Source organism: Lethenteron reissneri, chromosome 5 (assembly GCF_015708825.2).
Source record: "Lethenteron reissneri isolate LAM-NWPU_2019-01 chromosome 5, ASM1570882v1, whole genome shotgun sequence".
NCBI classification, from domain to species: domain Eukaryota; kingdom Metazoa; phylum Chordata; class Hyperoartia; order Petromyzontiformes; family Petromyzontidae; genus Lethenteron; species Lethenteron reissneri.
Window position 1 is genome coordinate 8,246,993 of NC_083783.1, and position 134,844 is coordinate 8,381,836.

Below are 134,844 nucleotides of genomic sequence, written 5' to 3' on the forward strand. Positions count from 1 at the left end.
TTTCCACCACTGGCTCAGTGAGGCCTTAGTGATCAACGTCCACCGGTTCTTCTTGAAGCACGAGGCCACACCTTGACCCTTGGCACTCGGCAACCGTAAAGCGATGGGGGCCCATAACTAGGGTAGCCACCTCTGAGGTACAAAAAACCCCACGGAGTTTGGTCAAATAAGAATATCCCTCAATATCAGGAGAGGGATAAACACCTACACGTAGTGTCTGACAAAAAAAAAAAACCTTAACTTTTAATGTTCTGGGAAGACTTATAGATGTATCACGACAAGCTACATCAATAAGAAGATGATCCTGGGAACACCGGGACGGCCGGCAAGCCTGTTTGTGACACGCTGCCCATTGCCGCAGTTGTTTTCACGGCCAGACAGCTCTGCCTCTGCGCGTCTCGAGTGTCTGATTTACACGGCTACCGAGTGCCTATTGACCTGGTTTGGCTCAGCGTAAACAGACGCTGTGGTGGAGAGCTGGGGTCATCTTTCGCATATTCTGGCTCCATCTAACTCCTCCGTGTGCACAGAAACAAACAAAAAAAAAGAGAAAAATAAATGAGCAAACTTAATTCTTTCAGCGTTAAATCCTCAGGGTATTGCTTTGCTTGATGCCCCTGTTACATTCTAACGCTGTGGATCAGACGCGTTGGGTGGAGCTGTCTCCTATTATTACGCTTGCGGGAAAATATGATGACGGCCGATGTACGTGTGTAAGCTGAGCTTCTTTGGCACCGTACGTAGTCAACCGTGCTTATCGGTGGCGCTAACCGAAGACGAAGAGACGTTGCCGGCTGCTTTGGCTCAATTTGGAGACAATAACAATTTCATTCTGCCATTGGAACCTCATTTGCCAGTAAAACTATGATAATTGTTTTTTTACCCTTCGTGCGCCTTTTGGCGTCATCTGGTCCAACCCATGTGAGACTAGGCTCTAAGGAAAGCTGCCTCGGGTGTGGACCAATCAACTTCAAGGACAGTGCATACATTATCAGAGTTATGTTTTTTGCTTGCATTATGACTGCAGGTATTGTGGTCTATGCAAACATGACTCCTTGTAAAAAAAGGTGTCAGTTTTGTTGCCAGATAGAAGGGTAATTAAACAATTATCAATTTCATTCTGATTTGTTTTAATGAGTGTCGCGGGTACAGTCCTTATGATGTGCATCACAGTGAACAAATTAAGCGAGGAATGCCATTCTTTAACAACAACAAACAGTCATTTTCCTCTTCTTGTTAGAAAATTGCTCACGGAAGCAGATATCACAGAATTAGGTTCTAGAACTAAGTTCTGTGATACCTTCACGTGACGTCTGGTCAACACAGTCAAATACAGCATTGCCCCCATGCCTGTCATGCGATATGAGAATAAATGTTAGTTGCATGACAGGCAGACCGATATTTTCTTTAAATTTTCAGAGCTGGAGTTAGGATGAATTAAGCCCAAAGCCAAACTTTCAATAGGATTATTTTTTTCGTACATTCATTCGTGGCCAGGCAAAATTGGATCCAACGGACTATTTAAATCGTCCAATCACTGTGTTGGGAAATATAAAATGAATGTCGTCAAGTTCACAAGTCAGGGCCAATGGCATAATCCACACATAGATGTTCATCCTTTATGACGAGCAGAAGCCGGTGAAGCCCTCATTTTCGTCGAACCTTTGGGCTGATAAACAAAAAAAACATCTTTCCTATCACCGCTTACATAATGCCTCCACAAAATAGTGCAACGATGCTTTTCGCGAGTGAAGCAAATGTGTACATATTCTTGGTTCTTTCGGTAAAGTCACGTAGAAGGGAGATAATAAATAATATGAATATAAAACAATAAAAATTATCACGACGTTTCGACTGCAACACAAGCAATCATGATCAGGTAAGAAATCCACAGCAGGAAAATTTGAAAAAAGTGGCGTTTTTTCCGCCTCAGGTCTTTGTTCAGGAAAAACCGCAACTTTTTCAAAATTTCTTGCCGTGGACTTCGCACCTGATGATGATTGCTTGTGTTGCAGTCGAAACGTCGTGAGAATTTTTATTGTTTTATATTTATATTATTTGATTATCTCCCTTCTACGTGACTTTACCGAAAGAACCAATACTATTAATCCCTGCAGTCACAAAAGCTTTAAATCAAAATTCAAATGTGTACACTTTTGCAACGTCACTTTTTGTGGCTAGCTGGTTGGGCTGCAAAACCTCATCGTTTACACTGTCAATGTTGTGGACTTACTTTCCAACACACCGCTGGGCTGAAATAGTAAACTAATTGGCGCGTCGTTTACGTGACAAACCTTACTGGCTATGTCGGGTGGTGGAGGGTTACGACACATTTACACTTACGCGATCTAACCCAAAAACCTTTACTGTGAACGTTGTACTGTACTTTCTATGCTCCCGTGCCTGTGCTCCCCAATGTTAGCGAGTCGTGTTGACCAGCGCGGCGAAGTATGGTCAAATAACCGCGTATGACCCACACGGCGTGGAGAGGCCCTTGCCTCGTAGTGGATTGACAAAAGTGGCGTACATGTACGATTTTATAAATGCAAACAACACCATACTCTTAGGTTTTTTCGGTAAAGTCACGTAGGTAAAAAATAAATAATAATAAAAAATAATAAATAAGATTAGAAGAAATAAAAGAAATAAAAGAAAATAATATTATTTATATTATTTATTTTATTATTTTATATTATAATTTTTTATTACCTACGTGACTTTACCGAAAAAACCTAAGAGTATGAATCCTTGCAGTCACGAAAGCTTCAAATCTAGAACAAACAACACCAACAAGATAGGGTGCAGGAGTTAACAAGTCTTGTAAAATGGCGAATGAACGCATGGCTAAGCATTGTGATGAAGATGAGGAGAGAGCAGCAGTTGCAGTAAGAATGAATTGGGAAGGAGCAGTGTAGAGTGTGTGTGTGTGCACGCGCATTGCCTATTAGACGCTAAAGTTATTTGTTGGCCCATATACAGCCTACTCGCTGCGTGCTCAAATCACAAATGTGAAACGTGACTCACGCTGTATGAAAAATCAATACATTTCCCCGGCGTAGACATTTAACGGCCTCTCACCTCGATAATGGACATTGGCATTTTTCGCTGCTTGGGGTGTCAGGATGGGGCAACCACAGCAATGGGTGTCGGCCACAGTTGGATCTGGTCCTCTCACTGGATTGAGTTGGTAGGTTGATTTCTATCCACGCAGAGCTCTACCTGTTATCCCCTCGTGTTGTGTGGCTTTTCTCCGTGCACACTCTCTGTTCTCCTACAAACGCCATGTGCTTTCACAACGCGATTAATGTATTGAGGGAAGACTTTTTTTTTTACGCGGCATGCGAATTGGATATTGTAACGCGATCGAACAGAACTCCGTCGTAGGAATGAACGGTTGTAGCGGCTGTCTCGGCGTAGCATCACACAAGGCATTGGGATACTGCTAGATGCTTCCAGATGGAACCCGCACGCCTCAGGTCTTTGTTCAGCCTGCGTTACACATCTCACGAGTTGTCGTGGACTGTGCTATTATATAACATTTGTTACAACGCGATATTTCCAATAATGCAGTGTTCTCCAGGAACGCAACTAACTACCACGTCACAGGAGTACAGGCTGTACTCCAACATTTCAATGCCAGCAGCCCCACCCGGGAAATAGTCCAAATTCTCTCCGATGCTTTTCGTGTAATTATTGTCACTTTACGCTTGTGCAGCTGCTGTGAGAATGCCGTCTTGTCTTTTATTTGCGTTATATTTGCCACTTTGCAAAATTAATGTGCGATCATAACAATGCGTTACTATTAAAGTGCAGCTTAATGGAATATGGCATTTAAAAAAAGCTGATTTGCACACCATTGATGTGCTGGAAAAGCCTTGGGAGAGGGTGAGTGGGTGCAGTGGTTTATGTTTTGTTGGATTATTTAGATAATTTTGTTGCTATAAATTTCCACACAAGGAGTCACTTTGTTGAGCTGTCATTCGTGGCCAGGTCTCTTCTGAAAAAAAGCGAATACCTCAGTGGGCCTTACCTGTTAAAATAAAATACAAATGTTTAGTTTTATCTGTACATCATTGGAACCTCATTTGCCAGTAAAAAATATGATAATTGTTTTTTACCCTTCTATCTGGCAACAAAACTGACACCTTTTTTACAAGGAGTCATGTTTGCATAGACCACAATACCTCCAGCCATAATGCAAACAAAAAACATAACTTTGATAATATATGCACTGTCCTTATAGTTGATTGGTCCACACCCGAGACAGCTTTCCTTAGAGCCTAGTCTCACATGGGTTGGACCAGATGACGCCAAAAGGCGCACAACTCAAAGACAATGCACCATCAGAGTATGATAACTCGGGGTAAGCATTTACACTTTATCTGTACCTATATTTTAAAGTGAGTTGCTTATCTTTTCTATAGCTTACACTCATATTGTGTTTTTGTTGTTGTTGTAACGTTCTGACCCACCCCTATTGGACATCTGTGAAAAAATGCGTCAGAAGCTCATCGGATTCCTCCGGTATTGACTACTCTATTAACCCAAGAATGTCTGTGTGCAACGCTCGTGACGTCACTCCACGTCGACCAGCCCCCCTCATTAATAATCATGAACAGGTTACGTCCTCCACATGGACCTGTCGCTCATTAATAATCATGAGCGGGTGGGGTCCTCCACATGGACCCCCCCCCCCCCCCGTCATTAATAATCTTGTTGGGTGACGTCACTCCGCATGGAGCACCCCCCTCTCCCCCCACATTAATAATTTTGATATGGTGACGTAACTCCATATGGATCACCCCCTCATTAATAATCATATGCAGGTGATGGCATGCCACATCGAACAGCCCCCCTCATTAATAATCATGACCAGGTGACGTCCTCCAAATGGAGACCCCACCCTTCATTTATAATAATTAGCGGGTGACGTCACTCCACATGGGGGGGGGGGGGCCGAGGCGCCTCCTCCCCCCACCTCGGCGTCAACTCCCAACCCTCGCTACAAAGGCAGAACCCTCACGTCACGTGATCTCCGTCACGCTGTTGAGACATAGAAGTAAAAGGGACGTCATGATGAACAAGGGATTATAACTTTAAATGAAATAGGTCTGTGTCACCGCGGCCTTACAAATTGCACACGCATTAATGCAATGAATATATCACGTTGTGGTCTGCTTTTCGCTTGCAAGTTTCAGATTGACTGCAATACACCCGTCCTTGGACGCGCAAAAGGCTAGTAAACAAATATTCTGATTGATTCCGATATACTGCGCGACAATCCTGGCAACCTGAGTTAGATTTGTATTGACGGCGAACCTCAGTGGGGAACCTCAGTGGTGAACCAATCCTCTATCTCCTCTTTCTCTACTTCCATATCGTTATCAATCCACTCGTGAAGGACTGAGCACACCGTGTTGGTCATGCGAGCTGTTTGAGCATACTTCGCCATGCTGGTCACTGCGAGTCGGTCACGGGGAAAGGCCAGGATCATTTCACATATCACTCGTCACTAATGTGAGCCACAGCTGCAGCAGGTACCGATGTATAGCTGATTTGACCTAAGGGAGGCCCAGGACCATTTCAGATATCACTCGTTAGCCGTGGTCTGGAATTGAACTCGGGTCACAGGGGCTCAAAGCACAACGTGCGGACCACTACACAACGCCGTTATTGTAAAGTATGTGTCCCATACAAAGGTGATTTCAACACAGGCTCAACGCTAATAGACAAACCTCTCATCATGTCATGCTGCCAAAATGTAGAGATTTGATGGGAAAATGACAAATCTCGTGGCAGGTCACCCACGGGACGCCAAGGCAAGGGATGCGGCACTAAAACCCCGAGGGGCTGTTCCCGGTTAGCCGAGATTAGCCTTCATCCTGAGCGCCCGAAGCGGGTCCAGATTTCTTGTCACCTATGTTTTTTCCCCGCAGATGCGTCGCGCGCTGAGAGTTTTCATTAGGCAGATTTGTGGCTTCTCCATAAAAATGGTAATCTGTACACAGACACTGCTCCCGTATCGCGTGGTAGCAGACGCAAAGGAACTTGCGTTTCCGCGCGGGCGGGCGGACGGCATTTACACGATTGTACAGCAAGGCGGTAGCCATGGAGTCGACATTGGGGGGGGGACCAAATCTTCCAGGGGGTCTGGGGTCCCCCCCCAGAAAAACAATCTTAATTTGAAAACTCATTTCCTGCCATTTCCTGCCCAAAATAAAAAAAATTCACTAACACATAGGATGGACTTTTTATTTTTTTATACAATAATGTCTAATAGTGTATTTTATTCCATTGCTCTGTTTTTTCTTTTCTTTTTTACCTTTTCTTGTTTCATTGTATGTAATGGCAGAGATTAGGGATTAAGAAAGTACAACCATAACCACAATCATATAAACAGACATCTATTTTATAGCAATATATTGGGGGGGGGGGGCATTTTGAGCATATTTGAATATTGGGGGGTATATTGTGATGTCCCCCCCCCAATATATTATAATTACGGCCTTGTTGTACTACACCTGCATGGCTTCGTTTGAGTTTAACTTGTATAGTATATTGCGCTGTGAATATTGAAGAAGAGCCCCCGTCGTTGTAGTATGTTAAGGACACTTCAACACTGACCCAGAGAGCCCTCTGAATCCATCCATATAAGTATATGGAGGTAGATACAATGCGAATACTCCCACCTGGGCTGTGTGGAAGAGTAGGCCAATAATACCCTTCAGAGGCGTGCTATAGAGCTTCCTCTCGTCCATTGCCTTACGCCAAGACATTGCAGTGATGCGCCTTTATCCTACACGGCATAATGTTGCAGGATGCAGAGTACACAGTTGTAATAAATCAACGCGCTGGATATAGAGCCGTAGTTAGCGTCGTTATACTACCGCGCCCGTATGTAGATTTAACACCGACCAAAAGTTGTCTTGACATACATCGACACATCGGTTGTCACTGTTAAAAATGAGCCTTGTTACCTGTACAAAATACATACACTAAACAATTTAGTAGTTCTATTCAGCACGGGCGCAAGTGATGCTTTTCAATACATTTGTATCTCACTCGTTTCTATCTGTAAGGTGACGAATGGCAACACGGCTGGCGGCACACACAATTCCGAATCCTGCTCGTGCGCACAAGACCACAACGCACACAACACAAAGGTCCCCCGTATAGCCTGAACAGACTCGTGGGGCAAGTGCTGTCCGTGAGCAAAAGGTCAGCACGGCACACGAGGAGGTGGTTGGTCAGCACCATGCCCGCTGCTACATTTGTCTTCCCAAGCGGAGATGTTTACACAATGGCACCAGGTACTCATTTGAGTAACCGAGTTGACCTCGGGGAGGCCCGGGTATAGGTTTAAAATATTTTGCCACTGTTACTGGTTGTGAGTGGGAATCAAACTCGGGGCCCGAGTAGCGCAGTAAGCTAATCACTACACTACCACTCTCCAAATACAATACAAAGATCCCCCGTATAGCCGTAACCGACTGTTGGGGCAAGTGCTATTAGCGAGCAGGCCTATGAAGGCCGGCATGGCACACGAGGGGGGGTGGGTGGCCAACACCACGCCCGGCCGCCTTTGTCTCCCTAAGTGGCGATGGTTACACACCGCACCCAGGTCCTCATTTGAGGCTGAGTCGACCAAGGGGAAACCCAGGATCGGTTCAGATCAAGGCCCCCCAATATTCAAATATGCTCAAAATGTCTCCCTCCCCCCCCCCCCCCCAATATATTGCGATAAAAAATATTTTAAAAAGTTATACATGCTATGCTATGTAAATAAAAAACAACAATTTGCTAAACCTTGGCCATAATATCTGGACTTGTCTTCAAATAAATCAATGCATATATTTCTGTTTATATGATTGTGGTTATGGTTGTACTTTATTAATCCCTAATCTCAAACACTCAATACAATGAAGCAAGAAATGCAAAAAAGGTAAAATCAGAGCAATGTAATACAATACACTATTAGACATTATTGTAAAAAATAACTAAAAAGTCCATCCCATGTGTTAGTGAATTTTTATATATTTTAAGCAGAAAATTACTTTGCAAATTTAGATATTTTTTTGGGTTGGGACCCCCAGACCTAGAAGATCTGGTCCCCCCCCCCCCCAATGTTGACTCCATGGCTACGGCCTTGGTTCAGATAATAATTATCACTGGTGTTCGTGGCCGTGAGCACGGCGCGCTAACCGCTACTACTACATAATCAACGTTTTTTGGGTTTAGATCGCGTTATTTATAAATGTGTCGTAACCCTCCACCACCCGACACGGCCAATCAGTAAAAAAGTGTCACGTTGACAAAAGACAAATAGTTCACTGCTTTAGCCCACCGGTGTGTTGAAGCCACAACATTTACAATTTGAGTACGACGTTTCGCTGGCGAATTGCCCGATGATGCTGGATGCAATTACCAGCGAAACGTCGTACTCAAATTGTAAATGTTATGGCTTCAACACACCGGTGGGCTAAAGCAGTGAACTATTTGTCTTTTGTCAACGTGACACTTTTTTACTGATTGGCCGTGTCGGGTGGTGGAGGGTTACGACACATTTATAAATAACGCGATCTAAACCCAAAAACGTTGATTATGAATAATATTGGTCGCGAAAGCCTACGTGTTAAACGCTACTACACAACCGCTCCCCCCACACACGAGCACACACGAGCACACACACGAGCACACACACACACACACGCGCGCGCGAGAGTCTCTTCCAAATTGATCAGCCTTGGTGTCGCGACACACGCAGGCTCAAAGCGGTACCCTGCTTCAGCCCCTTGCTTCAGATTGCGCTCAACCAAAAAACATTGACCCCCTTCTCGGGAATGTCGCGCGCTGCGCTGCCGAGGATCTTGCATTGATTTGTATTTATTTTTATTTATTTTTAGGGAGTCCAGCTGGAGCCTTTGTTCGACGCATGCCAAAGACGTTGCAATCCGCGGAGCGGGCGTCAACGTTTTTTTATTACACGCTTTTATTTAACCCACTCTGTCTGTTGTTGTTGTCGTATCCTCAAATCTTGCAACTCAATTTTAACCCACTTCTCAATGTGCTATCGACTGCGAACTTGGTATACTTATGTCATACTGATGACAATACTATATTCTATAAAAAAATTAAATATTAATTTTTATGTTATGTTTCAGCTTGGGTCTAATTGTCCACGCTCAACTGACGTTGGATGTAAATCATCACGGTCCCGACCGTTATGGCAAGCTTCGGGCCACTTCCTGGAGTCGTGGAATTCTGCCATTACGAGTCGGGTACATTTCATTAAAGCGTGTTTAAAAAAAAGTATTTTTAAATATGACTTATTATGAGAATAGGCTTTAACCTTTCTGGCAATGAAACAGTTGTGTTAAGATGTTCAAACACCAAACAGAAACCTTTTGCAAGGAATCATGTCTGCATTAACCACATACACTTGTGGTGAACATGCAAACAAAAAACATGCGCTGACAGTATATGCATTGTCTTTGAAACTGATTGGTTCACACCAGAGACAGCTTTCTTTAGAGCCTAGTCTTACACGGTGTTAGGCCAGAGGACGCCACAAGGCGAACAGCACAAAGACAATTCCACGATCAGGACACGGAGAGCTCTGGGTGAGCAGCTACATCATGGGACCTCCTTTGCCAGTATAAAACCTGTTGTATTGCCAGAAACGGTAAAACCTATTGTTGTATTTTGATATCCTGGCAATGGAGGTCCCATGATGTCAACGTTTGTATTGGCTCACTGCTGGAAGACGGTGTACGGCTAACGCCCCGCCGATGATGAGACGAACATGCAAATGTTGTGCCGTGAAATGCGTGCGAGCATGCGTGTCGGGGAAAATGAAAAGCTTGTTGGTGGAAGCTCGCTACAAAAGCTGGACAACGAGCTTCTTTCTATTCCTGGCAGTGCACATCGTCTATGAGCGCGTAGCGATTGATGCATCAAAGAGATGCTAAAGCTTTACGATACACCAACCCCCTGCGTGCACGAATGCATTATTTCTGATGTATTCATTTTATACGCAAATGTATACCTTTGACTATCGCAGACGAACGGAATGCACGTGACACAGCAAACAACAGACCATACAAGGCAGACAATACAAACGTGAACGAAATGAATCATGACAATTCATATTAATTGTGGGCATTCACATCTCTCTTCCTAGGTGTCTGGTCACAGTGGAAGAGTAGGCCAAATACCCCATAGAGGGCCTCTCGGGTAGAGGCCCTTCTGCCAGCAGTGGCGTGAGCAAGCAAATGCAAGGCTGCACAGTGAGTTATTCAAAGATGAATCCACACACATTGCAGAGGTGACGTTTTGGGGAGATAGTGGAGGCATAGTCACATTCCTAAACACTGGCGCTGGTAGAACGAAACAAGCACGGTCCTCTCCTCTCATCCGAGTACCTGGTGCAAAGTCAACATCGGCACGTGGGTGATAATAAATTAACCCGTAAAAACAAAGTTTTTCACTCTAAATCCTTTATATGCGTGGCGGCTACAGTCCTCTCGTCCTCTGGCTTGAGATGGATGCCACCTATGGGTCAGATGATTGTCTGCCAGCATTAAGCAATTGGTAATTAAATACTTAAAAAAATTCCCTAAACAGTGTAAAATTTTGGGAAAAAAATTTCACGAAAATTAATTGTCACGCACAACGAGTCTGTGTGGAAAATGTCAGCTCGATTGGATCACGGGAAGTGGGTTAAAAAACCACCGAAAGATTTGCACGGTCGTAAGCAAGCAAGCAATCACGCAAGCACGCAAGCAAGCAAACTTAATATAAAGGATTTAAAAAGTGGCAGCGTGTGCATTGGTACTGACACCACCACCACCGCCGGCGCATCCGATACAATGCCAATCTGAACGTGTGCTTACGAACAGAGCCTGCCTCGGCGGTTTTGAGTCGATTCATGGGCTGTCTTTAGCGTTGTGCATCTGTTTGATCACCGTTTTGCAGTTAACAAGAACACGACAGAAGCGCAGAGGATGTGAGCAGAGAAGCCATCAAGTTGCGTCACCTTATTGAGGGGATAAATCGAGCAGCGGTTCTTAACATCAAACCCACATGCTCACACCTCCACATGCTTGAATGACACCTCTTTGAGGTCTGAGACACATTCCGACCAGAGCAGGCTATTGACTTAAACCACTCTGGGGTTCCCTTTATAACTGTGCGACGCTATATGTTTAAATATATGTAGAAATCTGGCATAAGATGTGCTCAAATGTGGCCTGATTGTAAGATAGCTGGAAGGCTTTGTAAATAAAAATCCCATAGTTTTAAGATAAAAAAACGCAATTATCAACAACACACACACACACCATGATAGACATTTTAAAATGCATACATGATTAGTTTAATAGGTTGTTTTGAGCTGAGACAAATGGTCGATGAAGACAATGATGTATTGGCTAGAAATTATAAGACTACTTATTTTGTGGCCAATTACTCGGACTCTTGCAAAACCACTCAGACATCCTGCCTTCTGAAGGCAGGCAACCCCTGACAAGCCACGCCCAGCGTGATGCAGGTGATAATGCCGTTCTTAAGCCCCGCCCATCACCACTCGTCCAGCGGCATACATGGGAACAAAGGTGAGACTTTTTTTCACAACTATGTTCATGCTATTCCATTAGTCAGGCATTACATTAATGAAAAGCCCAGTTTTAAAGTTTGTTTTCCTTCTTTCTGAAATGCGAAGATTGGCGTCTGAAATCATAATGAAACACACAGTAAATCCAAATTGTACTGCATTTTAATGCTTACCAACAATGAAATAACCAAACACGAAAAGTCATGCAAATATTAAATGTCCCAACAGTAACGACTAAATGTCAAAACAGCAAATACGAAAAATACCAAATTTCAGGCCGAAAAAAAGCTATAAAAACACATTCTGGACTGCAGTTATTTATTTGTGCATATTAATAATGTATTATTCTAACAAAGTGCATCTAAGATCGAGGGCCCATTTTAACAGATGAAGGCTATAGCCATATTAGAAACATAAAAACAAAGCGTAACGTTCCAACGCTTCACAAGACAATGCCAAGTATGATGGGAACTAAAGTTAAGGACTGTGGATCGTGTACTCGGGGACGGAAGGGCATTTTAAACGTTTATTAAAACACGCAACAGCACATCTCAGTGTTAAGTCAATACAAATGCAAACATTTGCACCTTGAGGACATGGAATAAAGATTCAATACGCCACGATCATACAATTTCAGTTGCTAAATGACAGCCACGAAAGAAAATACCTGCTGCCAAAAAAAACCACACTCGAGCAGATTAAACAATCTATAGGAAATAGCCACACGGCTCAAAATTCGCACGGTCACATTTTTAATTGTGGCAACTCGCCCGTGACGAAAACTGATTTTCGCCGCGGGGATGGCTTGTGAAAAAGACAGCAGGGGGAGCGGGGCATGGATATATTATTTTTCCCCAAGTGTAAAACTCAAACGTTAAGTTCCACACCCCCGTAGCTGCAAGTAAAACCTGCTGGAAGCTTTCGTTGTCCGGCATCGTGGTGATGGCTCTCAAATTAGAATTCCAAATCCATTCAGTACACACTGTGCCAAGCAGAAGGGCAGATGATGAGGCTGTGAATTTTCATCCATTGTCATTGTAAGCATCGCTACAGTGTCGGTGTTTTTTTTTGTAGTTGTTCCATATAGCTCTCCTGTGTATTTTTGGGTTGTTCCGCGTGTTGTTCGGGATGATGTCCGACGGTTCGCTCCCAGAAACGTGGAGCAAAACGTCGGACATCACGTCGGACAACAGGCGGTACAACACGAAACACACCAGAGATACGTTTTAACCATCGTTCAAATCCCCAGTTTCATTTTAGCACTAAATTGTAAAAAAATATATACATATTGTCCCGAAGTAACTGCATGCCCAAATGTCTAACTCACCAACCAGACAATTTGCCTGCAACTTTCCCAAAACCCATTGCTCTGACACCCCGGGGTTCATGCAAATTTCCGTCTTTAACAATCATCAGTTGCGTGCCAATTCATCACACAACCTAATTTACATTTAAATGGAGAATACTGGGAATCATAGATATATGGAGCGTGGGCAGGCGGCAACACTGAAGTCAGAGAGCCTCTCTCCGAATGTAAATCCCTTCCATTCTAATGCCTCTGTTCCTTGCCCACAAGGCTGTACCAGCCCAGGAGCAAATCAACAGTAGCACCAGGACCGAGTTTTGTCCTCAACCTACGAAGAGCCGTTCAACTCTGTTGACATAGTCCTTCTTACCCTTTCCTTCAACATCCTACCCTCTTAGGCCAAACAGCGGTGGTTATGAAGTGATCTTAAACATACGTTCCTTTTGAAACAAAGTTTATTTAAAATGCCAACGTGCGCTGGTGTAGAATAGTTAACTTCTGTTTTGTATGTTGAAGATCTTTTGCACCGTACGTAGCCAACCGTGCTAATCGGAGGTGCAGGGATGTGATTTTCTACCATGTAGATTTAACACTACCACGGCAAGGGGGTCGAACCAAGTGACTTTAATTACATCATACGCGTGTATTACTTCTGCCTTGACCCTGTGTGTCATGACTTGTTCTGGTGGTCTACCCAGCTCTACGCATGCGGTCTGGTGTGAGAAGAGAGCTCAGGGTCACAGTTCTGGTATTAATTGGAAACCAGCATGAGCTGGTGTCAAGGGAGCAAAGACTCCCCATGACTGGCTGGCTGACAAGCACTGGGTCAGCATAGTTCCCAATGGTCTTGGAAATGAGGCATCAATTATTTACATATTAATATATACATTTACCCAATTAAAATGGAATTGCTGCTGTGGTGGTAATGGTTTATAGCACACTGGAATTTTCAGAGGTCACCAGTTCGATCTCAGGTCATGGTAGGTGAGATAATGGATTTTTTTTTTAAAACTCAAACTAATCTATTTTTCTTTTACCAGGTCAGGCCCACTGAGCTATATTTCTCTTTTTCAGAAGCGACCTGGCCACAAATGATAGCTCAACGAAGTGGCTCATTACGTGGAAATGTATAGCATCCAAACACTTTAAACACGTTTCTAAATGTGTAGGGAAAAATTGCAGGACCCGGAGAAAAATCCACGCGATCACGGGGAGAGAGACATGTAAACTCCATATATACTGGTGTCAGATTTGGGATTGAAGCCACAACCTCCTGCATAATAGGCGAGGTAGTTACCATCTCCCCCCCCCCCCCCACCTAGTCCAACTCAGCAGTATTAATGGGCACAACAGTCGATCAGCAGGTTGGCGTGTGGTGGGGTAAAGTGTGTATACCACCACTTCTTCTGAGATGTCTGGCCAGCGTGAAAGAGTAGGCCAGAGGTCATGTAGAGGGGCTCTCCAGAGCTACCGCTAGTTTGAGGCTCTTCTGCCAGCAGTGGCTTGAGCAAGCAATTGCAGTGATGCGTATTTGCCCTTTACCAACTACTTTTGCGGTGCACGGGAAGTGTGCCGTTTGTTTACCACTTTCGAACTTTGTTCAACAAGGACAATGTCCTTGATTTACTCCCACAAAACAAATCATTCATTTCCCAAATCCCGGACGCGGCAATACATCGGCCTCTGCAAAAATGAAAACGTGATTACACTGTTTATTTTTCTTTGATTTTGTACTCTGATAGTAAAGTCACAAAATCTGAGCATCCCCAAGTGTCCTTGGCCCTTCCCGGTGCAGCATAGATGGTGAGCTTAGGCAGAGGATTGCCCCACAAGACCAGTTAGCCACGCAACGTAAACCGCAGATAATGAACATTTACAAATTAACACTCAAAGGCTGACGCTGCCAAAGAGTACATTCTCCACCTCCCCACTCCCAATCAAAATAAATTAAATGGGAAGCTATTATCTGTTGATTTTGATTAACCATGCTGAGCTGCATCATTTTAAGTCCATTAGAGTTTCACTACTCGGAATTTGGCTCATGGAGCCTCGGGCTTACTCAGTGTGCTGCTGCCCAATTTGAGGGCTTGAGTGCAGAGCAAAGAGCCAGGGTCTTTTGAAGTGGCATCTTGCTCATACACCGTTTTTTTTTCCATCAACAGATACAATAGAATCTAATGCACGTTACATAATTTAAACCTGTGTGGGTGAGGAGAGCTGACACGGGAAGGCTGGAGTGAGCTGCATCCCTATGCAGCAGAGTTGAGAGCTTCTGAAATGCACTTCTGCAGACAAACATTGATTGTTTCATGTGTTGGGGCAGGCTGGTCATGCATGGAGTGTTGTGGCCTCTGGGTTTGGAACTGTGGGTTTTTGCAAATAAAACACAGCAAGTGCCATTGGCCCTGCAACTATGTAAACCAAGCATTAGGGCGCTACCTGCCCAACACACGCACCGGGCGAAAAAAAAAAACCACGTACGTTCTTGTTATCTTTATAAATCTAAAAACTTGCACACACAGATACAGGGACACAGACAGAAACGCACGCATACACACACCTCTCCGTAGGTCCTCATGCAGTAAGTCTGTATGCTCAGCGCAGACAGGCGCGGACGTGGTGTGCATTTCAATGCTGCCGAGGACATCGTGCGGGTAACGGAGCAGCAATTAACATGATGGGACAAACAAGCCTGCGGCTAGCAGACGGTCCCCGTACACGAATTGCCTTTGGGTCTCGCTCTATCCCCCATTAGAAATTATTTAGTTCCATCATAGCCTTCTGCCAGGCTCTAAAGTATCTGTACACGATAGCACTGGATCAATGCAGAGGGAAGCATTTGTACACGTTGGTTGCTTTCTTTTCCGCTTCGATGAGGGCCTCTAACGAGTGAGCCGGCCACCGGGAAGGGAAGCGCTGCACGAGACACAACGGAGGGAAACCTCGGAGGCTCACCTCGTCCCCCACTTAGTTCATCTTCCTGTGCAGGAAAACCCCGGGTGAAACCGTTAATACACTGATCTGAATATCTTGACATTTAAGGCATGAATCCCTGGCCAGATTGCCTTGCGTACACTTACAAATTAAGATTCATATGGTCTAGCCATTTGTGATGCATTCGCGGACGACAGATGTGTCTTGTAACAGTGAGGAGATGAGCATAAATAAAACATAAACAACCAAAACTTGCAAAAAGGGCATGCGGAGGCTGCGGTGGTGGGGGGTCATGTGGTCTGCCGCACGAGTCGACACTCCCTCCCTTCCTTGCTCGCGCAGCCTTCATCTCCGCAGGACCCCTTCGTCAACATAGCCCCGGCGCGTTGGGCAGCGCCTGAAGCGATGGTGCCAATGGCCCAGATGCTCGCGCCCGATCACCGCTTGGCGGGGGGCGGCGGCATCAGGGATTCTTCGTCCGCGCTCGGGCGTTTCACGCCGGCGGCGTGGTTGGCGTTTGACGAGACTGTCGGTGGTTGCTGGGCTGGCGGTTGCTGCTGCTGGTGCTGTTGGTGATGCTGCTGGTGCTGCTGCTGGTGCTGCTGCTGGTGATGATGGTGCGGTGCAGCGGGTGCGGCAGAAGCGCCGGTTGATTTGTACCGATGCTTGTCAATGTGGTCCAGAAGGATCTCCTTGGTGACGGGAAACTGGATGCTCTCGCACACGCCTAGGAGGGCCAGACAGATTGGGTCACGTACGACGTCTGGGGCACGGTGACATTACCGGCGGCTGCTGTGTCTGCAATTCAGGGCCATCCTCCACAGCCCTCCTGTCGAGTGACTTGGCTCTTTGTAATACGGTATCAGTGGGGCTCCTTCTATGTGTGCTTTTAGTTTAGCCTCCCGTGGCATCTTTATTCATAAGACACAAAAGGGAGAAGCCAGCTATGCGCTTACACGCTACTTTCCTTGGGAGCCTCTTCAGCCCTTAAGCCCCCAGGCATGCAACCAACTCGCCTGAAGGAAGTCACTTTCGATTTAAAGCTTTCGTGACTGCAGGGATTCATCTTCTTGGTTTTTTCGGTAAAGTCACGTAGAAGGGAAATAATAAAGTAATACAAATAAAACATAATAAAATAATTCTCACGACGTTTCGGCCACAACGCAGGACGGCTGCTTGCGTTGTGGCCGAAACGTCGTGAGAATTATTTTATTATGTTTTATTTTCATTATTTTATTATTTCCATTCTATGTGACTTTACCGAAAGAACCAAGACGATAAGTCACTTTCCTTCCACAGCTCCAACACGGCCTATAGATCCGCATAGCTTGGGTCCAAGTCAACGGCACAACTACAAGTCAGAGACGCTTCGCCAATTCAAGCGATGCATCATGCCTCAAGAACAAATCTGGCTCATAGGCTGGGGTTAGAGGAGTGTGACTCTCCGTGCACACGCGAAGATAAGTCGGCATCAGGGACAGTACTGACATGGAACCCCGAGGACTAGCAGCCAAAGAGAGGCACTCGCCCTGTAACCACGCAGACACTATACCAGCACACTCCAAAATGGCAGGAAATATAATTATTTAAATTTCAGAAGAAAACCCCCCCCCCTCCCCACTAAACCACTTTTTCCACAGACTTGATTTTACAGTCAACTACACTTGTTCCGTATTAATGCAGCATCGTTAATTAAATCTACACGTGTACAGACAGTTAAAGTGCCCATTAACGTTGTCGCCTTTGCCCATTAAGGCCGTCGAAGCAAGTCTGTTTTTCCCCCTAACACGACGTCCACGCAGATAATCTATAACCCAACTCACCTTTAACGCAATGCACCTACAGCACAAGGACTGATCCATTAGGTCTACTGTGTGGCCAGCACATTAAACTGCGAGTGTCACATTTCAGTGACCTAGCACCGCTCATTACAATTTAGTCGTCACTTTAAACAGGAGGCCGAGTGCTGTATGGGGCTCAAGAATTAAGTTGTCTGCTTCGCAAGCTGGGCTAGGAAGCCGAGTTCAAGACCTGGGGCAGGGTGGCTCAGGAGGCTAACGCCGGTGTCAGAATTCAGAGCCCGTTTCTTCGAGGTTCTACGTTTACATTTCGATCTCCTTGTACGTGGTGAGCGTTCAGCCATTAGTTCACTAATGAACATTGTGAAAAAGTTACCGGTGCCAGAAGTGCTGTTACACTAATGGCTATGCCTTTACAATGCCTGTCAATAACGGGGTCACATTACCCTGGAATTTCCCATTTCACAAGACAAGTGCTCAATGTATTGCCCAATGTCCTATATAGCTCAAAACTAGGTATCCCTTATATTTGATAAATACCAGGGTATTCCCTGTGCCGGGGTGAGGGACAAGGGACCGATAGGCAATACCTTGTGATATGTAATAGAATCCAGTAACAAGCCCACCATTGTCACCCAGCACAAATAGATATGTGCACCTGTTTCAATCATTCTCGGCTCCAAAAGCACACCGATTCTCGATTCTCACAGCTGCCCGTCTGCCGCAGCTGAAGAGTTTCTCAGGAAGACGAAGTGGGAAATGTGTTTACTGAACCGCCCCCCTAAAACAAAGGAAACCTACAATTTATTTTAAATGACCAGAGTGAAATGAACATTGGGTTTTAGGTGGCGTGGGCCGGGCTGGGTTTGTACAAGCAATCGTTCAGCGGACGTAGCGCCCACAATCAGCGGTCAATGTGGACACGGTGGCTGCGCTCGAGAGAAATGCAGGAGCAAATGTGGCATGAGGGAGGGGAGCCTCGGGGCCGTGAGGTTGTGCCACATCATGTGGAAACGAGATTGGGTCCGATAGCAGGCGGCTGGAAGAAGCGTGGCAGCACTCAGCGGAGCGTGCGTCCAGTTATCACGTTCATGTGGCGGATCACATGTGATGGATGAAAGTAAGGGCCGGTTAACCGCCGCCGGTGGCAGCAGAAACTCATCGCATTTAAGCGCTTCTGCGGCCGTCTGGAATGCCCTTGCTTCTGATATCAGGAAGCCACTGGAGCCGTGCGCTTTTAAATCATCTAGATTGAAAACTCATTTCGTTAGAACTGCTTCTTGTGTTTAGTTTGTCCTTCCCCCGCACATCCGATTAGCACGGTTGGATACCTTTTTGCGGAAGTTCAACATACACTACATACATACAACAGTGGCTGTTGTTGTATGTATATACGTAAATATGTGATTAAATAAAGCGGCCACTTTAGACCAACTCCTGAAGTTTATTCCAATGTAAATAAATACCTTTACTCTTGCCTGCCAAAGTCCTGGTTGGAGCTACCGGATTTGCTTTTGTATAATTTGCTTATTCATTTTTGTTCTGTTGTCCATACCTCCACTTTTCGCTCCTCACATACGTGAAGTGATTTACATTCATGACGAAGTGTGTGACTGCACACGTGCATATGACGTCATGGTTGTCGCATGAAAGTGACATCACTCTGCGACGTCAATGTGTCTTGCTCGACACCCCTCAGCACGGAGGATGTCACGCACGCTCATGAATATGAATGAGATGGCAGCAATACAAGGAATAATTAATATGATGTACATAAATTTTGATTTAAAGCTTTCGTGACTGCAGGGATTCATCTTCTTGGTTCTTTCGGTAAAGTCACGTAGAAGGGAAGTAATAAAATAATAAAAATAATAAAAATAAAACATAATAAAATTATTCTCACGACGTTTCGGCCACAACGCAAGCAGCCGTCCTCAGGTGATGCACCCAGCTTATATATATGCTCCAAGCTCGTGTGCTGTTTCATTCAGACTCTGTCGCCTCGACGGACCTGGTTTTCACCTGAGGACGGCTGCTTGCGTTGTGGCCGAAACGTCGTGAGAATAATTTTATTATGTTTTATTTTTATTATTTTTATTATTTTATTACTTCCCTTCTACGTGACTTTACCGAAAGAACCAAGAAGATGATGTACATATTTATTGATGTATTCCCCTATGCTGTGAGTCTACTTTAGCTATCGACTTCTGAACAGATTTGCTTAAATGTATTTATTTTTAACTGTAACAAAAAAAGTTATCAACATGAATTGTTTAAAGTTGTGAGAGAAAAAGTGCGCAAATTTAATTTGAATCCAAGTTTTACTGTGGAAGGACTTCTGGTTGTGCACACGATGGAGGTTCACTGAAAAATACATATACTAAAACTATAACTGTGGATAATCACTGAAGTTAAAATACCATAAGCTAATATCATATGCAGGCTTTCATATGCAGTTCAATGTTTATACCAACATGATCTAACCCAATAAAACTAATTATGAGTCAATACAAAACGCTATTGTTAAGTGGGAAAGCCCTACTGTTCCTCAAAATTATTTTTCAAGAGGGCCTTGAATTGGAATATTTTCAGTGAAGTGTCAGAGGAAATTGTTATAGCTCGAGAAAACTCAAGCAACACAACAAGATACCGATAAAAATTCCATATAGCTCGAAAAACTAATTGCTTTCATGATATCCACTCTTGTAACACTATCAGCTACATCTCATACAATGAAAGCTGTGAGCTCCCGCATGGCCTTGTTTGAAAGTGTAATTGCACGGAAAGATTTGCCTTGAAAAAAATGTGTTTAATTGTAAATAACGGTATTATGATAAAGATAACCAAAACACTTCATTAATTAGTCCTGTTCCAAGCACCGTTTTTAAAGATTCTTAATTAAAAGTTCGCAAATGCAAAGTGGGGAAAAGAGTGAGCAAAAGATTAGGCTTAATATATAACCGGTAATATTCTTAAGAAAACTCTAATCCTTCATGCTGCAAGTTTCTCCATCTTCTCATGTGCATTACAAGCTTCGCCGAAATTACCATGCATTGATTTCGTTTAACACGACACCTAACAAACCGAGGGTTTTAATACAAAATGAGAGTTTGAAAAAAAAGTGTTTTTAATTGAAATCATGACCCTCTCAAACCTTGTATTTCTCTTCTAAGCATTCACATTTTAATAGATTGGTGCTGTGCGGTGACGGAGATAACCTACGATTGGGGTGACTGTGAGATGAGGCCCGGGTGGTGGACAAAGCGAAGAATGGAGCACGATTTACCCTGCCAGCAAGACCATGATCTCCATTGTTTATAATTTGCTTCTTACCCAAATAGACAATGGCCGTACAAATGAACAATGAGAGATGCGGTGCTGTTGAAAAATCAATGTAGGCCTTCTTCTCAAAGAACTGTAACATGGCTCTTATACAGCACATACATATACGGCCGTTTTCATCTATCTGCTGCTGGATGAGGAAAGGGCCTCCCCACACCATGCGAGTCATGGAAGGGCATTTAACCATACTTCACCATCCTGGTCAGCATGGGATGGTTAAAGTGGGAGTATAGAAACTAAAACTAAACTATTTTTTATTTTATTTTACCAGATAAGGCCCACTGAGCTATATATATATATATATATCTTTTTCAGAAGCGACCTGGCCACAAATGATAGCTCAACATAGTGGCTTATCATGTGGACATTTATAGCAGCCAAATACTCTAAAAGCATGTTGCGGAGAGAAAAACAGGAAGACCTGGAGAAAAATCCACGTGACCACAGATTTTTGCTGCACTGCCCCCTACTGCCCACTTATGTAACCCTGAAGCCACCTATTACAACCTGGCATGCATGGTGCTTGCCCAGCGAAGCAGGATCTAGGTTCAACCCAGGCACATCTGAGTTTGATGCAGTATACATAATTAATCAAAAAAAGATATATACATGTTCTTGGTTCTTTCGGTAAAGTCACGCAGAAACGGAAATAATAAAATAATATAAATATAAAACAATACAAAATATTATTTTATTATTTCCCTTCTACGTGACTTTACCGAAAGAACCAAGAATATGAATCCCTGCAGTCACGAAAGCTTAAAATCAAAAGATATATACAGTTGCAACGTGTTCTCACCAGGTTATAACATTTGTTTCCATAGGAAAGTCTCACTAAATCTCAAGTCTTTTTTTCAGGAAGCTTCTGCATTGGGATGTGTGGCCAATGCCGTTAATAAGGAGTGTTTGAATGTATTCATGCATGCATGCATGCACACACATGCAAAATTTTACGACATCTATTTACTTTAACCTCAAGTGGAACTGAGTCATTAAAACACATTTGCCTCGATGTGACGTGCTGAACGAATTTAATTGTGCATAAGAATCCACCGGGGAGCCAAAAACGTGCCAGGAAATACAAATCAAAAGGACACCATCCTACGGCAAACATCGCCCCAATTACCCTTCAAGTCTTACCCTGGCCTTGCAGTCAGCTGCAGAGGGCCATGCGGTGGGGGTTAGGAGCTGATAAACACCTAATGAGTGATACTAATTAGAGTAAACACAACAATATGAAGCTTGGGTAAAGTGGAGATAAAGCGAATTAACGCACTGTCTAGTGTCCCACATGCTCAAAACAGTGGCGGTGTAGCGTCACGTACGCGGGTTATGTATGAATGCTCTTGCTAATGCACACGTTAGACCCCTTCACACCTACCTCCTGGTGGGAAGGGCAGGCCCGAGTCAGCCCGTTACAGCAGGAGGCGTTGCATACATGCTTTGAGCGTCTCACTGAGAGTGGGTTTTGAACGTGCAGACTAACCTTCACTATGCAAATACATCGGTAGAGGATTGTGCAATTGTGTATATGCGCAGCAGCAAATGCGCGTAGATTGTTACGCAGAGTTGTATTAAAATCAATGCTAGTAAAACAAATTCAATCCCAGAAGGCCATGTGGCTGATGGTGGACAAATGTACTTGTTTTTTTTATGTGGATGGACAGATATGGGATGGAGGCGTGTTTTATGTTTATTTATTTTGTTACTTATATTCCTCACGATGACACTATTGATTATCTTGTAAGTGAGAATGCTTTTAGATATTCATTTGAGGCCGAGTTTACCTAGGGGAGGCCCAGGACCAGTTCAGATAATTCTACCTGGTGTTGGCCGTGAGCGGGAATCGAACTCGGATCACTGAGTTCATAGCGTGACGCGCTAACCACTACACAACCACTCCTCACTCAACATACGCTATATACAAATGTATACTAAACAGTATACCCACACACATACAAAGACATGCCATACAAGATTCACACAAGCAGACAAACCTTAAGACAAAGATCCCCCGTATAGCCTTAACAGACTGTTGAGGCAAGTGCTGTTAGCGAGCACCTATGAAGGCCCGGAACGGTACATGAGGTGGGTGGCCAGTACCACGCCCGACCGCCTTTGTCTCCCTTGTGGCAATGTTTACACACCACACTAGGTATTCACTTGAGGCCGAGTCCACCTAGGGGAGGCCCATTACCGGTTCAAATATCGTCACTGGTGTTGGCCGGGAACGGGAATCGAACTCGGGTCGCCGGGTTCGTAGCGCAACGCGCTAACTGCTACAAAGACAAAGATCCCCCGTATAGCCTAACAGACTGTAGGGGCAAGTGCTGTTAGCGAGCACCTATGAAGGCCGGAACGGTACATGAACGAGGGGGTGGGTGGCCAGCACCACGCCCGACCGCCTTTGTCTCCCCAGTGGCGATGTTTACACACCGCACCAGGTACATATTTAAGGCTGAGTCGACCTAGGGGAGGCCCAGGACCGGTTCAAATATCGTCACTGGTGTTGGCCGGGAACGGGAATCGAACTCGGATCGCCGGGTTCGTAGCGCAACGCGCTAACTACTACACTACCATACACACACATACTGTGCATGGTGCTTGTCCACAGATTGGCTGAATATGCCCCGCTTAAGTATGCAAAGTATGATCTGTGTTTTGATTTTGTGCGCTGATCTTAAAGGTGCATTGAAAAATGTTGATACTCCGACTGATGCTCCTACTGTTGTGGAGTTACTCATGCAGCCAGCTATGGCTGCAGAGTTTGGTAGTACATGTTGTTAACGTCGTTTATTGTGAAAATTCGGTCACAGTTCCTATGACCACTGTTTCATTGCTTTTATGGCTTTATTTTGGTGATTTTCGAAAAGTTTTTTGGTTTGGCCATGTTTGTTTGTTATAGTACAGAGTTAGACTGATGGCCTTAATCTAAGTTGTCTTGTGGTTGTTGTTGTTTGACTTGCATCCCACTGGGATATTTGCACACAGCGTTGGTGTACGGTGTGTTTTTCTGCAATATTTTGCTGTCTTTTCTTGGATTTTCTGTTTGCACATAGTCACTTTAAGATGTTTTCTTGTTCATGTTTTTGTTTTTTGTTTGTTGCGGTTGCACCCGATTCAAGAGCCGAATGGCTCACAGGGCTATACCTAATAAATTAACTTGAACTTACCCATGGCGGTGGTGAAGCTGTTTGGGAAGCTCTTGTCAGTGCGCTGCCTCATGAACAGCCACTCGTTGTTGTGGAACTTGCACTCGATGATCTTGTTGTCATACTGCCGGAGCTCCTTGGTGGCCTGGAGGAATTTCACGCAAGGCGATCGCAGTGACCGAAAACACAGAAACGTGCAAAAAAACAACAACGCGGGAATGGATGTCGAAAGGCATTGAGCCTGACAAACCAATCTCGTTTTGTAGCCTCCACCCTGATGGAACAATCACATACGAGAAGGCCCCGTTCATTCATTCACATTCACGCCATTGGCTCCTTTGTGAATAGCAGTCAAATATCTCGCTTTTGTAAACAGACGCTGTGGGGACGACATGAATGATACGTCAACCACATTGCAGCACCTGTCGCAACACCCACACACATAGAGACAAACCTCATATATTCACACTAATAGCGTGAGAATTACCCACTTTTTTGATAGGTGAATGTGCATTATGCAACAATGCAAAATGCATTTGCATGCAGACAGGCCTAGGGCACGTCGGGACTAACTGATAAAAACTCCCACACAACATCAATAACGTGTGTTCCACATTTATTTTTCTTCACAAAACTCAGAATTATGTAAGTTGTGAAGAGCTGAAGTAAGGATCTCTGCCAAAAACTACGAATATAGGTATACATTAAAACAAACACCAAAGATTCATCTTCTTGGTTCTTTCGGTAAAGTCACGTGACCGTGACTTTACCGAAAGAACCAAGAAGATGAATCCCTGCAGTCACGAAAGCTTTAAATCGAAATTGAAACACCAAAGAAATGAGCGATTTATGCAGTGCTCAGTGATAACACTTTCCTGCTTTCGTGCAGAAGACTGCCCCCACTAAGTGGATGATAGCAGAGCCACGCCAATCAACATTAATCAAACTCTGCCCACTGCTGTAAAGATATGCAACTACTGTACTGCAAAGGTGATCAGGTGGATTTCAGATTAACCGGAGCACACATTTTTTTCGCTTAAGCATGTGACTTGTAATACACATTTACAAGAATAACAATATATAACTGTATTCTTGGTTCTTTCGGTAAAGTCACGTAGAAGGGAAATAATAAAATAATATTTTTATATTAATAAAATAATATTTTTATATTATTTTATTACTTCCCTTCTACGTGACTTTACCGAAATAAAATAATATAAAAAAGAGAAAATATTATTTTATTATTTCTCTTCTACGTGACTTTACCGAAAGAACCAAGAATATGAATCCCTGCAGTCACGAAATCTTTAAACCAAAAGATATAACTGTTTTATTGTACTAATTTTGGCTGAAGGGAAAATCCATGAGTTATAAATTCGTGTAAAAAAATCTCAGACGTGCAGTTAATTTGCCAATCAGATAAACCACGCGCGGTTTATTGAGAGTCTACTCTACTTGGCATAATGGTGTCAGGCATTAGAATACCTTCATCTGTGCAAATGGAGTGTCCTTTTGGCCCACATACAAGAGCCCCATGGTCTTCGTCAGCAAGCTTAACACACGCACACACGCAAAGACAAAATATTGACAGGTTAACCTCACAGAATGTTGGGACAAGTGCTGTCCGTGAGCACCCATGAAGGCCAACATGGCGCACAAAAGGGTAATGTCGCAAACACGACATGCTCACAGCGGTAATGTTTACATAACACACTGGCACTGGGTACTCAATTAAGGCTAAGCTAACCTAGGGGATGTGCTGCAGCAGTTTAGCAGTCACTGATGCTAGCCATGGCTGTGAATCTTAGTCAGATGTCCGGCTTTTTGCGTAGTGTGCAAACCAATACATCACCGTTCCCAGAACACACATTGGCTCAACACCCATCCTCACTGTCGCCAGCCCATGTCTCACACAGAACTGATTGTGCAACATGAATCATGTGCATACAACATCGACGCATATTTAACTGATGTCCTGTATGCACACAACTCAATGGCCACAGAATCACAACGAGGAGAGACACAAGTAATCCATAAGAAGCATACTAGACTGACATTGTGATTTATACTGCTTATATCCTTGTAATTCAACGACCAAAGAACTGCATGTTATCTATGTGTAGGTCTGCTTTACCACACTCTTGTAGAAATGAAAGAAAATCTCACGAGCTCATCGGTCTTTGGACCTCCTGGACCTGTTTTCCAAAAGTATCTCTTTCAGTTTGTCTGATTCAGCAAACTTTACTTAAAACACTGGCCCAAGAAGGCCGATGGAACTGAAATGTTACTTTATGTTTAGATGGTGACAAACTCTTGTCTATTTACTACCTTCTTTTATAATATACACAGAAGTTTATTTGGAATCTGCCAGTTCTTGATTGAATGCATATTGGCAAGGAAGCACTGCACGCAAAGTGTTCGCCCCTTACGGGACAATTTATTTTCTTTATGTTCTTTACCTTCCACTTTCTTTTAAATTAAAGCTTTCCACAGGATGCCCAGATGCTGCCATGGCATAATGATGGGCACATTGGACTTGCAATTTCGGGGCCGGCAGGTGCAACCATCATCAAGTTTTCCTACACCCTCCCCCACAACGCTTCTGTCCGCCCAGCAGAATTAATGGGTGCACCGTGAGTCCATTGGCAGGTCGCGTATGGTTGGGAAAAAAGTTAAGTTACTCGAACCGCTTTCAAGACATCCGGCTAACGTGGAAGAGTAGGCCAAACACCTTCGACAAGGGGCTCTCTTGAACATCCTCTTTGTGGACGCCCATTCCGCCTGAGCAAAACATTTGAGGGCTGCACTTTTACCTTCATCTTTTAAGCTTTCGATTGACACCACTCACCCCTCGCCGCCGATCTTGCTGATTTTGAGGCGGAAATCCACCGAGTTCTGGCTTGGAGGCTTCCACTTAAGCATGTCCGAGCAGCGTCCGGGCACGTACACCTGCAAAGATAAAGAACCCCCATATAGATTAAACAGACTCTTGGGGCAAGTGCTTTTAGTGTTGTACGTGTACAAGGCCGGTACAGTACACGAGGGGGTGGGTGGCCAGCACCACGCCAGGCCACCTTTGCCGGTATATTTGGAGTTTGCATGTTTCTCTCAACGTGGCCGCATGGATTTTCTCCAGGTTCTTTGGTTTTTCCCTCCACATTTAGAAACATGCGCTTAGAGCATTTGGCTGCTATACATTTCCATAAAATAAGCTACTTCGTTGAGCTATCATTTGTGGCCTGGTCGCTTCTAAAAAAGAGTTACATAGCTCAGTGGGCCTTATCTAGTAAAATTAAAATAGTTTCATTTACTTTCTCCCTAGTGGCGATGTTTACACATCGCACTAGATACTCATTTGAGGATGAGTCGACCTAGGGGAGGCACAGGATCGGTTCAGAAAATCGTCACTGATGTTGGCAATTAGCGGGAATCGAACTCAGGTCGACGGATTGTAACACAGCGTGCTAACTGCAGCGCCACGTAAACCTACGCACACAGACACACACACACGTGCGGAACAGTGTATGGTAATTCACAAACTATGCCATTCATTGTTCACGCCATAAGTTACAGCATGGGGCGTCACATGCACCATTTTAATACATGATACATTGGAGGTGGCTGGGTGGCTCGGAGGTCAGAGTGGTGAATTGGCACCACTAAGATCCTGTGTGCGAATCTGGGTTTCAGCTGTCTATGATTAAACTTGTTTTTAAATCCTTTATATTATGTTCACTTGCTTGCTTGCTTGCGCGCTTACGACCGTGCAAATCTTTCGGTCGTTTTTTAACCCACTTCCCGTGATCCAATCGAGCTGACATTTTGCACACAGACTCGTTGTGCGTGACAATTTCTTTTCGTTAAATTTTTTTTCCAAAATTTTACACTTTTTAGGTAAAAAAAAATTATATTTAATTACCAATTGCTTAATGGTGGCAGGCAATCATCTGACCCATAGGTGGCAGCCATCTCAAGCCAGAGGACGAGAGGACTCTAGCCGCCCGTTTCAAAGACCAATGTGGGCTGGGTTGTGGCCCATTGAACACGCATATAAAGGATTTATAGTGAAAAACTTTGTTTTTACGGGTTAATTTTTTATTCAAGGGTAGTGAGTTAATGGTTTTAATGGTTAGCCACCAATTAATGTATACAATACATTACATTAAATCTGGTTATGCACTTCAATTGGCTAAAATCCAGCTCTGAGAATTAAAATGTTGGTTTGTCATACAATGAACATAACTCTCAGATGGCAGAGTCGGCAGGCAAATGCTGCCCCATACTTTATTGGCTGGGTCTTGAAGGCATCTCAAGAAGTAGCTCTGTGAAATCCGATTCCGTGGACCATCCCAGAACATTAAGCATTGTACTGCTTCTGTGAGCAATCTGAATCGATTTTTCATCTCGTGACATGATGCTGATTGAGAAATCTGGATTAAATGTGGGAAAAACAACATTTTTTTTCGATAAAATGGCATTAATTTACTGTCCTACATTGACCCCACTTAGGAAAAAAATACAAGACCACGGCAAACTGGGAGGTCACGTGCATGTGCCGGGTCATAGGAATGTCACAAATCAATGAATTGTCATGATTTCATTCATAGATTTGTTCCCACCATGGTTCAATGTAAAACACATAGTGGTATGAATCTACAGAATGTATACAGCTGCGGCAAACTAACCATGTATGCATTTGAAATAACGGATGCTTACATGCATCATGTGATTTAGGTACCATCGAATTAAGAACATATTTGAATTGAATAAGTGTCGTCGACAATTTCTAAAGTGAAAAATGTAAGCATCGCTCCTCTTTGATGCCACGTTAAGTAAATATGATTTTGCATAATACGTTAGGCTCTCTTATGTTACATTACTCGAGAGAAAACTCCCTTGTCGCAGTAAACTTGTGTCATCAGATAGTCTACGAAGGTTCATTCCAAGTGCTAGGGAATAAGCGTGGATTCCAAGAGAGAAGGAAAAATTTAATAAGTGCACATATTTACATTTGAATGTCAGCCGACAGCTGTGCGTGGATGCTTTCCAGACATCTGAAAAGGTCTGACTGCTAAAAAGGTGCCTTGTCATTATCATTTCAGCACTTCCTCCCCCAACCGTAATTAACGTCCGTTTGGGTAACTGAAGCTGCAACAGATTCTCTCTTGATCCTCTTGACATTAAAATCGGGATCATGCCAGGGAAGTGGGGTTCTTCGCGGCTTTCTCGGAAAGCCAGCACACACGAGGCCATTTGGGTCCAGGGCTCACCAAGACTCCCGGGGAATCCGGCTGCGGCGCCCACGACTCAGAGCAACGGTTAAGCTCTCCCAAGTGCTTTCGGGTCGTGTCGCATGATTGATCGGCACGACGTCCGACGTTTCGCGCCTACGCGCTTCGGGGGGGGCGCTCCTTCAGGAACTGAAGCGTATTTTGAAGAAACTCCCCGCACGTGCAGTGCAACGTCGGACATCGTGCTGAACAGGAGGTAGGTACAACCCCCAGAAAACACAGCGGAGCTAACACAGCGCAACCGAGAAAACCTACGCAGTAGATCTCCACGGTCGTTACGCAGGACCCAGCTTTGCAGGCACGCTGCGCTCCACCGCATCTCCCACGGGCAGCACTGCCATCACCCCAAACCCCCGGCAGCACAACGATATTTCACGAACAACCCACCGCTGAACGGGTCAAGGGTTATGAGCACTTGGTTAGAGAGGATGAGAACCCCTTTGCATCGAATAGCAGGAAAACAGAAGCCCACTTAGCAACCCACCTGGGTATGAGGTGATGCATGCACTCTCTAATACGGCTTCCGAATGTACTCTGAGCTTGCCGATGATATTTGAACATCTTCTTGGTTCTTTCGGTAAAGTCACGTAGAATGGAAATAATATAATAATAAAAATAAAACATAATAATATAATTCTCACGACGTTTCGGCCACAATGCAAGCAGCCGTCTGTCGATAAGACAGGACGGCTGTCTTATCGACAGACCTGTTCTTCACCTGAGGACGGCTGCTTGCGTTGTGGCTGAAACGTCGTGAGAATTATTTTATTATGTTTTATTTTTTAAATCCTTTATATTAAGTTCGCTTGCTTGCTTGCGTGCTTGCGTGCTTGCTTGCTTACGACCGTGCAAATCTTTTGGTCGTTTTTTAATCCACTTCCCGTGATCCAATCGAGCTGACATTTTGCACACAGACTCGTTGTGCGAGACAATTAATGTTCGTGAAAAAAAATGCAAAAATTTTACATTGTTTAGGGAAAACAAATTAAATATTTAATTACCAATTGCTTAATGGTGGCAGGCAATCATCTGACCCATAGGTGGCAGCCATCTCAAGCCAGAGGACGAGAGGACTCTAGCTGCCATGCATATAAAAGATTTATAGTGAAAAACTTTGTTTCTACGGGTTATACTTGTATTATTTTATTATTTCCATTCTACGTGACTTTACCGAAAGAACCAAGAAGATGAATCCCTGCAGTCACGAAAGCTTTAAATCGAAAGATATCTGAACAGTGGACGCAGGCAGGGGTTTGCAAGCTGAACCACACTGATTTGATCATAACAAGTGCCAAGTGCTTACGGGGCACGCAGCTTTCTTTGGCGACCCCTTGACAGGGTTTGTGTTGAGCATGTAAGCTCTCCTACTGCACACAATGAGAAATCAACTGCACGTCAAATCCCACCACATAAGGTCCAAACAATAAAAGGTTTTGTTCCCCGTTTCCTATCAAAGTATTTTATTTTATTTTACAACTAGCTCAGCTTTATATTGCACTATTTAATTAAATGTAATGTATTACAGTGCACTCTGTTTATAATGATCACGACTTACAAAGAGCAGCCGTGCAAAAGCATTGCTTATTAAAGGACAATTTCATCCCGATTGATTTTAAGGCTTTTTCCATACAGATCTGCTGCATACAGTGGAAATCCCATTTATTGATTTACCCTTCCATAAATACAAGAAATTGGACGTAACTATTCCTGTTAAGATCTCTAAATGGAGAACAGCTTATCAGAATCGACAAATGCATTAGAAATCCTTGTAGGCACCAAATTATGAATGCAATTTTTTTTCACATTTACGTTTATAAACAATGAAGAGTACATTTTATGGAAAACATTACAAAGTTGGTTTACTCGTAGCTCAAATTAGCACGGTTTCATAATTTCCTACCGAGGATTTTTTTGTGTGTTTCCACTGCATTTGGCGATTGATTGTGTTTAATGATGCTCTGCAGTGGCCCGCTGGCTCTCGCCCTTACGGCGCTACACTTTCATGAGCGGGCCGAGGCACCGCGCCGCGTTTATTAAACATTAAAGCAAAAATTCTAACCACTCGCGGGAGGGCGCAGAGACAGCATACATTTTGAATGAGCGGTGATATTTAATCAACCGTTCTCCATCAACTGGAAATGGAGTTGGGGAGTGGGCGGAAAAAAAAACCAAGAAGTTCCTTCATTCTTCTTTAAGCAACCTTCACGTTCAGACCCACCGCACGTGCGTGGCCGAGCCACAGTGGCACTCGCGCTGCTTTGGCAGCGTCATGAGCTAAAGATTTGAAGTGTGCCCGAGAATTGTGAGCCGTTCACCAAATTTACACCAGAATAGGATTGCTGATTCTAGTGACGGACTCTTGTATTGCACGATATACTTAATATATAACAATGAATGAAATAATTTACAACTCTTTGTCACTATTGATGAATGAAAGCCTAACCGTGCCAATCGGTCACATGCGGTTGTTTAATTATGTTTGGTAATGCAGAGACATCAACAGGATTTTGCCAAAGAAAGTGATAACAAATCCTTTATATGCGTGGCGGCTAGAGTCCTCTCGTCCTCTGGCTTGAGATGGCTGCCACCTATGGGTCAGATGATTGCATGGCACCATTAAGCAATTGGTAATTAAATATAATATTTTTGTCCTAAAAAGTGTAAAATTTTGGAAAAAAAATTTCACGAACATTAATTGTCACGCACAACGAGTCTGTGTGGAAAATGTCAGCTCGATTGGATCACGGGAAGTGGGTTAAAAAACGACCGAAAGATTTGCACGGTCGTAAGCAAGCAAGCAAGTGAACTTAATATAAAGGATTTAAAAATGGACATTCGCCAATGCATGAATCAGAATATGTCTTATGCGTACGGGCTCCAGCAACCATACTTGCTGGGAATTAGAGGAAAAAGTTACGCGGTCGCACTCTTTGTAACGTAAAAAGTGGAGCAGTGAAAGTCATAACTTGTAAAAACTACACATATCTGCAGTATAAAGTAAATCGCATTTGTGATGCCCATAAGCACTTCTCCTCCTCGCCACGTTTCTCTCGCGATAAACTCTTGACACGAGCCATAAAAATCGAGTGCTTGTGGGCACACGCTGTAATAACAGCGTCTCTATTAAGAGGAACACGATCAGGTGTATTCCGAATGTGTCATAGCGATGATGAGATGGACGATATGGATATTTAAATATCCATTAAATGCCCCAGTGCCAACTTATTACACGGCACCTACATTGTTCAACAGACTACGCACGTCGACAGTAACATGCCTTTAAAGTTGTCTGCATTCATCTAATTAGGGGGACATAAAAAAAAAAGAATCCGGCTCCAGTTAACACAGCCTGGTTTAATTGGAAACCACACGTGTAATAAAGTGTTCATTGCATGGGGATCACCAAAGAAATTGGTATCCCATCCTCATCAAGTCGTGCTCAGCCTCTGTCTCTACGCCTACTTGCCTCCGAGCATTGCTCTGGCATTTAAAAGGCGATCTCTCCACACAACCCCTGGAGAGTTTATGCAGCCGACACTGATACCAGGTGATGGTAGGCAGTTGGCAGGCACCTCCGATTAGCACGGTTGGCTACGTACGTTGCGATAGAAGTTCAACACATGTACGTACAAGCAGCGCTGACCTGACAGATAACGAGGATGATGATGAAGATGATGATGAAGGCAACGTCCATATTTTTATTGATATTTGATGAACACCCTTTGCAGGGCACGTACAAGGTGTGCATCTAGTGTGGATGAAATAGCCGTTGGAAGTGACCTAAAAAGTAGCTCTGTTATGTCCTTTTCCAGGGCTCTCCGCTGGCACACAGTCGCGTACTACTAAATTTGTTCATCTCTTTGGATGATTCTGATGGCATAATTTTAAAATAATTGAATATGATAATGATGAAGTTAGAAATGATAATAACAATGACCCATGAATTATTTCACTGGCATATGTTGCCAGCTACAGGGAACGCTCGTTGGAAGGATTAAGAACATTCTACCACTGCCATCACAATCACCGTTGTTAATTACGTCTCGCTGCACAGCACCATTTAACTACTAATGAGAGCACGGGTAGCATATGAACCATGCAAGGCTCACAATGCTCAGTCAAGTCCAAGGCGATAATTAAAAATGGATTTAGGAAAAATAATGAAGACACCAGCATTCACTTCATTTTGCTCGGATTGGTCAAAAGTGATTTACACAGACATGAAAATTAAAACCGTCACTGCATGTAGTCGTTTATCAATCCATTCAGGCATGAGGACATCACTACACCATGTGGGGTATGTGGGTTATTTAACAATACTTCACAATACTGATTTGTGCGGGTTGGTGAAGGGAGCTTGGCTTCTGGTCGCTACAGTACGTGTCTGTTGTTCCCAACAACGTAACAGTCAATTCAAGATTTACACTAAACGTGTGCTAGCCTGTGACCTTCACTCAATCTAAAAAAATGCTGTGAAGAGTAAAGTGGGTCCGTTATCATGCAACTCAACTGGCCTTGTGTTCAATTAAATTATAAAACCCAAGAGCAATTAAATTGGTACTTTAAATAACGATCCAATTATAATAATCATTTTCTATTCATAGATAAAATGTGTCTCTAACTCCAATGGAGCATTGCAACAGATAACAATATACGCATAGTATGCACTTTAAAATGCAGTGTGCACACAAAGACGGTGACAAAGATCTCCCTTGTGCCTATCACAGACTATTTGGGCAAACGGTGTTATCTGTTGGGACATGGCATACAAGGGGGTGGGGTGTCGGTAGCACCATGCTTAGCCGTCTTTACATGCCCAGCGCAGGTTTTTTTCACAATGCACCAGAAACTTGTTTAAGGCTGAGTCGACCTAAGGAGAGAGACCGTGGACCGGTCTAGATAACGCTTGGCACTGATTTTAGCCGTGGCCCAGAAATCTAATTCAGGCCCCCCCCATGTTCGAAGTACAATACAAGCGCACACGGTGGGCAGAGCACACAAAGACAAAGATCCCACATACAGCCTTAACAGACTGTTGGGGCAAGTGCTGTTAGCGAGCACCTTTCAAGGCCGGCATGGCACACGACGGGGTGGGTGGCGAACACCATGCCCGGCCGCCTTTGTCTCACCAGTAGTGATGTTTGCACACCACACCAGGCATTCAATTATGGCTGAATTGATCTAGGGGGAACTCCAGAACCGATTAATATCATCGTCACTGGTGTTGACCGTGAGCGGAAAACCGAACTTGGGTCGTCGAGTTCGTAGCGCAGCGTGCTAACCACTACACTACCACCACACACACATTCATAAACACTTATGCATGCAGAGACTCAAACGAGTTTCGGCAAACTTAGAAATGCACAAAATAAACCACTCGCACGTGGATAGAATGTTTCTACGGCTCTTTGCGGAGATGTAAAGTTATTAAGTGGCGAAGTAAAAAATTGTTCAATGTCATCTGGAATTAAACGGTCAATGGAGCGAAGATCATTTGTGTACACGCACCGCAGGCTCCGCCCGAGAGCGATTCATAATGACTGCTGCTCATTATCATGTCAAGCAGAAAATGTTGGTTTAAATCGCAGTGAGTATTTTCAAATGTACAAATTACCTTAACATTTAAAATTACAATTTCAATTCAAATCACTTCGACAATACAATTAAAGAGTTTTTATTAGCTGGCTTAGGATATTGGACATGCGGATGCGGAGTTCACAGGAGGTGTGGGCAGTGATGCTAACTGGAACAGCGCTGCAACGTAGGCATCCTATGCACTCACGGGCATGCAGAGGTGGTGGGTGTGCAACGTGGGGGGTGTGCAGCGTGGGGGGGTGTGCTGTGTGTGTGCCCTGGACCCCAGAGGAACTTTACTTGTCACCAAATACATGTGCGTGTCAGCATGTGTAGATTCAAAACAGACAAGCGACAAATCACCCCAACCCCCCCCCCCCCCCGCTTCATTCAATGATTTGTCACGAGGCAATGTTGTGATTTAATTGAACACTCGTCTTCGTATTGGTTTTATCGTCTTATTTCGAGCTAGGCAACACGATTAAGTGATCAGTTACTCTATTATCGGTGTCATTACTTGTTTAATCGGGAAAACATGAACACAGTTTGGAAAAAGTCTCGCCTCTTTTTCTCACGCGTGACGCTAGACAGGAGGATATGAGTGGGGCTTGGTGACATAATCGGCATCGTCTGAAGGTTGTGGCTTCTAGGGGTTTCCCACCTTCAAGGCAGGTTGTCTAGGTGGCCGCCATTTTTAAAGGGGCCCGAGTAATCGGCCACAGAAAAAACAGCCGATTATGAATTTAGACGATTAATCAACTAAATTGACTAATTGCCCCAGTGCTCGTCTCATTTGAGTTGTTTCTAATTTGTTATCTTATTTGGACAAGCTTGTTTGGTCCCAAAGACTAAATGCGGTATTGGAATGTAGTTCGCATGAGTAATGAATAATTTAACGCACCAACTTTCATAATTTTTTGTTAATTCACTTTCATCAAAGAACAGTTGCATTCCAAGTGCAATGTGTGTGGTGCGTGCATAGTTGCACGACGGACTCACATCGATGGGCCTTGTGCCGGCCGGCTGGAAGATGAGTCCATCCACCTCATGGCTCACTTGCTGCACAAACTTCCCCTCCAGCAGCTGCCAACAGAGAGGTACACACATCACACGGGCACCACACACGCACCACATAAGCCCCGTGCGCACACGCACTTCCACAGCAGGTGCTGCTGACTCAGTGCTGCCTTCATGGTGTTATCAGCCAATTAATTAGTCAGTTTAACACGTAGGCTTTCGCGACCAATATAATCCAAAATACAGCTTTTTTTTTGGGCTAGAGCGCGTAACAGGAGGATTTCTCCACAAATCTTTAAGAAGCTAGTTGTAATTACTGGCGAAACGTCGTACTCAGATTGTAAATGTTGTGGCTTTGCTCTCCAACACACTGGTGTGCAGTACTTGTAACAAATTGGCACATTCTGTTTACGTGACAAACCTTACGAATTGGCTGTGTCGGGTGGTGGAGGGTTTAATGACACATTTATATATTTAGGCAATCTAACCCCAAAAAAAACTGTATTATGGATTAATTAATTAGCGTTTACATAATAAAGGTTGTGGATTCACTCTTCAACACACCGGTGGGCTAAAGTAGTGAACTATTTGTCTTTTGTCAACGTGACACATTTTTTACGGATTGGCCGTGTCGGGTGATGGAGGGTTGCGACACATTTATAAATAACGCGATCTGAATCCAAGAACCTTTATTATGAATAATATTGGTCGTGAAAGCCTACGTGTTAAACCAGTGTTTACATGTTGGAACAGGAGCACCTGGAAAAAAAAACCACGTGTGCGATGGGGAAACTCTCTCCTATACAAATGAAACAGATGGAATCTCCAAAACGCTATACTGTCTTCTGGCATGCCAGGGGGCATGGCATGCCAGAGGACCGAGGCTCACAATGCTCAGTCAAGTCCCAGGCGACAATTAAAATGGATTTAGGAAAAAATAATGAAGACACCAGCATTTACTTCATTTTGCTCGGTCCACCAATGGAAGGGGACTTTCACAACATTTGTGTGAGCCATCAAATCCTCACCGCCAGTGCTGGATAACAATCGTGCGCCACAACCGCCCAGCGAATTATGTATTGAATGTCAGCCTTGCTACTGGCTATTCTCGGCTGACTGTGTTGAACCTCGAGTGATTTTTTTTTTGACAATAAAGCCACACTATGGCATGCTTTCAAGCCTGTCTTTTAAGGGAGCCGTCATTTTCGGGCTAGCGGCTCATAGAAGAGGTAAATGTTTTAATGAAAGACAAACACACGTACAAAACAGACGCGCACACATTAAGCATGCTTTTTGAAATGTACAAAGTATCCTCCGACAGATCATACGTACAGATATACTATTTCCCGGGCATAGCAATAATTGACTCCATTAAAAACTGGAATTAGTTTATGTTGGCAAACATTTTAGCTTTAACGATCGAGATGCTAAGCCAGAAGAGGGGTTACACTTCCTGCCAGAAATGGATCCACTAAGCCAGCTGTGACCAAGAGTAATTGGCTCTAATGTGCAATTCCAATTTTGGTAACAAACTGTGCGCTTTAAAAATGGGTTTCAAAATAAAAACCTTCAAATAGACGATAATCTTGCCACCACCAATGCCCACACAACTAAAGGCCCTTAGCCGCTTACATAAATGCATGGGTATCATAAATATAATTCATTAAATTTTTCTTTAGACCAATCAGCCAACTAATATGCTCCATGTGCTACAGAAACCAACGCTGCAAATAATGTAACACAGGAACCAGTTATCATGTGTATATGATTTCCTTCAAAATTAGATTTTACTATTTACATTTCCTGCTACATATCCATCTCACCACCAGCTCGGGAAAGGTAGTCAGAAGTGATATCGTGAATTTCAAAGCGCAGTCATACCCGCGTATTTATGGACCCTTTGATAACCTATGACACAATTCAAGACCTGCCAGTTGGAAATACAAGGACTCTCAGCCTGTGCACACCAGGGCACCCTTTAAAATTCAGAGCTCGCGTTCTGCACACAAATGAACGTGGCACAAGCTGCTAAACTAATGCCACATATATCCAGCCAAGTGCATTACAATATCCATCTACAGAAATCCTCGAGGCAAACAGTCTCAGGAATATGCCTCTGTGGAGCCGCACGATATTCATTCACATGCTCCTATTATTGAATTTTATATTTTTCCCCCTTTGCCAGCCCTGTTGAGCTACAACCAATATCTTCGCGGCATTGAAGTGGTAACCGAGACTTAAGTCATCTCGGCAGGGCTACCTGGGCCTAAAGCCGAGCCACCGGCATCAAAGCCCAGCAGCCCAGACTAGACCATCAACCGTCTTGAGGTTGCAAAATCGAGTTGTTGTTTTTAAAGCTCTGCAACAGCAGATGATAACTGGAATGTGATCACCATAGAACACGTTTCCTGCATTACATGCATTTGTCACAAAACGAAATTGGTGGAAGGAGAAGTGGCACCGTGGTTAACGCACTATGCTATGAAACCAGAATCTGAGTTTGATTTCTGGCCATGGATAACTTGAAGAGCAAGTAATATCCCAACCGATTCCAAGCACCATCCTCCCCTCCCCTTTATAAAATTGCACTGACCAATGTGGTGAAGTATGGTCAAACAACCCCCATGACTGACACAGTGTGGACAAGTGTTCATCCTGCCGTGGATTAACAAAGGCCTGTAATTATTGACGGTTTTTTTCAATCGTAACTTTGGTCTACAGCCAAAATGCTTCCGATATAAATGTAGTCACTGAGAATGAAAATGATGCTTAAAATTATGGATTGGCTTTAGTTTTCAAGATATGCTACTGGGTGGGAAGGGATCCCAATTTAAGCCAAAAATGACTAAAATACATCTTTGACTGGATCAACGAAAAAATCTATGACTGGGTTTGGACAGTACTTGCTTTTTGAGCACCTCCGTGGAAAATTGCCAAGGTTAAGTGAAGCTAAGATAAAGGAAGGTGTCTTTGTGGGTCCTCAGATTCGTGAACTTCTTCGAGATGATGCATTTGACAGTGCACTGCGTGGCAAGGAAAAGACTGGCATGGAAAGCCTTCCACAGTTAGTGGCAACAAATTTTCTCGGAAACAACAAGGCAGACAACTACAGGGAGTTGGTGGAAAACCTCCTCAAGGCATACAAAAGCCTTGGAGTTGCAACATGTCACTAAAGATAAAAAATTTGCAATCTCATCTTGATTTTTTTTCACCGAACTGCGGAGCAGCGAGCGACGAGCATGGCGGGCGATTTCACCAGGACATTGCGACAGTGGAGAAACTGCTATCAGGGCAAATGCAAGAGACCAGCCAAGAAGCACCGAGTGGACACTGAATAGGAACTAAACTATGTACTTACAAATCTTGACTTAAAGGCTTTCGTGACTGCAGGAATTCATACTCTTTGGTCTTTCGGTAAAATTACGTAGATATTATTTTATTATTTTTCTATCTACGTGACTTTACCAAAAGACCCAAAGAGTATGTAGTTATATATACATAAGTGTTTTGCCTTTTGTTTCATAATACATTTTATTTATATAACCCTTTTGCTGATTTTTAAAGTGTTACATGAACAGCACAAGGTGACATGTTATCATGTTAAGCAACCATAAACACTATGAAAAGACCCAGTTTAACAATTTATGAGTAAAACTCTACTATATACACAATATACATAGACGTCAAATGTAAAAACGTAAATATCTTGGGGACAGTAACCAATCAGTTGTTTCAATTGTCACATTGGAATTCAGCACACCAAAATCCATAATAAACAGCACCTTTCATCTCTGAAGCAGACGAAGTCAAAAAATTGTAGACCAGTGTTATTGGTGTCACTGAATTGATCGAATTCAGGTGGTACCAATTTTTACCTTGGCCATGGTACACGACCAATGCAAGCAGTGGCCAGGAGGCTACACACGTCTGCTGTACTGCATCTTCCAACCCACGGCTGCAAGGCATTTGACTCTACACACAGCGGCAGCAACAGCGTCGCGAACAACTGCCTTTAGATCGTAGCAGAGGCCGCTAAGTGCCTGGACAGAATAACGACACTATTACATTTGGTGACTCTTGGGATAAACGGAAGCATTTCACAAATCAGTGCCAACAAAGCCACGGAGTAATAAGTGTTAAGTCATTTCACATTATGTTCTACATTTGTATTCTCATAACGACCCGGTGTTGAAATCCAGCCCATTTGTTTATGGCTTTAAATTAAGACTATTTGGATATTTCCCCTTTGCAAAGAGGCTAGTGGGGAGACATTTATTAATTTTCGAAATGTACCCTGCGTAAGGAAATTTCACCAAATTATGCTTTTACATTTACGATCAACCATCACTGTATCTCTACAAGTCACGTTGTGGTAATGGGAAACTATGCAAATATACTTACGTTTGTTTTATAGCATGCTGATGGGGTTTTTTTTTTCTTTAGGCTCATGGCTAAGCATCAACACCAACATGCATTTCATTGCAGCACGTGTGATGCCTTCACGAAATGTAATTTTGTAAATTTATTCATTGAAAGCCAGAATGAAAACATATAAGAATGTTGTTTATCTTCCCTTTTAGTGATGTTTAAGAATGTTGTTAAAGTACCAATTATGTGTAATATTCCTGTCAGACTTTATTATTATTTCTACTTTGAGCCACTGATAAGACAACACGAATTTGAAACAATGCTCTTTCAATAGAATTCCATAAATAAATATGCTGCTACTGTCACAACAGATTTATGTCTAGCTCTCCACGTTCTAATTTAGAAACATGCATTTAGAGTATTTGGCTTCTAGAAATTTCCACATGAGCCACTTAATTTGTGGCCAGGCCACTTCTGAAAAAGAAATATGTAGCTGAGTTGGCCCGACCTGGTAAAATAAAAAATAGAAAAGAGTAAAATAAAACTGACGCCGAAACAAAACTGCATTGCCCTACATATGAATTCAAAATAAACTTACCTCAATACCAAATGCAATCAATCATTTCAATAGCTTGACCTCGTGGTGCATGTTATTAATCGAGCACTTTGCATGCAAGGCATGGTGGCTCACACCAATGTATGAAACACCCAAACACGCTTGGCTGCGAGGTGGCCAGATGACACTCCCAGCATTCCCTCGCTATTCGCGACGGATACGTTCCGCAGATGCTCGTGATTCGCAAATTTCGCGGGTGCGGATATCATACAGCGCAACATCTACAGGTGCTTCTAAAGCTTCGAGAAGTTCTCTCTCTCTCTTTTTTCTCATCTATTTATCTCATTATTTTCTCCATCGTCACTTTATCTCGTCACTTTCTCGCATCACATTCTCTCTCATCGCTTTTTCTCTCGATGCAGCCATGTCGAGCTACAGATGCGATTTGTGGACAGCCAAAATTGCAGATAGGAAGTTCGTGAATCACGTGGGAATGCTGTACAGCAAATGGGTTGTGAACCCAGCTGTGCACGGCTTAAACATTATCCGCTCAAATACATGGGGTTTCTCCAGGTACTCCTTTATCTTTTTACACGTAAAATACAAAATATAAATAAACACAACTGGCGAAACATCCCCAACAGCGTTATTATTATTGGATATGTGGATATTTACAGCCTTGCTGGTGAGTGGAGGTTGGTGAAGGTGGGTGGCCAGGAAGCAGATATGTGGGAGCACACAAGTACAGTCCAACAATTCATTAGCTGCACTTCCTCTGTGCTGTCCACCACATATCCCCGCTGACTATAACACCTGTTGTGCATGATGGTTGCTATTCAGGCTCAGCCCTGCTTAGCCTCTGAGGTCTTTGTTCATAGGCATGATCAATATTCCATTCAATTATTTCAAAACAGAAATAAATTGAGTCTCATTGGCTACCTGGCAAAACATTTTTTTGCTCACTTTGGATCCAGACTGTGAAGTTAAATAGTCTGCTGTGATCCCAGGACACGCAGATTGTCAAACAGTGGAGAAGGACTGTAATTAATCTTCTTGGTTCTTTCGGTAAAGTCACATAGAATGGAAATAATAAAATAATAAAAAGAAAACATACTAAAATAATTCTCACGACGTTTCGGCCACAACGCAAGCAGACTCTGTCTTCTCGACAGACCTGTTCTCCACCTGAGGACGGCTGCTTGCGTTGTGGCTGAAACGTCGTGAGAATTATTTGATTATGTTTAATTTTTATTATTTTATTATTTCCATTCTACGTGACTTTACCGAAAGAACCAAGAAGATGAATCCCTGCAGTCACGAAAGCTTTAAATCGAAATTTAATGACTGTGATGTTAAGAAACGAGGCACAGGTTCGCCAGGGTGGGGAGGCAAGCAGGAACGTGTGTGAGAGAGGGTGGGCACTCACGGAGCGCGACTGCGTCACGTCCCAAAAGGGCTTTGCTCGTACGCTGAATGGCTCCATCGCCTTGTTGATGTGCCCTGCCTTCATCTTCTCGTGCCGCGGCTCGATGATCTCGCGCTGGATGCACTGCTGGCGTGTCCTAAAGTCGCACTGGCCCACGGGCTGGCCCTGTCACCACCGCCAGCGCCGGCAGCAGAAGGGACAAAGGCATGAGCGCACACACTCACACCCACGTGGGAAAAACAACAACAACAACACAAAAAACTCCATTTCAAACAGGTCCTTATTCCTCTGGCACGACCCGTCAAAACACAAAACGGAATGCGGTAGCTCAGCCATGAATACATCGGCGATATTTCTTTAAGGCTCGATAAACCATTCAGAAGTGCTGGCAGTCTGAGAGAATACATTAACACTGAAGCGTGGCACGTTAAGGACGATGTCGTCCTACAGGGAAACAGCGCTACGCAATTATAGCTGCACACCGCAACCTTCCCGGAGATGACCGACACGCAACTGCATCTCACATTACTGCTACAACACACCAATAACATCCAGCTTTGCTTTCTAGAAATTCAAGTTATCAGTAAATGCACTTAGTTGATTAAATATTAAACATAATTGACATGTCGTGTAAAAAACTAAAAATATTAATATACTCATGTTTCAGAGCCAATTCTCAAAAGTGTAGTGGTTTTTTTTACTGAAATATAAGTGGTTTCTGGCAAATACAATGAAGCACACAACTTAAACTGTGCTCACTGTGTTCTGAAAACCGACTATCTAACAATATTCAACACCTCCTATTAGCACGCTTGTCGATGTACATACATACATGTATGCTGAACTTATTTCGCATACATAACAAAGTCTAACGCACGTTGCAATAATTACTCTTGGTGGTCGTAAGTTCTGAATATATTATGGCTACAGCCAATTATGGCTACAGCCAATTAGCCATCAAGAGGGGACAGGATAGCACATTAATGTCCCAAGGCCACATTTAAGCCTCATCTCAACAGGAAAAGTGGATTTTATCCGAGTGGAGCCGGTGAGCGTGCACCCTCTGCTGCTCGTAAACATAAACGCACGTGGTGACTGGGAGCACACTCTGCAGCGATGAATGAAATAGATGGTACTAAATGTTCTGAGATTATTGGACGAAAGAGTTTTATTTTACTTGTTACCTTTCTTGGCTACGTACATCAACAAACATCTGGAACTATTGTGCAGTTGTTTTCACTGCGAGTAAGGAATCTGCTATGATTCTCAGCAATGGTCAAGAATCTGCTGCTGTACACTTCCCAGGTGAAATATAATACTACGGGTATGTTGACCCTGTACGCATACCAGCAGCTGTTCAGCACAGCAGGTAAGATTATCCAGCTAAAGGCAGGTAAATAAATCCCGCAAACTAAGCTCAATTCCCGTCATGACTATAATCAATCAATCCTGGACCCAACCATGATTAACCGACAATGACCAGTGTGGTGATTGATGGGGGAAAAAAAACCGCTCAAGAATGAAATGGATGGGAAGGCCTTCATCCAGCAGCAAGCAGACTATGCTTTAGACAACTGGACAAGTTAGCGGGTGGCTGGGCGGCAGAAACCATCTGTACAAATTGCGGCATAAAGAAAACGTCTTACGTTGAATTTGACGATATCGTAGATGAGGTAGCGAGGAACGTCCTGCCCATTCACCTTGTCGACGATCATCTCCTGCACATAGCATGGAGGGACATTCGAGATGATAGTTTATGGGAAATGCTGATATGGGGTGTGCAAGTTCCTTTGTCAAGGCGCTCTTCCCCCCCTAACCCAGCTTGAATGTACGCTGCCAAGCCTGGTGGTGTTCATTCAGACGCTGTCTTTCCGACAGACCAGTTCTTCGCCTGAGGACGGCTGCTTGCGTTGTGGCCGAAACGTCGTGAGAATTATTTTATTGCTTTATTTTTTATTTTATTATTTCCATTCTACATGACTTTACCGAAAGAACCAAGAAGATGATTAGTTGTATTCTTTTTTTCCCCATGTACTTATGGCGCCACGGCACAAGAAGAAGGTACTTCCATTCGTAAATCTCACAGCTAGAGTGCACAAGCATACATCAGAGAAACAGCCCAGGGACATAACATTGTGAACTACTTCTGAAGCCATTTCAATATGCTCTGTAAAGAGTGTTCTTCGCATGTCAATAAAACGGATTTAAAAATAAAATGTTGGTACAGGAAGAATAAACTAGTAAGTGATTACACTCGAGAACTCCGTTTAATAACCTGACGGTCACCAGGACTCTAGCCCAGGAATTCAAGTTCACCGCTTGTAGTCCTCATTCTGGCTCCCGACAGCTCCCACAGCAATGTTTTTAAGTACATTTTTCACACACGACGCCTCTCTGCCCCAGGTATTGTGTTTAGGGCCCTGCTGTACAATTTGAGCAGCTCACCCCATCCAAAAGCGTATTGTTGATGTGGCTGTCGGGGCTCTTGCGGTTCGGGAACTCAAGGCTGGCGACGTGGAATATAATATTGTCCCTGTTGATCATGAACACTCCATTTTCGCCATCGATGAGCATCATGTACCTGTGGAGGAGTGCAACATCAGCGGAGGGGAGTCATGCAGTGTTGATACGAACAAGGAGGGTAAAAGGGTGACATGCAGAGAAGTGAGAATTTGACTTTTCTCTCTGCACTGAACCTCCAGCATGTAATCATTCACGTTCCCCTGCGATATGATGACTGGGCATGATTTGATTTTTGAATGTAATGTTTTTTTTCATCCTGGTGTCACTGTATGTCATGTCTGATAGGCCGTTTGTTTCATTAGCCTAAACGTAACATTTGCATACCCTGTATAAGTCGAAAACCATCCGTGATTACAAAAACTAATCAAAGCCTGCACCGCGAGTGTAGAATCCATTTCAATTGATGTATTAATTAGTTATTGCATTCCTTCTGATCCTGATTATAAGGTTATTGTGCAATGTAATAAAGTCTCCTCCCTGTGTGTAAAAAAAAAAAATATCCGTTGAAAGTACACAGAGACCTCACATTGGCTTCATACTCTTAGTTCTTTCGGTAAAGTCACGTAGGTAAAATATGAAATTAAAATTCATAAAATAAAATAATAAAATTCATTTTAATTTCATTTTTTACCTACGTGACTTTACCGAAAGAACTAAGAGTATGAATCCTTGCAGTCACGAAAGCTTCAAATCTAGAATCACATTGGCTGTTTAGGAAAAGTAAGTGGACTTGGGGAGGACACTTCGTTGAAAGGGAGGGGAGCAAAGAGAACACCCCCCTCGACCCTAGAGGGCAACCAATGTTGACATTAAGCAGTGGAAAGAGCACAAAGTTGATTACAATAATGGTAAAAAATTTGTATGAAACTTGATTTTATAAAAAAATTAATCTAAACTCGTGGTGCATTACCAAATCCTTAACCACTAAACACCAGTAACAGATCACACCACTGCAGTTCTCAGACCACCTCAACTGTGTCTCGATTCAACCTCTTAATCAACTACAAGCTTGCCCTCATCATCTCCAAGATTTCACAGATTGACAAGCCCTATCTACCTCTCTCATCATCTTACCATACCCCTCACCAGAGCTCTTTACTCCAGCAAATAAGGCCTTCTCTATATCCCCCTTATTTTAATATATTTTCAATGAGAGGCTTCCTTCTTCTCTGCTGCTATGCCTAAGGTCTGGAACTCCATCTCCATGGCAAGGTTTAGAACATTATTCTTTCTCCTAAGCTTACGACTGGCCACTATTCGTGTTTTAGTAACCACATAAGAAGTATTTTCACCGTACCTCCCTTTCCTATAACTTCCCCTTAAACTAAAATCCCTCTTCCCCAGTCTCATAATGTGCATGTCTGTGTACAGCATCTTGAGATGCGGTCAGATGTAAACAACTTCATACATTAAAACTGCATGCAAAGTAAATGATCCCGGGATGGCAGGCAGGCAGGCAGGTACTTACCGTGTGCCGTCAGCCTTCCAACTGACCATGTAATGCTTATTGCTGAGGAACACCAAGTTCTTTCTGTCCATAGACACGGGCTGAGCACCTGGAAAGCCAGACCTGTGTTGGCAGCAGCATGGACACAGAGAAACAAAGACGTCAGACAGAATCAGAATATGTATTGATTCTGGAGAAATCAATCCGATGAACTATGAAGCTCTTAATTCTAGATTTGAAGCTTTCGTCACTGCTAGGATTCATACTCTTAGGTTTTTTCGGTAAAGTCACGTAGGTAAAAAATCGACGTTTCGGAGGCAACACAAGCTTCCGTCTTCAGGTGGAACCGTCACAGCACGCTTGCTGTATCAAGTAGAGCCCACAGCGTTGTAGCAATGATTGGCAACGGCGGATAGGTGAAATTCCTCCCCGTAGAGGGTATTAATTCTAGATTTGAAGCTTTCGTGACTGCAAGGATTCATACTCTTAGGTTTTTTCGGTAAATTCACATAGGTAAAAAAAGTCACGTAGGTAAAATTTCACTTATCCGCCGTTGCCGATCATTGCTACAACGCTGTGGGCTCTACTTGATACAGCAAGCGTGCTGTGACGGTTCCACCTGAAGACGGAAGCTTGTGTTGCCTCCGAAACGTCGATTTTTTACCTACGTGACTTTACCGAAAAAACCTAAGAGTATGAAGCTCTTTTTCACAGATTTCCAGTAGGGGTTGGTCACAATGTTAGAAACATCAAACAATACAAAACACAATGATAGGAGTGCAGGGTATAGGAAAGGTAAGCAGATCAATGTTCCATTTATTCACCAGAGATGTGACGCGAGGCTCACAGCTCGATGTATTCACCGTCACCTTCAACCCACTCTTAGGCCAGGCTCGTTAAAAGTCTACGTCCAGTAAAATTCATTGACTCTCTTGCAATTGTATCGGCTACTGTCCTTGTCTCTTCATCAATAACCACATGTAGCTCCAACATAAGCTAGGACTGATATTTCCGTGCTAGCTGCCACGACGTGAGAGCTTCGTGAACGGCGGGTCAATGTGACACACAACATAGAGGATCTGTTCAGTAAGAGTGGTCTGCAGGTTATACATTTTTCCCATCTGCGGAACACCATACCCTTTCCACATGCAGAATTCCTGGCCCTTGTGCTGCACCATGGAGATTTTATGCTGGGTGGTCAGCTGCGTGACGCCAGGCACTTGGACACCCTCCAGAAACACCACGCCCTGTGGGACAGTGGCATTGTACGGATGTCACGAAACGGTGATACTAGGTTATACGATGCAAGGTTCGCAATGGTCTTATCATTCGTTTCACAAAAACATCGTTCCATGCTGAATACAGTGTAACAAAAAAATATTTGTTCCTGGGTAGTGTTATTTCCTAATTACTTATGCCTCAAAAGTACAGAAAATGGCTATTATTTCCCACAAACTTTGCTTTTGTGACCAGGATAGTGACAATTTGAAATGTACCTATTTTCAATGAGAAATCGTGTGCATTTGTGTCTTTCATTCACAAAAAGTCCTGGTCACAAAATAAAAGTTTGTGGGGAATAATAGCCATTTGTTACACTTTTTAGGCATAAAACAATTAAAAATAACACTTAGTACCCAGGAACAAAAATTGTGTTATGTAGTGTTATCGATGCATTTTCGCTTTATTTCATGACAAAATCATTCATTAATAAAAAAAAGTTGTAAATTAATAGCTATTATTCATTAAATTACTGCTTTGCAAAAAAATTCAGGAGTAATTGATGGCATGGTAATTATACGATGGTTATAAGATGTAATCGTTTTTGTAGTTCTCTGAATTATTCAATAATTTCATCGGTTACTGGCAGCATCTGCATTACAAGAAATATAGATTATAACGTCAGAATGCTTGAAAGATTTACGGCAGGCTCATGTTGAGTGAACTGCAGCAGAATAACTTTTAAGTAATCTACAGCTCCTCAAAGTACAGCCAAGAATTAAAACAATACAATTACAAAGTTATGGGAACACCAAAATTACAAAAACCTTCACAGAGTTGCTATAACGTATCGTACAGTACGACATTAGCGGTAGCCCTTGTACCTCCCTTCCTATAACATTTTTAAAAAATCACACTGGAACTTGGGATGATGCGGTGCGCGCATGTGTACGGCTGGAGGACAGGGTTACAGGCGATGTGAGAAATACAGCATCACACTCACAGTGCGAAAGATCTCCCTGCGATTGCGACCGGTGTGGGTCCCGCCAGACGAGCTGGGCGCGGCTCCATGTGCCGGGACGTCACCGTCATCGTCGAGCCCGGCATCGCCGTCGTCAAATTCCAGGCACCAGTCTGGCAGTGGCGGAGGCGCTGGCGTGTCCTCGGAGTCGCCATATCGGCCGAACAGCTCGTCCAGGTAGTCGCCCTTGTAAATGCCGGGCGGGCGGGCGCGGCTGAACTCCGCCACGGCCGCTTCCACGCTGCACAGCCAAACAAGGCGAAGAGCGTTCCACATGAGAAAGGGCACCATGGTGGTGTGAGCTGTTAACTAGCTCGTCTGGAATTCAGGTCGTGAGTACGATTCCACCCCTGACCCCTGTTTATTTGGAGGTTGCATGTTCTCCCAGTGGTCGCGTGGATTTTTCTCCGGGTCCTCCCGGTTTTCCCTCCACATTTAGTAACGTGCATTTAGAGTATTTGGCTGCTATACATTTCCACGTGCTAAGGCAATTCGTTGAGCTATCATTTTGTGGCCAAGTCACTCCTGAAAAAGAGCTAGAAAGCTCAGTGGGCCCTACCTAGTAAAACAAAAAAAAAACATTTATTTTATAGTTTTTATCGAGCCATTTCGGCCAGATTAAAACCCGAATGTGGGGGCAGTGAAAGGGAAGACGAACCCACCTCCAGTCCAGCTTCTCTACAAGGTAGGCGCAAATGAGGAAGCCGGTGCGATTGAAGCCGTGCGTGCAGTGCACCCCTGTGGAAGCAACGGGTGGCCATGGTCAGTGAGCTGTGTTCAGCGGGTGCTTGAGACAGATAGCCACATGATTCGTCCTGTGCTTTGATTCACAGCATTGTTTATTAAAATGGGAATTTTCAGTCACTGGCGTACTGTAGTCAAAATGCTACAGTTGCACATTAGCTTCGATGCACATGGACTTTAAAAAATGCTACGGGATGTGTAAAGATTTACCTCCCCCCAGAAAATTGACGAATTGTCACGATTCAGGAAAATGATTTGAATCAAGAATACATAGTAGGGTCTTATTTATACTGTCTCATTTTTATGACCTTTGTGTTTGTTCTGCCTCTTGCTTTACAAAGGGAACATTTGCATATACAGTAATCATCACATATATTGCATTAATCAATCGTTATTTATACACATGAATCGTGAGGGAAAAGTATCACTTTTAAATAAGTGATCAATTAATCATTACACGTTCCGCTTCTAAAAATGTAATGTTTACCGTGGCTATGCCAACTGGAGACTATATGTTGTATTTGTATGATGATGTGTGCTTTGCCATTCTTGTAAGAGCTTGCCTATGATTTTCTGTGGGTTTTTCTTGATGTAGTTGTCGCAGAACTTGACAAAAACCTGTGTATGTTCAGGCAATGGGCACTCCCCATGTCTGCAAGAGAGACACAAAGAATTTACCAAACTTATCTGAATGGTAGATATGCGGTAAATGGGCATCTTAGCAAAGCGTGGATATGTCTACAAATTTACCTTATGTGTCAATTGAACAATTTAACTGCGAAGTTATGGATCCTCGACAAATCTAACTCTATTCCCAAATGTCTATAGCGTATTCTATATGCATGCTATGGCATACAGGATAAGGTCTGTGCATCATTGGCATTTCTTGGCTGGCTAACCTCACTTCTGCCTGGTTGTCAAACGCAATAAAACCTTTCATCTTCCATTATATCTGTATGGCTTGACAGCTTGTTAAGTGATCCATAATCCTCCCAGGACCTTTTTCCGGCATATATAATTTTGTTTGAAAGTTATACAAGTGTCAATGACTTTCGATGACCGCATCTCAAAATGCAAAATAAACGTCATGGTTATAAAATAAACCATAAGACTCTGAACACCAAATACCACACTATCAATGCGTTCCCTACCCCCGGCAATACAGCTTGAAGTAGGTAATTCCAGCATCTTCAATTTCCTTCTTGTCGTAGAAACGATTTGTGTTGGTCAGGTCAATCAGTACACCCATCTCCACCTGCCCAGGAGCACAAGAGACAGGCAATAGCATCACTTCACATCAAACCCAAAAGCCTTCTCCGACTCCAGAAAAACATGATTTCGGAAAAAGGGCCAAAAGACATTTGCATTTTTTTTAGTTATCCATAACTGGTATTACAGTGAGTATATACAATGTGTAACACTTCGTAAATTCACTATAATAACTGGTATTACAGTGAGTATATACAATGTGTAACACTTAGTAAATTCACTATAACTGGTATTACAGTGAGTATATACAATGTGTGACACTTCGTAAATTCACTATAATAACTGGTATTACAGTGAGTATATACAATGTGTGACACTTCGTAAATTCACTATAATATGAAGGCGTCCCCATCCCATGTCGGTCACAGGGCTTGTTTGATCATACTTCAGCACACTGGTCAATGGAGGTTCGTGAAAGGGGGAGGCCTAACAACCAGTTCAGATATCACTCACTACTGTTAGCCGTGGATATGAATTAACCTCGGGTCCTGGGTTCGGAGCGCAGTGTGCTAACCATTGTGTGACCACTCCAAACATGAGCATAAACTCGATGTGAATTTCTGGTCGGGTGGGGAAGTGATTTAGAGTGCACAGCTCTCAATAAGAAATCTGCAAGTTAAAATCCTAGTCGGGGTGAGCTAAATCATTTATTATTCCAGAGTTAATAAAGTAATTACCACCAACTCGCACTGACTGGCATGGTGATGCATGGTCAAAACAACCACCATAATCAACGCAGCGTGAGGGGCAGTTTTCATCCATCAGTGGATTGACAAAGGGCTGCACACATGTGAATGTAGCCGGATGTGCATGAGCATAATACCGAAAGTTGCGTGTAGGTAAGCGCGAGTGCTTGTGAGTGGGCCGCGCAAGTGGGTGAGCTCAGCACCTTGCGGCTCTTGAGATAGACTGAGAGCATGGAGGGATTGAAGCGGCACTCCTCCGGGACCTGGTCGTCGTACCGCGTACTCAGCATCGTCTTCAGCGGCAGGAACCTCTCTGTGGGGAGTTGACAGTGGAAAAACAAAATGCCCGATCCTGAAGAAATACGTAAAATGGTTCTAGCTGGTATATCGTTAATTACATAATCAATCATAAAATGACAAGGACGACAAAAAATATATATAACACAAGCACCTTTTTTGCCTGTCAAATTTTCTCCTGCCATTCCAAAAGTGTTTCATGCAATTGTTTCTGCAAAAAGCTGATGTGTTTATCTTGAATGTTTCAAGTGGAACATTCAATATAGGGTTGGGATGAAGAAAGCAAATCTAAAGTTTATCTGGGGAAATTATAAAAGGTGTTTTATATCCAAGGAGCAGCTAGAAGAATATTTTATTGGCTCTGACCCTATATTTGAGGGAGGTCAATGGTGAAAAATGTGATTACGTCCTATGCTTGCTGTTGAATTGCATGACCCACAGCCACAGTACATGCTTTGGAATGTGGTTCGTTCAATCTCCGCATTGCAGTTGCAAATATTGACCTGCATTAGAGTACTCAGCCTGTCACCCACAATGTCCCAGACCTCGTCAGATCTTGCATATCAAGTAAGTTTTACTCTCGATGGTCCTTGGATGGGAAATCACAATACACAGCAGATTGTTATATTCTGTGGGGCTACGTCGTGGAAAGCAGAGGGCAATGCAGCAAAATGCATTATTTTACTTACTCTCTGCCCCCACTCTCCATCTTCACCAACCCACACTAGCCTGAGTCAAGTATGATCCCTTAACAGCGTGGGGTGGCTCTCATCCAGCCATAAAGTTCTGTACAAGGTACATTACTCACGGAAAGTATTTAATGCTCAGGTTGAACACTGAAACTGATCATTTAAATGTGATGACACAGAAACGTATTGGTAAGAAAATACAAGCCTTCCTAGATGTTATACTGTACTGCAAGCATAGCTGGTGACAAGTCAACAGGATGTAACTGCATGTTGCAAGGGGCTCAGAAAAAGTCAGCCATGCATTTCTTTCCCCTGCATAATGAAACATATCCATTGACAGCAACCGTTTTTTTCCAATTTCATTTTCCTCCCTCTTACGTGCTGCATATTAAAGTAAACATTGGATATTAAAAAAATATCGAGTTAAAAAAAACAATCTCATTGAAGTCCAAGTATCACCCTGTTGAAATAATGGGACAAATTCATCACGGTGACAGCACTTAAAGACAGTGGTGGAAATTATGTTGTCGTGGCATGGGTCATTATGCATAGGAAAATTGCCAACTTCCCAAAATGTAGGTGCTCATTTTATGGAGTGTGCAGTATAATCATGGACCATATAAAACCACTATTGTAAAGGTAGGGTATATATTGACATATTTTGGTTAAATGAATTTAAGACACTCTAAAAAATTATGTTCATTTGTATAAGGATTCCTATTTGTAATTTTAAAACCAGTGAATTATCTATAGACGCGATACGTGAGACACAGGGGCATGAGAATAACGGCGAGGGCAACTACACCACAAAGTTTGGACAGAGGTGGAAACCATGTATGCTGTGCCCCTTTCAATTAATACCCTACATGGGTACCTCTTGGGCAATGGACCAGGAAGGCACACAAATTTTAAAATAATTCCGACACACCCGGAACAAAAGGCCGCCCTCGCCCAAATTTGAAATGTGCAGCATGGCCACAGATCCACACATTGTCTTGATGGGGCACAGATTAAAAAAAAAAATTCAAGCCACCACAAAACGTGGTCAACTCCACTGGGCCACCGATCGCAGTTGCCTGTAGTTAAGTGCCCGTGACGTTGGGAGCCACAGTAGACGGCACTTTCTCCACAAGCAGGACCACAACGGGGGCAGAAATCGCCATCAGAGAGGGCATCATCACCACCATCATCATCATCAACAAGGCTGCTTTGCCTTACCGGCCACCAATTGCCCACGCCTTGGGCAGTGAAGCCATCGCGGCGGGATGCTGTTGTGATTCATGTCCTGGCTTCTAATTCAGCTACGCGCTCGTGTGTTTCAAGAAGAGGATGGTGGTGGTGGTGGTGGGTGGCGCGGGGAGACCCCCAGAGAGACAACCACAAAAAAAGTCGTCCCTGACCCCGACCACCCAGGGTTGACCCGACCCCCCCACCACCCCCCTTCACTGTCCGAGTTGGATCGCCTCTTGCCGGGCAGAGCGGCGAGGCGAGTTCGAGGCTTCACGCGCGGCCTCGTAGAACGGGCGGCCGGGCTCGCTCAAAGACAGACGGACGCTGCTGCGAATGCCGAATGGCCTTCGACGTTTAGAGGAGAAGGTCTAACAGCCGGAGGAGACATTTCTTTCCGTGAAAGTCGGTCTTGACGAGCAGCGGTGGCGCAATTGCGACTGCAGATTTGCCCATTGCATTCCACAGAGCGGCTATGCGAAACGGAAGCGCGCGTATCGATTCATAGCGATTCCGACACTCGAATCGATTCCTAGGTTACCACCTGCGCTTTGTGTGGGGCGAGGAAATCGAATTTGTAAGTCGGCGATTATAGAATCGATCCATGTAAATTTATTTACATTCAAACGTAAATGTGATGCTGGATTAGTGTTGAGTTTGTTTTCTCAAGGAAAGCATCAGCGAGTGTCAAGACTCTTTGTGGGTCTTTCGGTAAAAGTCACGGAGATGGGTTCAAAGAAAATAACAAAAAAACTAAACTCTTATTCAGCAGGTTCCTGACAAAGTCTTCACAATTAGGGGTGGGGATCAATGCTGCTTACACGTGGAACGTTCTTACTCGCCCCTACTGGACATCTAAAGAGCTTTATAGCTAATCGGATTCCATGTAAATTTATTTACATTCAAATGTAAATGCGATGCTGGATTGGTGTTTAGTTTGTTTTCTCAAGGAAAGCATCACCGAGTGTCAAGACTCTTTGTGGGTCTTTCGGTAAAAGTCACGAAGATGGGTTCAAAGAAAATAACAAAAAAACAAAACTCTTTTTCAGGAGGGTCCTGACAAATTCTTCACAATTAGGGGTGGGGATCAATGCTGCGTACACGTGGAACGTTCTTACTCGCCCCTACTGGACATCTAAAGAGCTTTATAGCTAATCGGATTCCTCCTGCAGTATAAAGGAATGGTATTCTGACATTCTGTGCACATCCTAAATTGCGCATATTGTCATTTGCGGTTCAACTTTTCAAATTTCACAAATGTGGAACCACGGCGCCGACACGCTGTGGCCTGGCTCTTCCGAACGACGCCAGGCGTCGGGATTGGGCGCACGACCTCCTGCATACCAGGCGAGGTAGTTAACATCTCGCCACCATGGCACCCCTATGCAACACTGCCCCAATATTGTAAACACATTCCTGCGGAGGGAGCTGGTAGGAACGTTGGGTTGCTCGGTCAATGGCCAGGGTCAACGGCGGCGTGGTGTATTCCGCAAATATTCCCGACTGTGAGGGCGGGCACAAGCCGGCGTGAGTAGGTTAAACGTTGAGTTTTATAAGGGCACCACGGGGTGACCAGCCCCTCCTCACCCAGCCCCACCCCTCTCACCCCCCACCCAGCCCCACCCTCCCCACCCTCCCCACCCAGCCCCTCCCCACCCTCCCCACCCAGCCCCTCCCCTCCCCACCCAGCCCCTCCCTCCCCACCCAGCCCCTCCCTGTGGGCTGGTCGAACCAGTGGGTTCCTACCAGTATTAAATTGGCAGTACATAGTGGACAGCATACAGGAGGCATTACAGAAGATAAGCCAGTGAAGTCTAAGGACGAGACAGTAAAACAGATTTAAATGAGACGGTATTAATAACAAGGAAATGCTGTAGCTGCCTGTACAGCCAGTACACATGAGGTGGACAGTATCGACAATACGAACGAGAAGCAATCATAGACCAGATGTCCAGGGATAATGTTGAACTTCTTTCGCACCATACGCAAACCAACCGCTCTAATCGGATGTGCGGGAGGAGGACAATAAACAAACACACAAAAAACTGTTCGAAAGAAAGGTTTTCAATGTAGGTGATATAAAAGTGCATAGCTCCAATGGCTTCCTAATATCGGAAGGAAGAGCGTTCCAGACGGCCGTTGAAGCGCATCTGAAAGCGTCGCGCGATGCGGTGACCTGACGAATCTTCGATGATGTCAACTTGTAACGCGCGCAGCGTCCGTTCCTCGCTCTCGAAAAAATTAACCCGTAAAAACAAAGTTTTCACTATAAATCCTTTATATGCGTGACATCGGTTTTATTTTATTATTCATTTATGTTCTTCTTGAGTAAGAGTTTCATTTTTATCACATTGGTATTTTAAATTAAATATGAAAAAAAAATTCCTAAAATAAATTGTCACGCACAACGAGTCTGTGTGCAAAATGTCAGCTCGATTGGATCACGGGAAGTGGGTTAAAAAACGACCGAAAGATTTGCACAGTCGTAAGCGCGCAAGCAAGCAAGTGCACTTAATATAAAGGATTTAATAAAGGGGACGACTCAAAGTCGTGAGGATGAACCACGGACGAGCGGGAAGGCAACACTTTATTCGTGAGAATGTTAATACGATGTTTGGTTTTCTTTCAGATTGGGTATTGGGTTCAAAATGTGAGGGGTTTTCATGGCGCAGCCCTCCCAAAAAAAGCCTATATAGTGTATACGTCAAATTATAACACGTACATATCATTTCTAGATTTGAAGCTTTCGTGACTGCAAGGGTTCATATTCTTAGTTTTTTTCGGTAAAGTCACGTAGGTAAAAAAATTAAATTAATAAAAGTAAAATGAAAATAAAATAAAAATCACGACGTTTCCTAGGCAACACAAGCTTCCGTCTTCAGGTGGAACCGTCACAGCACGATAGCTGTATCAAGTGAGTTAATTTTAATTTTTTACCTACGTGACTTTATCGAAAAAACCTAAGAATACGTACATATCAGGCAACGAAGTATAGTAGGCAATTACGTTTCAGAAAACTGGTGATTAAGATCATCCCGTCGTAGTAATGCGGGATTTTCAAATACAAGTTGACCCTGAGCTTTATCGAGGAAACAAGAAATGCACCACCTTTTCGAAGGAGAAACCACTTTGACATTTTCAGATTCATATATTTGATATGAAGTGACTTTTTAGCATAGTAAACTGAACTTTTCTATGTGAGAGACTATTGAGACTAAGTAATGTTGATTGCTTAAATTTTTTATGAAAGCAATATCAGTCAGTACCAGGGACAGCGCTTTTATAACTGTGAATTATCGACCATTGTCAGTATTAATTTGTCTGTAATATACCCACAAATGCGATAGGCTGAAATATTGGCACAGAATTCATCGAAACGGAGTGAGCTACTATGTATACAGCTGAATTTCCTATCCGACCTTCGGATTTCAGATACCTATCTGCAGATGAGCATGCACATTAGCCTTTAGAAATCTCAGGTGGGGGAGGGAAAGTCGGATGGAAGCAGGGAGGGAGTGTGACACGGAGATGTGGATTTACCCCTAAAAAAAGTGGAAACTTCCCACTCGTTGAATAAAAGGCCAGTGTTTCCCCTACTTGTTCACTTGAGCATTCATATTCCTTGTCGGTATAATGTAAACATGATCCTGCCAGTCGCAATACTTGAATAATTGTCATGTGCTCACTCATACCTGGAAATTATGCTGATGTTTTTTTGACCTAGTTTAAACAAAACATCGGTGAAAGAAAATGTTTATCTTGCAAATGTTATGGGATTAGCAAAATTTATGTCACCCCATATCGCTAATATTCTGACTCAAGAGTTGGTCAAATATATTATGAAGAAAAAATCCGGCCCGGTGTGTGAAGGACACATTTACTTTTATTGGAGGGACTTAAACCGTGGAATTTCACGGGTAATTTCTAGTAAATGGTGACTTGATGAGCTGTTCACAATAACAATAGCAGAGGTGTGGTTTGGAACCAAAGCCGTTTCATTCACTTAGACCAGCACGGAGCAGCCGGATTTTGTGTGAAGTCACAAGTTAATAAATGTGACACCATCACCACCTCCACCCAGCCCCCCCTCGCCACACGAACCAGCAGCCTTAATGGTCCCTCTGACAAACCGAACGTCAACAGAGTAAGAGGAGCCCACGATCCACTTGCAGTCATGAAGGCCAACGGCGATGGTCAGGTTGTTTACTGACCGTGCAGATAAGATGCCCTCTGTTCCGGCCGTGTCATCATTATCCCACAGCGTGTGCACACACCCAGCCCATCACAAACACACAGGCAGGCGCGCAACCCTAGTAGTGACCCCGACATCATGAGCACTGGGTTCTCTATCAAGGTCGAGGGGCCTTTGTGTTTTTTTCTTTCTTTATGCAGGGCGCTTTGGATGGCCGGTAGTGCAGGTCGCCTCGATTGTTTGCCTGACCGCCCCGCGCCCCCTCGGTTAATGACCAGATGGACGGGTCGGTTAATTCAGCTCGACACCCTCACAGCGACCAACCGAGGAAGGGGACCTTTCGGCAATTTATGACGTGGATGTTTGCTGGTGATAAAACAACAATAACAAGAAGAGCAGGGAAGCGCTAAGTGAGGATAACGGGGATGGGGGGATACGCAAACACACACGTGCCCGTGTGCAGGTATTTAAAATGCTCAGTGCGACTGTCAGAGAGAAGAGAGTAGCAGAGTCGTCTCACGAACAGGTATGTCCTTGGCTTCTCTTGCTCACGTCGGTAAACACTATGCAGGATGTACCAAAAGTTTTTTTTTACACATATATTTGTTTCCACAAATGTGATCTTGCTTGTGCTTTACCGGCGTCATGTAAATTAGACTGAGCAAGTCATGCGTATCTCGCAGAGCAGTGCAATACCTGGTCTTAGACAATGGCCTGCAGAAGCGGATTTAACAGAACTACATCTGACAACCCTTAAAGAGACCGATGGTCAACACAGTAGCGGGCAGCACGTTTCCATCCACTTTACCACCGATATAAATGCTCTTTGTACGATCGTCAGATGGTTTTATTTCACAGAACTGAAATTTAGCCAAATTAGTTACAGAACCAACACTAACATATGACGGGTTTTTGTTGTTGTTGTGCAGTCATTGCTGATCAGGCTGAGACCACCAACTCATCACGTGTTAGATGCCAGTTTAATCGCGGGTGGCTGCCTGAATTCGAATAACAGGATTTTCAGTGGTACCAGCTCAGCACTCTGACCTAATTAGCCACTGGCCACCTCGCCTCTTCTCAGCGTTGTTTTATGCCCAGGCCGGGTGTTTCGGCTGTGTAATTGGCGCCTGCTAGGTTAGCGACTTGGAGAGAGGGTCGGTGGATCACGCATGGATGGGAGTCACTCGAGACACCCGCCTTGCAGGCCAACGAAGCGTTGCTTGCAAGTAGATTGCTGATCTGTCTGTGCAGAGCTCTGAATGTGAAATGCCCACATAATTGAGGTTTCTCTGGATAATTACGCACATTGGTGTGGTTACACGAAACATTCTCAAAAGTATATGACACTGGTGGTGCTGCTGATGATCTTGGTGGTGATGATGATGACACTGATGACGATGATTCCGCAGGTTCTGCGTGGTGCACCATGCACTCTTTGCTGGCCCTGGATCTGCTGCCGATGCCAATCTTCTCATCGGCCTTCACGCACGGTGCGTACACGTGCTGTTTGTTGTACCATTGCAGGCACCATATGTGACCAGACAGACACACACACACTTGTAAACGCTCACCACGCTGCCACGCAGCAGCCGATAACATCAGTTATCCACTGTGGCTGCCCATCCAACCACTACCCCGGCTCAAAGCCTGCTTAGCTTCCGAGATCTCCAATGACATCAGGCGCAATTCTGGGTGGTTTGGTATTTGGAGCGTTCATCATCAGCAGCCATGATCAGTCCACTGCTGGATGAATGCCTCCCCCACACCGTGCCGGCCACGGAGGGTTGTCTGAGCACACTTCTCCACGCTAGTCAGAGCGGCTTGGTTAACGGGAGAGGAACCCCTGGATCCGTCGGTTCAGATCCAACACGCCATTGATGTTAACCATGCCGGGTTCATGACTTAGTGCAGTGGTTCTTAACCCGGGGTGCATGCACCCGCTGGGGGTGCGAGATGCTCTTTCTGGGGGCAGTCAAGGTTAAGAACCACTGGCTTAGTGTGTTAACCGCAGCACCACTGCTCCTCCACTAAAGACTCACCGCTGACCGTATCATCGCATTTTCACGTCGTTGAGAAAATTCTACGCCTTGCCCACGCACGCGCAGGTGTCACAGCGGGTCGAGGAGAGGCTACGCATTTCTTCCACGGAGCACCGTTCAGGGCGCTGTGGCTTCCCACCTTGTCGTTCCCGCCTGGCGCGGGCAGCGTGCCGTGGCGAGCGGGGCCAAGTGCCCCAGCACACGGCCAGGGACTCCCAGAGCACCGTCCCCCTTCTCCTCCCGGGACTTGCGCGCATTGGTACCCCCTCGCCATCCACACCGCCGATGCGAGCCTTGGAGCCACGTGCGTGCCCTCGGCAGATCCTAACGCGGCGGCATGGACGTGGGTCCCACCGCGTCTTCTCAACGCACCACACCTCTGCACTGCCAACGTGACGCCCGCGTCGTGGTTGGGTTCAGAAACTCATCCATACGGTCATCTCCATCATCACGTGGTCTCATCCGAGTGGCAGCGAGCGCACAGCGCGCATCTCACTCCGCCTCCACCGGGAGTGGCCAATGACAGAAGTGCTCCAGCCGCCGCATGCAAGAACATCATCGACAGAAACATTCACAACACCATCAATATTAACACCACCACCACCACCGCCGCCACCACCAAACCCGGGACTGTCGCCGCGGCTGGCGTTCAGAGGCGAGCCGGGCACCCGTGTCCCATCTGTGGAAAGCTGTACACGCGGCGCTACGGGTTGCGCATCCACGTGCGCACGCACACCGGGCACAAGCCGCTGCGCTGCGCCGTGTGCCACAGGAGCTTCGGGGACCCGAGCAACCTGAACAAGCACGTGCGTCTGCACGGCGGCCGCGGCCACGTGGCGCCGTCGCGGCCGCGGCCTCCTCCTTCACCTCGGCCACGTGGCGCCGCTGACCCGTCGCACCGATGCCACGTGTGCGGAGTGACGACGAAGCGACGCAGAGACCTGGCGCGACACGTGCGCGCGCGCCACGCTCCGGGCGTGCCCCGATGAAGAGCGTCGTGGACGAGCACGCAGCGTGGTGCCGTTGGGGCAGCAGATTGAGAGGCGATCTCCCATTGAGCAGAGGTTGACTGATATTTTTAAATAACGCTTTGCGGGACTAGGTGGTGGGCAGCAGATGGCAATGCAATTAAATTGTGATATTTCGATTTAAAGCTTTCGTGACTGCAGGGATTCATCTTCTTGGTTCTTTCGATAAAGTCACGTAGAAGGGAAGTAATAAAATAATAAAAATAAAACATAATAAAATCAATAATAAAATAAAATAATTCTCAGTGAGAATTATTTGATTTTATTATGTTTTATTTGTATTATTTTATTACTTCCCTTCTACGTGACTTTACCGAAAGAACCAAGAAGATAAATTGTGATACTTTACTGCTATGCCCCCCCACCACCTTCACCAACCTGCACAACTGCCTCGCCTAAACCACCAACCCGCGTTCATCCAGCCGCCGATCAACCAAGGGCTGCACGTCTGCATGCATAGTTTCTCAAGTCGCGACGCAATCATACGTTTGCATCATCATCAGCAGCAGCAGCAGTAGCTGCTGTAGGAGTTTCATCTTCATCATTGTCAATTAATGGTCCCATTATTTGACAGATGATGTTGACCACCCGGGAGATGGCCACGTAGTCCATCACCCCTTGCCACTGAACTATTCTGCATTGATTACAAGGTTTAGTAATTGCCTCCGCCGCTTGGCAATTTCTGTTCGAGGTTATTTCTTGTTGCAAATTGCAGGGTCTAAAGACCCACCAAGTACTGTTGGGGCAGGCCCGTGCGATCCCAGTCACTGTGCTCTGGTAGCCTAAATCCAAAATAACCGACGATTATCCATAATTAAATTGTTCGGGAAAATAACAACAATAATTATCATAGCTCCCTACCTAACACAACATTGTTCAAGCAGACGTTTCTCTTTTTTTAGAAAAAAAATCTTATGCTCATATTCTTAGGTTTTTTTCGGTAAAGTCACGTAGGTAAAAAATTTAAATTAATGAAAGTAAAATAAAACAAAATAAAAAATCACGACGTTTCGGAAGCAACACAAGCCTCCGTCTTCAGGTGGAACCGTCACAGCCACGACAGCTGAAGACGGAGGTTTGTGTTGCTTCCGAAACGTCGTGATTTTTTATTTTGTTTTATTTTACTTTTATTAATTTAATTTTTTATTTACGTGACTTTACCGAAAAAACCTAAGAATATGAATCCTTGCAGTCACGAAAGCTTCAAATCTAGAATCTTATGCTCATGAAAACAAATGTGGGCTTTAAGTCTTGACTCGAACAAGGGCAGCAAATAAAGTTGAATAGAAAAGAGAATTCCAGACTGCGGGAGCAGACGCCGAGAAGGAGCGACCTCCTCGCTTGGAACGAAGGTTTGACGACTGTGGGCGACTTTGTACAGAAGGAGGAGACCTTCGTCGCTGGAGAAGAAAATCAACGCGACGAAGAGTAGGGTGAGATGAGAGTGGAGAGATAGGGGCAAGACAGTGAAGAATGGAATGCTTTGTAAAATACGGCGCAACAACAGTGGTGGTCGTGGGTCAGGCGAGTCTGCGGTGATGTAAACACCGCGCGGTGACTGCTAATTCGTCTTGGTTTGTTTCTGGATACGTATCATCACCATCATCTGATGTTAAAATGAACATGTTAATGTTGACATAAAAGTGGTTGGGAAGATCTTTCATGCAGAACCAAACAGTCGTAATGAAGTGGGTCAGCATACATGACGACACTTGGCTGATGATGATTATTATGATGATGATGATGGTAATTATGATGATGATTATATGATAAAGTGGATGTGGATAATGATGACGATGATCTTTGATGTTAATATCATGGATATGATGATGATGATGACACGCACGACGAACATGGGGAAGCAATCACGATGATGATAAATAAATGATGACGGCGATTGATGATGATGATGATGATGACAATCATGATGGTGAGAATGATGCTGATAATGATGACAACGGCACGCATGATGGTGATGATAAAATATACACAGATAATGATGACTTTATAATAATTATTAACGCAATGAAGATAATGATGATGATGACGATGATGACAATACACCATTACGATTATGCAGATTATGACATGAATAACGATGGTTATTTAAAGTTAGGTGACACACGTAATAGTGTGTAGCCTCGTGGTGTCCACAGAGCCACAAAGACAACTATCCCCCATATAGCCTTAACAGCCTTATGGTACAAGTGCTGTTAGCGAGCACCTATGAATAACGATGGTTATTTAAAGTTAGGTGACACACGTAATAGTGTGTAGCCTCGTGGTGACCACAGAGCCACAAAGACAACTATCCCCCATATAGCCTTAACAGCCTTATGGTGCAAGTGCTGTTAGCGAGCACCTATTAAGGCCGGCACGCTACACGAGGGGGTGGGTGGCCAGCACCACGCCCGGCCACCTTGGTCTCCCTCGTGGCGATGTTTACGCCACGAGGGACCGACGGGATGCCCAGGACTGGTTCACATAATCGTCACTGGTGTTGGTGACCATGAGCAGGAGTCGAACTCGGGCCGCCGGTTCGTAGCGCACACACGCACACGCGCACACCTCTGCAACTCCGAACCACACATACACTCACAACACTGCATGGGTAAAGATATCAATCACCACGATCCAGGAGAGAGAGAGAGACCGGCGTGGAACTGCGTGAGCAGAGGCAGACTCACTCCAAAAATACCTCTGCACACCGTGACCATATACAGGCTGACCGTCGTGCAGCCAGCGTGCTGTGTGGCGGGGGCAGCTGTTTAGCCAAAGCCTTTTTTGTTAATCGTTAGAAGAAGAAGAAAAACACTCCCAATGCACCAATACACTCAAGCATTGGAGCTGCTTTCAAGAGTCCGGACCCGAAGGTAATGGCTGCTGTAATATTCGCGAAGTACAATATAGAAAACTCGACACACGCATACGTCAGTAACGCTGCCCTAACAGCAAAAAAAACCATGTATATAGAGGAGGCGACGTTTCGGGCAATGGTCCTTTCTCATATAAATAGGGCCCGGTTCGTGGCCTATATAATTGTTAACTAAATACAGTATTTGTTTTCTATTAAGGCAGTGTTATTGATGAATGTGTTGAGTTTGTTTGTTGTTTTCGCTTGTGCACCACTGTCAGCACATCATCACGCATTTTGTTTGTGTGCGTGTGTGTTACGTGCAGTAAACATCGACCACTAGGGAGACAAAGGCAGCCGGGCGTGGTGCTGGCCACCCACCCCCCGTGTGCCGTTCCGGCCTTCATAGGTGCTTCTCGCTAACAGCACTTACCCCAGCGGTCTCTTAAGGCTATCCGGGGGATCTTTAGTCTGTGTATGCATACGTGCTTTAAAAAGCTGTCTGTTCCATGCTATTCTTGCGTATGGCAATACGTTGAGGGGCTAGGTGGCAATGTTGAGGCATGATAGCCGCGACGAGAGGGCTTCAGAAGAGAGTTCGTGGAGTTTTGTTCCATTCCTCTGTTGAAAGAACGTGGACCGCAGTGGTTTTACTATTTTGTCCACAAGTTGCAGGGCCACAATTGCGCTATTGTGGCTTGTCTTTTCATTTCTCCGTCAGTGTCCATGTGGCACGCGCTCTGGTTAAGGAGTGGAGCAGTAGAGTGTACATGCGAGTGTGTTGTTACGTTTATACGCAATAAACGAGAGCTGTTAGATAAGCTAATATGGCTACGTAAATACGGTAATTGAACCCATTAGGGTTTGGTCATCGTGACTTAACGAGAGTGGCGGTGACTTACGGGTCACGCCTATAATCCAGAGCTTTAGAGGCGATGATTGGTTTAATCATACGGACAATTGTGAAGCTACAAAATGGGACCTTTTTTGCCAGTATAAACGTATGAAAAAAATTAAAATAGGCTTTAGCCTTTCTGGCAATAAAACAGGAGGTGTTAAGATGTTGATTTGAAGCTTTCGTGACTGCAGAAATCCAAACTCTTTGGTTCTTTCGGTAAAGTCACGTAGGCATAAAATAAAATACCTACGTGACTTTACCGAAAGAACCAAAGAGTATGGGCGTGAAGATGTTTAAACACCAATTAGAAACCTTCTTGCAAGGAATCAAGTTCGCATTATCCACACGGACATGTGGTGAACATGCAAAAAAACACGCTCTGATAATATTTGATGCATTGTCTTTGAAACTAATTGGCCTACACCAGAGCGTGTTTGTTTGCATGCTCACCACAAGTACTTGCGGTTAATGCGAATTTGATTCCTTGCAAAATTTTTGTATTTGCTGTTTGAACATCTTAACACCTCCTGTTTTATTGCCAGAAAGGGTAAAACCCTTTTTTTTATTTTTTCATATTTGTGAAGCTGCTTGGCTGCGGGGTGGTCAGAGGGTGGCAGTAGATCAAATCGGTTGTACACGCATTTCGTGTTATCGACCTCTTATGAGCGGGTCTTTCTCCACGTACTCTGGTTTACCTCTCCCACGCAGAATACTGTGAGACTAAAAATGGTCAAACATCCCCATGCAGTACCCTCCTCAAAATGAAGCTGTATTGAACGACTGCGTTATGCCAAAATGTAATCTTCACCATCAAACATCGTTATTATTATTGGCTATTCACGATAACCCTTGGGGAGATGGAAACAAAAACACAGTACAAAGATAGAATCTTAATATTAGTGGAGTAAAGTTATGGAGACCTCTTATAGCAACGAAAAAAAACACATCTCAGGAATCAAATATAAAAACAATAACTATTCTTGCTTTAAATGTCCAGCCCTGTTTGTCAATCCACTGCTGGATGAGGTCCCTCCCTACACCGTGTGGCTCGTGAGGGTTGTTGGACCATAATCCATCACGTTGGCCAGTGCGGGTTAGCGAAGGTGGGGAGCATTGATGCGGGAACATAGTAGAACAGTACAACAAAATAACTGGCTGCACTACCAACTCCTGTCCACAAAGCAGCCCCGCAGCCTAGAATACCTGCGATGCTTGGTGGCAACTACACAGGCTCAAGGCTGCTTATCTTCTGAGATCAGCCTAGATTGGGCATTGTGGGTGAGTTGGTCACAGGTAAACCAAAGTCAACACATTACACGGATGTTAAGTAATGTTAGTTAATACCAGAAACATTTGCGAGTAACTCATACTTACAATAATGATATGATGCTTCTCCTACTGCAAATATAGAAAGGGTAAAACACATTCTTATATTTTGATACTGGCAAGGGAGCGCCCATGATGAAATAATTATTCGTTTGCATTTTTTTTATAACTAGTACTGACTAATGTCTCTAAACGTGGATATCTCAGTGTCCACTCGGCCAACCACAAGAAGTCACGAAACATGCCCCGCGAGAGGAAATGATGTGGGAGGGCCGAGGCATTTTAGCGAACAGCCCGAGTCGCTGAATCACAGCGGGCAGGGTCACGGAGAGGATGACTCCATCTATAGAGCCGACGGACGATGTTTATGCAGCGTCGGTAAATGTTGGGATTTTGTGGGTTTGTCGGAGCGACGATGGCTCCTGGTTTATTTATTTTTTTTATCCCCGAGACGTTGTTCGAAGCCCTCCTCCCGCGTCTCTCGCTTGAACAGGGGGGAAAATAAGTATAACCCGTAAAAACAAAGTTTTTCACTATAAATCCTTTATATGCGTGGCGGCTAGAGTCCTCTCGTCCTCTGGCTTGAGATGGCTGCCACCTATGGGCCAGATGATTGCATTGCACCATTAAGCAATTGGTAATTAAATACATGTTTGTCCTAAAAAGTGTAAATTGTCACGCACGACGAGTCTGTGTGGAAAATGTCAGCTCGATTGGATCACGGGAAGTGGGTTAAAAAACGACCGAAAGATTTGCACGGTCCTAAGCAAGCAAGCGAACTTAATATAAAGGATTTAAAAAGTAATTGTATTTTTTTTCTTAACGAAAAAAAATACGGAAAATGTCGTCAACTGAAATTGAACATGGACAGCGACCGAGTCGCCTTGTTGATACAACTGGGCATGGAGCGACGCTTGCCTAGCCCCTTGTAATTCCAGCGGCTCGCTGTAATATAAACATTGTCACGGGCAAAGCTATTGTAAACCAATGCAAAGGCCCCGGAATTTTCAGTCCATTGCAACAAGCAAGGGCGGGCGATCATCGTCATCATCATCACATCGTGAAACAAACACATCGACGCGTTACATCCTTATAGCTACCAGTTCACCATCCTGTGAGAATGACCTTGGAAAATAAACTTATTTTGATTTGCCTAAATAGTTCTCTACCTCTGATTAGGACGCTTGGGTACGCACGGTGCGAAATAAGTTCAACACACACACATAAATCTATACTCGAGGAACACTTTTCAAAATGTTTCTGCATCCTACAAACAGTGTTTGTCAGATGTAAATCATAACATTTTCATTCATCACAGTTGCGATAACTTATTATCAGTGCAATGTCCAGTTCCTGTAAATCCACTATTGGATGAAGGCCCTGTTGGTAATTGGGGTTGTTTAACTGTACTTGGCCAAGCTAGTAAGTGCAAAGTTTAATGAATGGAGGCTCCAAGACTGGTCCAGATATTACTTGCCACTCCTGTTAGCTGTGGCCAGAAATGAAAGTCAGATCACCGGGAACACAGCATATTGCGTTTCTAGGAGGCACTTTATTAAACAACTTTCACGGTCTCGTCCACACACTCTCCACAGTAGCTCAGCTTAGCCTCTACACAACTCTAGCCGTCTAACACTGACGGCGCTGACTGAGATAGCCAACTACCATCCTTCGTAGCGCAGTGTCTAGCGGAGACGTTTAGCGACGACGGCGACGAGACGACAGCATCAACGAGACGAGTCCACTCCCAGCACCGGCAGCCCCGAGCCCCCCGCTCTCGGCTCCTTTTATGCTCCCAGCGTAGCCTAGCTCCGCCCTGACCACGCCTCCCTTCTCGAACCCGCCAGCAGGTTCCAGGGACCTCCAGACGGGGTCCTCCGTGACCCTTGCCCCAGTTCCTCCCCTCTGCCCACACACGTGCTCGCGCCCTCACCGGCGTGTGCGCTGCTGTCTGTCCACCACAGTTGCCGCTGCTGTCCACCAGCCGGCGCTATTACACTACACGTGTACAAGGGCATGTCACAGGGTGGTGGCATGGCTTGGCGCAGTGCTTCTCGACCCCTTTCATTCCACGACACTCACACTCTCGAGATTGCTCGATTTTTGCGACGTACCGAACCAAAATAAAAATCACTCCGGATCATAGTTGATGATAATAATAATGTCTCAGACCCGACTTGTACACTATGGGCACCAATAAGCTTGCCTCATGCAACAGTAATTAAAAATCTGTCATTGGCAATGTTTGTGTTGCGACGAGGTTTCTCACATTTTACAGATTTAAGTTATAATGCACTCCAGTGAGTACAACGTTAATAATGTTATTGTCTTGGAAACAGTTTTTGTGATTCTAACTTAACGTGTGTTACCTATTGCGAGTACTCTGTTCAATTGTGCTTATTAATTGTCATAGCTTCTGTTCTCATTATACACATGTGTAAGGCTCGCTATCAAGTAATAAATAATCATGTGTATGTATTTTGAACTTCTTTTGCAAGTACGTAGCCAACCGCGCTAATCGGAGGTGCGGGGGAAGGACAATAAAAAAAATCAGTTCCTAAGAAATTCGTTTTCAATCTCAAAGACTTAAAAGTGCATAGCTCCAGTGACTTCCTAATAGAGCATTCCAGACGGCCGCAGAAGCGAATTTGAAAGCACGCGATGCGGTGACCGTCTTTGTTCGATTAGCCCCCTGAACCACCGAGCTTCCACCCACACTGGCTATCTTCATGTTTATCTCATTGGCCCACCTATGCTGGCTTCACTACAGGCACGCGGCATGGAGCAGCGCCCAACCCTGTTGCACTTGAACCAGGAGTGCCTGCTGCACCTCTTCTCGTTCCTGGGCCGGGCGGACCGCGCCAGCCTGTCCCGCGCGTGCACGCGCCTGCGCTCCGTGTACGAGGACCCCGCCCTGTGGACAGACCTGCGCTTTGGCTCCCTGGTGGAGCTCAACCGTGGGGACTACCGGCTGGGGGCTGCACTTCGCCGGCTGGACGTGTGCTGGTTCGTTACCGAGGCTGGACGTGGAGTGGCGTAGCTGCCGAGTGTGCATGAGGCGCAACTGTGTTGGGACCTATGGGGCCGCTGGGCGCTCTGGGGTGTCCGGACTTCCCATTATTAAATCCTTTATATTAAGTTCGCTTGCGCGCTTACGACCGTGCAAATCTTTCGGTCATTTTTTAACCCACTTCCCGTGATCCAATCGAGCTGACATTTTGCACACAGACTCGTTGTGCGTGACAATTAATGTTCGTGAAAATTTTTTTCCAAATATTTACACTTTTTAGGACAGAAATATTATATTTAATTACCAATTGCTTAATGGTGCAATGTAATCATCTGACCCATAGGTGGCAGCTATCTCAAGCCAGAGGACGAGAGGACTCTCGCCGCCACGCATATAAAGGATTTATAGTGAAAAACTTTGTTTTTACGGGTTATATTTGTTTTTAAGATGTGGTTAAGAGACACCTGGATTAATTGGACACCACAGGCCAAAACTGCAGTTCTCTAGCTGGCTATGTGTGAGTGTGGTCGACCTATACTGTTCGATGCTCCCACTATGTGCCCTGCTTCTAGGCAGGCCGACACACATGAACAGGTGTAGGGGGCGGCTGCTGTGCTGATGATGGTGGCCACTTTCCCGCAGGTATTCGAGCCGCGTGAAGGTGTGCAACGTTGAGCCATGGAGACAGACAGAGCTGCAGAGAGCCATGTGCTGCCAGCATGAGGGGGTGGTGGGAGACTTCTTGCTGCAAGTCAGCCTGAGGCAAGCACACCCGCGCACATCACCACACCGTAGCACAAATGCGAATGCAGTCAGGCAATTTATTGATCCCCCCCAGCATTAGTTCTGCAAATTAACCTTCCAGAGGTTGGTCTCTAACCACTGCTCGTTGGGAGAGTTCCCAGTAGAATGTAATTATAATGCCACGAGCACAATTGTAATGTTTGCATTCTGACCACAAGCATTGCGGTGAATGCAGACATGATGCCCTGTAAAAGGTTTCAGTTTGGTGTTTTAACATCTTAACACCTGTTTAGTTGCCAGAAAAAAGGGGGAAAACTATTATCATGTAATATAATTGCGTAGAGAAAAATAGGGATGAAATCTATCAATCAAAACCGAAAAGCCAAACTGTCATTGCCACTAATCCGTATGCTATTTCCCCACGGCGGTGAACCATTTCCTAACATAAAGGTTTCCACTTCTCTGGGAGAGATGCAAATGGATACTCCAACTCATGACATGACTCTAACAGCACAATTGGGATACATTTGGAGGGAAATATATAAACGTATTTCAAAAAAATACAAGAGCTAGAGTAATTATTTTGTTGGGTTGCATCTTCCTTAAAGGGTTCAGCCAATGGATCTGGTATTGTGGGGCCTGCGTCCATCAGGTGCCCAAACCTGGAGCGGCTGTCCCTGGCGGAGTGACTTAACTCTAACAGCACAATTGGGATACATTTTGGGGGGAAATATAAAAACGTATTTCAAAAAAATACAAGAGCTAGAGTAATTATTTTGTTGGGTTGCATCTTCCTTAAAGGGTTCAGCCAATGGATCTGGTATTGTGGGGCCTGCGTCCATCAGGTGCCCAAACCTGGAGCGGCTGTCCCTGGCGGGGTGCGCCCACGTGACGGACGAGCAGCTCGGCTCGCTGCTGCGCCGCTGCCCCCGACTGCGCTCGCTGTCCCTGCACAACTGCCGCTCGCTCACGGACGCCGCTCTCGAAGAGGCCGGGCGGCTCGCCCCGGGGCTGACCCACGTGCGCGCCGACTGGTGCCGCAACGTCACCCCGGCAGGCCTGGCGCACATCCGTGCCGTCTGCCCGGCCCTGCAGGTGCTGAGCGGAGACCGCGTGGGAGCACTCGTGCCCGACGAACCTCCTCCTCGGCCACCGTCACCCGGCAGACCCAAGGCTCGGTGCTCCCAATGGGGGCACGGGGGACACCTGGGACAACGGCTCACGGAGCACAACGCCCCGCACGGCGGAGAGGGCTTCAGATAACGAGACGATGCTTGGGTGGCAGACAGATCCTCCACGTGAGCGCCGGACCAACGGCCAGAAGGCGCATGGTGTCAGGGGATCTGTTGGCCAATTGACCGGGATTCAAAGAGAGCTCCGAATTCAGTTACGCTGGTTTGATCACCCACTGCCCTGAGCAGAGCCGAAGCTCCGCTTGGATATTCATCATCAGCATTTATTACTATGATTTATCCCGCGCCTCCCATGCAATATGTCTCGAGGTGCCAGGTAGTCACAGGAGACGTGATGCGAAGGCCGATCCACTGTCCCGCAGGTGAAGGGAGACGTGTCTGTGCCCTGCCGATCAGTGGGACTTGTTGAAGCAGGGCTGATTATGAAGTACTGTACGCAGTCTGGGACTATAAATAACTCTGAACGTTGTACTCAATAGTTGACAATTGGACAGAAGGGGGAGGTGGGCCCCACTCCTTAAAAGGCCTCCAATGCTGTGCCTATCTGGCTCCATATCTCTTGGCGTCTATTTCTCCGTGCCCGAAACTGTCTCTTTCCACGTCTCAAGTGTCTCGCTCAATATCTGTCTTCATGACACTGTCGCTGCGACCTTTCTTCCCTGAACCTTGCAGAGTTTGCTCAAGGATGCAATTGCATTGCCCTGCCAGGTGACACAATCAAACCTGTGTGATCTTCCAGAAGCAATCCCTGACATGGTGTGCGATGGTGTGCGAGACTTTAAGAGATCGGTGAGGATATTTGTACTTATGCTGACAACTTCTATAACAGAACTGGGATATAATCGGTGATATAAAAAAAAACTGATTATACAGATTGCAACAGTTGCGGTAGACAAGCATAGATCAAATAAAAATAACCAAACCACTGTCGTGTATTACTGCCTGTAACAGAACAACACCTAAGACCATAAACATTCAGTAGTTGCCTGTTTCTGCGTGCTCTGAAAGATGGCTTTTACCAAACATGTTACCCCACACCTTCAATTAGCATGGCTGGCTATGTACGGTGCGAAAGAAGTCCAACATACATACTCCATATTTTCTGTTTAACACATTCCTGCGGAGGGAGCTGGTAGGAACGTTGGGTTGCTCGGTCAATGGCCAGGGTCAACGGCGGCGTGGTGTATTCCGCAAATATGCCCGACTGTGAGGGCGGGCACAAGCTGGCGTGAGTAGGTTAAACGTTGAGTTTTATAAGGGCACCACGGGGTGACCAGCCCCTCCCCACCCAGCCCCTCCCTCCCCTCCCCACCCAGCCCCACCCTCCCCACCCAGCCCCTCCCTGCACTGACGGACGGACACAATAATCCCCTGTGGGCTGGTGTAACCAGATGGTTCCTACCAGTATAAGGCAGACTTAACGTCAGTAGCGATGTTAAGTTACGACGTGGATGTTGGAAATCTGTCCATATTGAGAACTACATTCCATTTTTTATTATTATAAACATACAAATGAAATAAATTGATGAAAAACTAAAATTGGAACATGTGTAATTAATTTAAGGTAAAACCCGCGTTGTTTTTTTGCACTACACTTTACACCTACACATAGAGCACACCCACACACGATCCAAACCTGTGCATGCAATTATCTTGCATTGCTCTGTAAACAATATAGTGTGCACATATTTTTATGAATTCCCTAAGTAATCTCGTGGGCACATCCAGTTATAAATTGTTAACATCGATTTTTTTTATTACACATTAAAAGTTGGTAAAAAAATATATATTTCGCTGCCCCGAAATATTTGTTTACAACACCCACTCACAAACACACTTCCATAAAGCATGAATACAACACGTACCAGAAAACCATTCACTTCAAAAAATAATTTTATTAAAAAATAAAATATAGCAATACAAAATATAGATTACAGAGGTAAAATAATGACTGTAAACCACTTTATAAAAACAACCATTGCGAACCCCTGTTAGCGCACCCTCAATAGACGGTGTAATGTACAGGACATGAAGTGAGAAATGCATCATTATTCACATTGTAGCTAACAACTTCAATTACACACCACCTGCTTGCCTTGGTATGGACATAAAAAATTAACACACAATGCAAAAAAACAGCTTTATGGATGCACAGACTGTGGTGCCCTGGTCTGTAAAACATTAATTAAAAGTTGCATGAATGAGAAAAGAACATTTGAAAATTACTTTCAAGTGCACGCACAGCCATCAGCAGTCACCACCACTCGATCATGCAGCAGTGTGTCACTGGAGGGCGCCTGAAAAGTGATTTTAAAGTAACAGTGGGTCACGATAACTCTTGCAAAGATTATCTCATATAAACATTTCAGTTTAAAGCTGTGCAGCTATAAGTAACATCCCCTGCAGAAAATGTGGCTTCAAACGCACTTCGGATACCCCGAGAAAGAGTGGCTTCGTAGATATTTACAACATAAGAGCTGTTTGTTTTTGTGTTCCGTATTCCTTTAACACGTTCCTTCGGAGGGGGCAGGTAGGAACTTGGTTGGACAGCGCATTCGTGCACGACATACAAATATGCACGACAGACAGACAAATAATCCCTGGTGGGGAGTGTGGAACCTGTTGTTCCTACCTGTGAAATAATTTAAATGCCTTGCGTGTCTTTCAAGGTAGCTAGCTTACGAGCCACTGCACGTAGTTACATTAGTCCCACGGCGGACGCGATGACAACCGCCGGAGTTGATACGACAATGGCGGCACCTCCTCCACTCAAGTGGTGGGGCTGGTGAGTGAAGCTGGCGGAGATGTGGGAAAATGGGTTGTGCCGCGATAATACAGGTGGGGGGATAATTTCTGTATAAATCCAAGAAATAAAAAAAACGGTGTCACTTGGTGAGGAGATGCTTCAGTCAAAGGGCTAAGGCACTGGGAAGGCATGACGGAATGGGGTTCAATTGGTCAACTAGGGTTACAATATTTTTTTTAGGTTTGCAACAATTTTTTATTTGTACTATATATTGACGTGCAATGAGTAATTATATAAAAACCGACATTGTTACCCTATTGATGGACTGAACCCGGATCCTCTGTGTATAGATGGAGGCCCACCATTCTGACTACAGCATCTCTCAATCCACTCATTTACCACTTGTTTTTACAGTATAAATTATTATAACGTTAAAATGAAGATAACTGGCTCATCTCCATGTCCACCAACTCCATCAGGGCACACGTGGATACTTAGCGGGGGGGTAGGATACGATCTAACAGGTGGACGGTGACACAGGTGTGTGCGACAGCGACCCCCGTCCCCTTATTGTGGCGCCGCCTTTGTGAAGATTTGCGAGTCAGATGGCACCCGTGCGCGCTGCGCCCATGGCTGGGATGACGACCCCCTGCCTCTGCAGCTCCCGCAGCACCTCCAGGATGGAGTCCAGCTCCGAGCGGAAGCGCTCCAGCTCCGCGTTCTTGTGAAGCACCTGGCGACGCCACTCGGCCGCCTCCTGGCTGCGCTCCTGTTCGCCGCTCTGTCGCGTGCGCTGCACCAGCTGGTTAGGGGGGATGGGCCCATTGGCAGGGTCAGCGGAGAGGGGTTGGTGGCCGGGTGGCTCAGAGGTCAAGACAGGTGAGCTGGCACTGCTCAGATCCTGGGTTCGAATCCACCTGCGATTAAATTGTAATATATCGCACCGTATGTAGCCAACCGTGCTAATTGGAGGTGCGGGGGAAGGACAACAAACTAAACACAAAAAGCAGTTCTAAAGAGACGAGTTTTTAAATCTAGATTTAAAAGGCTTCCTAACATCGGAAAAGCATTCCAGACGGCCGCAGAAGTGCATCTGAAAGCTCGCAATGCAGTGACCGCCTTTATTCGATGGCGAGCCAAAATCCTGCTGCTGAGAGGATGACCGAAGGTCACGTGATAGTTTATGCTCCTTGAAATCAGAAAGGTTTTGAGGTTCATTTGTGGCAAGAACTTTGTGTGTAATGAATCGGACCTTAGTCCGGTCACCAACCAAAGCACAAAAAACCCCATCATATTAAATTTGGTTATGAACTTAATTTGGCTAACTTCCAGCTCTGGCAATTTAAATATTCGTTTGACTTTGTGATGAACATTCCTCTGGCATGGCAGAGAGGGTAGGATAGTGCTGCCCTCTACGTTGTGGACCAAGTTACTTGACGTGATCTAGTTCTGGGATATCTGCTTTCTCTAACACTAACACGTAACACAAATGGTAATGGTTATAACAACGTGCACACAGCACATACACATACATTCTGTACATGAACTCCAAGTATGTAGTTATTATTCTTTCATGTTTATTTGTGCGTGTGGATCGTAACATATATATGGCTCACAGCTTTAACATTTCAGTGATGGCCAATGTTGCCATGTTATGACTGCAGTTTGGAAAATGCCCAAGATTACAGGCCACAACATTTGTCAGTGAGGCCCTACCAGTGACGTATAAATCAAGTGTGCAGGCAGTGCAACTGCACAGGCACCCACGAGCAGGAGGGGCCCAGGCACTGGACTATGAATAGGGATCAAAGGGGCATGTCCAGGAACTGACTGTATTTTCCGCACCTCCGATAAGCACGGTTGGCTACGAACTGTACGAAAGAAGTTCAACATATGGACGTATTGGGGGTACACCGGTGCAGTCGGTGTTGCCCTTGAGTGAGCTGCAGACCCTCCATCAGAAGTTGCCTTAGATTCAGCAGCTGCTTTCCCATTCGAACGTGTGCCATGAAGTCATAATCTTTTGATGCCACCGTCCGCCAAGATAGGATTCCGGAAATGAATCGAGGAACCGTCTGGCCAAGTCCAGGGCACGAGTCAAATCTGCCTTTGGAACAAGGAGTCAAATGTCATCAGGCTGGGTTCTATATGGCAACAGACCGTGAAGCTTCGTGTTCAGCTGCTCATAACATTCGTCTTTTCCGACCGCTTCGACATCACGAGCGCTGATGTTGACGCACCCCGCAAGATTTCTGACCAGGGTTGCGAATCGCGGGAACATCAATAATTGTTGCGAAAAAAATTAAAAATGTATATACCACGCACCGGTGTACCGCGAATACATTCATATGCGTAAAGTAGTTGGAGTGTGTAACTGCCAGTCGTGAGGGGGCAAGTAGAGTAGCCCACCTGTGTGAGCTCCTGCTCCCTGCGCAAGTGCCGCTGCTCCATCATCACCACCTTGGCCTCCAGCGCGCGGAACTGTTTCATCTCCGGGGTGTGCGTCTCCCTTGCCTCCCCCAGCTCCTGCAGCAGGCGCACCACCTGTGACCGTGCACCACACAAGGGACAAAGAATAAAGACGCCCGAAATAGCCTTAACAGACCGTTGGGGCAAGTGCTGTAAGCGGAGCACCTATGAAGGCCAGCACGGCACAGGAGGGGGTAGGTGGCCAGCACCACGACCGGCCCCCTTTGTCTCCCTCGTGGCGATGCTTACACACTGCACCAGGGATTCATTTGAGGCTGAGTCGACCTAGGGGAGACCCAGGACCAGTTCAGATAATGATCACTGGCATTGGCCATGAAAATCGAACTCGGGTAGTTGGGTTTCGTAGCGCAGCGCGCTTACCGCTGCACTGCCACTCTCCACGAGGGACAAAATGTATATACCACGCACCGGTGTACCGGTGCGTGGTATATACATTTGGCTATGTCACTTGCACTGGGCATACAGGCCTGCGTTCAAACTGCAGAACCTAAGTGCGCGGCAGATAACGTTTGCTTCTTTTTCCCATCTTGTTTCTTCTTTACAGTGTGGAGTGGTGGTACAGTGGTTAGCGCACTGTGCTATGAATCCAGCAACCTGAGTTCAACTCCTGGAATGGCTAACATCAGTAGAGAATGATATCTGAACTGGCGATAGCCCACTCGGCACTCCTTCAACAACCCACACTGATCAGCGCGCTGAAGTATTCAGTATTGGATTGACAAAGAGTTGTGAAAAAATATTATTTAATTGCCAGATTTACTTTCTCCTTGTGCCACTGCGCCAGGATTTTCTCCACGTATTCAACTCCTGTCTTTCTTGTGATAAATGTACACCATGTCAAATGGGTTTTCAACTGGTTAACTGCCCAATGAAGTGAAAAGTATTGACTATAAGCGGCACACATGTTTAAAATGTGTTCAGAGTTTAACACAACGCTGCTCTCGGCAAGAGTACAATTTGTTCGATCGTTTATTCAATGTCAGTCTTAAAGCATAACGAGACGCACTCTGGTGTCAGGGCACACTAACCTGGTCCTGCAGCGTCTGTTCGCGGCGACGTGACAACATTAGCTCCTCGTGTTCCACCTGCAGCTCCGAAAGCTGTTGTCGAAGGTGAGCGATCATCACCTGCACAGCATCATCAACACCCATTAGCACGGTTGGCGACGTACTGTGCGAAAGAAGTTCAACGTACGTACATATGTAGAGACTCAACTCGGGGACACTAAGACTTGGAGGTAGAGGCCGACCGAAATTCTTTCGGTTTACTTTCGGTTTCGGCCGAAACTGATATTGACTTTCATTCGTCAACCGAAGATCTATTTTTAGAATATAACGCTAGTGCTACGTCTATCAGCCGGTCAGTCGGCGCTAGGCAATCCTATGCCATAGGCTGCAAACACACACACACACGTCAGCAGCAGCAGCTTGCGAGCGAGGTTACAGCCGCAACCGCGGTCTACTAATTAGAGGCCGACCGAAATTCGGTTTTGGTTTCGGCGCCGAAAGTTGGCAAATGGCCTCGTTCGGCATAGCTTCTGTTTCGGCCGAAGCCAAAAAGTAAACTTTCGGTTTACTTTCAGTTTCGGCCGAAAGTCAAATTCAGTTTCGGTCGGCCTCTATTTGGAGGCACTTCTTTATTTAGCAAGCACCACCGGGATAACACACAACACCCGACGTGGGTGCACACTATTATTATGACCGTCTATTGTCGGCGGCACTACTTAGTTAGAACAGTTGGTAGGCTGTCTGACTAGCAGCGCCCCGGGATGTAAACACAGAGACGGCGACGAGAAGAATGGTGACGACGACGAACTTGAGCAGCACGGCGGGGATCCCACTTCCACAGGGGCCCCTCTTATACTGTCAGCGTGGCCTCGCTCCATCCCGGCCACGCCCCCTTTCTGAAACCTACTAGCGGGTTCCTGAGGCTTTCCGATGGGCCCCTTCTGTGACCTTTCCCCTAGATGTCCCCCTCTCGTGTATATCGTGGCCTGCTGACTTGAGTACTTCCGTACACCGCAGTTCCCCTTTTTCGCCAGCAGCCAGCGCTATGCCACTGCACATACAAAGGTTTGGCGGAGCACGACACAGACCACGCCTATGAACGATCACCCGGCCAGGTGGCACTGTGGTCAACATAACCCCGGATCCCAGCACAGTCCAGTCCAGCGAGACGCTCACCTCCTGAGCGCTGGTCTGGTTGGCGAGCTCGGCTGTGTGCGTGCTGGCATGCTGGAGTGCTTGCTGTGCCACCAAGCGCTCCAGCTCCCTCTTGTGGCCATCCCTCAGTGCTGCTATCTGTGCCGCTGCCTCCTCCCTGGACCTGCACACGTTAATTTCACAAACGTACAAAACACACAAAGATCCCTTTTATAGCGCCATAGACTGTTACGAAAAGTGCTGCTCATGATCATCTATTCAGGCTAAAATTTTGCATGAGGTGGTGTGGCCAGCACTGTGCCTAACCGACGTTGTATTCCCACTGCTGATGTTTACACACCGCACCAGGTACACATTTAAGGCCGCGTCAACCTAGGGGGTGGGGGGGGGCCATAACCTGTTCACATATCACTTGTTAAGCATAGCGAAGTGCACTAACCGCTACACACCATTCCCCACAGCACTTGGTTAAGGCGCTATATAAATTACATTAATAAGATACGATAAGCACGCACGCGCAGACAACGGTCTCCATACTCGTAACAAATGCCATTAATCAGGAATTATTTACAGACAGAAATTCCCGTGAGCTTTAGCAGCGTCTTCATAGTGCCCATCACCTGCAAGTCTCTGCCTCAGCCCGCGCTAGCAGGGCTTGCAGTTTCACCCGCTGGTGCTCTGCATCCAGCGCCAGTCGCTCCATCTCCGCCTTGAGCCGAGCGCTCTGCGTGGGCGACTCCGCACCCCGCTGGTGACGCTCCTCCGATTCCTCCACCTCTTCTTCCTCACCATCACCACAACCACCACCATTGCCACTCTTGTCATCATTGTATAGGTTCAGCGCCTGTGCAGTCGCGTCACCATTCGCCTCGGCGATACCCAAGCCTTTCGACCTTTCACCCTCAAACTGCACACGCTTCTTGACGTTGCCGTGTTTGCGACGGGCGCTTTTACCGCCCCGTCTGCCCGGCCGTGTCTCACCGGCGGCCGCCCGCCCCACCGTTCCCTCCATCTCGTCATTCTTCCTCCTCATCTCGTTCACCGCCGCCTCCAGGCGGTTTTGGTCCGTTGCGTCCCGAGCGCCGTCTCTGAAGTGGCCCTCTGGAGCGGCGCCCCTCCCCTCCAGCTCCCGCAGCTGGCGCCGCAGCTGCTCGTTCTCGGCGGCCAGGGCCTGCTCGCGAGCTTCGTAACCGGCCTTGAGCACGGACAGGTGGTCGAGCGACGAGTGCGGCGAGTAGCCGGTACCGGAGGAGGGAGGCGGCCGCTCTCTAAGAACCTCTTCCAGCCCTTTGATCCTCTGCTCGTACTGCAGCTGCAGGGCAAAGAATCGTGAAATTCGAAATCGGCACACAGCCCGACAAAAATTTCATGTTAACAATGATATTCAATAATAACATTCTTGCTTTCATCCATAACGTATTCCAACTGTGCTATAGGCATCGTGTCACGAAATGTCAAAATGTCCATCCAGATCTCTCGCAGAAAGCAGTGCACTACCTCGTGTCAGAGAATGGCCCTGGAATAAGATGTTACAGAACTACTAAAGTTACTTTCATCGGCCTCTTTATCCACAATAGAAGCATACCATCAAATACCTTGGCTGCATGTCAATGAAACCAAAAGTTAAGTCTCAGAGCTAGAATAAACAAACACCAAGTGACAACAAATACTTAATATTACAGTGTTTTGTATGACAATTGGTGACCAAGAACCCGAGCATCTGAGCAGCTGCAGCTCAGTGGTCCGAGGCAGTACCAGGTCCCCGAGTCACACGGCAACCTCACTCACCTTCATCTTGTTGTAATGCTGCTCCATGACGCGCAGGCCGCGCTTGGCCTCCTCGTCCTTGGCCTCCAACTCCGCCTCCAGCTTGCGCAGCCGGCGCTCCAGCAGCTCCGCCGAGCCGCCTGGTGCCACGTCCGAACCCAGCGCACGGTCGCCCGCAGACGCCGCCGCGTACATGAGCGCCGGCAGAGAGTTGGGGTGGCGCCGGCGCAGGATATCCTCCATCTCCCGCACCTGCATCGTCGTCGTCATCATCATCATCATTGACGCCATCATTAAAAACCCTGACCATCATTAATGCCACTGTCATCTTAGTTTGATTGGCATCAGCATTACCACCACCCATGACGACCACCATTAACACTATCATCAATGAAGCTTGAGAACTTAACTGAATTTAAATAAGTTCTGCTGTTTATCACTGCAGTTTGACGACAGTGTTTTAGCGCATGCTGCCTCACTGTCCACGTTACACCATAACGAACCTTGTGCCACCGCTTTCCCAGTGCCGTCTTTTCCCGTGCCGCACTACTCTACCATGGCCGAGCTGTCTCAACACACCACGCACTGTTCTCCCACCTGTCTCTCCAGGTCCTGAATCCTCCGGGCGTCAGCCGCTCGCTCACCCGTGCTCCTGCGGCGTTGTTCCCCCCGGTCCCGAATGGCAGCCTGCAGCTCTTCCACCTGGCGAGCACACGTGGGATGTAGTATTCAGATAAAGATGGATTTTTGTAACACCCACAGTTCTGTTTGGTATCCCTGCCAAAGACAGTGCTCTCAACGAAAGAACAATGCATTTATCGAATTGCAGAAGAGAGAGCAGCTCTCTGAAAGGCTCCTTATATCACTATAACACATGCGGGACATAACAGAAATGGCTTTGGGAGTTGCCAGGCCACACACCTTGTGTGCGTGTGTGGCCTATTGTGTGCATACTGACATGCACACACGAGTTTCACAGCTCTGCACAAGAAGTGAATGTGTGTGTGTAGACACGCGCACAACACTCTGCGTGATCCACATTCGCGGCGCAGTACGTATATCGGTTCTGCGCCGGTGCCCCACCTGTTGCTTGAGGGCCTCAATCTGCGCAGTGGCAGCCTTGAGTCGCGCTGCGTCGCGGTCCAGCATGTCCTGGTTCTCGGCGTACCACGCCACCTTGCGGGCAAGGCGCTCCACCTCCTGCCGGTGCTGCTGCTCCACGACCTTCAGCTCGTGCTCCTTGTCACCTGCGAGCCACGGCGCATGTTTATTTTCAGCTATTTGTATTTTATGCTGCATCTTCCTTCAATAACCTCATTTGCAATTGTAGTGGAGAGCTCAATGTTAACAGATGTCACCTGACAGGTAGGTGGCCTGTGTCTTGGCATTCTCGTACTCCTTCTTGGCCTTGTTCAACTCCACTTCCAGGCTCTGGTTGGCCAGCTTCATGCTCCTCACCTCCTGTCTCAACTTATCCAGCTCCCGCTGTTCAATTCAAAGGTTCAGGTGATGAGTCTGATTAAATGCCTTACATACATTTCCTCAAGACATAACCATGAGACATGTAAATATTTACATCCACCCTCATTTCCCTCCTCCCATAATTTGACAATTAAATGAAGCAGGGCTGCATAATTAATGAGCTCTTGCTTCACACATACGTCAAGTAACTACTTTCAAGGCTGCCTCTTACTGACACAACGTTGCCCATCGGATAGGTGAGTGTTTCACACAGGCTCCGTCCCTGAGTGGTCCACCAACCCTATTCGCAGCTGGAGCCTCCAGCTTACTGGTGACCAGCGTGCACCACAACAAAGTCGTAACGAGATAATTGAACGAAAGAGAGATTCGCCGTGTCGATTGTCACCTGCGCACTTGACAGCTCCCCCTCCAGGTCGCCAGTTACCGACCGGTTCCGGGTGGGAGCGACGGCTTCTCTCAGGCGGGAAATCTGCTCCTTCTTTTGTGCCAGCTCCTCCCTGCTCCAACACAGCGATGAGTCAATTGGGGACGTGTCAAGAGGCCACCGGTCACACAGCCCGATGACGGGTTACATAAGACACCTCGAGTGAAGTTTCACTGCCAAGGGGTGTTGGTGCACACCAGTTAACCAGCACTTTCGAGTCAAAAGGTAGTTCATCTATATTTCTTAAACTCCCAAACCTGCTAGGCTGCAAGGTGGCCTGGGGATAGCAGTACAACAATTTGATTTTAAACCTGTCTGTGTGGGTGTAGATTTCCTCCAAGTATTCATGTCATTTAACAGAATTAATGATGGCCATAGTGCTTAAGTTTAAAAGTGACGATGTCTGTGGCACGATATAATCCTCTACACCCCCTGGATCAAGGCTACAGAGATGTCAGTTGACAGTAGGATATCAATCTCTTCCTTCAGCCACGGGGGTTGATAGTATTTCAGCTACATAAAATTTAATCTATAGGTTAAAAACATTTCAGAAAATCTATGCTGTCAGAGGTCATTTTAAATAACAAATACCTATAAATATATTCTATTTAGGCATGAAATATCATTGTGTTTCAACACTGGCTTTCATGATGGTCCTACATTGGGGTATTGGGCCATTTTCTCATCAATGTAATGTTTTGCACATGAAAAGAAACCAAAATGTAATTTTACATTATTACAGTATTTAATAGTTAACATTACTTACAATGCTATTCATTGCTATTGAAAGATACTGCTCCCTACCCATCTATTGCTTTTTCGCTACCGCATTAGCAATATCGCAACATTCACTGTGATCGCCGTTAGACGACGGGTCGACAGGGACGACTCACTTGAGGTTGAGAAGCTCTGCGCTCAGCCGCTGGTTCTCATGGACCATTCGCTGCTCACTCTCCCAGTTCCTTGTCTTGAGGTCCTTAGCCTGCTTGTACAGTCGCTCGTTCTCCTACAAGCCACGATTGCACGACAGCACCATCAATGGAAACAACACTGCGACGATGATACGTGCAACGTTGACAGTGACACTGCAGTCTCCCCGGCACCTGGTGGTAGCCCTGGATAATGACTTCTTGCTGACGCAGCTCCTTCTCCAGGTGGTGCAGTTTTTCGTCCACCGTGTCGCCCGGAGTCTGCCTCTCAGTCCGTGCGCTCTCCTCGCCGACCAGCTGACACGGCGAGTCCAGCCAGAGGAATGATTAGACATTGCTGTGCTAGACGATGCAGGGATGCTCATCGCATCCACTCTGATTATTTAAATGGAGAACGGTAACCCCAAAATTTAAATAAAAACTCAGCACTTATGTCAATTACAATCCCTAACAGAAAAAATGTCTAGTAGGTTAATGTTTTGATAAATGGTCCTCCTTCAGCATCAACATGTTAATGGTATGGCCAAGAAAATGCCTATTTTTTTTCTATTTGAACACATTTTACAATTTCATTTATCCTTCTGTGAATCATTACAATCATTATTCTGGAATTAAATGTGCACAAAGTACCGAAGCATAAATGGAGGCTCACTTTCGCATGTAACACAAAGTTCTGCTGCTTCAACTCGGCGATCTCCCTCGCGTGCTCCGCATTCAGCTGCTCCTCACGGCGGAGGAACTCCGTGCACCTATCGCGGAGCTCCTTGCTCGGCTCCTGTACAAGCACAGAGCCACCGGCTCTCTCCCTCGTGCCTGTGTAGCCATCCCCGTGATGGAGCTCCGCCGTGGGACCGCCCTGCTGCTCTTTCGTAGGGGGCGAGGCTCCCCCTCGTGGAGGGGAGGAAGGATAGGCCCCATGAAAGAGGTGGTCGGCCTAAACACAAGCAACAGCAAAGCTCTTTAATGCACACTTCTGTATTAACTAGGGGATTCACATGTCCTTTGGCGATCTTGGAAAAGCTAAATTGTTACAATAATAAGAGTAATACATGCAAATAACAATACTCATTTGGTATCCATGGTTGTGTCGTATAACTCTCCGATGTTTTCTGCTTCTGAATAAGCTCTCAGCACATGCACCGAACGTCGGACTCGATGCCAAACAACGTGGCGGAACTCAAGAGATGAAAATATTATTTATAAACAGCAAAAAAGCGCAAATGTGACTATAGGATCTGCCTTGCCATATTTTGTATATAATGCACACACAAGTGTGTTTTAGGTCACTAACTCAAAATAATAAAAATTGTGACCATATTATAATTTTATACAGCAGCAGGTCAGGGACAACTCTTTACCAGTTTTAAAATTGTTTGGAATTATCAGTACAGTCGAGCCATCATTGTCTACTGCATCAGGGGCTTTAAGGGGGGACAAGCCCTCTCTGATCACTGTGGGAATAATTTGGCACCACAAAATGGTAACAATAAACAAATCACTGTGAATAATGGTAGCTGAAAGTATTTATAAATTCCAACTGCAAAAAGCCACCCAGCATAGGCTTTCCTGCCTAAGCAACGGCGAATGTTTGGAGAGTGCGAGTGACTCTCTGCAATCGCTCTCACTTGTCTCTCAGACGAGTCGCAAAGCAGAGAACTCCTTACGCGCCCGTCCACGTAGCCAGCGAGCGAGCGCACGCACGACATGAAGTCGTCGTCCACGAACACGCCCGCCCTGGGCACCGGCGGGAGGTCGGCTAAATAAAAACAGAAGACACAAAGATCTCGCACTCAGCCTACACATACTGTTGAGGCAAGTGCTGATAGCAAGCCTCTATTCTTGAGGCCAGCATGCCGCCACAAAGACGGTCACTGCATCGCGCACTTTCAGATGCGCTTCGGCGGCAATCTGGAACGCTATTCCTTCCGATATTAGGAAGCCACTGGAGCTATGCACTTTTAAAACTAAGTTGAAAGCGCATTTTTTGAAGAAGTGCATTTGGTGTTTAGTTTGTTGTCCTTCCCCCGTAACTCTGAATTGCACGGTTGACTATGTACAGTTCAAAAGAAGTTCAGCATACATATGTACATGCACAAGGGGGTGGCGTGACCAGCACCAAGCGCCAGCCACCTTTTGTCACCCCTTGCTGATGTTTACACGCTGTATCGGGCACTCAATTAAGGCTGAGTCAACCTAGAGGAGCCCCAGGACCAGCTGAGGTATCACTCGCACACTGCTGTTAGCCAAAACCAGAAATTAAACTCGGCCCGCCAGGTCTGCAGTGCAGTATGCTCACTGCTACGCGGTTGCTCCTCACACACACGCCGACATAAATGCAAGCAAACACTCATGCATGCACACTAAAAGATTATAGTTTCACCGCTGGTCATAATTGAAGGCAGCCAACACAGCTGCTTATACATTTTCAACACAAGTCAGCGGAGGTTCCCTCTGGGCATGTAAAGATTCATGCCACCCTGTAATTCAAACAATTATCACGGAATGGAGTCACAATTCAACAAAAATATGTTTTGACTCCTTTGCACGGTCTCATTAAAACTGTCTGCCTCATTTGTTTTGTCTCATTAATTAATTTTGCATAACAATACCACTTGCTGAACAGTTTCATGATTCATTAAATAATCTATTCCTCATAGTCTTATTTGACGCATGTATCTTGAGCATAAGAATAATTGTAATCAATTATTCTATTAATATTAAATGCTGAGTCCCCACCGATTGTAAATTCCTCTGTCACTCTTTCGTGCTGAGCACCTTTTCGGGTTTCTCTGCGACGAGGGTTGGCGTTGAACGTGGAGGCCGGGTTCAACCGCGGTTCGGTCTTTGTATGCGTCCTGCCCCTGGATGGCGAGTGCATGGGAGCACGGCTCTTCTTTTCGGCTCCCCCAGCTGCAGTAAAAGATGTGCCACTCAAGCCTACGTAACAAACACCGCCATCGCTTACCAGGGGCCGTTCAACAGATACCCCGTGCACGAGTATGTCCGTCGTACCCGGGCAGCCACAGAATCGAGTACAGCTTTAGCCAGTACAGTTAACTCTCGATTATCCGTGGGTGTATTATCCGGAGTTGTGGATTGACTGTATTTGCGATTTAAAAAGTACATCTTTGCATGTGTGCTGGATTTATTATGAGCTGCTCTTCACTCGTCGGGGGTCAGTGACTCGGTATACATGTGGCTATAAGCGTGTTAAAAATAAACCGATTACTTTAAATGTCAATAAAAACTAAATGAGGCATTCTACGTCTTCATGCCCTTTCTATATAGGCAAGAAATAAATATGGTTTAATGGCCTAATTTACACGTTGTCTTCATCCATGGGGCTCTGCCTTGATGTTGCAAAGAAGCTCGAGAGCCATGAACACCTGAGAATCTGCACTGGATAGTGGGAGGGGGGGGGGACCCATTCTAATCAAGTACTCAATGAGGGGCAGGATTTAATCTGCACCCTTCGCCAACCCGAAATTGACCACCATTGTGAAGTATGATTGTATGTTTTGCATTATCCACAGATTAGTTTTTACGCGGGCCACACTTTCCACCGCCTATGACCACAGATAATTGAAACTTTGACTGTAGTTCACTCGGATGCATCAGATGCGAGGGTCACCTGCACGAGTCGCTGGTGGCCGGGTGTGCCTGGTGGATGCCCGCCCAGTCTTCGTGGGCCGGTCGACTCTGGCGGGGCTGGGTGACCGGCCATACCCCGAGCTCTTCACGTTGGCATACGGGCTGGAGGTTCGAAGCTTGCGGGACTCCGCGACTTGCCGTTCCGCGACTCTGGCTGTTCTGCTCTCCTGAAGTCTTACATTGGGAGACTGCACACCGCAAGGCCACATGCAGGCTCGTTTTAAAGATTGTAGGGCCGGGCACAATTTTGAGCCTTACTCATTGGTTCTTTCGGTAAAGTCACGTAGGTATAAAATAAAATAGTCTGCCTCAGCAGTAGACTATGCTTTCCCACCTGATGACAGACGCTTGTGTTGCGCCCGAAACGTCGTAATTTATTTTATTTTATACCTACGTGACTTTACCGAAAGAACCAAAGAGTATGGATTCCTGCAGTCACGAAAGCCTCAAATCAATGTTGAGCCTGCAGAGTGCATGGATGGGCAAGCCACTGTGCACAACAGGTCGCTATGCAGCATAGGGTTCCGTGGTGAGCAGCAGAGGGCAGTGTGGCAAAGTCCACTGTTGCCCCGTTTTCACCAAACCAAAGTAGCCAGCGTTGTGAACAGCCAGATAACACCCAAGACCCACAGGGTATGGAGGTGCCGAATTCCAGCAGTGGAATGACAAAGTACTGTACATGTATAATGCCTTACCACAAAACTCCAATATGGAATTATTAAATACGTTTTCATCAGTACTAGGAATCATCATTGGTTTACTTTACTGGCTCTAAAGGTCCCGTTAATGTTGTAGCACATACTGTAGCATACAAACGAAAATGTGTGCAATTATTCAGAGAGTAAATGTTATGAAATAAAATATTTTATTTCTGATCATTAAAATGCGCTTTCCACATAGAAAAACCCACCATATGACACGGATAAGTGGTGAAGGTTAAATGTTATTTCATTAGAGATTTGTTCCAGTGAAATCAGACACCAGATCAGGTGAGAGCACATGGAGATCAGCAACGAGGTGTTAACCTGCACAGTGCGGGTGGGGGGCATGACTGCCGTGTGCCCACCCTACCTGCTGGATCGCGTGTCGCACGTCGGACCCCCGTTGTGGGGACGAGCCTTCACTCCTGCGCGTCGACGCCACGGTTCCCCACGGGTCGGCAGTTCCCACAAGGTTTCCCGCAACACCAGCACCGTCACCACCACCGCGTGCCACACCGTCAACCTCAGGCCGTCCGCCTAGTCCCACCAAATCGAGTTTGGTGTCTGAGGATGCGGCGATCGTCGGGGCCGTAGGTGGCTCCAGCTGCGACTCTTCCGGGGTCACATCGGAGGGGCCTTCTAGGTGCAACCTGCATGGCACCGGGCGTGACAAATGTTGCGGTAGTCGGCAAGCCTTCCAATGCGAGGAGCAGCGGATTTTTTTTATATCACAGTGGGGGTGTACACAGGCCCAACTGGAGGCTCAGAGGGCATGGGAATTGGCATGTAAATGGGGTGTGCCGTAACCATGAACATGAGCAAGGAGACGGACGGTATAGGGGTAAGGACAAGTAAATGTCTTTATTCCATGAGCTGGGAGAGAAGTAATGCAGTGAAGCTTCCACCTACCTGGCAGGCAACAGATCGAAGCTTCGCGCAAATGGCATTCCACTCTCAATTCTCCTCATCAGCTCTTCCTGTGTGGGAGCCTCCTCTGCAGAAAAATAACAGGTGGGTGATTGACAAGTCTAAATTACAAGTCACAGTGTCGCTTTACTAATGTAAACAATGCGGGTAGTACTCGTCAACAATGAGAGCCTTATCCAGTGGTGGAAACCCAATATTATCATAGCAGGAACCAGTCTCTCCATTAAACGTCCACTCTATTGCCCATAAAGTGCCACTCCATTTTCCCAATTTCTACCCGGTTTGCCCTTGAAAAACCGACTCCTGGCCACAACAAGCTCTTACCTGATCATAGATAATGCTCTACTACTACTATTTCCCATGACCAAATCACCTGGAATGTGCCTGATATGATATCTCAAAAGTTAATCAGGATTTTGAGCCTGTACAGTGCTTGGATGGGAAACCAATCACAGGGCAGTACAGCAAACCCCATTGTTGTACTTATATGCTCCCATGTTTATATTCTATATATAAGCACACTACTTTGGATATACAGATGCCTATCCTCGCTCCCAAGGGGTGTGCTTACCGTATAATAAAACCCACACTTTATTAAGATAATCTGAAAGTGTTCTGGTGACAGATCCTAAGGGGGTGAGATCGTGAGATAGACTCCCCCTCTTAATTGTTACCATAACGGAACGGAGGGTGGGTGGGGGGTGCTACAGTTGGGGGTGGTTTACGCTACTTCTGCGCAACTGGGCTGCTCGCCATACCCACCCTGGACGTGCATTCGAGCGAAACGCAAACCCCCACACAGCCCGGCGCGCGCCGCAGGGATGCGTGGTAAAGCATCTTGCAGGCGTGACGCCAGCTGAGATGGCGGGTTGCAATTTCATCTCGTTTGTAAAATGTGAAGCGTGTAGTTAAAAAAAAAACATCGGTTGTTTACATTTTTCTTGAATTTTTGGAGGCAGGAAGGGGGGAAGAAATCTGTCAAAATAACGGTGAGAAACGAATTGATTTGCTGATCCATGAAAACATGGATAACTGCAAGGGCAAACACACTGGCAAGTTGGATCTAGAGCAGAATAAATGCATAACGGTATGTTTTCTAGTATAATGGGTTCACATTGTTAAGTTCGTTCAAAAGTGTGAATGCATAACTAAACTCTAACTTTGCTTTTAACAATCTATAATTTGTTTACTAAATCTTTCATTGTACGAAGCCAGAGCAGGACAGTTAAGGAGACTTACCAGAGCCAGTGGCAAACAGTCCATGTGGCTGTACATGCAAGCTTGCCCCTGCAGGGTGACCCGTGGGATGGCTGGTTGGGTCACACATCGGCTGCCCAGGTTCGCTGCCTCCCGTCAGCCGGCCAGCGCTTCTGTAGACGCGGCACAGCGAGTCCAGTTCGCTGCCACTCTCTGCAAGCCATGGTCCTGGCGATGCAGGGGTGGGTTGGGAGGGGGCATCAGAGACATCACCACGGTGGCGAGATGTTAACTACCTCGCCTAGTATACAGGAGGTCGTGGGTTCTATACCGATTCTGACGCCTCTATATTTGGAGTTTGCATGTTCTCCCCGTGACCATGTGGATTATTTTTCCAGTCCTCTGGTTTTTCCCTCCACATTTAGAAACATACTTATAGAGTATTTGACTGCTACTATAAAATTTCCACATAAGCCACTTCATAGGGTGTTCATTTGTGGCCAGGTCGCTTCTGAAAAAGAGCTATATGGCTAAGTGGGCCTTAGCTGATAAAATAAAAATTGTTTAGTCTATAGTTTCGTTTATCAAACACAACCGAGAGCGCTGCGTGGGTGAGGTGGCGAGGGGAGTGAAGGCCAGGAGGAGCAAGCACCTGCAGTGGGTGCAGAGGCATTGCGAGTGTCACTCTTCTCATGCTTGCCCTCCTCACGTTCGTCTTCTTCGTGATTGTCCTCCTCGTGATTGTCCCCCTCATGATCGTCCTCTTCATAATCATCCTCATAGTGATCGTCCAGAGTCGGCCTCATATCCAAAAGCAGCTTCTGAGTGTCCAACGTCGAATCCATTGAGTCCAAAAGGGCAACTGGAAATAACATACATACACACACAGAAATAAATGTACTGTATGAGACAACTTTAAAAAATAAAAGTGCTCTTTATGAGCTTTTTGAAGACAATGTTGGGTTATTTTGAAGCCCCAGTGATGTAGCTTAACAAACTTAATTTATCTTCTTGGTTCTTTCGGTAAAGTCACGTAGAATGACTTTACCGAAAGAACCCAGAAGATGAATCCCTGCAGTCACGAAAGCTTTAAATCGAAATACTAAATTTACTACCATTTATGGTAGCTATATTAAACAATGCCAGCCTGTGGAGTACTCTTTAGGCCTTTGACCAAATTACCCAGAATGCATTCGATCTAATTAGTTGTCAGAAGCCAAGCACGATTTTCGCCTGGATAGTGATTTGGTGGGCAACCACCATGCATAACAGGTGTTTTGTCTCTGACATGACTGCATCCAGCAATTGAATGGATTGGTGAAGAGCTGACAATTTTATTCCAGAAATTTTAAAGATCACAGCAGTGCATTATCCTCCGACCACAAACCTTTTGCCAGCATGCCGGTCGGTGCTGGGATTTCAATTGGCTTCCTTGGCCCCCCGTTCTTGGGTGGAGCTGGACTCTCGGGGTGGCCCACACTGTCTGCTTGCCCTGTGATCTCAGGTCTCACTGCTACTGCTGCTGCTGCCGCTGCAGCTGCTCCCGGATGCTCTGCTGCTTCTGAAACATCCCGTGCAGCCTGCGAAATGCCCGTCGAACTTTCTTGACCCACGTCAATGCTGTGCAGACCTGTATCAGATACGAAAGGATGAAATGTGCTTCCTCAATAAAATGTTTACGATTTTAAAAGCTTGTCTTAAATGTTTTGATACAAAATAATACATGAATATTAAATTACTTAAAAAGTACCGACTGCACTTCACTGCATTACTTGTCCTATGTGTCCGTTTATTGTGTTTCCTCCAGTGTATACAATGTCCTTGGCTGCCTTGGGAAAAATGTGTCAATTCTAAGGTCATGTGCAGGAACAATGTGCAGTGCTTTGCTCAAATGTGCTTCTTACATTTCTTTGGAACATTGGGATTTGTTTTGTACTTGCATGAGTTGCAATTTAAAGCAATACATGATAATGATGATGATATCAATGTTGCCAGTGCACTTTACCTGAAGGGAACGTCCTTCTCACTGTTGTCTGGCTGTCGTCAAAATCCTCTGAGATGGGCCTCCGCTCTCGTATTGAGCTGCAGGAAATAAACATTGAATACAAAAATAACCTCAACAGAAAGTTTCACTGTAAAAGTTTAAATAGTCATTGACAGAGACATAACAGAAAAGGGCAGAAGAATCAAGTGTTTAAAATACATGGTATTTGTGCCACTGTAGGCACAACGAAAAAAAATATTTTAAATACACAAACTTTATTTAAAATATTGCAAAATATATGCCACTCCACTGCCGGATGAATGCCTCACCAGATTGTGATGGTCAAGGGGGTCATTTTACCAGACTTCACCACACTGGTCAGTGTGGGTTGAAGTGGGGGAGGCAGGAACTGGTTTAGATGTCACTGAAAATCTCATGTTAGCCTTGGCCGAAGCTCAAACCACCGATGTTAAGATGTTCAAACCCAAATAAATACCTTCTGCAAGGTATCAAGTCTACATTCACGACACATACGTGTGGCAAAACATGTAAACAAACATGCTCTGATCATATATGCATTTTCTTTTAAACTGATTGGCCTATACTGGAGACAGCCTTGTTTATGGCCTTGTCTCACCAGTGATAGACCAGAGAATGCCAAAAGGCAAACAGTACAAAGACAATGCAAATCTCACAATGCATATATCGGAATTGCCAGAAAGGCTAAAATCTATTTTCATTTTTCATCATTTTGGATACTGGCAAAAGATCCCATTGATATCAAACCACCGAGTTTGTAGCGCGATGCACTCGCCATTGTAACAGTACTCCACCCCACAAATACCTTATTTTATTGTTCTACCAGGAATTCTACGAGAATTCTACGAGAATTCCTGGTAATTCAGAAACGAGGACAGAGTAAACGGGTGGGAGGGAACTCTCACCCTGGTGGCGAGGACAACGAGTGCTGTTGAGCGAGATCGTGAGGCGTGGATACCCCGCCTCGACTCAGCTCCCGAAAGAAGCGCTCCTTCTCCTCCTGCTCCTCCAGGGTGTCCAACCCAAACGCCGCCACATCCTCTGCCCAAGCCGCCACCCAGCCGAGCCCACAAACGCAGGTCACACGGCATTAACACACGCATGCATTCAAACGAGAAAACTGGACTTAAAGAAATATTCACTCGTGGATCACAACACTGGTGGCAAATATCACTTGTGACTTATTCCATAATCTAACGATAAAAGTGACTTTGTGATTTGTGTGCATAATACACAGGTTCATTGTCATGCCCAACTGACACTGTGTTACACAGAGCACCTAATAATTATTTTGCACATGTACAGCCCTCTTTTATCAATCCACTGCTAGATGAGGGCTCTCCTATGCTGTTCAGGTTGTGGGGGTTGTGACCATACTTCACCACACTGGTCATCGTGGGTTGGTGAACGTAGCATAGACATGAGAGCATAAGATTACAGTGTGACACTTGATATTCTTCACTTTGCTGCCCATAACATAGCCCAACAGCAGTGTATAACACCAGTTATATGCATTGTGGTTGCACATCCAAGCACTATTCAGACTGAAACCTGCTTAGCTTCTAAAATCGGATGAGATCGGGTGCATTCAGGCTAATTTAGTCATAGGCATTGTCCTATAATTACAATTAATTACAAATCTACACAAATTGACAACCACAGCTATCACGATAATTGCAAATCATCATAAATGAAAATACAACAAAAAATATAAGAGACCCATACTTTGCGTTAATCCGGGCATGGTTAGCAGAGATATAACATCACCATACAGCATGTAGTTTGATCCCACAGAGAGGTGTTCCAACACATCTATCTAACCACTTGACACTCTCAACACGTGTGAAGGTGTGCAGAGGACAAGCTCACCGTCCACTTCAAGGCTATCTCGACTGATGGAGACAGAAGCTGTTCCCCTGCGGACATCCTGACGGGGAAGCCTCTGGCTGCTCTGCTGCTGCTGCCCTTTCGCCTCATCTTCAGACTCTTCCTCCACAATGGCGCGAGACGACTTGAGGAAGTTCCGTGTGGCCCCGCTCAGCCCTAAGCATGTAACAGTTCAGCGACACAAATATATTCCTATGTTCACGATAAATGCATTGAATCTTGAATGTAAAATACATGTTTATGTATGCAAATTATATGCTAATGATATATTTCTTGTGCTAGATCACACAGACACAACAATGTTGAAATAACGCATACACGATAATACAAGCAGGAAAAAAATAATAGGTTATTGAATCCGATTTAGGCCCCAACTCATGACAATGCACTGCATTCATCAATAAATGAATGACTACATTAGGACCGAAGATTCCAACCTCCGCATGTTTTTTGGACCACTTTACCTGGCTGTACGAAAGCGGTTTTCAACAAGTAAAGTCACAAGATGCAATCTTACAATCTATAGGACAACTTGTACTGGCTGCCAGAGCCATCACAGTGTGAGATATTTTTTTTTTCTAAAGTATTTTATTAACAAGACGATTCAGGTACACAGAGGATATGAAAGGAGGAAGACACTGGCACAAACTAATTATGGATTACAGTGCAATGAAAACCTGTCTAAACCGCATGTTTCAATAAACTGCTTCAATAAACTCTGCAACCCTGGTGTCTTCCTAACCTCTGATACCCCTGTAAAAAAAAAGGGAGGGGGGCGGGTGCCTAAATTCCCAAATGAATGCTCTTAAGAATAATGCCCACTCGAAAAGAGGTAGTGAAGGAGTTCCATGTTTGGTGGTAAGCTTCCTCCCTGCCCCTTAGTTTTGCACTTAAGATGCTCTCGAGCGACAGTGTGAGAGATTTTAATTAAGGTTGGTGAACGTGAAGAAGTGAATAGGCTCTGACCGGTGGGATTGACGTCACGGTCATCGCTCCACCAGGGCCGCCGCTCTGGCGCAGCTGAGGCTGCGTCACGCGAGCGCTCCGGGCTCCCCACGGCGCTCGCTCTCCCGGAGCGAGTGAAATCAGATTCGTCGGACAGCGACTTTAAACGACACAAAGCGTCGCAGCGATGCGTAAGCCACTTGACAATCGTGACATCGAAAGCAACACGCACACGATGCTCCGTAAAAATACTGTTCTCTGGAACCAAATGGACGAATTCCAGTTATTGAAATTATTCGTGATGTCAGTTCTGATTCTTAGCAGGGTGTGAATGTGCATGCCTGGCTACGCAGATCTTTGGAGGTGAAAGTTGGTGGATCTTGCATACTTGTGAAACTCTAAAACTCGCTGAACTGCGAGGTGACCAGGATATTGCAGTACAGAAAATGGGCTTGTGAACCATTGTGTGTAGATTTTTGAGTCACCCCATTGTATGCATAGATTTGCAGGTAGATATATCAGCTATCGTCCAGAATCACACTCATTTGTGGGAATGGGCAAACGACCAAACTTTATTGACAATCTTGAAAATGAGTGATTGTCGAGACTCAGCCATTTCACCGTCTAGCTCAGCAATTTTTAGAATACACCAACCCTTTGCATCCAATCGGTGTGCACCACCGCGCCCGGCTCTTAAGACTCGCAGATCAGCAGCAGCAAAATCTCACCTCCTTCATGAACTTCTCAAACTGCTCATCCAGCTCCTCCTTTGTGAGCTGGCCACGCTGCATGTTGGCCGAGGAAAGGGTCTGCTTGCTCACCTCGGCACTCGGCAGCGACGGCACTGCCACATCATTCACGGTGGCAGCGAACCAAGGCAAGCATCCACCTACAAAGGCACCGAATTCAAGAATTTATTTTTTATCTTTTATTTCACCAGGTAAGGCCCACTTGAGCTGTATGGCTCTTTTTTTTCAGAAGCGAACTGGCCATAAATGATAGCTCAACGAAGTGGATTATCATCACGTGGACATTTATAGCAGACAAATACTCTAAATGGATGTTGTTGATTCTAAATGTGGAGGGAAAAAATCGGAGGACCCGGAGAAAAATACGGTACACGTGACCACGGGGAGAACAATACACCATTCAAACCGGTGGAATTGCTGCGGCTAGAAACCATTCGAGGGATCAGAGTATTGGGCTTGTGGTCTCATTTAGCGGTGCTGGCCCCCCGATCCGATTACATACCTGGTAACCCATATGGTTTACCCACCCCTATTCTTGTACAGGGAAATTTAGTTTTCATACGGCGTACAGCCGTTTAAATACGGCAAAATTTGCATATTTGTTTGTGTGTCTCCCTAGTGATGGGACTTTGTAAGATGAACGTTGAGATTTATAAGGGTACAGGGTGACCAATAAGGTGTGAATTGGTCTGTAATAAGGTAGGCACTGATCAGGGGTTGACAGGTATGTTATTATTATATGTACGTCAATAAATGATCTCACCTGGCTGAGAAAGGACGCAATGCATGCAATTCAGTGGGCTCATCAACTGATTAAATGACATCAATTACCGATTTATTTCACGTCTGGTTTTTATGCAAAGTCTGTTATGTTAGTCCCCTCTCCCGTTCTCGTTCTGCTGTAATGTGCACCGATGCACATACAAGAAAGATTGGCTGATTAAATGTACTTCATCCCTTTGTCAAACCGTGGGAATGATCAATCCACTGCTGGATGAAGGCCTCCCCTAACCGTCGGCACCCTCCCACGACCCTGTGATGTTAACAATGCACCCAGCACCTGAATTGATTGCAACGCTCCACCTCCGCGTTGGACGCACGGTACTCCAATCTCTGGCTGTTCGGTTATTATGCCAAGTCTAAGAATTGGTCTTTCCCCTTTTTTTCTGGCAACAAAACTGAAACCTTTCACAAGGAATCATGTGTGCATTAACCACAATATTTGTGGTCAGAATGCAAACAAAAAACACAGTCTGATAACATATGCATTGTCCTTGAAACTGATTGGTCCACACCAGAGACAGCTTTCTTTTGAGCCTCGTCTCAAACGGTGCTAGACCAGAGGACAGCACAAAGACAATACACTATCAAAGTAATGAGGGCTTGGGGTAAATATCTACATCATGAGACCTCCTTTGCCAGTACCAAAATATAAGAATAGGGTTTTCCTATTTTTTCTGGCAACAAAACTGAAACCTTTTACAAAGAATCATGTGTGCATTAACCATAATATTTGTGGTCAGAATGCAAAAAAAACCACTGATAATATGCATTGTCCTTGAAATTGATTGGTCCACACCAGAGACAGCTTTCTTATATTTTGGTACTGGCAAAGGAGGTCTCATGATGTAGATGCCAAGTCTGTTGATGTGTTTTTTAAAAGTTGCCCATTAAGTTTAATGTACCTAGAGCAAGCCCCCTTGTTGTTATCAGATCTCATAAGCTGAGCAGGTTTGAGCCTGGATAGTGCTTGGATGGGTGATCAACGCAGTACGATATACCAGGTGCTATAGGCTGCTGTGCAGTAAAACCCACATTGTTGTACTCTACTCCTATGGCTCCGCACGTCACATTGTGATTTTAATTTAACTTAGTTTTTAAATTTTTATTTAATTTAGTTATTTTCAATTATTATTATCACATTGTCATTTAATTTAGTTATTTTTATTTATTATTATTTTATTACCCACGTGACTTTACCGAAAGCTTCAAATCTAAGTCTTGTAAGTAATGATCCGAGCTGGAGTCTATTTGCGATAGCATTCCAGACCCTGGGGGCATCTATAGCAAAGTCACCTCAAACTAGTCCAGCAGTGGAGTGAGTGTACGCGTGTCTCACCTGGTTAAATGAAGGAGAACACAGTCACCACCACCACCACCATCGTCGTCTTCATCACCTCACTGTGATGAGAGCGAGCGCGTACTCTGTCTATTATCACCAACAAAATATTAATATTACCACGACCTAACTACAGCTTCGCCCTTTTTAACACTTAATAAGGCGACGCATGTTAATTACGCGGCTATTTGCCATCGTAATTGACACTTTAAACACGTTGGCTGTCACTCACGTTCATGTTTGTAATGGGACGGACCGCTCAACAAAACAAACGGCGATCCGCATCCCCCGCGATTCGATTATCTGGAGATTGATCACGAATCGATTCCGCAACCGATTCCCACGTGTAGTTTCTTCCGTGGCGTCTGTACTGTCTCGGGTTTTTTTTGCCTGTCTCGTTCGTTCCGATCCATCGGTGTATATGAGACGAATTATTCTATTTTAAATGACTCTCACGCACGCCACGATCCCACGAGCGAATCGACAACGCGACATTGAAACACGCAGTAATCGATTAATCGATTCACGACCTGACAACCGAAAGTCCCGCGGGAAAAAACCCGCCGCTCGTGACGTCACCGGCATCTGCACGCGATTGGCTAAAAGAGCGGCACGTGACTTAGTCGCGCCCCACCTCCTAATCGCGTTGCGTGATTACGTCATCACGCAGCACGTGGCCGCGTGGCGACGTACGCAACGCGTCACTACGCCACTTGTCAAGGCAAAGGCGCAGCCCTGCAATTGCTGGCTCTGGGGTGTCTCCCACTAGAGGGAGCCATAGATGCCATATTTATGGTGTGTCTATTGCCTACTCTTTCAAGCACTACCATTTAAATTTCGATTTAAAGCTTTCGTGACTGCAGGGATTCATCTTCTTGGTTCTTTCGGTAAAGTCACGTAGAATGGAAATAATAAAATAATGAAATAAAAATAAAACATAATAAAATAATTCTCACGACGTTTCGGCCACAACGCAAGCAGCCGTCCTCAGGTGAAGAACAGGTATGTCAGAAAGGACGGCTGCTTGCATTGTGGCCGAAACGTCGTGAGAATTATTTGATGTTTTACTTATTTTTGACAGACCTGTTCTTCACCTGAGGACGGCTGCTTGCGTTGTGGCCGAAACGTCGTGAGAATTGTATTTTATTATGTTTTATTTTTATTATTTTATTATTTCCCCTCTACGTGACTTTACCGAAAGAACCAAGAAGATGAACACTACCATTTACTTGTGCAATTTGTCCATATATACTGTCTTTTTTATGGTTATCTTTCCTATAATTTGCACTCCTATCGGTTTTTGTCTTTTTTGTTGTAACTTTCTGACACTGAACTGTCCACTCCTTAGAACTTAATTTGCTATCTTATATATACAGTATATACGTGTACATCATCTTCATCTTATGAATTGTATGCTTATTCATCTTGTTATTCATATTCTCCACAATGAAGCGAATGGTTTTCAGTTAAATTTATTTGGTATAGCCCTGTGAGCCATTCGGCTCTTGAATCGGATGCAAACGCAACAAACAAAAACATGAACAAGAAACATCTTAAAGTGACAAAAACATTCTAGATTTGAAGCTTTCGTGACTGCAAGGATTCATACTCTTTGGTTTTTTCGGTAAAGTCACGTAGGTAAAAAAAATCTAATAAAATAAATGAAAAATGTAGTTATTTTCATTTATTTGATTTTTTTATGAAACATTTAGTTGTTTTCATTTATTAGATTTTTTACCTACGTGACTTTACCGAAAAAAACTGAATATGACAAAAAAAAATCTTCAAGTGACTACGCGCAAACAGAAAAATCCAGGAAAAAACAGCAAAGTCTTCCAGAAAAAGCACCGTATGTCAATGCTGTGTGTAAAAACCCAGTGGGATGCAAGTCAAACAATAACAATCATAAAACAATTTAGATTAAAGTTATCAGTCGAACTCTGTACTACAACAAACAAATATGGCTAAACCAAAAACGTTTTCGAAATCAGCAAAATAAAGCTATAAAGGCAATGTAACAGTGATCATATGAACTGTGATTGAAATTTACGTTTGGTTGTGCATTTCTACGTGATTTCGTGTCGAATTGGAACTCCATATCCCCTTGCCTGTAACATCTGCAGTTCGCTGTCATTGATTGAGGCATGCCTGGCTGTGCTGATCACAGTTCTTATGATTACTGTTGTTACATTGTTTTTACAGCTTTATTTTGGTGATTTCGAAAACATATGGTTAAGCCATGTTTATTGCGGAGTTGGCCTGACAGCTTTAATCTAAATTGTCTTATGGTTGTTATTATTTGACTTGCATCACACTGGGATTTTTTCACACAGCGTTGTAATGCGTTGTTTTTTTTGTTCTGGAAGATTTGCTTGTTTATCCAGGATGTTTCTGTTGCGCGTCGTCACTTTCAGATGTTCTCTGTTCATATTTTGTTTGTTGCGGTTGCACCCGACTCAAGAGCCGCATGGCTCACAGGGCTATACCGAGTAAATGAAACTGAAACTTGAGACACCGTATGCCGGAACCGGTCAGAGTGTGCTTGTCTTGAAACAATGCTGCTGGAAATTGTGGACTCGTGGTTTTGTGTAAGAAATACTTTCGATTTAAAGCATTCGTGACCGCAGGGATTCATATTATTGGTTCTTTCGGTAAAGTCACGTAACTTTACCGAAAGAACCAAGAATAATAAATACTTTGTTTGAATTATGTGGAGGGACTAATATGTGAAGGAGACACAGTCTGAACATTTATTTTATGATTTATATTCTCATCAACGACACTCATTATTGTTTTGTTTACATATGAGAACTATAATAACACGAAATCCGTTTAATGTTTGTGCACCTCAATTTTGTAATTGTACTATGATCAGTCGAAAAATTATTTGCCTAAGCAAATTAATTTTCACCTCAGGGAATTTAATATCTAACTTTGTTCAATATAATAGATTTCTCATGTGATAGTTGTTTTTGTTTTGGCTCTGATCTCTATTTGCTTCATTGCTGTACTTTATTATACCATTTTACTTGCTTTTGTAATGTTGGTGACCCATGTCACTTGCAAAATAGACTATCCTGGTCTATAGAATTCTCACCTGATTAAAAAAAAACACTTTCCTGCGGAGGGAGCTGGAAGGAACGTTGGGTTGCTCGGTCAATGGCCAGGGTCAACGGTGGCGTGGTGTATTCCGCAAATATGCCCGACTGTGAGGGCGGGCACAAGCCGGCGTGAGTAGGTTAAACGTTGAGTTCTATAAGGGAACCACGGGGTGACCAGCCCCTCCCCACCCAGCCCCACCCCTCCCACCCAGCCCCACCCTCCCCACCCACCTCCTCCCCACCCTCCAATCCCCACACAGCCCCTCCCTCCCCACCCAGCCCCTCCCTGCACGACGGACGGACACAATAATCCCCTGTGGGCTGGTGGAACCAGGAGGTTCCTACCAGTAAAAAAGCTTGAACTTGACTGTTAGCCATGGTCAGAAATCAAACTCATGCTACCGGGTTCATATTGCAGTACACAAATCACTGTGTCAACGTACCGACATTACAACGTGAGCCATGTTCAGTCCACTTCTGGGCGAAGCCCTCTCCGAGCTGTAGCCATCTATCACGACCCTGTTATGCAATGATCCACCTCAGCGATTTCACACAGGCTGATTCTATCGCTCCATCTCCACGGTGTTCCCCAATGTGAATTCGTCTCAGCCAACTTCCATCAACCCTTCTTGGGACATGTCCTGCCCGAAGTCTACTTTTCTTAAAGATTAAAAAAGTACGTAATTAATCCGCACATGTTCTCAAATCCAAGGGCTCCTCCTCAACGAGATCACGTATAAAAGCACAGGCGTGTGTGGCAGGATTCGTAAGCATGCACCCATGTGTCAATTTGTGCCACTCCCATGACTGAAACATTTTTAAATGACTAGCATTAAAGTCGCCTTGAGGCATGCCTCCACGGGGAAACACTTTAAAATCTTTAATGCACGTCTCTAAACATAAACACAAAAGGATTAGCTGACTTTTCTTGGCTTTGGGTTTCAATAAATGCTGTTTTGTTTGAATGTGAAGCTATGCCTTGGATGTAATCCTTTTTTAAGAAGGTGCGGGCAAGAGCCAAGATGACTTCCTTATCTCGTGGGAACATTTTCTCCAGCTTGCTTATTCAATGCGGTTATATATTTACTCATTTATTGACGAGCAGCCCTGGGCGTGAGAACAATGTACAGTGTATTCATTCTAGATTTGAAGCTTTCGTGACTGCAAGGATTCATATTCTTAGGTTTTTTTCGGTAAAGTCACGTAGGTAAAAATTTTAATTAATAAAAGTAAAATAAAACAAAATAAAAAATCACGACGTTTCGGAAGCAACACAAGCCTCCGTCTTCAGGTGGACCCGTCACAGCCACGACAGCTGTATCAAGTAAATGAGAGAACACAAGAAATGCCACGCCGTATATATAATGGTTGAGGGGGGAAGGGCCAGGAACGGCACACTTTTTTTTATTAATATGGTATTTCTTGTGATCTCTCATTTACTTGATACAGCTGTCGTGGCTGTGACGGTTCCACCTGAAGACGGAGGCTTGTGTTGCTTCCGAAACGTCGTGAATTTTTAATTTTGTTTTATTTTACTTTTATTAATTAAAATTTTTTACCTACGTGACTTTACCGAAAAAACCTAAGAATAATGTATTTATTTTGCCTTACCCAATTGGGATGAAATGATTTGCGTGGTGGCTTTTAAACGAAATCATTTTCATGCGGAACAATTGTGGCAGTCGTGGTTTTTGTGTTTTTTTTTTTACATTACACAGCTCTTCAGCATCTCACTGTATAATGGTCTCATCAGTATGTGTGCATCAAGCTGTTGTTATTTACAATTGAACCACGGGAAATGTAACCCATTATAAATGTATTTACTTATTCTATTTTCTCACCACCTTTGATACGATATTGTGTGTAAGGAAAATTGCATTTCTATTTCAAAATTAACTGGTAAATCAAAATATGAACATGAATCGGTCAGCAAATGGATGAGACAAGAGGCAGCAAGTCTTATTATCAAGCAGAACAGATTATAATGACGTGGATATCAAGGATGGATACCTCAACAGAGTATTCTTAGGTTTTTTCGGTAAAGTCACGTAGGTAAAAAAAAGAAAAGTAAAATAAAAAAAATGAAAATGAAAATCACGACGTTTCGGAGGCAACACAAGCTTCCGTCTTCAGGTGGAACCGTCACAGCACGATAGCTGTATCAAGTAAATGAGAGATTACAAGAGATACTACTCCGTATATATAACAGAGGTTTTCGCAAAAACAGATTCGATGGAAAGTGACACATGAAAGACAGAAAAACGGAATACCGAAAAGCAGATGGCGAGACATGGCACACTAACTTGGCGAGAGATCAAACGATGTTGAGGAACTTGTGTCGACAGCTTTTGCAGAAACGCAAATCTTCCTGATAATTCCAATGTCATGGACAACATTTCACAAGTCGTTGTGCCAGACTGAGCCACTACTTGAGACAGGTGCTGCTGCCGTTTTGAGATGAAGACAAGCCGCCAAAAGGCAAACACGTGGCTTGTGGATGAGGATGATGATGGATGCTGAACCCCCTTCATGCACCCAGCAACTGGGGCGACCGCTGATGTCATTCTCTGCTGGGTTTGTGCACATAGTGCGTTAGAATAAACATATAGTCGGAGTATAGCGGCTTCACATTGCAGCACATCGTTAATGGCACAGAAAAATCAGCCCGGATCCTGTAAAGAAAAATAAATACACTCGGTAACATTGTAAATACAAGGCAGGCTTTTCACGGTGTGAGCCACATTATGTTTTTGTAACAAGTGGGCCAGATTGGCTCATTGTTAGGTGGCTGGCGTGGGAACACTGCCAGGAAGGAAAGGGCTCAGCCTTCCTCTAAATGCATTTAAATTAGCATTTGGAATAGTGCAACTATTTTAGGTCATCCTTTATAGAGCATTAAGCCATCTTCTTGGTTCGTTCGGTAAAGTCACGTAGAATGGAAATAATAAAATAAAATAAACATAATAAAATAATTCTCACGACGTTTCGGCCACAACGCAAGCAGCCGTCCTCAGGTGAAGACCAGGTCTGTCGGGGAGAGAGCGTCTGAAGACGGCTGCTTGCGTTGTGGCCGAAACGTCGTGAGAATTATTTTATTATGTTTTATTTTTATTATTTTATTATTTCCATTCTACGTGAGTTTACCGAAAGAACCCAGAAGATTAATCCCTGCAGTCACGAAAGCTTTAAATCGAGCATTAAGCCAGTTGAGGCCTATGAACAAATCACATTGAACAGGCCCAATCTCATCAGATCTCGGAATCTAAGCAGCTATGACCCTGAAAAGCCTTGTGATTCGATGGGTGACCACGATGCACCCCCGGCTCTGATATGTATTTTTGGGGCTGTGCTACGATGTGGACAGCAGAGAGCACTGCAGCAACGTCCGTCGTTGTACTGTACTTCAATGAGGCCACGTCTATGCTTCCCACCTTCACTAACCTCACTGACCAACATGGTGTAATAACACCGTACGCCCTGCATGGTGTGGCGAGACCCTAATCCGGCAGTGGATTAACACAAGGTACACATGTGCATCCTATTTGAGAGGCGCTCCAGTCGTGGCGAAAGAGGAGCACCTGACCCTAAGTCTCGTTCTAACTGCTGCAAACTGTCTCTTTGGTTCCGTTCCCTACTCTATCCGTTGTTTCCAGGTGATTGTTTCATTCACTGAGTCTCCTGGGTGAGTGAATGATAGGGTAGCCACCTCTTCCACAGACCAAACCCACACGTAAATGTCTCAGTCAGCCTCGGTCTATTAAAACTATGCAGTAAACTTGAATAAAGTTCAACACAATACCAGGACCGGATTTCAGTTCAAATCAATTCCTGCCACCCAAACACAGATGCCAAATCCCAGACTATCCGGGTCAAATCTGAACAGGTGGCTACCATAGTTAGATGGCTGGCCACGTCAAGGCAGCTTCTACACCCAAGATATTCTGAGCGCAGGCCCAAAGGTCAGGAGACTCCAGGCATCCAGCAACAAACAGCACGTTTTAAAGTTGTGACAGTGAAGAGTATGGTGGTTGAACACCGAGTGGAAAACACGAAACAGTTGTTGGTAGACCGAGTCCTCAACATGGGTGGAGGCATCGATGAGTGAAGTTCATTGGAACAGTAAACCACGGTCGTGGAATCGATAGAAGATTGATAATTTGCATTGTCCTTCCCCCGCAACCTCCGGTTACCATTGTTGGCTACATACGGTGCGAAAAAAGTTCAACATATGTACAAAGATAGTTCATCTGCTTCGTATCACCTCTTTAGACTGTTGCGCCGTTTAATCTCACTCCCAGTGAATGCACAATGCTGTGAACCCAGCAACTTGAGTTCGACTCTCAGCCTTGTCTTACAAACATCTCACGGCAAGATGCCCAGCGCCTCCAAGGCTCGTGTCTCTGCCTTAGCTCTCCATGTGTGAAAGGAGCAAGGAGGCACCCTGGGACGCTCATGCCTCATGGATACGACCCCTCTCTGCGTAATGTCCAGGCCAGTAACTGCACGCACACGGGTCCGTTGCTTGTGGGGAGAAGCAGCAGGGAGTGGCATTGTCAGGTTTCTTTTTTTGGCAGAATAATGGGGGATTTTATCTGCTGCTAAGCCAAGTATGAAGCTCTATTATAGAAAGGTATGGGAGGTAAGTTGAAATAAAAAAAACTAGGTTTTGGTATGCATTAGGGTAAATCGGTTTTATTCGTGGTTTCATGGTTGTTTCGAATTAAATGTGATAGCAAGATTAACCAAACAAGAATTTCAGACTCAACCGCAAGGATGGGCAGAAGCTTATGCGCTGGAGGGAGGGCAGCTGTAGGAGGCAGGAAGAAGCCCTAACATGGAACAAATTACGGATTGGTGACACGCAGGAATGGGTAAAGCTACTCAGCGCCACACTGGCTGCCAGTAATGAAAGCGGCGGTTCCTATAATCCTCCCAACCACAGTGTTGTCAGCTGTGGGAATTGTGCAGCGATGTGCTTAAGTGGCCACGATACGGCACTGAATGTTCGGAGGAAGTGACTCACAAACAGTTACAAGTCTATAGAGTAATCAGTGGCGAGACATCGAATCAAGTTGGGGGACGCAGTGTTGAATGTCCCCATGTGTTGTTTTATTACCTGTGCCCAGTGCGGTTGATTGAGATGACTCAAGCCGGAACACGATTAATACTGTTTACAAGTTCGCTTGACTCAACTGGACAAAGCACGAAAAGGGTAGTGAATACAAATTCAACTTCGCAGCAGCGGATTTTGGCTCGCCATAGAACGAGACGGTCGTTGCGTCACGTGCTTTCGGATGCGTTTCTGCGGCCGTCTGGAATGCTCTTACTTCCGATATTAGGAAGCCACTGGAGCTATGCACTTTTAAAATCTAGATTGAAAACTAATTTCTTTAGAACTGTTCTTTGTCCTTCCCCCGCATCTCCTATCAGCACGGTTGGCTACATACGATGCGAATATAGTTCAACATACATACATGCATACACAATAATGAGCGTGTCTTTCTGTACGCATGTGGCGTTTGTATAAATTCGTGTACATGGGAAGATCAACGACATGTTTGACTTGGATTTTAGATGTGGCACTGAAACCCAGCCCCTAACACTTGTATAACATTCTGTCAAAATTTGTCGTTGGGAATGTTGCAGTTGAAGATGTGAAAACAGGGCATCGCTTTGTTATGATGGGTTTCAAGACTACCACGGGTCGATGCCGAGCGAGTGCGCCCGCAGTTGCCACGTGCCACATGCAGTGTCTTTTGGTGGAAAGGGAAAAGAAGCGTTTAAAAAACCTCTTGGCTGTAAAAATGTCCCGTGTGATTTATGTGGAGCCCTTGTCAGTGAGGCATGCTGGGAGCTGGAGTGCAGTGTTTGCTCACCCCAATGGGCAGACCCAGGTGAGGCTGACACCTCTTGTGTAAGCAAATAATTCTTGTTTAAAAAAAAAATTAATGGCTGACACTCTCCAGGTCATGGAACGGGGACATTACTCTGAGCGAACTTGCTTAAATGTAGATGAGTTTTTTTTATTTTTACAATGGGTGGGATGCTCGCATGCTTTCTTCTGGGATGATGCCACACCAGAGGTATTTGTTCGTCTTTTTAGCGGGATGGAATGTTCACCTTGGTTCCATGTTGGTGCAAGTGCATAGAAAAGCATGCAGACTGTGGTCTGGGACAGTTTTTATTGTTGTTGTTTTGCTGCCTTGCCCAAGTTTGCATTTGGTGTTGACAAATCGGCAGGAATGTCTGGACTTGTGCAATTTGTACTTCGATACTTTATTTATATTTAATAATCTCGTTTGTCACTTGTTACCCTTATCTTGCTTTTGTGTATTTTTTTCATTGTTTGTAGATTTAACTTGCTGACCTGCCCCCACTGCACATCCGTGAAAAAGAGCTTCATAGCTCATCGAATTCCTCCAGTCTAAATAAAGATTCATATTCTGATCTAATAATTGGTATCAGTCCAATAAAAAAAAGTTAGGCAATTTGTTTTAAAGTATTTTAGGGTGTCCCTGTTACAAGTACCAGTAATACAGCGGCACGGGATAATTAGAAATATATTAATTTTCCTTGCACTGCCCTGTTTATAGAGCAGTGTATCAGCCATCAAGCAATCGCCTTTTAATAACAAGGGGTCCCTCCTCCAGCGCATGCCTTGTAATTATGGAGCCGCTAAATTAGCTTTCACTCCCGGTCCTTTTGTGCGAGACACTGGGGATCAGGAGCGGGCTTTAACCAGACTTATTGCCCTGGCCACGTGATGGATGCTGGCGGGAGCCTTGCCTGAGCAGCCCAGGATTTTCCATTGAAAGGTTCAATCCCAAGGAATCTGGTCTGCTGGGCAGGTGCTCTGTGGGAAGTGGGTTGGAGGTGTATTCTGCAAGATGTGTTATTTCTCCCAACGTAAATATTCTCAGGCACACAATCTAATGACACCGTTCATTTATTGTTTGCATCTGTTTGCACCGTTGTTGAGTTTGCTTTTATGTTCCCTTCACTTCGCCCAGGTCTCTGTTGTAAAAAAAAAAACAGTTGTGGAGATTTTAAATACCTCGCCTGGAAAACAGGAGGCCATGTGTTCGATCCCGACCCTGACGCCTGTATATTTGGAGTTTGCATGTTTCCCCCGTGGTCGCGTGGATTCTTCTCTGGGGTCCTTCGGGTTTTACTTCCACATTTAGAATCAACATGCGTTGAGAGTATTTGGCTACAATAAATGTCCACGTGATAAGCCATCTCGTTGAACAATAATTTGTGGCCAGGTCACTTCTGAGAAAGAGCTGCGTAGCTCAGTGGGCCTTACCTGGTAAAATAAAATTTAAAAAAGTGTTTAATTTCGAGATATCGGTAAGGGCGAGAGAGGGGGAGACACAGAGAGAGAGAAAAAATACATCCTGTATGGGAGAGGCAGAGAGAGGGAGGGAGACTGAGAGAGAGAGAGATGGTGGTGGTGGGGGGGAGGACGGAAAGGCAGGAATGGGTGTGAGAAGTGAAGGGAGAGATGGGGAGATGGAGATATGGGCGATGGAGCGAGCGGGAGGGGGGAAGAGTGAGAAGAAAAAGGAAAGAGTGCTGACCCCCTGACCCGCGAGAGCTGGCCCTCCTCGCATTGTTGTGTCTGCGTCCACTCAGCCATGGTAACGAGCGGTAACGGGAGACGGCGCGTGCATTCCCTCCGCGCCTTCAGGCCCATCATCGTCGCACCGCGAGAGAGGAAAAGGGTCACCCGACACTGCTTGGGCCCCACCGCATCCCAAAGCCAACTTCGCAGGCGCGGCAGAGCCAGTGTCACCAGCAGCAACAGCGGCAGCCGCCTGCACGACAAAATGCATTGCTCTGTTCAAGTCCAGACTCAAGATTTTTCTTATTTTCATGCGCTGAGTACTGTCTGTATCTCTCTCTCTGTGTGGATAATTTTTATTGCCACCTGTACTCAATAATGATCTTCTGTCCCTCTCTGCTCTGTTAACATTCTACCCAACTTTCCATCCCTTCTGAAACGTGAAAATCGTGAAAAATGTCCTCTTTTTAACTTACATCAGTGTGCGAAGCGAACTTGAGCAAAGTGGGCCCCTATCCTGACGAGGCCCAGACTGCGTCTGCGGTGAAGATTGAGCAGATAATGCCTCGCTCACGTGGTCCGCTGTCACCTGCTGGAGGAGCTGTGGACATCTGATGATGAGTTCACCACCGTCACTGCACGCACTCAAACATGGTCGTCAATGAGCTGACCAAGTTTGTACGATGGACATGAAATGAAGTAATCAGCGCGCATATTTCACTCGTTGATACGCCATCAATGCATGCACATTTCCAGCGGTTGTGAGAGCCTAAGAGTCCATATTAGCGACGCAAAAAGTTGTTATGAACGTTGTTAGTAAAGATGATCGGGTGGTCTATGAGTTCACAATCAGAATATTTATACTGGAGGAATACGATGAGCTATGAAGCTATTTTTAAATCCTTTATATTAAGTTCACTTGCTTGCTTGCTTGCTTGCGCGCTTACGACCGTGCAAATCTTTCGGTCGTGTTTTAACCCACTTCCCGTGATCCAATCGAGCTGACATTTTGCACACAGACTCGTTGTGCGTGACAATTAATTTTCGTGAAAATTTTTTTCCAAAATGTTACACTTTTTAGGAAAAAATAAATTATATTTAATTACCAATTGCTTAATGGTGGCAGGCAATCATCTGACCCATAGGTGGCAGCCATCTCAAGCCAGAGGACGAGAGGACTCTAGCCGCCACGCATATAAAGAATTTATAGTGAAAAACTTTGTTTTTACGGGTTAATTTTTTCACATTCTAGATTTGAAGTTGTCGTGACTGCAAGGGTCCATACTCTTTGGTTTTTTCGGTAAAGTCACGTAGGTAAAAAAAGAAAACAAATAAATTAAATCACGACGTTTCGGAGGCAACACAAGACGGAAGCAAGACGGAAGCTTGTGTTGCCTCCGAAACGTGGTGATTTTATTTACGTATTTGTTTTATTTTTAACCATTTTTTCACAATTAAAGCATTGAGCGGGCATCTCTGATATTCTGGTTTCGATTCAATGTTTCACCCATCGGTAATTAAAGCAGATTCTCCAGTGTAACGAGTTCATGGTCTTAGTCTAAGTCACCAATGAATGCATAGAAATAAATACGATCAGAATAAATATGGGGGTTAACTTAGTTTATCTAAATTTCAGCTTTGCGATGTAACATTGCCAATTTTATAACAAGCGACGCATACTAATTGCAGGTCATGTAAAACGCCTGCCCCTCGTGTGAATAGAGAGACCTATGGAAACGATTTCAGAATGAGTTATGTGATGTAATCTTCTGGGGTCGCTCTCCAGCACAGGGTGGTGCACTGTTTAGCTGCAAACATCCAAATGAAAATGAATCCATCTCGTGGAATGACAAATATGGCACAATAGGAACATTATTGTAAACAGAGTCAGCACAAACAGGTTTAACAAACTTCATCCACGATCACCTATGACGATGCCGTGAACGTAAACATCTCCGCAAGCACGTCTTCTCAGACCTCGAGCTCGGCAGATCAATGGCACGGCAATCGGCGAGCTCACCTCTGAGCCAGATTGCACAGAACCGGCGGAAAGATTTCCAGCGAACCCCGGTGATTGTTACAGGACGCAATCTCCCACCGTGATATGAGCACAAATGATTCTCATTTACAAAACTATGCCAATTTGTATTGGTATCATTACTCATTTCACAATTTTATCTGGGTGACTGGTCACATGGCTCAGCTCCCAATTTTGATAAATTACCCACAATTGAGTTATAATAATAACAATTGTCCCATGCGGCCACAACCATGACTGGTTACATAAGAGGAGTGCGTTTTAATTGAAAAAGATGAACGGATGTGCCATGAGTGCTCGGATATTAATCTGGTTTACAAGGAAACAGTGTGGGAGGGTCTCAAATCATAGCAACGGCCGCGTAACTATGCCCCCCGAAAAAACTTCAGGAATTCAATTCCCCCCATCCCCCATACCCACCGTGAACCCCCTGCACACCTCCCCACACAGCCCCCTAACCTCGGGTTCCTTCCCTCCTCCCTCAGCCTTGGACAGGGGTTTTGTCCAATATTTATGAGCCCATGGGTGCCGCCCGTGGATTTGTTTACCGACACTTATAAATCTGTCAGCCTGAGCCACTAGCCCATTGCACACACACACATGCACGCACACCGCATACCTTGGGTTATAGAACCTAGCCCGCTGTGGCCATCAACCCAGTGCTGGCCCGCCACCACATTCTTGCGGTGCCCTGCAGAGGTATCAGCCTTGGCGCGGTGTCCGTGTCTCTCTCTCGAGCTCTGTTTGCCTGGGAACCCGCGTCGCTCCGGCTGATGCCGACATGCTGCGCGGGATCGCAATGGAGGTGGCAGGACGTGGCCTGCGTGGCAGCCGCTGTAACTCAGGGACCGGGGGCTTTCAGGGTGCGGTGCGGGCGCAATGGCCATGCGATGGGGGCACGGTCGAAGGCAGATGGATGCGTGGCATGAGCCGAAAGGGCAGACAAAGGTTGAATTTACGACATCGAGACACAAATCAAGGCTCAACGACACATACCAGATGTATGTAGAGACATCGGGTCATCAGACACGTGCCAGGGCGCAGTGATATTGGTTGGAGTATTGGTGTATTTCTGGTGGCAATGCACTGCATATCGGCCAATAATAATGATGACCATTCTCTTTCTTTATTCAGAAAATCCTTGCTGAGTCTCAAGACTTTTTTTTCCAGGAGAGCCCTGCATTGGGATATCTGGGCCATTCAATGAGTGAGCAGAAAACATCGCATATTCAAATGAATGGCACTAAAATTCCCGCACAGATGGATTCAATCCATTGCTGTACTATCATCTCCGTATCACCTTGCAGCCCCAATGATTGCAACGAATATAGTGGGGGCAGTAGAGCACACTCCTCTAAAGTGAGTGTACACCCCAGCATAAATTCGTTCATGACTGCAATACCATTGGCTACTCTAAAAGTGACAATACTGAAGTCCTACCCATCGCACCAATCAGTCAATGCAATATGAGCTTTCACAGTGGCCCAGGCACGGCTGGGCGGTGCGATGGGCAAGTGCACTGCAGTGCCAGGTCAGAGTGCATCGAGTAAAATGTGGTGTTAACTGCGTAGGCCGTGCTCCTTTCCTGTGTCATCACAACTTTGTTATTTATGCACGTGAGTCAAGCCACCACTCCCCAGGAATTTAATCTGCCCGGAACACAGTCATTACACGCGACTCAGGGAGATTAAAGCCGCACATGAAAGAAAGAAAGGAAGAAAATGCCGTGGCTCAGCATTTGCTCAAAGAGTCTCGAAGAGTCTCAAGGCACAAAAAAATGTTGCTTAGAAATTTGTGCAAAAAATTGGAATGGTGCCAGAAAAGTTTTGGCTGTCAAAAAAGTGTTTTTTTTCTAAAGAGGCTCACAGTGTCCACTTAATTTGGCCACCACTGACACATCACACACACACACCCACATCGCCCAACCCTACCCCACACAAAGACGGAGTTCCCCATTTGGCCGTGTAAGCTGCTGGAGCAAGTGCTATTAGCAAGCGCCTATTAATAACGTTATGGCACGCGGTAATGGTGGAGCCAGCACCAGCTGTTGTTTGTCTTGCCAGTGCTGATGATATTCACACACAGCAATCAGGTAATATATGTTTTAGGCTGACACAAGAATGGCCCAAGCCTGGTTCAGATGGCAATAGCCTCTGGTATTGTGCATGGTGAAAATGTTAACCTCAGTTGCCACGATCTTACCAAGATGCAAAAACCACTATGCCACTGCTGCCCAAAGACGATGATTCCCCATAGAGCCTAGACTGTTAGGGCATTTATGAGGATCTCTTGCTAGTGGGAACATTTACATACCGCAATTTGTACTCCTCATTTAAGGCTGAGTCGACCTAGGGAAGGCCCAGGACAGAATCAGATGTCACTGGCAACCGATATTGGCCGTGGCCGGGAATCGAACTCAGGTGACCGGCATCCACAGTGCGATGTGCTAACCACTGCATCGCTGCTCCCCATTGCTCTCCGCACACAAACACACACGTATACACCGATATGAATCCCATTAAACACTTTCATAAAATAACACTGTGCAGGCACGGCAGGCCATTGCACTCCAGTTCCTCTGTGGCAGCGTGGGTGTAAACAAATACACGGTACAAACGTCTCTGCCTTTTGTCAGGCACAGGGCCGACAATGGGGCAGCACTGGGGAATTAACCCCCGCGAGGTGAGCTGGAGTCACCGGGGTCGGGGGTGGTCATAGGTCGAAGGTCACGGGATGATGAAAGAGGTCAGCGATTGCCAGCTCCACATGTGGGCCCAAGCGCCTGAGCTCCGAGGGCAGAAGCTGTCCTTGCAGCCGTAGGAGGATGCGCCCACCGGCACAAAGAGCAGTCTCTAACAAAAGCAGACAATCGGTGCCAAGCTTCCAACTCAAGGCATGAACTCCTTGGCCAAACGATGACTTCACGGTTTGAGTAAAGCAGTTTGTTTGGCTGGTGATCATGATTCTACTTGATTTGGACTGCAGACTGTTGGTTGTGTAAAAACAATAATAATTCACGGCTCTTTTTCAGTGGCATTTAACACGCAGCCTTTCGCGACCCAATATTATTTATAATAACGTTTTTTTGAGGGGTTTATAATTTACGTGATCTAACCCAAACAAAACTTGTTTAGTGCATCGCTGGATAAGGGCTTGCCTTAATCCACAGCATGTCAGTTATGGGTGAATATTTCACGACACTTCATAACGCTTGTTAATGTGGGTTGGTGAAGCCAGGGCCGATAGGATCGGTTCAGCGATGATTCACCAGTGATGTGGCTGATAATACAACTCAGGTTAAGGGATTCATAGCACAGTGTTCTACCCAATGAGAGCATACGCTTTGGTTCTTTCGGTAAAGTCACGTAGGTATAAAATAAAATAAAAATAAATCACGACGTTTCGGGCGCAACACAAGCGTCCGTCATCAGGAGGGAAAGCATGGTCTGCTGCTGAGGCAGACTGTTTTAGATCACGTAAAAACTGGTTTCGATCACGTAAAAACAGTTTGCATCAGCAGCAGACCATGCTTTCCCACCTGATGACGGACGCTTGTGTTGCGCCCGAACCGTCGTGATTTATTTTTATTTTCTACCCACGTGACTTTACCGAAAGAACCAAAGAGTATGGATTCCTGCAGTCACAAAAGCTTCAAATCAAGATGCAATGAGACAATGTTTGAGCAGGTGTGGAGCACATTGATATATACTATCTCTCAAAATGAGTTATATGTACAATCATAGGTACATACTATTAGCTGCGAGACTGTTCACAGTTATTCACACGAGCTGTTAAAATGCCTCCAGTCAATATTAACAATTTAATGAGGTGCTAAAATAAAGTCTCTCTTTGTGTGTGCATGTGTGAATATTTGTCCGTATGTATAATTTACGTGTGTACATATTGGGTGGGTATAGGGAGCGGTCGTGTAGTGGTCAACGTATTACGCTACAAAACTAGCAACCTGAGTTTGATTCCCGCTCACTGCTAATACTAGTGGAAAATATTTAACCAGTCCTGGGTCTCCCCTAGGTCAACTCAGCCTCAAATGAGTACCTGGTGCGGTGTGTAAACATCAGAACCGGGGAGACACCTGAAGACGGAAGCTTGTGTTGCCTCCGAAACGTCGTGATTTTTATTGTTTTATTTTTATTAATTGTTATTTCATTTTTTACCTACGTGACTTTACCGAAAGAACTAAGAGTATGAGACAAAGGCTTGCCGGGCGTGGTGCTGGTCACCCACCCCCTCGTGTGCTGGGCCAGCATTCGTAGGTGCACATGAGCAGCACTTGCCCCAACCGACTGTTAAAGGCTACACGGGGGATGTGTGTTGAGTCGCCAATAAGGCAATCTTTCCTTTCTGATGGTTATATATTTGTGCATGGGATGCATATCGCGTGTGCGGCATGCCTTATTCATGTTACAATGCGTTGGTGGCATACTTAGTCACCACTCCTATATGTATGCACATACACATCATACCGTTCATTCAGACGTCAGTGCACATGCTAAGACTATATCGGAGTGTTGTCGTCTTAGTTAGATGATATTCTACGCAAATGACAGTGGCGTTACGTTGCTCTCTCTCTCTCTCAAGATTGCTGCTGCTGCTGCTGCTGCTGCTGCTGCTGCTGCTGCTGCTGCTGCTGCTGCTGCTGCTGCTGCTGCTGCTGCTGCTGCTGCTGCTGCTGCTGCTGCTGCTGCTGCTGCTGCTGCTGCTGCTGCTGCTGCTGCTGCTGCTGCTGCTGCTGCTGCTGCTGCATAATGGTCAGTACGCTGGACATGTAACCCAGAAATTTCTTGTTCTGTTTGGTCTCGAGGCTCGGCAATAAAAAAAATGTGCTGGTTCCTTTACCCCCCCCCCTCCACATCCACCCACACACCCGCCGTACAAATGGGTATACCGCAGCCACAACCACGACGAGCAAGGTTGGCTACGTACGGTGCGAAAGAAGTTCAACAAACATACATACACACGTACAGTTTGCCGACGCACAGGTCACATGTGGCGGGGTTAAGTGTGGGGGACCCTCACTTATTCTCATACGCCGAGCCAGCTTGGAAGATAACCCCAAAATCCTCCCCCTCTAAAGCTTCATCTTGTGCATACCCTGCATCCATCATTGGCAATGGGCAAGTAATTTGCAGGGCTGCACCATTGCCACTTTAAATATATGTACTTTTTCTAAACCATTATTTTGAAAGGTGCCAAGCCTGCAAGCGATTAACTGTCATTTGTTTATTCGGAAAAGCCTCACGAGTCTCGAGGCTTTTGGGTTTTGTATTTGTCCAGGAGGGTTCCTCGTTTGGGATGTTTGGACAATTCCATTAAGGATGGGGTTTCCTTTTGTGTAGGAGATAAAACCCACGCACCCACAGACCACTCACGTGCCTTCATCATCATCATCATTACCAGTCGCGGCGTAACCACTGCTGGATCAAGGACTCCCCACGTTGTCAACATTCTTCGCGGGCCTTGCGATGCTACGATCCATCGCGTTCTTGCACTGCGAGCTGATCCCATCGCTCCCGAATCTGTCACGATCACACGTCATGGTTTCCGTCTTCCTAAGGACGACTATTTGTTACTTTCCAGCCATGCGACTATTTGCTGCTTTCACGCTCCTGTTGCCTGTCGTGGCATCTTTAAATTTGACTTGTGTTGTCGCTCACTTTGGTTTCGAGGATTGTTCTTCAAATAATTAGCGGTGAGCTGAAACAGCGCGAAGTGGAGGGTTGTCGAACGCTTGCACAAGTACCAATTTGTTTGGCTGGGTCATGTGATGGAGGGTTCTTAATGACACAGATTTGGTCAGATCGTTACATAGCCTAACCCACAAATCAACTTTTAAATTAAACTGGCCCAACTTTTTATTTTACCGCTGAGCCATGCCGCTCTTTTTCAGAAGCGAGCTGACCACAAATGATAGCTCAACGAAGTGGCTTATCACGTGGACATTTATCGTAGACAAATATTCTAAACGCATGTTTCTAAATGTGGAGGGGAAATCCGGAGGGCCCGGAGAAAAATCCACGCGACCACGGGGAGAACCACACAAACTCCAAATATATGAATTCTTCAGGGTCGGCATCGAACCCACGACCTGCTGTAGACCAGGCGAGGTAGTTAACATCTCGCAACCGTGGCACCCTCATTATTACTTGCCTTGCATTCTCTATGTTCTATTGTGGTTCTGTGTATTCCATCTTTTAACATTTTTATACCTTTTCATTTCCAATATTCTTCAACACGCTCTATATGGTTTCAGATGTAATTTTTGTTTTCCTTTTTACTTAAAGTGTAACATCCAATTATCATTTACCACTCGAGGAATTTCAATTTGTTGCTTAAAATTGGTCTGAATCCCCCTACCTCCTGAGCAGAAAATGTCTGTTATGTCAGCTGTCTTGTTTTTTTTGTGTCTTGTTACGAGCTTTGTCCTTACAGACCGGTTCACAATCTTATTTCCTGCACCGTACTGATATCTCATATCTTCTGGCCACCTCATAGCCCAATCTAAGTAATCAACCGACCCTTGTCTCCAAAGCGCTGGATCACAGGCTTTCACCAGCACGTAGCGACCCAGGCACAAAGACAAAAGACCCATACAGACTCCTGGGGTCTCGTGCTGCGAGCGATCACCTATGAAGGCCGCACGGCACTCCAAGGGACGGTGTGGCTATTAAGGACACACGGCAAGCGCATTTGTCTCCCCAGTGCTGATGTTTAACACACCACTGTGGGTCCTCATTTAAGGCTGAGTTGATCTAGTGGGGGGGGGGGGAGACACAGGCCAAGTACAAAGACAAAGATCCCCCGTATAGCCTTAACATACTTTTGGGACAAGTGCTGTTAGCGAACATCTACGAATACTGGTACGGCACACGAGGAGGTGGGTGGCCAGCACCACGCCCGGCCGCCTTTGTCTCCCTAGTGGCTATGTTTCCAAACCGCACCAGGTATTTATTTGAGGCTGAGTCGACCTAGGACCGATTCAGATATAAAATCGTCACTGGTGTTAGCTGTTAGCGGGAATCTAACTCGGGCCGCCGAGTTCATAGCGCAGCGCGCTGATCGCTGCGTATTTTTTGTTTCATTCACTCACGCGTTTGGGTGAAACGCTTTATGTGCAGCTACTTTTTTTATCAAGAGCTTGCGTCAGTAATCAAACCACGATGGCTGTGGCTGTGTTGCAGTGTGCAACCACCACTCCCTATTTATACTCACTCATGAGCACACACACGTGCATACAAAAAAACAAAGACCCCCCGAATAGCCTGTAACAGACTGTTGGGGCAAGTGCTGTTAGCGAGCAACTATGAAGGCCGGCACGGCACACGAGGGGGTGGGTGGCCAGCACCAAGCCCAACCGCCTTTGTCTCCCAAGTGGCGATGTTTAGACACCGCACCAGGTACTCATTTGTGACTGAGTCGACCTAGGGAAGGCCCAGGACCGGTTCAAATAATCTTAGCTGGTGTTGGCCGTGAGCGGGAATCGAACTCAGGTGGCCGGGTTCGCGCGCTAACCACTGCACCACCGCTCCCCATACGCCCACACACACACGTGCGTGCGTGTCCATAGAAGCCTCTACTGTGAACCCATACGCATGCTTTGTCACACACAGATGGAAGTCGCACCCACCCACACAGACATTCACACACTGGGTGATCTCTAATCACATCCAGGCAGCGTCAGCAGGGCGGTGATGGGAATCTGTGTTTTTTTTTTATGCAGTCCTACAGGCCTGGACCGCTTTAGCGCCTATTTTAGACATTACATCATTATACGCGTGCGTGCACGCTTGCCCCATTCGACCTGTACATCCACATATACACACACAGATACCTTGTTTTTTTTCCACTGCACAACCGAGCCGTGCCGGGGGGGTCAGCCTGGTGGGGCTCACGAAGCGCCAAGTTGGTTTTTTTCTACTGCAGAACCTGAGCCGTGTCACTGACGCCACACACAATGAACGCATGATGACTATAACCAGCCCTGCTTTCCCAGAACCAGATGTAGATGTTATATGTGGATAGCATTTCTCGGTTTGGCTCTGGGTCAATTCCACTAATATCCAGTGTGAAACCACGCTGCCACGGCTCGCATGTGGCAGTGGAAAAAGAGCTCAAGAATTCAACATTTAGCCTGACAGACTGTGAGGGGCTAAGTGCTGTTATAAGGCACCGATTAAGGCCGACTTGGCATACGAGTGGGTTCTGTGGCCAGCACAGCGCATGCCTGGCTGTGGCTTCCTGTGTCTCTCCTGCACTCATGCTGACCATCCTGCTGTGCCTTTGCCCTGTCAACTGCTAGATTCTGATAACGACCGCCAACGTTAGACATCAATCCCAGCTTGCCAGGATCATGGCGCTGTTATATGCACACACATACAGTAGACGTCAACAATGATGTTCGCGAGCACCTATGAAGGCCAGCGTGGCACACATGTAGGGTCAGAAAGAGCACACTCTCATCCACCTTCATCTAGGCCAGTGTTCTTCACTGCAAGGCCCACGGGTCACTGGCAGCTCCTGTGGCCTTTAGTGCGGGCCCTGACGTGCGGCCACCGACAATACACAACACGTGACAAACCCCCCATCATCATCATCACCGTGCTGCTGTCAAACCCCCAATGGTTTCAAATGTGTGGCGGCCCTCACACCGATGATGGCTTTTTGACAAAAGTGTCCACATTCTTAGGTTTTTTCGGTAAAGTCACGTAGGTAAAACATTAAAATTAATAAAAGTAAAATAAAATAAAAATCACGACGTTAATATAATCCACCTGATGACGGAGACTTGTGTTGCCTCCGAAACGTCGTGATTTTTATTTTATTTTACTTTTATTAATTTTAATGTTTTACCTACGTGACTTTACCGAAAAAACCTAAGAATATGAATCCTTGCAGTCACGAAAGCTTCAAATCTAAAAGTGTCCACCACTCTGAAATTGAGCGAAGAACACTCATCTATAAGAATAGGTTTTCCCCTTTCTTCTGACACTGGCAAAGGAGGTCCCATAATGAACACTGATCTAGCCAGTGCTAATGCTCACAACACACCAGATCCTCATTTTAGGTCAAGTCGATCCAAGAGTGGCTCAGAACCTGTTCATATATTGCTTCGCCAAATTATGTTATCTACGTCCGAGTAACTGGGTTGTTTTACTGCAGTGCTAACAACCCAATTACTGCTCCATCCTATCTTCAAAGACAAAGATTCCCCGTATAGCCTTAAGGTACTGTTGGGGAAGTGCTGTTAGCGAGCACCTATGAAGACCGGCACGGCACTCGAGGAGGTGGGGTGCCTGCATCAAACCCGTCCGCCTTTGTCTCCCCAGTGATGATGTTTACACACCGCACCAGGTACCCATTTGAGGCCGGGTGGACCTAGATGTGGCCCAGTACTGGTTCAGATCATCTTCACTGGTCTTGGCTGTTAGTGAGAACTGAACTCGGGATGCTGTGTTCATAACCCCAGTGTGCTAACCACTGCGCCACCGCTCCACACACACGCACACAACAAACCCGATTAGCGCGGTTAACTTCGTACGGGTGGGAAAGACGTCCATCATACATACATGTACACACACATGCAAATATATACACGTCATGCTGCTGTTGCAGAGCAGTCAACGAGTTCGCGAGGCCAGGGCGCACGGCTTAGAGCACGCGCGGCTAACACTTCCTCTGCCGGTCGCGTTATTATTCCAGCATTCCATCACGTAACTAAACCGTGGGGGGCGGGGGGGGCCAGAGGTAAAGACCCCGGGCCGGCAACTATTTACAGACAGTCCCCGTTACACAAGCCCCGCGGGGATTACGGTGTCATCTGAGTCAGCGACTCCGTCCGTCCACTACAGCGCGGGAACAAAACTCGTGCTGAAAGTCAACAATGGGCCGTGTGTGTGGGTGGTGTGTGGGTGGTGTGTGTGTGGTGTGTGTGGTGTGTGTGGGTGGTGTGTGTGTGGTGTGTGTGGTGTGTGTGGGTGGTGTGTGTGGTGTGTCCTGTGTGTGTGTGGGGTGTGTGGGTGGTGTGTGGGTGGGGTGTGTAATGTCTGTGGGTGGTGTGTGTGGTGTGGGTGGTGTGTGTGTGGTGTGTGTGGGTGGTGTGTGTGTGGTGTGTGTGGGTGGTGTGTGTGGTGTGTCCTGTGTGTGTGTGGTGTGTGTGGGTGGTGTGTGGGTGGTGTGTGTAATGTCTGTGGGTGGTGTGTGTGTGGTGTGTCCTGCGTGTGTGTGGTGTGTGTGTGTGGTGTGTGGGTGGTGTGTGTGGTGTGTGTGTGGTGTGGGTGGGGTGGGTGGTGTGTGTGATGTCTGTGGGTGGTGTGTGTGGTGTGTGTGGTGTGTGTGGTGTGTGTGGTGTGTGGGGGGGGGGGCTGCCCGCTTGGTGTGGGCGAGAGGAAGGGCAGAGTGGGGCCGGCCACTTTAGTAGCCACGGGGCCACGGTTCGGCATGGTGAAGCATCTGAGTCGGTGGCGTAGCTGTCGAGTGTGCAGGCGATGCAACTGCACCAGGGGCCCAAAGGTAAATGCGGTGGGGGTCGAGGGGGGGGGCGTTTATTTTTGTCCACTTTTTATATTTTACCAGGTAAGGCCCACTGAGCTGCGGAGCTCTTTTTCAGATGCGACCTGACGATCACAAATTATATCTCTTACGATGTGGCTTATCGCGTGGACATTTATAGCAGCAGCAGACAAATGCTCTAAACGCACGTTGATTATAAATGTGGGATGTGGGGGGGGGGGACTGGAGGAACCAGAGAAAAATCCACGCGACCACGCGCAGAGAGAAACACAAACCCCAATTATACACCCGGCATCGTCAGGGTCGTGATCGAACCCATGGCCTCCTGCATACCAGGCGAAGTAGTTAACATCTCGTCACCTACAATTAAATCCTTGCACCAGGGCTCATGCCAACCACGCAATGTCCACTGCAGAGGGTGCCTTAATTTGACGGGTTCTCATATTAGCCCTGGCCGTGCCTGACAGGCAGTGAGTGGCCAAAACTTAAAAAAGCCACAAACATTACAATCAATGGGGTGAGGGAGAGCAGTTTGGGGTAGGAGCCCACTTCGCCAACGAACCAAACCCGTGGCCCCATCACTGACCAGCACGAAGCATCCAACCAAGCCACTCGCACGACCCCTCCCACCGACCGTGGCGCTAACCCCAAACTGACCCCTCCGTCGGGCAGTGCTCCTCCGTGATGGGCCCCCTTGTCATTGTTTGTTCACGTTCGAGTCCTGCCGTCCGCAGAACCATGATCGCTGGAGGCCTCCCAAAGGGAGTGTGTTCGCTCGCTCGCTCGCACCCTCCCACCATCACCACCACCACCACGCCCGCGGAGTCCAAAGGTTGCCAGTTTGCGTCCCAGCTTTTTGGCCTTCGGTGCTGAACAAATGCCGCTCGCTGCGTCGATGGACAAACGCGACGAGGAGGAGAGGCGCAACTTGTGCGGTTGCCTTCCCCCCCCTCCACATTCAGAGTGACACTCCCACACCCCCTCCTCCCGTCCATTGAATTATTAATCCCACGAGACAAGGCCGTGCTTGTGGCACACAACGTCGAGGGTAACGAGGGCTCGCACAAGCAGTCGAGCGTCTCTCCCTCCCTCCCCCGTAATTCACAATGGGAGCCCCCCCCCCCCCTGTTCAATAACAGCAAGCCGAACTGTTTATTGTTTTACGTACTGATCGTAGCCTGTCACTGGAAAGCTGTGTGCTGTGTGTGGGGGGGGGGTGCGGGAGCGGACAGCAGCAAGGCTGCATGAAACATCCACCCGAAACATGTTTTGCTTTTTCATTAAACGCAATCCAGCTGTGGCCGCCCACCACACGGAGGAGCCCCCCCTCCCTCCCTCCCTCCACACCGCCCCCCTCCCCGAACTGTTTTCAGTCAACGCAACATGAGGACACGACGCACAACCGTGACTGGCTGCATCGCCAAGAGCACAGAGAGCGTGGGTGGTTTTTTTTTGGTTAGCTTACTGATACACGGGTGACCCGTTATTTGCTTAATGCTATCGTGAATTACTGCGTGTGCCGACTGTGTTTGTGTGTTGACCGTGCGTGGCTGTGTGTGGGAGCGGTCGTGTAGCGGTTTTCGCTACGAACCCGGTGACACGAGTTTAATTCCTGCTCACGGTCAACACCGGTGACGATTATCTGAACCGATCCTGAGCCTCCCTCCCCTAGGTCGACTCATCCTCAAATAAGTACATAGTGCGGCGTGTAAACATCGCCACTGGGGAGACAAAGGCGGCCGGGCGTGGTGCTGGCCACCCACCCCCCACGTGTGCCATGCTCGCTAACAGCACTTGCCCAACAGTCTGTTCAGGCTATAGGGGGATCTTTGTCTGTCTGTGTGTGTTCACCAGGGTTGCAACATTGTGTGGGGTGTCTCTTAGCAATATCTCTCAACATATTTTGCGGGTGCCCGTTCACCCACGACGCCCAACAGTGGCCGTACCGAATGTGCCATCCGTAATTGCCACGGTTATCTTCACGTAGCACATGTTCTAGCCCCGTGTGGTTTGCCCCACGTGCCCGCACCACGTCGGTGTGGTTTATTGGGATTGAACAAAGGCGTTGTGATCTCCCCTTTTTTTGACGTTGCTCCCAGTTACATCAACTAAAGGACACTTCTCTATCGTTCAAGAGCCGTTCAACTCCGTGGGCTGTGGCAACATGCCCCCACACCCACCCCCTCACTATTTTCTCAGAGCTGAAATGCACACTGGCCATGTTAAACATTAATAATTGAGCAGCGGGTAAATGCTGCGAAATTGATTTTGCTTGTTTACGCCCACAGCAGTTTCTTTTTTTTCTCACTGGAACAACTCAAACCGCCCGGTGTTGCTGGGACTGAATGAACATTGTGTGGAAAGCGTGATCAAATGGAAAAAAGAAAGAAAAAAAAAGCCCACTGGGCCTATAGAAATGACAATTACAATTCCATTGAAGGACGCTTCTATTCATTCCACGGGAGACGATGCAACGACGCTGCCACAACAAATGGAAAAAAACAACGCAGGAAATGTGAATTTGTGTTTATCTATGAAAAATATTATTATTATTTTCACACTTTGATACTGGCAAAAAAGGTCCCATGGTGTATATTTTGCCCATGTCCCATTCTCGAAACTGAAAACCCCCCCTCTGCAATAACACGATTCACAGTAGATAAACACGGTAGATACATAGTTCACGTTGGGAACTTGGCCAAACTTGACTGCTTTTTTTTGTTACTCTAAAACCGAGATGTTTTATTTCGGGAAATTGCGTTGCTGAAACAAAAACATTTTCTACAACAACAACAAAAACCCATGGTGAACTCTTGCCAGCTATTGTTTCGGTGGCAACGTTTTAAAGCATGCCATGAGCCCTGTGACGTCAATGCGGACAAGCTCGCTTCTCTGTGACGGTTGACTGGGAGAGGAGGCATCGTGCATGGAAAAAGGCACTCGGCTACAGTCGGCTACCTCGCTCGGTGAATACAAACGAGCAACGTGGAGAGAGAGAGAAAGAGAGAGAGAAAGACGCGGCACAACAAAACTGCACTGAGTGGGGCGGTGAACAAGCAAACCCAGCCCCCCTCTTGACAAGCCCTGAATCGCAGAGTTCATGGCTTGACTCGCCCGCCTGACCCACGCCTGTACACCCGTCATTCAAGTACTCCACCATGTTTGCCCATCCTTTGCGGCTCTTTCTGTCTCTGATTGACTCTCTTCCTTGACCCAATCACCACACCTCTCCCTCACGTCCCTCCCCGCTGCTCCCCCACTCGCCACCCCCATCCTCCCCACTCACCACCCACCTCTGCCCATCGAGAAAAAGCCAATGATCCTGTTTGGCAGTGTGAGAGGGCATTTTAAAGGCTGATACCTGGGGGGAAGCTGTTTGCTTAGCAGCACCTGAGCTCATCCGGCTGACCGCGTCGGTGGCCTGTACGTCACAGGCGCACGGCCACACCTGCCGTTCGGCTCCCAAACGTAAAACCCGCTGGGCTGAATAGGGGCCGACACAAAGAGGTGACATTTGAATCGGTGAAAAAAAAAAGTGTGTTGTTGTTGCTGTGTTTACATGCTGCGGCGTAAGGCGAGGCAGGCTTGTTGTAACGCGGCTTGTCAAGAAATAAAAAAACTAGGTACGTACACACACGCGCACTTGCTTGTACGCACGCGCGCGCTTGTACGCAGATTGAAACGATGGCAAATACGAGCTCCTCGGTTAACACGCACATATCAGTGTCCGGTAAAAAAAACTACAAAAGTTACTGTTATGTATAAAAAATGCACGTGTTTTGTCAGTGTAGTGTATTCATCGCTGTGCCCAGTAAACGTGAAATGTTGGCCAACGTTGTGTCTTTCGGATCCAACCTCACGGCAACATTGCACGTTGAATTCGGTGTAGAATCCAAATCGGTGTTTAATTAAAAACAAAAACCTCACTACCAAACTTGATATATGCTGGAATATGGTGCGGCATGAAGATGTTGGCACATTATTACAAGCGTAGTGCTTTAAATGGGTATGTTATAACATTTAAAAAGTCTCAAATGAGACATTAAAGTAGAAGGAAAATGTTGACGTCCTGGCAAAATGTTCGTTGGTCTGTTGCATTGTCAATAAGTAAGTGACAAAGTAAACTTGAAGCTAAATATTGAAACAAGTAAAACTTTTTTTCAGATATTTTTTCATCGGAAGTGCATGAGAACATTGCCCAGAACAAAGGCTCATTATCTTTTTGTTTTTGTTGTTTTGAGGCTGCGTTCATGACAAATGTGAGATGTATGTATAATATAAAGTTATCGCCAGTGCTGATGATCACCACCTCGGCTCTGGAGAGAATCCGGGCTGGAGGCATAGACCCTCCGTGTGTGCCGTACCTCTCAATCTGCCGCGCTGTTCAGCAAGGCCCGGCTCTTAATCTGGGTGGCTTTGGCTTCAGTTAGGCTCGGCTCAGGAAACAATTTGACCTGCCTTCTCAACTTACGCCCTGCCTTTCACTGCCCGTCCGGGACGTAGCTCTGGAGCCCGTCTCTAATTTCAAACGACCCAGGCCCCAAATCCTCATTTGCCTCTCGAGGCAAGCATCGGCACCCCCACGCCCCCGTGTCTCTCGGGCTACGGCGAGGCGTGGGTCGATCTAAAAAGCGAGCGAACAATCGGATGTGGATTATCCCACTCACATCATCCACAATGGTGCGGCGTGAGTAGGTACCACGACACCAACAAGAAAAGATCAGAGCGTATAATGGGAAGAATATCTCGGCATACTGGCATAAAGTACAACTGCATTGTCTAAAGTGGGTGCATTACTATTGTACAACTGACAAAAACTGGTGCTTTTAATGCCGCGGGGAGGCTTAGTGATTTCCCAGGACAGCTTGCCTCGGGTAAATCAGGACAGGTGCTAGACGGCAGAATCCAGGATTGTGCAGCAGCACAGCGTCAGGGCGTCCGTAATGCTTCAAGACGTCTCCAATGAACCCAAGAGACAGCATGCCTTCTCGCAAGAGCGTCATTAAGAACTCAGGAGCCACATCAGGCTGTGTTAACCCACCGCAACAAGCAGTGAACGCGCTACCGCTTGTCCATGTCGCCACACAGATAAGAGTCAACGCATTCCTTGCAGGTGTTTTGCATGCGTGTGTGTACTTCTTTCGCACCGTATGTCGCCAACCGTGCCAATCGGAGGGGGCCTGCACTGTGGTGCTTGAATGCGTCATGGGTGGAGACGAAATAGACAAGCGTGGTAGAAAGACGAATTCCTGCAGTCACGAAAGTTTTCAGTCAAAATTGAAGTCTGGCAGAGTGAGTCCCCAACATGGGTGGAGGAATCAGTGGGGGAAGACTAACCATGGCTGTCGTGATATGAGTGGTAAGGAAGGGGCTGAAATGCTGGCGAGCGTGTGACTGGAGTGACTGGTGCTTAATGACCTTCCCCGCCATCTTCCCCAGTGGCGGTACCATGCCACGTGCAGGAGACCTGACGCTGCACAAATGGAAAATTTAAAACTCTCTGGTGCGCGACTGTGGTCATCAAAGACAGACCGTACGACGTACAACGACGCAATGCCCGAGCCACACACACGACGGAGACATCGCAGCGATGATTCTGGCTGATCAAGCCAGATGCGGTTGCCTGGGTCTGACCACCAGTTAGACTGATAACTTTAATCTAAATTGTCTCATGGTTGTTATTGTTTGACTCGCACGCCACTGGGATTTTTGCACGCAGCGTTGATACACGGTGCTTTTTCTGGAAGACTTTTCTGTTTTTTCCTGGATTTTTCTGTTGCGTGTAGTCACTTTAAGATGTTTCTTGTTCATGTTTTTTTTTGTTGCGGTTGCACCCGATTTAAGAGCCGAATGGCTCACAGGGCTATACCTAATACATAAACTGAACTGAAACTGAACTGAAACTGAACCTGAATGTGAAATCGTAGTCGTGGCACTGCCTTCTACATCAGCAGCAGCCGTACGAAATAAGAAGAAGCGGTGCCGATTACACTTCTGGCATTTCAGGCTAAATGGACTCTCAGAGAAGACATAATGAAGACGTTCAAACAAAACCCAAAACCCAGTGTCGGCCAGGCGCATGGAGCGTGCACAGACACACTGACCACCGGGTCACCCACATGTTGCGGATTAACACGGAGAGGGGATGACTCTAGCCTGCACTGCTGCTACTGCTGCTGGCTCTTTGTGGGCCATCAGCAGATATTATTTTTGCCGAGCGCCTCCGCCCCCCGCCCCCCCTTCCCTTTCAATAAAAAAATAAATAAATTCTGTTGAGGAGACAGAAGAGATATGGACGAGAGATAGACATGCAGTGGGATAATACAAATGCCGACGAAAATAGAGATGCAGTGAGATGAGAGATGCAGTCAAAATAAAGATGAGAGAGATTGGTTGGCGCTGTATGTGAATAAGCATACAGCGCTTATTGTGATGTGAAATCTCGCTGATATTTGGTGCTTTTTGGTATTAATATAGGGGCCCTCTCGAGCTGCGGGGGATGACCGTTCGCTTCTATTTAACTCGCTCGTGCCTAGTGCAGCTTCTGCCTTAAGTTCGACCGCCAGCGTGTGTGAATTTACGAAATATCAACCCATCATTCCCAGCCTGTGCGACAACGCGCGGTCTTGCGGGAGAGATTGCATTGCTCCGGGAGACGGATGGTGGAGGAGATGCGGGGTCAATCGCGACAGAGGGGCCTGCGTCCTTCAAATCTCAAGATACATCGTGAGAGGGGAAAAAAAGCGATTTTCCATGCCGTCTGAGTGAGAGAGACCCCACGAGAGTGACACAATTTGTCGGTCAAACAAAGTCGCTAGAACATGGTTCAGGTAATTCAAGTCAACTTCGACAATGCGACTCAATTCGATCGAACGAGTGTGCAGATGTTTCGATTTCATGACTCAACTTCGACAATGCGACTCAATTCGATCGAACGAGTGTGCAGATGTTTCGATTTCATGACTCAACTTCGACAATGCGACTCAATTTGATCGAACGAGTGTGCAGATGTTTCGATTTCATGACTCAACTTCGACAATGCGACTCAATTTGATCGAACGAGTGTGCAGATGTTTCGATGTCATGACTCAACTTCGACAATGCGACTCAATTTGATCGAACGAGTGTGCAGATGTTTCGATTTCATGACTCAACTTCGACAATGCGACTCAATACGATCGAACGAGTGTGCAGATGTTTCGATTTCATGACTCAACTTCGACAATGCGACTCAATACGATCGAACGAGTGTGCAGATGTTTCGATGTCATGACTCAACTTCGACAATGCGACTCAATACGATCGAACGAGTGTGCAGATGTTTCGATTTCATGACTCAACTTCGACAATGCGACTCAATTACGATCGAACGAGTGTGCAGATGTTTCGATGTCATGACTCAACTTCGACAATGCGACTCAATACGATCGAACGAGTGTGCAGATGTTTCGATTTCATGACTCAACTTCGACAATGCGACTCAATTCGATCGAACGAGTGTGCAGATGTTTCGATTTCATGACTCAACTTCGACAATGCGACTCAATTCGATCGAACGAGTGTGCAGATGTTTCGATTTCATGACTCAACTTCGACAATGCGACTCAATTCGATCGAACGAGTGTGCAGATGTTTCGATGTCATGACTCAACTTCGACAATGCGACTCAATTCGATCGAACGAGTGTGCAGATGTTTCGATGTCATGACTCAACTTCGACAATGCGACTCAATTCGATCGAACGAGTGTGCAGATGTTTCGATGTCATGACTCAACTTCGACAATGCGACTCAATACGATCGAACGAGTGTGCAGATGTTTCGATGTCATGACTCAACTTCGACAATGCGACTCAATTCGATCGAACGAGTGTGCAGATGTTTCGATGTCATGACTCAACTTCGACAATGCGACTCAATACGATCGAACGAGTGTGCAGATGTTTCGATGTCATGACTCAACTTCGACAATGCGACTCAATTCGATCGAACGAGTGTGCAGATGTTTCGATGTCATGACTCAACTTCGACAATGCGACTCAATTCGATCGAACGAGTGTGCAGATGTTTCGATGTCATGACTCAACTTCGACAATGCGACTCAATTCGATCGAACGAGTGTGCAGATGTTTCGATGTCATGACTCAACTTCGACAATGCGACTCAATACGATCGAACGAGTGTGCAGATGTTTCGATGTCATGACTCAACTTCGACAATGCGACTCAATTCGATCGAACGAGTGTGCAGATGTTTCGATGTCATGACTCAACTTCGACAATGCGACTCAATTACGATCGAACGAGTGTGCAGATGTTTCGATGTCATGACTCAACTTCGACAATGCGACTCAATTCGATCGAACGAGTGTGCAGATGTTTCGATGTCATGACTCAACTTCGACAATGCGACTCAATACGATCGAACGAGTGTGCAGATGTTTCGATGTCATGACTCAACTTCGACAATGCGACTCAATTCGATCGAACGAGTGTGCAGATGTTTCGATGTCATGACTCAACTTCGACAATGCGACTCAATTCGATCGAACGAGTGTGCAGATGTTTCGATGTCATGACTCAACTTCGACAATGCGACTCAATTCGATCGAACGAGTGTGCAGATGTTTCGATGTCATGACTCAACTTCGACAATGCGACTCAATTCGATCGAACGAGTGTGCAGATGTTTCGATGTCATGACTCAACTTCGACAATGCGACTCAATTCGATCGAACGAGTGTGCAGATGTTTCGATGTCATGACTCAACTTCGACAATGCGACTCAATTCGATCGAACGAGTGTGCAGATGTTTCGATGTCATGACTCAACTTCGACAATGCGACTCAATTCGATCGAACGAGTGTGCAGATGTTTCGATGTCATGACTCAACTTCGACAATGCGACTCAATTCGATCGAACGAGTGTGCAGATGTTTCGATGTCATGACTCAACTTCGACAATGCGACTCAATTCGATCGAACGAGTGTGCAGATGTTTCGATGTCATGACTCAACTTCGACAATGCGACTCAATTCGATCGAACGAGTGTGCAGATGTTTCGATGTCATGACTCAACTTCGACAATGCGACTCAATTCGATCGAACGAGTGTGCAGATGTTTCGATGTCATGACTCAACTTCGACAATGCGACTCAATTCGATCGAACGAGTGTGCAGATGTTTCGATGTCATGACTCAACTTCGACAATGCGACTCAATTCGATCGAACGAGTGTGCAGATGTTTCGATGTCATGACTCAACTTCGACAATGCGACTCAATTCGATCGAACGAGTGTGCAGATGTTTCGATGTCATGACTCAACTTCGACAATGCGACTCAATTCGATCGAACGAGTGTGCAGATGTTTCGATGTCATGACTCAACTTCGACAATGCGACTCAATTCGATCGAACGAGTGTGCAGATGTTTCGATGTCATGACTCAACTTCGACAATGCGACTCAATTCGATCGAACGAGTGTGCAGATGTTTCGATGTCATGACTCAACTTCGACAATGCGACTCAATACGATCGAACGAGTGTGCAGATGTTTCGATGTCATGACTCAACTTCGACAATGCGACTCAATACGATCGAACGAGTGTGCAGATGTTTCGATGTCATGACTCAACTTCGACAATGCGACTCAATTCGATCGAACGAGTGTGCAGATGTTTCGATGTCATGACTCAACTTCGACAATGCGACTCAATACGATCGAACGAGTGTGCAGATGTTTCGATGTCATGACTCAACTTCGACAATGCGACTCAATTCGATCGAACGAGTGTGCAGATGTTTCGATGTCATGACTCAACTTCGACAATGCGACTCAATTCGATCGAACGAGTGTGCAGATGTTTCGATGTCATGACTCAACTTCGACAATGCGACTCAATTCGATCGAACGAGTGTGCAGATGTTTCGATGTCATGACTCAACTTCGACAATGCGACTCAATTCGATCGAACGAGTGTGCAGATGTTTCGATGTCATGACTCAACTTCGACAATGCGACTCAATTCGATCGAACGAGTGTGCAGATGTTTCGATGTCATGACTCAACTTCGACAATGCGACTCAATTCGATCGAACGAGTGTGCAGATGTTTCGATGTCATGACTCAACTTCGACAATGCGACTCAATTACGATCGAACGAGTGTGCAGATGTTTCGATGTCATGACTCAACTTCGACAATGCGACTCAATACGATCGAACGAGTGTGCAGATGTTTCGATGTCATGACTCAACTTCGACAATGCGACTCAATTCGATCGAACGAGTGTGCAGATGTTTCGATGTCATGACTCAACTTCGACAATGCGACTCAATTCGATCGAACGAGTGTGCAGATGTTTCGATTTCATGACTCAACTTCGACAATGCGACTCAATTCGATCGAACGAGTGTGCAGATGTTTCGATTTCATGACTCAACTTCGACAATGCGACTCAATTCGATCGAACGAGTGTGCAGATGTTTCGATTTCATGACTCAACTTCGACAATGCGACTCAATTCGATCGAACGAGTGTGCAGATGTTTCGATGTCATGACTCAACTTCGACAATGCGACTCAATTCGATCGAACGAGTGTGCAGATGTTTCGATTTCATGACTCAACTTCGACAATGCGACTCAATACGATCGAACGAGTGTGCAGATGTTTCGATTTCATGACTCAACTTCGACAATGCGACTCAATACGATCGAACGAGTGTGCAGATGTTTCGATGTCATGACTCAACTTCGACAATGCGACTCAATTCGATCGAACGAGTGTGCAGATGTTTCGATGTCATGACTCAACTTCGACAATGCGACTCAATTCGATCAAACGAGTGTGCAGATGTTTCGATGTCATGACTCAACTTCGACAATGCGACTCAATTCGATCGAACGAGTGTGCAGATGTTTCGATTTCATGACTCAACTTCGACAATGCGACTCAATTCGATCAAACGAGTGTGCAGATGTTTCGATGTCATGACTCAACTTCGACAATGCGACTCAATTCGATCGAACGAGTGTGCAGATGTTTCGATTTCATGACTCAACTTCGACAATGCGACTCAATTCGATCAAACGAGTGTGCAGATGTTTCGATGTCATGACTCAACTTCGACAATGCGACTCAATTCGATCGAACGAGTGTGCAGATGTTTCGATTTCATGACTCAACTTCGACAATGCGACTCAATTCGATCGAACGAGTGTGCAGATGTTTCGATTTCATGACTCAACTTCGACAATGCGACTCAATACGATCGAACGAGTGTGCAGATGTTTCGATGTCATGACTCAACTTCGACAATGCGACTCAATACGATCGAACGAGTGTGCAGATGTTTCGATTTCATGACTCAACTTCGACAATGCGACTCAATACGATCGAACGAGTGTGCAGATGTTTCGATGTCATGACTCAACTTCGACAATGCGACTCAATACGATCGAACGAGTGTGCAGATGTTTCGATTTCATGACTCAACTTCGACAATGCGACTCAATACGATCGAACGAGTGTGCAGATGTTTCGATGTCATGACTCAACTTCGACAATGCGACTCAATACGATCGAACGAGTGTGCAGATGTTTCGATTTCATGACTCAACTTCGACAATGCGACTCAATTCGATCGAACGAGTGTGCAGATGTTTCGATTTCATGACTCAACTTCGACAATGCGACTCAATTCGATCGAACGAGTGTGCAGATGTTTCGATTTCATGACTCAACTTCGACAATGCGACTCAATTCGATCGAACGAGTGTGCAGATGTTTCGATGTCATGACTCAACTTCGACAATGCGACTCAATTCGATCGAACGAGTGTGCAGATGTTTCGATGTCATGACTCAACTTCGACAATGCGACTCAATTCGATCGAACGAGTGTGCAGATGTTTCGATGTCATGACTCAACTTCGACAATGCGACTCAATACGATCGAACGAGTGTGCAGATGTTTCGATGTCATGACTCAACTTCGACAATGCGACTCAATTCGATCGAACGAGTGTGCAGATGTTTCGATGTCATGACTCAACTTCGACAATGCGACTCAATACGATCGAACGAGTGTGCAGATGTTTCGATGTCATGACTCAACTTCGACAATGCGACTCAATTCGATCGAACGAGTGTGCAGATGTTTCGATGTCATGACTCAACTTCGACAATGCGACTCAATTCGATCGAACGAGTGTGCAGATGTTTCGATGTCATGACTCAACTTCGACAATGCGACTCAATTCGATCGAACGAGTGTGTAGATGTTTCGATGTCATGACTCAACTTCGACAATGCGACTCAATACGATCGAACGAGTGTGCAGATGTTTCGATGTCATGACTCAACTTCGACAATGCGACTCAATTCGATCGAACGAGTGTGCAGATGTTTCGATGTCATGACTCAACTTCGACAATGCGACTCAATACGATCGAACGAGTGTGCAGATGTTTCGATTTCATGACTCAACTTCGACAATGCGACTCAATTCGATCGAACGAGTGTGCAGATGTTTCGATGTCATGACTCAACTTCGACAATGCGACTCAATTCGATCGAACGAGTGTGCAGATGTTTCGATGTCATGACTCAACTTCGACAATGCGACTCAATTCGATCGAACGAGTGTGCAGATGTTTCGATGTCATGACTCAACTTCGACAATGCGACTCAATTCGATCGAACGAGTGTGCAGATGTTTCGATGTCATGACTCAACTTCGACAATGCGACTCAATTCGATCGAACGAGTGTGCAGATGTTTCGATGTCATGACTCAACTTCGACAATGCGACTCAATTCGATCGAACGAGTGTGCAGATGTTTCGATGTCATGACTCAACTTCGACAATGCGACTCAATTCGATCGAACGAGTGTGCAGATGTTTCGATGTCATGACTCAACTTCGACAATGCGACTCAATTCGATCGAACGAGTGTGCAGATGTTTCGATGTCATGACTCAACTTCGACAATGCGACTCAATTCGATCGAACGAGTGTGCAGATGTTTCGATGTCATGACTCAACTTCGACAATGCGACTCAATTCGATCGAACGAGTGTGCAGATGTTTCGATGTCATGACTCAACTTCGACAATGCGACTCAATTCGATCGAACGAGTGTGCAGATGTTTCGATGTCATGACTCAACTTCGACAATGCGACTCAATTCGATCGAACGAGTGTGCAGATGTTTCGATGTCATGACTCAACTTCGACAATGCGACTCAATTCGATCGAACGAGTGTGCAGATGTTTCGATGTCATGACTCAACTTCGACAATGCGACTCAATTCGATCGAACGAGTGTGCAGATGTTTCGATGTCATGACTCAACTTCGACAATGCGACTCAATTCGATCGAACGAGTGTGCAGATGTTTCGATGTCATGACTCAACTTCGACAATGCGACTCAATTCGATCGAACGAGTGTGCAGATGTTTCGATGTCATGACTCAACTTCGACAATGCGACTCAATTCGATCGAACGAGTGTGCAGATGTTTCGATTTCATGACTCAACTTCGACAATGCGACTCAATTCGATCGAACGAGTGTGCAGATGTTTCGATTTCATGACTCAACTTCGACAATGCGACTCAATTCGATCGAACGAGTGTGCAGATGTTTCGATTTCATGACTCAACTTCGACAATGCGACTCAATTCGATCGAACGAGTGTGCAGATGTTTCGATGTCATGACTCAACTTCGACAATGCGACTCAATTCGATCGAACGAGTGTGCAGATGTTTCGATGTCATGACTCAACTTCGACAATGCGACTCAATTCGATCGAACGAGTGTGCAGATGTTTCGATGTCATGACTCAACTTCGACAATGCGACTCAATTCGATCGAACGAGTGTGCAGATGTTTCGATGTCATGACTCCGACAATCCTCCCACCGCTTTACGCGGTTGTTGCGCGAAGCGAAAACCGCACGAGGAGACAGCTGCCTGCCCAGGAGCGCGTACAGCACACACAGTACACACACAGTACACACACACAGTACACACAGCACACACACAGTACACACACAGTACACACACAGTACACACATAGTACACACAGTACACACACAGTACACACACACAGTACACACACAGTACACACACACAGTACACACACAGTACACACACAGTACACACACAGTACACACACAGTACACACACAGTACACACACAGTACACACACAGTACACACACAGTACACACACACAGTACACACACAGTACACACACAGTACACACACAGTACACACAGCACACACACACAGTACACACATAGTACACACATTACACACACACACAGTACACACACACAGTACACACAGCACACACACACATTACACACACACACAGTACACACACACAGTGCAGACACACAGTACACACACACAGTGCACACACAGTACACACACACAGTACACACACAGTACACACACACAGTATACATACAGTACGCACACACAGTACACACACAGTACACACACACAGTATACACACAGCACACACACACAGTGCACACACAGTACAGCACACACAGTACACACACAGTACACACACACAGTATACACACAGTACGCACACACAGTACACACAGTACACACACA

General features: G+C 45.6%; 3 protein-coding genes across 7 annotated transcripts; 1 reads left to right on the plus strand and 2 right to left on the minus strand.

Annotated features, from left to right (window-relative positions):
* Window positions 1–11,757: 11,757 nt before the first annotated feature.
* Window positions 11,758–53,991, minus strand: RNGTT (RNA guanylyltransferase and 5'-phosphatase). The gene is made up of 16 exons (XM_061567847.1): window positions 53,489–53,991; window positions 51,488–51,597; window positions 50,481–50,584; window positions 49,893–49,981; window positions 49,248–49,323; window positions 48,568–48,826; window positions 47,484–47,593; window positions 46,368–46,469; window positions 44,822–44,957; window positions 44,023–44,094; window positions 42,377–42,541; window positions 36,009–36,092; window positions 26,993–27,093; window positions 25,630–25,696; window positions 24,166–24,289; window positions 11,758–16,578 (listed from the first exon to the last, which is right to left on the minus strand). The coding sequence occupies exons 1-16, from the start codon at window positions 53,550–53,552 to the stop codon at window positions 16,289–16,291; spliced, it is 1,953 nt and encodes a 650-aa protein (XP_061423831.1). The 5' UTR covers window positions 53,553–53,991; the 3' UTR covers window positions 11,758–16,288.
* A 9,360-nt stretch (window positions 53,992–63,351) lies between these two features.
* On the plus strand, window positions 63,352–72,709 carry FBXL22 (F-box and leucine rich repeat protein 22). The gene is made up of 4 exons (XM_061567854.1): window positions 63,352–63,629; window positions 68,605–68,840; window positions 69,487–69,606; window positions 70,434–72,709. Exons 2-4 carry the CDS (start codon window positions 68,614–68,616, stop codon window positions 70,849–70,851), a joined length of 765 nt encoding a protein of 254 aa, XP_061423838.1. The 5' UTR covers window positions 63,352–63,629; window positions 68,605–68,613; the 3' UTR covers window positions 70,852–72,709.
* On the minus strand, window positions 72,657–97,257 carry CEP162 (centrosomal protein 162). Of its 5 annotated transcripts, none has more exons than XM_061567849.1 (27): window positions 96,981–97,257; window positions 94,841–95,001; window positions 94,134–94,272; window positions 93,150–93,323; window positions 92,186–92,321; window positions 91,263–91,339; window positions 90,645–90,887; window positions 89,910–90,119; window positions 89,300–89,485; window positions 88,043–88,127; window positions 87,504–87,783; window positions 86,413–86,620; window positions 85,557–85,691; window positions 84,407–84,537; window positions 83,434–83,715; window positions 82,956–83,078; window positions 82,746–82,858; window positions 81,814–81,925; window positions 81,305–81,431; window positions 81,030–81,193; window positions 80,544–80,648; window positions 79,968–80,198; window positions 78,800–79,491; window positions 78,201–78,342; window positions 77,046–77,144; window positions 75,937–76,071; window positions 72,657–74,329 (listed from the first exon to the last, which is right to left on the minus strand). In XM_061567849.1, the coding sequence occupies exons 2-27, from the start codon at window positions 94,901–94,903 to the stop codon at window positions 74,129–74,131; spliced, it is 4,593 nt and encodes a 1,530-aa protein (XP_061423833.1). In that variant the 5' UTR covers window positions 94,904–95,001; window positions 96,981–97,257; the 3' UTR covers window positions 72,657–74,128. The 5 variants fall into 5 exon arrangements, with proteins under 5 accessions (XP_061423833.1, XP_061423835.1, XP_061423836.1 ...); XM_061567852.1 differs by having other exon boundaries at window positions 74,328–74,444; XM_061567850.1 differs by lacking the exon at window positions 72,657–74,329 and adding an exon at window positions 74,463–75,634.
* Window positions 97,258–134,844: the final 37,587 nt, after the last annotated feature.

Bases quoted from the DNA above. Each gene is read 5' to 3' on its own strand.
- RNGTT (XM_061567847.1), bottom strand. From the start codon at position 53,552: ATGAATCACAACAGCATCCCGCCGCGATGGCTTCACTGCCCAAGGCGT. The intron at 47,594-48,567 runs GTGAGTGTGATG...ACTGTCCCACAG, and splicing joins GCAGGGAGATCTTTCGCACT to GGCGTGGTGTTTCTGGAGGG. The intron at 24,290-25,629 runs GTATTCTAATGC...AAATTCCTCCAG, and splicing joins CTCCATTTGCACAGATGAAG to GCCACCAAGGAGCTCCGGCA.
- FBXL22 (XM_061567854.1), top strand. From the start codon at position 68,614: ATGGAGCAGCGCCCAACCCTGTTGCACTTGAACCAGGAGTGCCTGCTG. The intron at 68,841-69,486 runs GTTCGTTACCGA...ACTTTCCCGCAG, and splicing joins CGCCGGCTGGACGTGTGCTG to GTATTCGAGCCGCGTGAAGG. The intron at 69,607-70,433 runs GCAAGCACACCC...TGCGTCCATCAG, and splicing joins TTGCTGCAAGTCAGCCTGAG to GTGCCCAAACCTGGAGCGGC.
- CEP162 (XM_061567849.1), bottom strand. From the start codon at position 94,903: ATGCAGCGTGGCCAGCTCACAAAGGAGGAGCTGGATGAGCAGTTTGAG. The intron at 94,273-94,840 runs GTGAGATTTTGC...TGTCGTTTAAAG, and splicing joins TTGAGAAGTTCATGAAGGAG to TCGCTGTCCGACGAATCTGA. The intron at 91,340-92,185 runs GTGAGAGTTCCC...TATTTCCTGCAG, and splicing joins TCGTTGTCCTCGCCACCAGG to CTCAATACGAGAGCGGAGGC.